Genomic DNA, 129,985 nt, shown 5'->3' with positions numbered 1-129,985 from the left:
GTATAGTTATGCGTTTTCATGACAGTTATATTGTGTAATGGACGTATTTCTATATGGTTTGAATATTCAAAACGGTTGTCACGTTCTATAATATATTCTGGACGAGTCTCCGATTTATTATGTTACGAATTATGATTTCAAATACCCAGAAATTTTTATTACCTATTATACTATATCTCAGACGAGTCTCTTTATTATGTTACGTATTGCGATTTCAATTAGTCGGAAATTTTATATTTTAATTTAAAAGTTCATTGACATCAATATGTATCAAGTTTATATTTGCCAACAAGACTGATACACATAATTTTCTTTCTTTAACACAAATATATTTTAATATACAAAGAACAATACAATAATGATTAATACAAATAGTTATCACAGATAATTGTTTATATAGAATAATTTTACAAACTTACAAACATTACTAAGTCTTCTATTTGGTCTATACCTGATTCTTCTGTTGACGTTCACGGAGAGCGAATTAATTGTGATATGTTGATACAAAGGTACACTTCTCTTGATGGCTAGCTAGCACAAAGAACTCTTAAATTTTTCACCGACGACAGTATTTAATTTCCTCATAGAAGTACAAACATCCAAAGTTAACTCAACGGTTTGTAATTTACAAAATCTATAAGCGTTCTCGGTAATATATCTGTAGTTTTCCGATTAATGAGTGTTTTTTGCAATTATAACTTCCGAGGTTTATAGTTTATAAACTGTAGCAGACCAACAATACTGTACTTGGTATGTCGATTTATAATTTTTAGGCGATGTTCTCCAAATTCTATTTGGCAACAATACTTCCAATCACTAGTGTTACATATACATCTAGTACATTGTTGATTCTTACGCTCGAGAATCTTCTATAAATTGAGAGAACAGGTGGTATTTTCACAATACACATTTAACAATATTAAAATGAAACACAGATATTAAAATAAATGTATAACAGAAAATCCGTTACATATTAATTTGGAAGTTAAATGAATATCAATGTTATGAAAATTATATTTGCCAACAAGATTGATACACATAATTTTTTTCTTAACACAAATATATCTTAATATACAAACAACAATATAATTTATAATAAATCTTATTACAAATAATGATTTATATATTAACATTTTACAAACTTACAAACAATGCTGAATCTTTTATCTTATCTGGAACTGAATATTTTTATCAACAGTTCATGACGAACCAATAAATTCTATGTTCATATACAGATACAATTAACTTGAGATTATCAAAAGTTCAGTGAGCAACAATATTTGAAAACGCGTTATTGTTTTCGCAAAACATATATTGTTGATTCTTACATTCGAGGATTTTCTACAAATTAAAAAAATAGGCAGGACTTCCATAATTTACATTTAACAGTATAAGTTACATGCATTTCTAAATGTATATTTATCCAAAACAAATATCGATATCAAAATATATATATATATACTAGCCATCCGCTAGTACAGCTGTAAGTTTACGGATTCATAATACTAAAATCAGGGGTTAGATTCCCCTCGGTGGGCTCAGCAGATAGTCCGATGTGGCTGTGCTACAAGAAAACACACACACACACACATATATTAGTAAATCTGTTACACATTTACTTATTAAATGTCATAATTTATAAACGAGTGATACATTGAAACGAGGCCCGGCATGGCCAAGTGTGTTAAGGCGTTCGACTCGTAATCCGAGGGTCGCAGGTTCGAATCCTGGTCGCACCAACATGCTCGCCCTTTCAGCCGTGGGGGCGTTATAATGTGACGGTCAATACCCCTATTCGTTGGTAAGACAGTAGCCCAAGAGTTGGCGGTGGGAGGTGATGACTAGCTGCCTTCCCTCTCGTCTAACACTGCTAAATTAGGGACGGCTCGGTGCAGTGGGCTAACAACCTACTCACTTAAACACTTGTTGAAGAATCCGCAAGCGATTGCGGCCCTATGTTCCTAGATAGAATCTAATGGTGATACCTAACAACTAACTAATCCTTATAATACATATTAGAAAACCATTAAACTGTAAAAAAACACTAAGTTTAATAAGTAAGAAAGAAATAACTATAATAATTTGCTTCATATTTAGTGCAAAAGTTGTTGTTTTTGAGGTAAAAGTTCTGAAGGATTTTCTCTATCGGGAATTTGAAGTTATGGATAATCTTAAAATGTAGTTTTGGTCTCTGGTGGGACAGCAGTAAGTCTTTGAAATTACAATGCTAAAATCAAGGGAACAGCAGATAGTCCGAGGTAACTTTTCTATGAGAAAACATTGCATACTGCAGTTTTGGGAGGAGATAAACTCAATGCGTAACAACCAAACTGATGAGATGAAATAACAACAATGGATTAGTTATAAAGTATTTTATTAATGTATGTGGTGTAAATAATCTGAGAATACGAACTCTTTAGTGCAGCAAATAGAATGAGTCTTTTTTTTTTTGCATTAGCTTCTGCAATCCACCTACAAAATTAATAGATCCAAAGAAAGTGGACGTTTGGTCATATACAAATATGACAGAATTCTATCATTTTGAAAGCACGTGATAATAAACATTTATTAATTATAGAATTACTCTGTATATGTTATATAAAAATACAAATTAGATATAATTTATCATCAGGGAAAGAAATATTTTTCGTTTTCCATTATTTGCTCAAACAATACGGATGTAAGCTTAATCTTAAAACTTTGCGTTAATTGTTCACATCAACTGATGCCAAGTATTTTAACAATGAACATTATTGTTTCAAGAAGAGATTGTATATAGCATTTTAATTTATTTTTATAACACAGAAAGGGTAAATGAAAGGTACTGTTTCAAAAACATTTAGCCTCCAGTGGGTCACCGTAATTTACCGGACTTAGAATGTTAAACTATGGGGTTAGTTTCCCCATAGTGTACAGAGCAAAGCGTTTCATTTTGCAGTTTTGCACTAAAATGCCAACAACAAGATTTTTTTTCATTAAAAGCTGTCACGTGTGCTCGAAAATGTTAGAAAACGATTATGGGATGCGATTTACATATTTCACATATTATTTACCTTTTTCATATTCATGTGCCGCTTTATCTCAGTTTCATTTTAAAAAAATCTGGCATGGTCAGATGGCTAAGGTACTCGACTCGAAATCAGATTGTCGCTAGTTCGAATCCTCGTCACTCCAAAATATGCTCTTCATTTCACCCGTTGGGGCGTTATAAAGTGCGGTAAATCCCACTATTCATTGGTCAACGAGTAGCCCAAGAGTTGGCGGAGGGTGGTGATGACCAGTGCCTTCCCTCTAGTCTTACACTGCTAAATTAGGAACGGCTAGCGCAGATAACCCTCGTGTAACTTTGCACGAAATTCAAAAAACAAACAAAATAAGCATTCTTATTTAGTTTCTTCTCCAACTTTGAACTTACAAATGTGTTACGTTTAAACAAAGTGGAGCAAAGCTCTTTTATAAAAAAAAAATAGTTTTACTTTACCACTTTAATATAAGTTTATTGTATACTACCTTGTGTGGTGTTTTCCAGCGCACGGATGTCCGGTAAAAATGTTAGTTGTGACCCTCTAATTGGAAGTTCGGAGAATATCATGCTACGGATTGTGCATTTATCTTTTTCTCCAAGCTCTGACTGTGAATACAGTTAAGATACAGAAGGTTTATAATAACAACCTTGATAGGAAATTTGAGTCGTTCACTTGACGACTCTCTTTGCAAAATGAACTGACAGAAAGTGCAAAAATTTCGAAACATTTACTTAATAACTAATGTATGGTGCTGATATATTCTTTCCTTTCCCATCAGATCAACACCGCTTATCCTAATCCTAAACCCACAAAAGAACAAATTAAGCTGTTATTGTGTGTCACTGAAAAATTAAAATAACTAATCCTTGCCCCAGTAAAACAACTTACGGAACATTTAAAACACATAAGAAAGTAAAATCAATTTCAAAAACAAAGCACTTAAAGAAAATGGCTAACAAAGATCATCCTTTTGGAACTATTGGTCTAATACCCTTCATTTTACCTGAATTACTAAAAGTAGTTCAAGCAAGGGAAACATATGAAAATACTACTTAACAAATATTCCTATTTACTGTATCGGAGAGTAGAGCCAACTATAATACCAACAAACAAAAGCGTTTTCACAAAGACTGCATAAAATACAAAAAAAAAAAAACATTTAACAGGAATTAGAGACCACAATCTACAAAAAGAAAGAAATCTTTAAACAACAAAGAAACGAATGCTCTTTTAAGAAGGAATAACTAACACTCTATATTATGTAATTTGACTGTTGTTGTTATAAGTGCAAAGACACAGATTAGACTATCTGCTCTCTATCAACCATATGGAACAGAACCTTGGACTTTAGTATTAAGTTTATAACCATATTGCTGGCAAACTGAAACAAACAAAACACTAATTCAAAACTCTGAATCATAAATCGTACACTGAACTTAACCTACTTTGTAATAATACAAGTAAAAACTATACAAATAATGAGGATAATATTACGTATGAGAAAATATACAAATATGATATAATATTATGTGTATGTATGTATATATACATATATGATATACAGATGCAATCAAAATCCTTAATCTTAAACAATGTAATATACATAGATGTGTATATATATTCTCACTGTACAAACATCAAACAAGTAAATTAAAATACATATAAAAATAATCAATTTAACATTTATAGAAGTTAGGAAAAAGTTAAAAATACGTAGAGTCCCACCAGCATATCCTTTAAAACAGATATGGATTTTTAGTGTACCATAGTGATCTAGCAGGTGATCTTACAAGAACCTATGAAGTATGCCCCGTATCCTCTTAAAGAGTATGTATTTCTTCCTCCAGTCTTATTTATAACTCTTTACTTCAGCATTTGCTGTTCTAAGTAATTAAATAGTGCCCAGTTTTCGTCCACTTCGCTGCCTTTTATTAGCAATACCACTTTAAAATGCTATCTGCTTTGGCATAATCTGCTCTTTTTTTCTTGGTTGAAGGGTCCAGTTTCTCGACACTGGTTCCTGAAGTCATGAAAGAGAGTGTAACTAATGATGTTGCAGTAAGTACCCGAGCATGGTAACTACCTCAACAAGCATTTCCAGCTGCTATATAGCTAACACAACGGACGTCATGAGCTTGATCGAATCCACAATCATTGCTCTTGTTGAAATTATTAGTGGTGAGATAGCTGATAACAATTGCTGATGCTCTAGAGCAGGGGTTATCAAACTACGCCCCTCGAGGTCATTTTGTCCGGCCTGCCAGCAGCTAGCCGCTTGGAAATAAAAAGTGACATTTCATCAAATGTCCGACTGTCATAACAAAATAAACCACACTGATGGTCGCTTTAAGCTGGCAAACACAAGACATTATGATAAAAAGAAACAAGGCTGTCATGCGCATTTTTAACCAATTGGAAAATTCTTCTTTCGTCCTTGCTGCCCATTTATTCATATCGAGGCACGTATCTATGAAAGCATTATGATTTTGAAAACAAGTACAGACTTAACCCTCGTCCTATCGACTCGTCTTGTAAATTCAACGGCCTATGGTTACCGCTTCAGCAAGTTCATTTCTCTTAGTAGTCGGGTTATGCACTTTTCTCAACTCGTTCTTCGGTAAGTGTCGTGGCAAACGACAAACAAAATATATATTCTTGGACCAGTACAATACTTTTCTCACAGCGTTCTGTGTTTTTCATTTTCAGATCCTGTTTTTTTCACCCATTATTATGGCTGCTTTTAAAAGGAGAAAAGTAGACTCTGAGTGTCGTGTTTTCAATGAAGAATGGGGAAAAAGTACTTTGTAGAAACAAAAAAACAGGAAGCTACTTGTGTGATATGCACCGAAAGTATTGCCGTTTTAAAAGAGTACAATCTTCGGGTCACTATGAAACAAAACTTCTATCAACATATTTGAAATTTTCAGGAAAGTTCCGTTCTGAGAAATTTGAATCTATGAAACGTGTTTTTGAATCTCGAAAGAATCTCTTCACTAGAAAGTTTACTGAAAATGAATCTGTCACTGATACAAGTTACAAAATAGTGCAAGCAGAGCGAGGAAAACCTTTTACTGACGGCAACTTCATCAAAGAGTGTATGACGGAAACAGCAAATGAGCTGTGTCCTGATAAAGCCAATTTCTTTGAAAGTATCAGCCTTTCAGCAGCTTCAGTTGTACGGAGAGCAGAATAAGTTGGAGAGAACATCGCATTACAGATATGCCATAAAGCTAGAAACTTCCTATGGTATTCTCTGGCACTGGATGAGTCTACTGATCTCTCGAGTACGTCACAACGTCTCGTGTTCGTTCGTGGAGTTAATTTGGACTTTCAGATCACGGAAGAGTTGGCATCAGTTTGCAGCATGCACAGAAGAACAACTGGAGAATACATGTTCCTGGAAGTGCATAAAACTTTGCAAGACTATAACCTTCAGTGGAATCAGCTTAGAGGTGTAACAGTTGATGGAGGAAAAAACATGGCTGGAGTAATTAAGGATCTGGTGGGGCTGATCAGGAAACAGTTGGAAGATCTTCAACTCTCAAGCACTCTGTTCATACACTGCATCTTACATCAGCAAGCACTCTGTGGAAAAGACTTAGATATATTTTGCGTGCTGAAACCAGTCATTTCTGCAGTGAACTTCATTCGGGGTCATGCACTTAATCATCGCCAGTTCATGGCGTTTGTTGAAGACATTGATTCGGATTTCTGTGACTTGCCTTATCACACGGCGGTGAGGTGACTCAGCTGCTGTAAAGACTTGTCTCGTTTTTATAAGCTGAGAAGAGAAATAGATATATTTCTTATTGAGAAATATAGAGCCGATCCACTTATGTCGGATCCAACCTGGTTGTCAAAGTTGTCATTTTTGGTTGACATCACATCCCACATGAATGAATTGAACTTGAAAGTTCAGGGGAAGAATAACCTTGTCTGTGATCTCTATAGAATCATTAAAGGATTTCGGAAAAAGCTGTCATTGTTTGAAGCACATTTGGAAGAAGGAAACCTCTCTCATTTTCAGTGTTTTAATGGGTTTCACGCCGGAAGATATCAACCTGGAATTTCAAAAAAAGATTATTGGTGATATAAATAAGCATTTTTAGAGAGATTTTCGGATCTCGACAGAATCGAAAGTGACATTCTCCTTTTTCAGAATCCTTTTGATTGTGTCTTTGATGACGTGCCAGTGGAACTTCACCTGGAGGTCATCGATTTGCAAGGAAGTGACTTGTTCAAAGCAAAACACAGAGAGGGGCAACTTATTGAATTTTACAGTTGCATACCTGAAGATGATTTTCCAAAGCTGAAGCAGTTCGCATCTGATATGGCATCAGTGTTCGGAACAACTTATGTCTGTGAACAAGCATATTCAAAATGAAGTATATGAAGTCGGTACCTAGATCAAGGTTGATTGATGAACATTTGAAAGCAATTGTAATGATTGGATGCAGCAATTAATTCAGAACCGAACATTGAAGATATTTTGAAAGCCAAACGCGAATTTCATAAATCTCACAACCCTTTTGCGACTTAGTGAAATTCACATATGCACTCACTATGTACGATGTGACAATTGTGTTTTGCTAATGTCACCTTCTTTGATAACCTTTTGGTAAATAAAAATGTTGGTTGTATTTCTGTTTGTTTTTTATTATATGTGTGTATTGCATGCTACTCCCACATGGCTAATGTGGCATTCTAAACTTAGTGTTAAGTATTTTACAGAGAGCTTTCGTTCCAGCTTATGAGTATTGAACATAATGATCATGTGGCCCGCGCTTCTCATTCCCCAAGTAATCTGGTCCCCTGTGAAAAAAGTTTGGTGACCTCTGCTCTAGAGTCTCGAGGCCTAATCCCATAATAAACGCTTCCATAATCTGCTTGTAAGACACATTGCCGAGCAAAGGCTATATTGACATAAAAGCAAGACTCACACCAGCCATGAAATGCAATGCCAGAAATTCCATTGCACCAGTAAAAAATACTCATTATTACTTCCTTCCAGTACTCATCAAAAGTTTGAGATATATTGACCAGAATTGGTAAGAATTTAATCTTAAATAAGAAAATTGCTTGTGAAAAGTAGGGTCAAAAGAATTTCAATTTATTAGGAAAATTCGATCACGAGTGTAGGTTAAAGTCATAATATCTTGGTCACAAAAATACTTCACCCAAAAATTTGTTGTGGACCAAAGCGTATGTGTAGAAAACTAAACAGGTGGTCAAGCTTCATGCCTACAGGCTTATGTATGCGCACGTTTAACATGCCTATAGAGCATGATCTTTACTACTTAGGGACAGCTCAGTTGATCTACGCATTCTCGAGTTTGATTCAAATTTTACACATTCTCTAAGGTCATCATAGCTAAGGTCAACAACTATCCGTCAGCTCCAATGCGGTACTTTCAGAGCAATTTGGTTGGTATAGAAATAGAACTTGAGTTCAGTAAGAAAGAAATGAGGCATTTAGGCTGCAGAGTATATATCCACACTAGTGACTAACACAGATCATATGTCAGTTGAGCACTGACTTGGATCTTCATCATGTGGAATTTCGTTAATGCCGACATTTCCTTTCCTTTGTTACTTTCTTAACTTAGAGGAGAATAGCTACACCTCAGAGAAAGGGGATTGTGAATTCCCACTTCTAGTGTTACATGTTACATTTTCATGTGCCACAACTGGTCTTGAGCTAGAAACTGTTAAGAATACTTTCTTAAAACTGTATGATTTTAAATAATTCATTCAGCCTGATCAAACATACTTCACATATTTTCAGTTAAAACATTGGGTACACCACGCTTATATTTCTTTTATTCTGTTATATTGTTTGTAATTGTTACTTCCTGTACGCAATTTCACCTATCTCACTTACATTTTAATTCAAACCTACTGAAATGACCATGATGACACAAGTAAAACATGGTTGAAATTACGTGTGTATATATTTTTTACAATAATTTTTTCCTTAAAATAACTACCTGCTGAATGTTTCAATGTGAAAACATTCTCATAGATATTTCTTCATGTAACACTTTACAGACCAAAAACACAATTAACTGAAGAACTGGAGTTCTTAACATTCTGACCAAATAACTACTCATTTTCACTTTCAAAGGTAACTTCTTGGTGGCCTTCTTAGTGACTGAATTATTTATGTGTTTTGAAACACAACATTCATGAATGTCTTTGTGTAAAGTTTAATATATTCTTTAGAATCTTACAAAAATATAATCGCAAATATATACATACTGCAATACACACCACAATGTTTCAAACGATCACCGATCACCACATACACAGAAAGTTTATGACAGACATCTCTAGCGTGTGTGTCATTACAGCAACCTACATGGGCTACTGTCACAAACTTTCTGTGAGTAATCACGAGTCACTAATTTGCCTCCATCTGTGAGTTATGAAAACTAACAGTGTTTTATAAACTTTGTGAAATAAAACATTCCTCGGAGTAAATTAGCTGGAGTAAACGAATGAGTTAATTTTTTGTTGCCAGTAATAATATTCATTCTGTCACTACCTTCTACATTATTACATATTTAAATCAACTATGGTTTAAAATAATGGTTCCCAACTTTTTATGCCCCGCACCCCTAAAAAATTTTAATATGTTCTCGCACCCCTCACAGTAATTATTTATTTAAGAATAAAGGTGGCCAAAACAAATGTTATCTCGCACCCGTGGTTGGGAACCACTGGTTTAAAATAATAGTTCACAGTAAATGGGCATTTACTCTTGGAATATTCGCCAACAGAAGCATTGTATCACATTACAGAAGTCAATCCAATCATGTTAGTTGGCGTCACAGCAAAGTAAACTTAAGTAACACAAATGAAATAAAATTTACTTAGTTGATACTCACAGTTACCTTTTCACGTATATCCTTCGCTTCTACGTAGCTAAACGATTTTAGTTCTCTCCAAATAACTAACCTGTCCAACATCAGCAACTATCAAAAGGTCTTTGAGATTTTGTTTAAACTACAAACCTCATATATGCTAGTAGCTGACAATGTGCATTCAAGTGTAATGCAGTGGAATCAACATTAGTATTACAGCTAGTACCAGTCACGTTCATTTTGCTTACTGTTTCAATAGAAAGCTGGATTACCAATCAATTCATCCATAATTGCAGAACAACACTGGTACTTCGTTTTCCAAAGAATGGACATATCTCTATTCATATGATTGCTGCCCGCTGTTTGGACAGAAAACAGTGTGTTTCATGCATTGGTCTAACAGCCATATTGCATGAAGCCAACTAATTACATTTCATCGTTAGTAAATCATGGTATACTATTTGTATATAGAAGAGTATTATGATTTCTAACGGACACTGGATGGACTTCCCACTGAAACTCATTCCACCTGTTGCATAGGTGATGTTAACAGAGAGCTTCTACAGTACATCTATCTAGAAGATGTTGATACTCAAACCAAGTTTTTAGTGAAAATCTTTCCTTTATGGTTCAGGTGGCTTAGATACAGTCAGAGTTGCGACTTTCCTTCCACAGAGAGTATCCTATTGTTTATCAGAACGAAGTGAGTTTTCATTGACTACAGTGATAGATTTACTCGAAGTGTTTGATATACAATTATATCCACCAGAGTTTTTATTACTCCTGTGTCAGCCAGAATCTTCATTTTCCTACTATGTATCTTTAATGGCACATCCCAACCACCGTCAAGCCCTGAAAAAGTTGGTCTAACCATCACAACATTTAGCATAAAATCTATGATTTGCTCTCCCAAGATAGTAACAACACCTGACATGGAGTCTTTTTGTTTATTTGTAGCTTGAGAAACAGTACTGGCAGTTTGATTCCAACCCTTTTTCATCTGTTGGACAGTCGGCATGCAAAGATAAGGGGTAGTTTGCGTGGAAATGATCCTTCTGCTCTCAAACTTAGGTTATGATTTGGTTTCTCCATCAAGAATGACATCATGGTAGAAGATTTTGCTGCATTTACTATTGTACAAATAACCACAAAGGCCTAGAGACCCTTTCTCTTCAACTAGAAATAAGCTCATTTATGCCAGACAGTAGGAGGTACTGACGGAGGGTCAGTTGGTGCTGGATCATAAGTTTCATAATAGTCACTGCATTTAGTAGGATGAATCATATCTGGAAGCGAGATGAGTGCTGTTGCTGTTAATTTCTTTCTCTCATGCGAATTATTTGAAGTAACACCTTCAAACCTTATTGCCACAGATACTATTTTTGGCAGACTAAACATATTTCAGACCAACATATGATGCCTCACAATCTCAATTGATTGTCCCTCAATGACAGTTTTAATCAGGAATTTCTTGTACTTTATCTATGTCATTTCATGATAGGTTTTCCTGAACAAATGATACAAACAACCTGTAGAGATACGCAAATTTTCAGATGGCCCTCACATGAAAGTCTTGATCTCAGCAAGTGGACAACTTGGTTTTTCACTGGGTTGAACCATAACCACAGCTTCACTTTGACTTTGGCACAGTCTCCAAATTATACGTTTGTCAGATACTTAAAATAACAAAGGGCTGAAGGATCCAAATTAGTTGCATTGTATCAACTCTTTCTAAAACTTAATGGTCCACTATCTTATTTGGATATCCTTGTAAATACCAATATGCTTCACCTTTATAAAATTATCTCTTGTTAGGAGTAGAAGGGGCTTAAGTCTAACTCCAATGTGAACAGCCTGATATGATAGTGTCATCGAATTAATAGGCCTAGGAGACCTTACATTTTCCTATGATACTTCACAGAATGATGATATATTAACTCCAATGCGTCCGGTGAAATCATTCCTTAACTTATAACCTATAGTTTCCTCAGAAACTTTCTGCTCTTTTTAGGAAGAATCTCTGTTGCCCTTCAGTTTATTCATTTTTTACATGAGTGCTCGCATTGTCTTTCGTTGGCGATGTACCTCTTGTTGTTGAAGCTTATTCACCAACAGTATCTCACTCCTAGCTTTTGGAGGAGCTAGGTTTTTCTACATGGAGAGGCTCCCTCGTTTTCTACTGATCCCTTAATATTGCTATCGTATCACATTAAACAATCAAGCTAAATTAGAAAGCACAAGAAAACAATAGAATATTTTATTCCAAAAAATGTACAAAAAGTCGGTGATACAATGTATTGGATACATTTATCACTCTTATTATTTTTGTGTAGCACATTAAATGATGAAACTGAAGAACAAAGCAAACGGAAAAAGAGAAATAGTTTTTCCGAACTTTAATCGAACATCTTCTTGGTGCTAAATCCTATTTAATTTTTTATTGCATTTAAATATGAAAACTTACCTAATTAATTGGTCTAATACAGTACATAAAAGAGTAAATTCTTTCGTACTGTTATTGTTTATAATTCAAGCGAACTTTCTAATGCAATTTAAATATTAGTATTATTATAAAACCTATCGCTAGATGGCAATTGATAATAAGTTTTTATTAAAGGTTTATTCCAGAAAATTGTACGATACGACATGTTAGTGGAATGTACGTTAGGTGTTGTTTGTGGTATTGTAACTAAGATAATATTATTGGAAATACTTCCACATTAGTGTTACATACTAAATTGATGTTAAATACGGGTTAAAATTTAATGTTATTATTTTAGAGATTTTTTTTGTAATATGCCATGTTTGATACGAACTGGTCTTTAGAGTAACTGTAAGAGAGAATAAGCACTTAAGTTGAAGTTGTGTAGTATAAAGTTAATAGGCTATATAAATTAAAAGTAATTGTGACTAATTTAGGCGTAAGTTAGTACGACTGAATATTATACTTGCACTGTTGTTAATGTTACTGTTGGCTGTTACTGTGATAGTGGCTCAGTCACTTAAGATACTTGAGTGACAGATGGATAACAGTAACTGTTTTATAAATACTTACATGTATATATGCATATAAAGAAATTGGTGTAACTAATATCACGAGTTGTATGTATTACATTATGGTACACATTAATTGTCCATAGGCAATTAAAATCAGCTCTATAGTTTATAAAATGATAATTAACTTACTACAAAACCAAACCAACAGAGTATGATGAGACTAATAAAATTCAGAATAATTCCATGACCATGAATATGTTATCTTTAAGTAATAAGCACAGCCTTACTACAACTGTCACAGTCTCCAAATTATATCTTTGTCAGAAATTTAAAAGTATCGAGGGCTGAATGTATGTGGATGTAAAATCTAAAAATCAAGTGTATAATTACAGGTGTATTAGATTTACTTCAGTGTTGGGAAAGTTTTCTATAGTTTGATTAATAATGCTTTGTAGAATCATTTAACAAAGGCTTGAATTTTTTTTGAATAATCAACATGATTTTACTAGGGGAAATCTTGCCCTACTGAATTTTTAACACTATTTGAAGTTGTTACTGCTAATGTAGATGAAGGTTGCTTTACAAAAGAATATACATTATTTGGCAAGTTAAGTGAAAAAATGGAAAATTGTTTTTAATTTTAATAAATGCAAGTTGGTGCATATGGAATACCAAAATTTGTATTTAAAGTATAATTTTGATGGAAATAGCCTTAACAATGTCATGGAAGTAAAGGATCTTGATTTTCTGGTTGATAAATGCATTAAGCCATCAGAGAAGAGTGCTTTTGTCCTGACCCTGATACTATCAAATAGAATCTAATCAAAAACAAATTAGGTGGGAAAAAATGGTACATTCAAAAATGTATTAAGCATACAACTTAAATGAAATCAAAATTAGCAGTCAAAATGATAGCTAAGCTTGTAACATTGATAAAGTTTTACATCAAATAACCATTAATTAGTTTTCCATGCTGCATGTTTAGTTTTATCCACCATTATGCTCAAAGCTGAACAAAAAAATTACAAAAATATGGGGAAAATTGAACTGTTTTTGTTGAATAACTATACATATTGCTTATATTCTGACCAAAGTTGGTATATAATTGTAGGTAATAAGAATTCATCAGTGTATTAAATTAGAAAAAAATCCTTCAGAGTTAAGTATTTTTTTTCATCATATAACTTCATTGTGATTGTTGGAAAGAAAAAAACATGGGAAGAAATTTAATCAAAATTGTAAATTTTATATATTGTGTGTTTCTAAGTGGGTTAGCTGTGCATTTTAACCAGAGTTTACATCTACAGAAGTATTGATTACAGGTGTAAAAGAAATAATTATTTCATTGTACAAGTACTAGTTAGGCCACATATGAAGTATTGTGTTCAGTTTTGGTATTTTTTAATTGTTAGAAAACGTGAGTTTTACTTAATGATAACTGGAATGAAAAGGTGGTTGTAAGAAAATGGGCTTAGATCTTGGTAAATGGTTTCTCTGGAAAGAAAGAAATGTTGGAACAGATCTTATTGAGATGTTTGTGATTGTTGTGTCTATTGATAGTGTTGATCCATCATATTTTTGTACTTAATGGTAAAAATAGTGAGACTAGGGGACACACAAATTTAGGAATGTTAGTAATACTCTATGGCTAAGACAGTTTTATTTTTTTAAGAGGATAGTTGGCTTTTTTAATACGTTGCCTTCATATATGAAGAAATCAGTAAATTTAAGGAAGGTCACAGGAATATTTGGTAAATATTTGAATTATGAAGGCTGTATTTTGAGTATTTTACTTCAAAGCAAAGTAAACAGGAGGCCTAGATGAACCAACATCATTTGAATTACAAATATAATTTTAATGCAAACAGCTTTAATGTTGTTATGAAAGAAAAGAACCTTGGTGTTTTGGTTGATCAGTTCATACAATGACAGCTGAGATTGATTATTTACAATTATTAGATTGATAATCTTAATGTGTTTCTGATACCAGCTTCACACTGGTTCTTTTTATTTTTATATGCTGCCTATTCTTTTCAGGAATGGAGTTAAGAGGAAGTGCTTCATGAAAATATTCTTAGCTATTGCTGTTCATGTACAGGCACTCAAAAAATTAGATAGTTAATTTTATTGAAGTTTAAACTCTGTTTGTGCACAGTTAAATTTGTAAAAGGAGCACAACCGTGCTGAAATTTCACACAGGTATAACACTGAATGAGCTGATGCTGTGTCAAGCCGTATCAAACTATTGAATTCAATTGCAACTTAGATATAGTGAAGTGAAAAGTGCATATATTAAAAAGACAAAAAGAAAATATTTCTAATTTGATTTAATTGCTTGTATCTGAGTTTTAATGTGTTGTTGTTTTTTCCCCACCAGTATTATTCTCAGAGAATTTAAATTAGTTTTACAACTGTAACTTAGAATGTCACATAGCTTGCATGTCCAGTAATACTAATATTCTATGTTGTTAGTAATACTAATACCTTCAGCATTGGCTTTGGTACATCACTGAGATGAAACACAGGGTGACCACTCAAACAGTAAGAGCAAGATAAGCAAAATATGCCCTTTAAGAGCACTGTGTTGAGTTAGCTTAAAACTATACTTCAGTAGAGACAATAATTCAAAAGATTACTATTAATTCAGAAAATTATCTAAAAGCACAACATACTCTTAAATATTAAGTTTCCCCAATAATTTTTGGTCTCATCAAAATATAATTAGCTTACTTTGACCAGAACTTAATATTGAGAAAGGAGAACAAAAGTGAAAAAAGAAAATAAAACTTTCAAGCAAAATGCAAGAAACCAACCATAATTATCATTATTATACAATATTTTTTTGTAGAGCTGCAACATAGGATAAAATTGAACTTTTGAAGGTTCACAACACATTACTGAATTAAAGTTTGAAGTAAGACTGAGACCAATTTCCTTACTGGCTGTTGATACCAATCCAACCAATTTTAAGAACATTAAATCTAAGTTTTTTGTCAATGAAAATATGCAATACATTCAGGCAGCTTTGAGATGGAGAGAGTACAGTGCATTTTGAAATGAAGATTTGTTGATGTGTTAAGTTTACAGGAAAAAATAAATGTAAGAGGAATTTTCAATTTCATCTGAAATATACTTGTTTTATATTTGATAAGTATCTCCATTTTGTAATCTGATAAGTGTGCAATTTATTTGAAGACTAAGTTTGAAGCTGGACACACAACTCTATTATACAGAAAATCTGCAAATCACTTATGATTCCAAGGTTTTCAGATACCCTGTACACTGCATACAGAAGATAAAATTCTTATACATTTTTCTGAGCACTCTTTGGGATTTTAAGGTTAATTAATGAGTTTCTGTCTTGTATTTTGCAGAAAGTGAAAAAAACCCACAAAAACAGATGAAATTTTGTGTATAGTGTTAATATGTATAGTTTTGAAGGAGACTTTAGGCGACGACCACAAGTTTCTTTGGGTGGAGCTAGTAAGAAGGTACTGTAAATTATAAGTTTAATATCTACTTAAGAATACTCTTTAAAAAAAATTATTTTTCTTCAACTAACATTTTTATAGCTATCTAGCATAAAGTAAGTTGCACTGAAAGATTGTAGAGATAGTCATTTATGAACTTTTAGACAAATATAGCCAGAGTGAAAACTATATTGCAATGTATGAGATTTGGACAAGTGTAGATCTTGCTAAATAATATATATATGAATAAAGCCTAGTGGAAGTTCTATCTAGTTAGTGAAATAACGGAGAAAATCACACAGACTTATATGCATGCAGTGTCTGAATATTTGTTTTTAATTCTCTCCTTGTGGTTGAAAGGCTATATCATTGCATTCACCCACTTTCATTCAAAATTTTATTCAACTATTATTTTAATAACTTATGTTAATAAGTTTGGTATTACTGTAGACTGTAATTCAAATTTTAGTATTGTACATTATTTAATTCATTAATTTAAAGTAAATATTAAAACACACACTAAAACATTGATTTTTGTGTGTTGCATGGTACATTAAATGCAGCACTGGTTGAGGTTAGATATTTGTGATGTTAAAATATGAAGTATGTAATTGTATGAATTGGGCATGATCAAATGATTAGTGTGCTTAAACTGTGAATTTGAGGGTCAGTGGTTTCAGTGAAATAATTTTTCTGAGTTGAGGAAAATGCTGTTTAATACGTATTTTTTCATCAGGTTCCTAGAGATGAGTTACTACAGAGAGCAGCAGTAGAACGTCATCAGAGAGAGGTAACACTTTAGTTATCGTATTTACTTTTAGTTTTTACTTCTGTGTAATAAAGCATGTTTTGATACACTGAAAAATTTATTAAAATGTCCTTTCATTGAGATATTTCTTTATCATTTTGAGTCTAGAAAATAGGCTGCTTAATTAGATTTTTACAGTTTGTAGTGTTTGTTGTTATTCTTTTATATACACTTAGAACAGGCTTCCAAAAGTAATGGGGACCATGTTGCTATAGCATCTATAATTTCATTATGGTACATGGTGTTTTCTTCCATTTAATTCATATACTAGGTTAGACTAAATAAAACTATATTCTAGAATACTTCTGGATTTTTTTGAAGTCCAGGACTATTTTCATGTTCTTTGGGTCTGAAGTTGATTTTGGTTGTTGGATTCAGCATGTTTTTTTCAGGAATGAAGCACTGCAGTTACACAACACATTAATAATTTTACCATGTTTTGTTTTTTCTCAATCTGTGCAATCAGTTATGCAATCAGTGCACATGTTCAGGCTTACAAGACCCTAGGCAGTTGGTTCAGACAGGACTATCAATTAATTGATGATATTGTGTGATTATTAGCATGCACTCATTGCTATGAAAGTAAATATAATATGCTCTTCTCCTTACAAACAGTAGTGAAATTAGGCACATGAGAAGGCTTTTGCTATCATTATACAGTATTCCACCAGAATAGACTTATTCTGAAACCACCTGCTTAGTATATTGTTATTGCAGTAATTAATTTTACTAATTCCACATAGTAAAAGTTAACTTTAATATATATATATATATATATATACACATAATAATGTAATAACAAACCCTCCATTTCTTAGTGTAAAACTATGCATCCCACCATATTTATGCAAATGACTCAAAATATGTTCCATAACTTTTATATATCAGATGTGTCTGCTAACTCTTAGGGCTGGCTCCTAGGTCTCAAAATACTTGTTGAGGTCTAATTTAGAATCTAGCCTAAATTTATTGTTTATGTGATTGAGGAAATTTTCTAAGTTAAAATTTCAGGCCTTCATACTAATATGAAAAAAAAGAGAAAAATTATATGATCATAATGATTTATTAAAATAAATACATGCACCACTCAGCCTTCAAGCATTAGTAAATTTGAATGGAACGTGTTTTTTTTTTGATAGGGGTATGGATTAAATTTATTCCTTTGACTGCTTCAAATGTGTGTGGAATTTTTGCAAATCATACATTGTATATAGCACTCTTGCATTCAACTGCTGGAAGTAGATCATGCCCTATAGAATCAGCAGTCAATGGTTTAAGAGTAAATACTGGTTTTTGGTGCAAAATGTTTTGTGCCTAAATTTAAAAAATCATTCTCTGAGATGGTTAATCCTAGAATCAAAACAATAAAAAGAAAAAGAAAAAAACAATAAAAAAAGCATTTATTTTTTTCCTCTGTATCACATCTTTCAGTATTTTGTCTTGTCCCAAAATTCTTTTGTGTAAATGCACATAAATATAACATAATGTTTAAAAGTATCTATTAGTTTTTTCACTTTAAGCACCCTATTACAACCCTCAGCTTAAATTCTTAGCACGTTTCTGCTGTAAGTAAATTTACCTCATTTGCACACTATTACTGCTCTACAGGTCAGTTTTCTGCATTACTCTCTGTTTGATCTTAATGAAGAATAACAACACAATGCAACACAAATTTTGTTCCTGGATAGTATGTGTTATTTCTTAATTGCTTATGTTGTAAAAGTACAAAAAATGGCCATTATTCCCTTCAAACTTTGCTTTTGTGACCTGGATAGTGAAATTTAGAAGTTAATCTATTTTTTTTATGTAAAAATGAGCAAATTTGCACATTTTTATTTATATAAAATCTGAATAAAACAATATATGAATCAAGATTTACATGTATTTATTCTAAAGTTGTACAAAAATGAACAAAAATGTGTAGAAGTGAGTAGTTTTTCAAGATTTGTGACTTTAATGTAAATCACTTTCATGTATCAGCTCCCAAATATAGTCTCCCATCATGTTTTGTTATATACTCCTTGGTAGCAGTGTTCAAACTCCAGTATATCTTCATGAAAATGCTCTTGTTGCTCCTCTGAGTATTCTTTCATGTTCTCCTTGAATTTATCAAGATGAGCATCAATGATATGGACTTTCAGGGAAATCCTGCAGCCCATTTTGCCATAGTTCTTCACCAGAACCTCAACCAGTTCCACATAATTTTTGGCCTTGTGATTGCTCAAGAAGCCTCGAACCACTGTGACAAAGTTGTCCCAAGCTTTTTTTTCCTTCTGAGCTACTTGAGGAATTCTGTGCACTCCAGGATCTTCTTTATTTGTGGTCCAACAAACACACCAGCTTTGACTTTTACCTCAGACAGCTTAGGGAAGAAGTCTCGAAGGTACTTGAAAGCTGCAGACTCCTTATCAAGAGCAGTGCCAAATTGTTTCATGTTTAATGTGAAATGGTGGGAATAACACATTCTGGAGGTCCATTAGTGGCTCACATGTGACAGTGTGCCTTTTCACAGAGAACTCAGTCCATTATGGCCATTGCTTCCTGTTGTAGTGTGCTGCAGTGTTCTTGCTGTTCCAAAGGGAAAGATAACAGGGAAACTTTGTAAAGCCTCCTTGGAGACCCATCAGGAATGCTACCATTTTGAAGTCTGATAACTTCCCAGCCATACTCATCATACTTCAAGGCTTCTAGCAAGGTCTTTATGCTGTTGTATTCCTCTTTCAGGTGCACCAAATGAGCCTGGGGAAAAGACAGATATTTATTATTATTATTATTACAGTTATGAAGCAGCACAACTTTGAGGCTTTTACAGCATTCTAGAAAGTTCTTGTAAGTTCGAAAAAATTTTCTATCAGCTACTCAGTACTGAATCTACCTGGAACGTTCTGAAAAATGGGTAAATTTGAAAATTTCATTAACCAGGTCACAAAAGCAAAGTTTGTAGAGAAAAATAGGTTTTTTTTTCCATTTACTTTAGGCATAAGCAATTGGGAAAAAACACTTTCTGCCCAGTAACAAGAAAAAGTAAAAATTTTGTTAGATAGTGTAATTGCATCTCATATTTAACTTCCTTTTTCTCAGGATTCTCTGTGTTTTTCAGATATAACATTTCTGATTTGACAACAATATCTGTATTACTTTTAACTACTTTGGGAACATATTTCTATGGCACTCATTGAAGGATGATGATAAATGCTTACTGTTATAGTATTTCAACCCATTAATATCTGTAGTATGCAAATAGCAGGAAATGTCAAGTTCAAACCAGTCTAATAAAGTAAATACACATGCATCTAATAAGAAGAATTAAAAAGTTTTGGAACAGAAAATTTCTTTAAAGCATTAACCATTATTTAATACTTTAAATAAAACCTTCAGAGGAAAGTTCAATGCATGTTTAAACACTTTACAATTAATGAACTGCATAATATCCTTGATAATTTTTCTTAATATTGTATATAATTTTATAGAAGAAATCTTGTATTTCTAAAAGAAAAAAAGTGAGGTAATTACATATGCTTTGTGCAAGTGATCATTTTGCTCTGTGTTTGAGTTTGTGTGTTTTTGTTTATTTTTAAACATTAAATTATTTGGTCATGTAGCTATCAAGGTTAAGATGGCAATCTGCAATTACAATTCAAGCTGCTGTCAGGGGACATTTAGCAAGAGAGAAAGAGGTATGTATTTTATATTGAGTAATAATTTATTATTTTAATGCTAAGGTAACTATATATATATATATACACTCTATCATTTTTTACTAATATTATCCTTTGATTTATTACTTTGTTTTTATTTCTAATTTAAAGCAAGAAATGTTTTGTTGGTTGAGACTACAAAGTTGTGTGAAAAATATCAAAAGGTCATAGTACTATAAATAACAATTTTTTTGTAATCATCAAATCAAATAGTATTGGTGTTACTAGTATGTTTCTGAGTGTGGTGGTCAAAGTATAATAAGCTGAAATATCAGTTGAATAATACTACAAGAAATCTCAACTATTTAACAATTTTTGTTGGGCAAAATACATACAAATCATTCACAAGTAGCTGCTGGAAACAGAATAAGTTTTAATTTTTAAACAGAGTAACATTAATCAAGGCATGATATAAATATTAGACTGAATTGAGTAGTTATTATACGAGTATAATTTTTATCAAATATAAAGCATTAATTGTATTATTTGACTTCATTTAAAAACTGACAAGTATATTTAGGAGTGGGCTTCTAAGAATACAATGTGACTGAGTGAGGTACTTTTTTTCTTTATTGATAGTTATTATTAACATCATAATAAAGAATAATCTGCATGTTAAAAGTTTAGTTGAATTATTTCTGTCATATCTCTAAGTTTTATACATTAAAAGGCATGTGCAGTATTGGGTTGTGGCATAAGCACATAATAAAAGATAATGAAAAAAAATGCTTTTTTAAAATTAGATTTTCCATATATGCTGAAAAATCTTTTGCATGTAAAATAGTTAATGTACATGTTAATATTGAATACCTAGAATTGCATTAATATCCCTTTTTTCAGAAACATAAATAATAAATGACGTCAAAAATGCATACCTTAAGATGTTATTACTATGTTACACTGAATAAAATGTTAGTGAATTTGGAGGTAAGCTGAATGTAAACTCAATCTTACAACTCATCAGCAAAATGTTGCAATGTGATTATAAATTTTGGCTCTTTGTGCTCAAGCATTATTGGATAGGTGGATGAATGAATAACATCAAGTGCATGTACCTTTTTAAATACATTTATGTATTAGTTTTCACTGGTATCTATGATATACACTTACATAATGAAATAAAGCAAGACACTTTAAATTTCTCAGAATATTCTTCTCATTATTTATTGGTTTAATATTAGTGAACAGAATGTTTTATTGTGTAGTAAAGTAAGTTTTGTTATCATTCCAGTAATTTCTTTTTTGTAATATAATGACAATGGCATTGGATATCTGCAATGCAGTTTGACAACTTCAAAATACAGTTAAGAACAATATTCAGGTGATGAACAATTCTAGTAAACACAATTTGTATATATAGAAAGCAATACAAAGAAAGGAGTTTGATGGAATATACAAGTTATGTGGACAACAATCTTCTGAGTTACAGACTTCACATATGGTTAGAACTTTAATTCACAGGATAGGGTTTTTCTACTCGGAATCAGAAGATGCAAGCAGATTGGTGAGCTTAAGTGATACTTTCTGTATTAATAACTAAATTTAAGTATGAAACATGATATTTTAAAAAATCTAAGACTATTCTTAATGTTTGGAACACATTTCTATTTTTGATTTCCAGGATTTGCTATATTGGTAGATTTTGTGAATAATTAGACTAACAGTTGACAGTTTTTTTGTTTTACAGTCTTACAGTATTTGGTATTTAAGGTAATTTCTTTAGCTAAACATTATGTGGAAAACATTTGAAAACAAAAGGTGAAACCAGTTTTGTTTTGTTTTTTAATAGGCTTGGTTAGGGCAAATATGTTTGAGAAAAAGTACCATACTATTTCAGACTTTTGTATCACAACCAGAATTGTGGCTTACAGTAATTCAGAAACTGCTTAAGTTGAATCTGAGGTAAGTTTGGCCAATATATTGTGATAGCTGACATATATATATTCTAATTTTTTTAATACAAGTAACTTTTAATTTTCTATTAAAGTTATAAACAATACTTTGTTGTTGGTTATTTCCTATTTAAAAGTGATATAATATTTTTTTTAAGAAATATGTTTGTCCTTGAAGTTTTATTAAATATAAACATATCAGAGCTGCATTGTAATATAGTTATTAGAGCTTCTGAGTTGTATAAAAAAATGTTTGGAATTAAATTGGGTTAGTCTAAGTTTGTTACAAAAGATTAGTGGCATTTCTACTCAGATGTTTAATGGTTTTGTAGGTAACTTTAAGAGCAACTTGGTTAACCCTGTTCTGACCAATGTGCATCTTAAAGATGTCAAGTACTTACCTGCATATCAGGTCTCAAAAGTTAAGTAAAAAAAAAAAAAATTCTAACTCTTTTTCTGAACAATATTTCAGAATTGAAATTTCATAAGTTTGTGGCATTTTTATGGTGTAATTTCAAAGAAAAAATGATCCAACTTTAAATTCTGTACTATTCCAAGGAGTCTCGCTTGCAACCCCTTGACGTGGATTCCTGTACTTGGTAAGGGGACCTTCCATTGAAGGTTATGTACTTTCAGCTTACCTCCACTGGGATCTGAACATCCACCCAGGTGCCCCCCCCCACAAGATTAGTTTGCTAGTCCATTAGGACTTTCACATCTCATGTCAGTCATCAAACATGAGGTTTATCGAGCGACAACTACAAACTGCAATCAGTCATATACTTAAGTGGACCACAGCAAATGGTTTTCCACTTGTGTACATTTCTGCTGCCATCAGGGTATTTATCCAGATCCAGAACTTCATATTGATGTTGTTCTTCTTGTCATCCCTGAGGCAAAGTTCTTAGGTCTTATATTTGACTGTAAATTAAACTTTATTTCCTATATCAAGCAACTTTCTGTCAAATGTCTAAAAGCACTGAACATTCTCTGTGTCCTCTCTTCCACCTCTTGGGGAGCAGGTTGATACTCCATGCTTAAAATTTATCGTGCCCTTATCCAATCCAAACTTGACTATGGGTCTATGGTTTATGGTTCTGCCAGAACCTCAGCACTGAAAATGCTGACCTATCTTTGGGTCATCTGAGGAAAGCCAGTACTCCTGACTGGAAATATTTCTCTATTTGCTGAACATCTTTCAAATGATTTGTCCATTCCCATACATAGAGATGGTTCAAAATCAGGTGCTACTGTAAGCTCTGCCATGGTTTGTTACAGTTCAGTTGTAGCACACAGAATCCTTATTACAGTTTCTGTGTTAACTGCCAAATTGTATGCCATTTCTCTTGCCCTGAATCACGTTGAAACTATGTAATATATGAATTGTACAATCTATACTGATTCACTCAGCTGTCTATTGGCTCTGACATCATTCCATGTTGGCTACCATCCTATTCTTGTCAATATCCAAAACAAACTGACCCATCTCTTTCTATCATCTATCTCTGTCCAGTTTTTTGAATAGCAAGTCATGTTGGTATTCTTGGAAATGAGCTAGCTGACAGAGCAGCAAAGTCCATCTGCTCTGGCTCTATCACCACTATCTGTTCCATACATGGACTATGGTCCAGTTATCAAAACCCGACTGTACACCAGTTGGCAGTTGACATGGAGTGAGCAACGAAATAATAAGCTGTTTTAAATCAAGCCTCCTTTAGCTATTTGGCCATCTTGTTTCTGTAAAGATTGAAGGGAGGAAGTTGTTTTGGCTAGGCTATGCATTGGTCACAGATTTTAACTTGCCACTTTTTTTATCTGGTACTGATGCACCAACATATGGTCTCTGTGGCACTCAGCTCACAATCGTACATATTTTATGGGTCAATCAGCTTGTCAGCTTGGGCTAGGGTCAACCATGTACCAGTGTTGGATGTTCTCAGTGGGTGCTGTGTACATTGTATCTGATACTAATGTTTGGGTATAGTGCTCATGAAACCATGGCATTATTGCAGTGTCCTTGTTTGGCACTGGTAGATGGGGTAAGTGGGCACTGAAACATTCTTTCTTTATTGTGGATTTTTCTAATCAAATTTTAAAAACATAGTGAAAAATAATCTATTGGTAAATGACCATATCTTGAAGATTCTGAAAAACATCCTGAGGTGTGGATTCCTGTACATGGTGAGGGGACCTCCCAGGGAAGGTTCTGTTCTTTCAATTTACTCCCTCTGAGATCTAAACATCCTCCTGTGTGTTTGCCGTGCATAGTGACCCGTGAAGGGGAGGAGAGGATCCTGGTGGTTGAGGGGTCCAACCCTAACACACCACTTTGGCCTTGAATTCCTGTAGACCTTGGGTCAATCAGCTGGACCACTTGGGTTAGGGTCAACCAAGTACCAGTGTTGGATGTTCTCAACAGGTGTTGTGGACATGTAATCTGATGCTGATGTTTGGGTATAATGCTCACGAAACCCTGGCGTTGCTGCAGTGTCCTTATTAGACATTGTAGTGCATTTCCTTATTAGTGGGTGGGGTCAGTGGGCACCGAAATTTCCCTTTCTTTATTATGGGTACTCCAACTAAAAATCTTAAAATAGTGAAAAAACAGTCTGTAGGTAAACAACCACGTATTGAAGATTCTGAGCAGCAATCCTCACCATCCGTACCACCTGTTGTACCTCATTTTCTTAAATTGCACTCACTTTCTGACAAACCTTTAGGGCAAATGTCTCCCTTTTTCATTCAGAAGGGACTAGAGGGACTTGCTGGCTCTCCAAAGTCAGTAAAAAAGCTTCGATCTGGTGACATATTGGTAAAGACATCCACATCTCAACACAGTGAACCTTTGCATTCAAAGGCAATTGGGGATATACCTATAGAGGTTACACCTCATGCTACTTTGAATTCATCACGAGAAGTTATTGTTGAGAGGGATTTGAAGAACATCCCAGAGTTGGAGATTCTTGCTGGTTTCTCCACCCAAGGAGTTTCTGCAGTGAGGCATATCTCCACTTGCAAATATGGAATAATGGTGCCAACCGATATCCTCATTCTGACATTTACGTCACCACCTCTGCCTGCCATCATCAAGGTAGGTTATCTTAATTGCAGAGTATGGCCATACATTCCAAACCCTCTCCAATGTTTCCAGTATCAATGGTTCGGTCACCCGAGGACGTCATGTCATGGTTCCTTGACTCTGCTTGTTGCAGTGGCAAGGACCACAATGCCTATGAGTGTGAAAGGGACCCTCATTGCATCAGTTGCAATGGCTCTCACCTGTTCTACTTTCATTTTTGCCCTAAATGGTTGAAAGAAAAAGAGGTGCAGCATTTGAAAATGATTCATAACATTATCTATCCTGAGGCTCAAAAATTGCTGTCCACAACCTCATCTTGGACGTATGCTGCTGAACTTCATTCCACAGCTATTGTGGGAGTGCAGACAGATCTCTCTGTGGCTCCTAAAGAATCATTCTCCAAACAAATGAAAAATATTTTGACCTCCATGGTTAAAAAAGTAAATGAATCAACTTCGACACCAATTTCTGTCGCTTATATACATTCTACCAAACTGTAAGATCCACATCCTTTGTTCCAGGTACAGGCATTTCCTTGGATCCATCTTCCTCTCTCACCTCAAGATGTAAAACAATCATTCGTTCATGTCCTCAGTCTCTGGAATCCCCTTCCAATAGCAAAGACCTGCTCAACCTACCCAGGGCAAGATTCATTGAGGTCGATAGACTTCCCTTGAATAAGGAAAGTAAGGAAAGAAGACGTGGTTGTAAACAGAAGGGTTCTCTGCCCAATTCGCCTACACATAAATAAAAATGGCCACCCTGATACAAAGGAACTGTCGTTTATGTTCTAATCTGGATGACATCAAAACACTGATTGCTTTCTACCATCCTCTTTTCTCTCCTTTCAAGAAATATTTCTGAAACCTGCCGATACAGTCACGTTTCAGCAGTTTTCTTCATGCAGAAATGATATACTGTGTAATGGACAAGTGTATGGATGGGTTGCATTGTTGGTTGATCAGCATGTGACCACCCTGTCTTTGCCACTCGACACAGCCTTGGAGGCCATAGCCCTCAGTGTTTCATTGGGTCATACCATCACTGTTTGTTCTCTATATCTGTCACTTGCTCTCATTGAACAGTTGCCATCTCCCTTTTTCATCCTGGGGGACTTTAATGGACATAATCTCCTCTGGGGAAGTGCTGGTATTGATAGGAGGGGTTGCTTTGTGAGCGTATGCTTTCTGATCACAATCTTTCTCTTTTCAATACTGGTTCTTCTACTTATTTACATGTGCCTAGTCAGTTTTTTACTGCAATTGATCTCTCAATTTGCTCCCCTTCATTATTTTCCCACTTTTCATGGAGGGTTAACAATTATCCATGAGGCAGTGATCATTTTCCTGTAATTTTGAGAGAGATTGGCTGTGGTTGATGCCTCCCAACCTGCATGCCTTGGTGGAAGCTAGATCAGGCAAACTGGCTCTCTTTCACTGCTCTTGCAGAATTTGATCCTGCCATTGTCTGTAAGCCATCAATAGACAACTGTGAGGCAGCAGTAACTGCCTGTATTATACAAGCAGCTGCTCAATGTATTCTTAAAACCTTGACACGTCTTCCACTATATCCTTGTGCATGGTGGAATCCTGCCTGCCACATGGCACGGAAGGCTCAAAAACAAGCCTGGGATACTTTCAGTAGATATTCCACACTCTCAAACTGCATCACCTTCCAGTGGGCCTGTGCACATGCTCAATGGGTAAGACATCAAAGCCAGAAGGAATCTTGGATTAAGTTCACCATCACCATATCCTCTATCACCAGTTCCAAAGTCATTTGGGACAAGATTCAAAGATCAGTGGGCAATATATCACTCTGTCCCCCTCTCAATTTTGCTCTCTGATGGCCAGGAAGTAACTGACACCTAGAGCATTGCTGATACTCTAGGTGAAAGCATTTCTGTTTCTTCTTCCACCTTCTTAACCATCAAGAGTCAGCCAGAGCAACCACCACTTTTATTTTGAGCTGATTGTCTCTATGATTATAATAATTCCTTTACACTGGTGGAATTCAAACTGGCTGTTCATTGGTCTGGCAGCACATTGGTTGGACCTGATGATATACACTATGAGATGCTGCGCCATCTATCTCCTGCTTCTCTTGCTATCCTTCTGGTTGTTTTTAACCAGATCTGGCAAGAGAATATTTTTTCTGATGCCTAGCACCAGGCTATTGTCCTACCTTTCTCTAAGCCTGGGAAAGATCCCAAGATTCCTTCAAATTACTGCCCAATTGCTTTGATGAACTGTCTCTGTAAGACCTTAGAGAGGCTGGTTAATGCTCATCTTGTTTGGTTCTTCAATTCAAGCAACCTCCTTCTACCCACCCAGTGTGGGCTCCAATGACAATGCTTTACCTTGAACCACCGATTCGACTTGAAACGTTGATCAGATGAACCTTCCTCAAGCGACAACATGTTGTATCAATATTCTTTGATCTGAGAAGGCTTAAGATACTATGTGTGGGTTTGACACTTTCCTGTTCCTTCTTAAAGGAATTTGGAGTCCCTCAAAGCTGTGTTTTAAGTATAACACTTTTCAGTACAACTCCCTCATTGTTGCAAAAGGTCTCTGTGTCGATGACTTCTAGACCTCATGTCAGTCATCTAACAGGAGATTTATTGAGCGGCAGCTACAGACTGCTCTCACTCGTTTACTGAAGTTAACCACAGCAAACAGTTTTAACTTCGCTCTCTTTAAAACTGTTTGAATGTACTTTTTCTGCCAACAGGGTATTCACCCAGATTCTGAGCTCTGTGTCAATAAAGTTGTGGTCTCTGAGACAAAGTTCTTGGGGTTTATCTTTGACCATAAACTGACCTTTATACCACGCATCAAGCAGCTAAGAGTCAAATGTACAAGAGCATTGAACATCCTTCATGTCTTCTCTCCCACCACTTGAGGAGCAGATCGAAGTTCTATGCTAAAAATATATCATGCTCTTATTTGATCAAAACTGGGCTATGGGTCTCTGGTCTATGGCTCTATCAGGACCTTGGCCTTGAAGGTACAGAACACCATTTATCATTAGGGACTTTTGCATCTGGACTTTCTATACTTCTCCAGTCCAAAGCTTGTACACAGAGTCTCATGAACTTCTTCTGTACTTTTGCTGTTTGCAACTGTCTTTACTGTGTGTTTCAAAACTTCTATCCTTACCACAGCATCTCACCTGGGGATGTATTTTCCTTCCTCAGTGGGCCATCCTTTTTCAGAACATTTGATCTGCCATTGTTTCTTTTGGTTTTTGTATCCAAGCACAATTGGATGAATTGCATTTGTCCTTGAATACCATTGCTGTATCCAATAGTCAGCCTACTCCACCATGGCTATTTACAATCCCCAAATGTGACCTTTCTTTTAGTCATCTGAGAAAAGTGGATACCCCTGATTTGAAGTACCAATTTTTATTTACTGAACATCTTTTGAACCATTCCTTTATTCCCATTTATATGGATGATATGAAATCAGGTGACTCTGTACCCTCTGCCATGGTTTGTTGTGGTTCAGTTGTTGTGCACAGAATCCCCTTTGAAGTTTCTGTGTTCACTGCCAAACTGTATGCCATTTCTCTTGCTGTGGGTCATATAGAAGCTAAGCAGTATTCAAGTTGCACTATTTATACTGATTTGCTTAGTTCTCTGCTGACCCTGGAATTGCTTTATGTTAGTTCTCACCATTAATTAAAACTGACTGGTCTGTTTCTCTTTAACATTTACTTTTATCCAGTTCTTCTGTATAGTATGCCACTTTGGTATTCATAGGAATGAGCTCACTGACACCTCAGTTAATTTTGTCTGTTCTGATGCTGTTGCTGCTGTGCCTTTTCCATTCATGCACTATGGTCCAGAACTCAAGGCTCGGGTCTGTGCCAGTTGGCAGTTGACTTGGAGTGAGAACTGTGAAAATAAGCTTTTCCAGATAAAACCCTCCATTGGACTTTGGCTATCTTGTTTCTGTAAGGAATGGAAAGAGGAAGTTGTTCTAACTAGACTTTGCATTTGTCACAGTTTTTTAAATAATTTTCTTTTATTTGAGACTGATGCACCAATGTGTGGTCTGTGTGACATTCAGGTCACAATAGCCCACATTTTACTGTCATGCCATCTTTAAGGGTCATAACGACAGCACCATTTTAGACATGTTTATCCCTGATGTTGGACAGTTGATGATGGTGACACTGACCACCTTACAAATGTTTCTTTTTTAAAGGGCATTAATATTTTCAATACTATTTAAATTTTTAAAACAAAAATTAGACTTTGTTTTGTTTTAACATGATTCTTTTTTACAAATTTTAAGAATTTTACTTCAATTTTTTACTGGTTGTTTGGTGCAGATAGTGTTGCTTTGCACCATAACATGTTAAACAACCAACCAACTTATTCCTTTGCATATTGAGGTCCATATATCTTCTTACTCACATATACATTGTTTAGCTAAGATTGCAATATTGTATACCATTGGTAGGTTGCAAGATCAGTGTCATAAATCTGTGCCAACTTTGATCCAATCGGAAAGTGACATATAATGCTAAGTATACCGTAATTAGATTTTAATACATTTTGATGTGCTTGTTGCAGCCACCCAGACAGATCATGAGTTAGTTTATGCAATATTTCTTCAGTAAGTCTCCAAACTATTCTTATAATTTAGTGCTTAATTTGGTAGAACATCAGTGTTTGTAGTGTCAGTTGCATTTAACAACAATAACTAGATAGCTTAGCCTCAATTTTACAGTTGGCATGTGAGAAACCACTTCCATTTTTAATGCATTTGGAGACTGCTTGGGAAACATAAATCAAGAGCTAGGATCATCTAAAAGTGTAATGCTATAAACTAAGTTTCTTTTACATGGCATTCACACTTCTTCATTTGCTCTGTAAAATTTATGACTGAAACTTTGAAGATGTTGGAGTTAAGCAAAATTTAGCAAAGCACAAACTACTAAAATTAAAAAAATCAGCATTGTGGAACCACTGTTGCAAAATGACTTATAATGTGCTTGAATTTGTAAGGAATGTACTAGCTTTACATTTCAAGTCCATAGTTTGGTAAATGATGTTATCGTAAAAGTTTTAAAATGTTATATGTATATATTTCTTTCCTGAATTTAATTTATATTGATGAGCATTTCTTGGCAATACCTGCCACAATTTCTATCTGTACACAGGAAACCAGATAATTAGAAAATCATTGCTTGAAAAGTTGCATATTTATATAAAGAATAATGCTAAATTCTTGAAAATGCATTTTATAGTCACTTAATTTTTTTTTTGGTAATTTGTAGTTTTAAATATAGTATTGTTGTTATTTACCAATCTTACAGTAGTATTTGTACAGAAAACTTTGAAATATTTCTTTAACTTCTGGATAAATTTGGAAATTGTTGATGAATTATTTTCTGTTGAAAATATGATAGCACTGAATGAAGCACAGGTTAGGAATGTATCTATAGACACTATTAAATAATATTCAGTAGAACATACTGTATAAATTAGTTGAGATTAAACAATGTGGTTTGAGCAGAATTTGGTTTATGGGAAATTTCTAGCTAGAGCTTCTGTTAAGATGAATAATTGCATTTTATGTCTAAAAGAAACGGATAAATTTCTGAATCTGCAGTTCATTAGGTTCCTTGTATATTCGGTTTTGCTTCTGAAGATGTTTTTGGGTTAAATTAATTCTGTTAGAAAGCTGCAGAAATTTTTTTATGACAATACCTAAAGTATTCTGTTGACTCGTATCCTTATTGATTGGTTATTATTATGAAAAATCTCATATTCAAACAGTGCATGCAAGTAAAATAACTTGCGTATTGAAAAAAATAAAAAGCTCTGAGATGTAATTCGATACTGAGCTTGACAAAAATAATGATTTTATTTTGAAAGGTTAGGCCATATGTTACCCATAAGTTTCTCTCAATATTTGTTTTTTATTTTTTTGTCATTCAGTGTCAAAAGTAACTACTATTAAAGCCAGCAAAATGAAGTATAATAAGAAATACTTTAATGAATACAAGTCAACTTAAAACTGACTGGGTATGTGGAATGTAAGAATTTAATTAATAAGAAAAATTAAGATTTTAAGACATAAGGAAGAAATTCTTAATGTTTTATTTTTGACAATGTCTCACAAAAGTTTTTTTTAAATTTAACTGCCTAAAAGTTTATATATTATGTGATATTTTTAAAAATTGAAATTATACTATTTGGTGATTTTTAGTAATCTTCATGTAGCTTAAGTATATCCTCTGTAAAATGTTAAACCATAGTAAGGTTATGTTGTTTAACTGAGTGGTATGTGTCGGTAGCTTACTTTATAATTTTTACTATGTTTGTTGATAAATTGAAATGTTGCTACATAAAACATAGATTAATGTGGAATCAGTAGAATTAAGTCATTATAATGTTTTCAGTAAACTAGTTTAAAAAATCAACTGATAAACCTTGATAAAGGAGTAGTAGGAAATAAGGTACAAGTATGATTTTTGGCTTCTCAAGATAGTTCTTAGGGTGTATTAATACAAGGATAATTCATTGTAATATAGTTTTTTCATATTTGTTTTTATCTGAAAAAACCTTTTCTACTGGGATTTAAAAACAATAACATTGTATTCAACATTGTAAAATAATGATTGTTTTTCCTTATTACATTCTTTAACTTTACTACATGTTGCAGTACTAGTGAAAGGGACCTTGTGTGTGTGTGTACATAAAGAACATAATAATAGTTCAAGTTAGTTTTTCCATCTCAAGAGCACTTTGTTGATTTAACACGTAATTAATATTTTTAGTTAAAAATGTTGTATTATTATAAGCCTGTGGCATTGTTATTAACTATACTTTCATAAAGATATAAGTATTTTATTTGACAGCATTTGAAATGTGAACCCTTTTTTGTATACAAGTTTTGTTTACATACATCATGAGTAGTGTTTTTTCAGAACATTTTAATTATATTTGTAAAACACTGTTGTTAAATGTTCCTGACATGGGTAGGTGGATATAGTTGAATAATGAAATAAAACTACTGTGTTACAGTATCAGTAACAATACTGCATTACTAGTCAACAAAATAATAGCAAGTGAAACACAACTGTCAAATAAGCAAAAATTACCATATTTGCCCAAATATCGTGCACTTTCCCCTTCCAAATACTTCCTGAAAATGTCTGTGCATTATATTTGTGCATGTTCAATTTTTTTAAAGTATTTCACTAAAAGCTGCCACCAAAAATCATTAAAGCACCATTAAAGGTTTAAAAAAATGTATATCCAATGCAATAAATGGGATGGATGATTAAATGCTGTGAGAATCAAAAGAGGATAAAGTGAAGGTCCAGGGAAGCAAATACATTGGTAGCAACAATTCTACTGATGACAAAGATTTATGTGAAGATAAATGATTACCTTTGTATATTTATAACTGATCATGTTTCCAATAAATTTTGTAAAATTGAAATGTAAAAAAACATTTGAGAGATTTCCAAAAATGTTATAAGATTGATATCATATTTAGAAACTATTTAATACATTTGTACGACTGGTGTTAAAAAACATTTTTTTCAATTTAACCTTTTAAAATTAGTTTTGCATTATATTCAGGCAAATACAGGTTAATGTTATGTTTTTCTTTTAATGAAGGAATTATTTTTATATATTTGTTTTTAACAGTCACCTAGCGACTGTAGTCACCTCATCTGCTTCTATAGCTGTGCCACTACGCTTGTTAGAAGTGTTCACAGATCCTGAAGTTTACATGCATACAAGTGAAGGAACGACACATACAGCTCTTTTACCTTTGGAAAAGTTGTGGCTTCACCTTACCAGAGAAGGTAAGAGAAGAGAATGCTTCAGGAACTCAATTTCATTCTTTGGTGAATTTGCAGTTTAAGATGAAATAAAATCTACTGTGTGGTATGTTTATATCATTTACCAAAATATGGTTAGGATGTATTCAGTTATACTTGTTATAAAACAATAGCATTGGGCCAGCTTGTGAAAGGCTTTCACACCAAAGCAATTGTAATTTCTAGATTATATAAATAGTGTTCTGATCACTGCTGTGTTCCATCCCAGTTAGTCTGAAGTATTCTGAATTGAGAAAAAATCATTGTCCAAACATTATGGTGTGAATATAGTGTGGATGGAGTAATATAATTGTTTTTTTAATACCTGAAAATCCGTAAGGGATTAGGTAAAGAATGTAGTGTTTAAAAATGTAGTAGGCTTAATACAAATGTCTCGATGTTAGCACAGCAATGCACCTGTAACTGTTGACCTGAATGCCATGTTTCATTGAAGAAACTTTGAAAGAAATTTTAAGTAGTTTCTTCATAAATTGTTAAAAGTTGTTTAAAAAGAGACTTCTACCAGTCTCTTAGTTCATTCCAGAACAGAATCTGCTTAAGACTCTACAGTTTCAAATTACTAACAGGTATTTTTGTAAAGTGAAAAAGAGCTGTTAAAGGAATTACATAAAAACAACAACAAAAATTAAGCTCTAAAATCGATCTAATTAATATATTACGTAGGTGGCCAACTCACTTTTAACTAAGTGCAAGTAGTATGCAACATTAAAATCTACAGTATACATCTGTTAATTTGAAAATATTAAATATTGTAAAAAAAGCAAAAAGTTTTGTTTGGAATATTCATGCATGCATGACAAGTATTAGATTACAAAATCTTCTCATTTATTATTTTGTCTAATTTCTAATACCTTTTTATTTGGCTGTTTGAAACTACATATTCTTGTGGACTTTAACTTTAGATTTGTTGGGGTCAGTGACACCTTTTGCAAATTTGGTAACTCCTCATTTCTTATATAAGAAAAATGTAAAAATCATGATGTAGTTGGATTATTTTAGCATATTTGATTAAGAAGACCTAGTAACTAAAATGTTTACAACCTTTATAAAGAAAAGAACCTCTAGAGGAAATAGTTTATCAGAAAAGCATACAGGTTTTAGATGTAGTTATAATTTTATTAGCTTAAGAAGCTTGTAAGTAAAGAATAATAAAGTTCAGTTAGTTACATTTAAAATTTGACAAAAGTAAAAAACAAAAAGGTTCTTTATTTACAAATTGATAGCCAGAAATAAGCAACAAAGATATACAAGTATGATAAATTTGTAGCTGTTTTTTATAGTGACAGGTTTTATCTGTGCAGACAGGAAGTTTAAATAATTTCACTTATCAAATAAATGCTACATTAGGGCTATGGATGTAGACAAAAGTCTAAATATAAATTAAGATTAGCAGTTTGGGTTTGTTTTCTTCAGTTTGTTCAAAACAAGTGTTGACAATTTATATTTAAACAAAATTCTATATATGAGCATTTCAATACATAATTTTATCTTGTAAGTACTTTGAGGGGAGGGGTAAATACAATTTTTGTAAAGTTGATATTGTCATCTACTCATAAAATTTGTAATACTTAGGGATAAAAAGGGTTGTAAGAATAATTATTAATTGCAAGTTTGATTACCATGTAAAAGTAAATAAAGAAAAAAGTTTTAAAGGATATCTTTCATTTTGTTTACTTACTGGTATGTATATTAAATAAAAGAAGATATTAAAGGGTTTGTTTACAAATAAGGTTTTATGTTAAAAAGCATTCAGAGTATTAAATTATTAGCTAAAATCAGATTTATGGATTTAAAAAATAAATTTTGAGGATAAATAGTGTTGTTGTGGATTTTGATACAAGAAAAAATTAATGTGTGTGTCAAGTGATCAAAACAAACAGATAAAAGACAGTAGTTTTCCTTTTTCAAAGGGCATGAAAGGAAGTATATTTTTATTACATAACAGTGCTGCATATGAAATTTCCTGCTTCCCTGTCCAAGTAAATGTAATTTGGAAATTACTCTGTACCATTATTTCTGTGCAAAATCTATAACCTTAACAGTAACCGTATTTAAAGGAAATTGAGAAATCTGTTTCTAAAGTTCTTTTCAACTTTGAAGGTTTTGCCAGTCTCTTATTAATTTACCAAAACACAAACCCTATTGAGATTGACTCAGTCAGTTTGACCAACTAACCATCATGTCACTGTAAAACTTTTGTTTTTTTTCCTTTGGGTGAAATTCTTATTTTTTTTATCCTAACACTTGTCTATAATAAAAGCTGAAAAATCAGATATAAAATCAAATATTTTTTTTCTAGAGTGACTGAATGTTGTTACACACAATTATATTTATTTCTCCTGAACAACTTCAGATTTCTAAGAAGTTCCTATACTGTTTTCATTTTATTTTGAACTTTGCTTAACTTAATAAAGCAACAAATTGCCTGGCAAGAGCTTAGGGTGATCAAGCTGTATAGTTACACCACCCAACAGCATCTGTGTTTACCTCTAGTTTATGTACGTTTTCTTGTCTAACCTAACAAGTTTCTACTTGTCAAATTTTTATTCTTTTGTTAAAACAATATGCAACAAATATATATAAAAATTAAGAGATTTTGTACTTGCTTTAGCTTTGAGTTATTTTGTCCTGGGGTTCATAGTTTAGTATGTTTATTTTGTTTTCATTGTGTTGATTGCCCAAAAATAATTTCTGTAGCTTTGAAATGTGCATTTTAGAACCCCCAAAGAATATATTAGGCATCAGAATATCTGTAAACTGCTAAAATTACCTGGTTTTCTAACCAACCTGTAAATTTTAAAAAAAAAAAAATCATTATTGCTTGGAACAGTGTCTTTAGTCTAAACACATCAAGATCTCCTGGCAGATTGTTCTCTTTGACCACTAAACCAAAAAACAACATCATTTAGTGCAGTACTACTGTTAGTATAAAAAAAAGTAGGGCTAAGTGTGATTGCCAGTTGACAGCAAAGAAAAGGAGATCCAGGAAAGTACTTTTTCTTGTTTTTCATGTATATTCTTTATTTATATTATAAAAACTAAAATGTAAAAATAGGAAACTGCTTGCATTATTTCAGGTTAGATGAGAAATAAATAAATAATGTAATAAAATTTATTCAGGGAATACACTCTCAAGTAGCTCGTGTGTAATATAATTCAATACCGTAATGTGAGTTGCATGTTTGAAAATAGTAATTAGAAAGGCTTTAAAATGAAATGAAACTAAAATTCAAGGATGAATAGATGTATGTGGTTGTAAGTGTAAAGCTGTTTAGGTTAAGTGTAGTTTCATATTACAATTTAAAGTCATTTTTAGAAAAAGAAAAGGCTAAAGTAGATTTATTTAGATTTTTGGGAGTTTATAAGGTAAGTGAAATTGACCAACTCTGTATAAAACTAGGGAAGAGAAAATAACAAAATATGAAGTTTTAATGAAAAAATCTTTGAAATATATTTAGGTTTGAGAGATTATACAAATCATTTGAAATTTTTGTGATGAAAATTGTTTTTAATTTTAACATGAAAATTACTTGGCACTCAGACTAGAATGTAGAAATACTATCTATATTCATGTACAATTTTTTTTATAAAATCCTTCATTATGAGATCTGATTTTTTATGGAGAAAAGGCTTGTAATGTTTACTAAAATGTCTGCCAAAGTTTGTGAAGATGCACCAAATGTATTAAAAGTCAAAGTGTAGAAACTGTGAGGAGTACAAAAGTGTTTGAGATAGACAGATCCAACCAATTTTGTTCCAAGAGAGTTAACCATCTCACTGCAGACAGGTCAAAGAGTACATTTCATGAACTTTTAGAGAGCTTTATTCAAAATTTAGTTACACAACTTTATTATCAATGTATGTCAATAAATTTAATATCAAAACAAAGTTTATAATTGAATAGTACATGTTTTTTAATTTATTAATTTAAAAGAAAGTATTAAAATTATCCATTTTGAGTGTCATGTAGCGTGTACTCTTTTCTTATTGCTTTGTATATATTTTATTATGCCTACCATAACACATCTATAGTGATTAATTAATTGAAGCTCAAATTTCAGATATTGACAAACTAGAATATAAAATAATCTCCCAGTGTTTTCATATGCTGAGATAACATTATACTTAGGAAACCTAGAAGAGCAGCCCTGTCCACTATATTCTTGTAAAACATCTTGTCTACTCATGCCTGCTTCTTTTAAGTGTATTCTAAACTACATAAATCTGAGTTATTTTGTAATTTGCTTGAAGGGAAAAGCCATATTTTTACTGTAAATGTTGAAGTCTAATGACTAAGCTCTTGCTCTGAACAAATATGAGTATTTTTAACCTACATAAAGCTTAATTAAAAATTAGTTTAATGGTGGTTCTGTATCTACCAGTGTAGTAATTTAATAATTCTATTTTTTTTTAAATAAAATCTTATCTTATTCTTCCACTTGAGAGAATAAATGAGTTTTGTCAATTATGGTTTGAGAGTACAAATAAATTGTCACTACATTTTAAGAAAAATGAAATGTTGGAATAGTAATAATTTATATTCATATATAATGTTTAATAATTTAAATGTTACTGTATAATACAAAATACTAGTCTACTAAAGCATAGCCAACACCAGGTCAGTTTTATATTATGTATGGTAATAGAGTGCATGTGAATCACGTTGATGCAAGTTATGTAATGTTAGCTAGGCTTGACTAGAGGTCACAATAATAAAAAATAATAAATAAGTATATAATGTTATAAGACTTAAGCTACTTAGACTAAACATTTGTATTTTTGTGTAATATTGTATATCGTCATTCTAACAAGACAAAAAGCGTAATTTATATTTCCTAATTTTTTTATGATGGTTGTGAAGTTTGTCAAGTGACAGACCATGCATAGAGTATAGAAAAAATATATAAAAATAAAATCTTACTGAAAATATACATCTGAAATATATTTAGGAGGTTCTGGAGATTGCACAAATGATATTTGAGATTTTTTGGACAGAAAAATCTTTTCCATCATAACATGAAATCACTTTGCACTCAGACTAATAACCAAACAGACTATATTTTTGCAAAGAAGTCTTTAGTAAAAATATTTCACTAAAAAATGATTTTTAAGTACAAAATCTTGTAATTTTTACTAATAGGCTGCCAAATTTTGTAAAGGTGCAAATACTGTATCAAAGGTTTTCAGATAAATACTTGTGCAAATGTGTAGAAGATCTCATCTATATTATACTAAGCCTATTGTGAAAGGGTTAATCTTCCAAATTTCAAAGTAAGTTGTGTTTTGGAAACACATGAAACAAAAATGTCACTTTTTAGTTACACAAACATGCATTAATACTGTTTAATTAAACTTATTTATGATAATTTCAGTTTAAACTGTTATGGGTATGTAATGTGAAAATAGTGAAACACTTGTTTAAATATTTCATTTTAGTGCATTATTTACAAGCACTTTTACTTCAAGTGATGTTTTTCCTTTACAGGGTATTTCAAAAAACTGAGAATTGTAATGGAAAATAGAGTTCCAAGCTTTCTTGAACAGTCAGCGAGTCCTCCCATACCACTTGCTGCTTCCCTTTTGTCTCTCATCATCAGACCTCTGATGGTGTGTAAAAATTTAAGATCAAAGTAAGTTGTAATTGGTTTATAGTGTATACTGTTAATATTAAAAATGTGATAAATCCTACCATAGTATTGACATTATGTGAACATGTATGTGTGGCTAAAGTATATTCATAATTCCACACAGATCCTGTGTGTTTTTGGCAAAGAGCAAAGAAAGTAGTAATTAAGTTGAGACCTATACACTCAAGATTTAAAGTAAAACAAAATAAAAATAAATCATAGCATATTAACCTAGATATGTTCACTTCTAAATCCTATTTGATGTGGGTGAAAATTTTACAAGTTTTTAAGAATCACTAATGTTACTTTCAGTAATTTACTTATTTACAAATACTTAGCATAAAGAAGTAGGAACAGTTAACAACTGAGTGGTTATTTTTAATTCTGATTTTATTTAGTACATGAATATAACTTTTATATCATATTAAAAGGAACATAATACAGTGTGTACAAGATAATTTATGTCTGAACAAATTGATTAAGTTATGAAACACAAACTGTTTTTAGGAGACAATTTGCATAATAGTTAAAAATCAAGTCTAAAAATGTTGTATAGTAGCAACAGTTTAGTTTTAAACAAATGATTAAGTTACTATAAAAAAGTAAATTTTTAGGAGCTCTTGAGATTTAAAATATTAGGTGCATTACAAGAAACAAAATATATGTATATATATCAAGTTGCATTTGCAAATTGAAACTTGATTCTTCTAAATCTGGTTTACTCAAGTAAGTTTTTAAAAAAGGAAATTTGGTGCATTTGGACACTTGAAAAATATTCAAGGAGAAACACTCGAAAAAAAAAAAATTTAATGACCAGTAGTAAACTTAGTTAAATAACAAATGTTTGCATGGAGGAATCATTTCCTGAGTTGATGGAAGGTATTCTATCAACATGAAGTTATCTATTAAAATTATTTGAAGATAAAAAACATTTTGAATAAATTTGCTATTGTGATTAGTATGTGTAAAACAATGCATTGTTTAATTGCATCATGTATTAATGTAGGGACTATGTTGTGTGTAAACTACTGGAGGACTTTTTCACAACCCCTTTTACTCCACAAGTTGAGCTTTTTCTGTTACCAGCCCTAGCTCAGCACATGGATATTTTGGCAGCAGACATGTTGATATCTGCTCTTTTGAACACTGAAGGACATAATAAAGGAATGTGTTTATCACTGGAGCCTACACCATGGCTTTTGTACAGCATCCTGTATCTTATGTCTTCACAAACAGGTATACCGAAGTGTTGTAATTTAGAAGCTGCAAAAGTTTATATGTGGATGTAAGTCTATTGTGAAAATGAGATTTGTTGAATAGTGTAAAAAATCATTTAGTTTAGTTTGCAAATACCAATAAATTTAAAATTTATTTAAAAACAAACATAATTTAGGTATTATTGTATAAGTAAAGAAAAACTTTTCATAAAAGGAAATAAATGTGTGGATGATCAATATTGATCCTTCGAAAAACAATGCAATCTAGATAGTAAGAATAGCATTTGCATCATCTCTACATAACAGCAAAGGCACAGAGAAGTATAATGTTAACAAACAAAAATAGAATAAATGCAACTCAGTTGTGATTATATTGCTATGTGTTGAAAGAGTTAAAGGAACACTAAATTTCTGCATGTAAGCTACCTCCAAGTAAATTTGTGGATTATTGATATATAAATTTATGTTATGTAGGTCCTGTTTTTACATTGAAATAAAATCTTTCAGATAAATAGTTTTCTGACAGAAATGTATTTTACCTTAGAATGGATCATTTTATATCTATCTGCTTGTAGATCCTTTTATATGTATGTATGTATATAAGTGTATATAATATAAAACAAGCCTTAAACAAAAATTTTGCAAACTGACAAAGTCATCAGGCCAAAGATTATAATGTTGGGTATATGCTGTGTTCTGGTGTTTGTTGGTGACCCATATAGCATTGGGGATACACTATTTATCAATCTTAACCCACAGTTGCAAAATTTTTAAATAACATTAAAATAAAAAGAAATTAAAAAGAGAACAATCTGTTGTAAGAATGTGACTACTATCAGAATAAAACTGAAAAATAAATAAGAAAAAGAGAAAAGCAAAGTCATACGAGTGGGGTTTAAGGTAGGTTTGCCCTTGACATTAGCTAATGTCATAGGTGGTACTGGCTGCCTCACTCATGTTTTTACATTTTTAAGCGCTATTGGTCTTTAACTTAATTTAAAGTTTTTATTGGACTCTATACTGTTTTAGCATGATTTATTTTACACATTTTAATTTCATAGGGACCTCAACCAAGAATTGGAAAAGACAACTTTAGGTGACTGACAGCAAGTTTGAACTTAATGCTTCAGCCTTCCTGGCAGATCTCAATTTTACATATTTTTCCTTCATTTTCATATACCATTATAGTATACTACATCTTGTTTGGCACAAATAGCCTAGTAGCTTAGTGCCAATAAATATGAAATACCTACCTACTATTGGGGTTAGTAAGAAAATCTTGCCTCCTGATGTTGTTGTTTCTGTTCATTATCATAGTAAAGTTCAAATGAATGAGGTAATATTAGTAGTTCAGCAGAAAAATATATTCTGGATAAAATCTCTACTGTGTTGTGAACTAAACTAGCATGCCATCCATCCTCTACTTGTATTTTCTCATTACAAACTTTTAAATAATTCCATTTTTGGTTTTTGTCTTTATCATTAAATTGATCTTGATGTTTTCAGTGCAGTCCTCACTTTTTTGATGTAAATATTAACTTAATTGCCTTAGTTATATTTGCAGAAGTTATCACACATTATCTTAAAATGACAATAAAGAGGTAGTGAATTGTTTTACACAATGATATACCTATGTATTAAAGATGAAAACACATAACAGTACCTAACAAATTATCGTAGAATAGTTACACCTAAGGTTTGGAATTCTAATTGAACTATAATATGAATCACATTTTATTCATTATTTACCTTAAATTCAGCTTTGTAACTGGTAGATCTAAACTAAATATAACCATCTCAAACAATCCATGGAGGCTGATAAACCACCCTTGAATAAAGAAAGTAAGGAAAAAAGATGTGGTCGTAAACAGAAGGGTTCTCCACCCAATTCGCCTACACGTAAATAAAAATGGCCACCCTGATACAATGGAACTGTTGAGGTTTACACTCTAATCTGGATGACATCAAAACACTGATTGCTTCCTACCATCCTGTTTGTCTTTCCTTACAGGAAACATTTCTGAAACGTGCTGATACAGTTTTCTTTATACAGAAATGACAGGCTGTGTGATGAATAGGTGCATGGAAGGGTGGCACTGTTGGTTGATAAGCAGGTGCCCACCCTGATTTTGCCACTTGCACACCCTTGGAGGCTGTAGCCATATGTGTTTCACAACCAGCATATCCTCTACCACCAGTTCAAAAGTCATTTGGGACAAGATTCGAAAGGTCAGTGAGCAATATCACTCTTCCCTTCTTGATCTTGCTCTCTGATGGCCAGGAAGTGGCTTATACCCAGAGCATCACCAATACCTTTGGTGAAAGCTTTTGCCGGGTATTTAGTACTTCTGTTATTTCCTCCACCTTCGTAACCATCAAGACTCAAGCAAAGCAACCACCACTTTTATTTTGATCTCATTGTCTCTATGATTATAATAATTTCTTTACACTGGTGGATCTCAAACTGGCCCTTCATCGGTCTGACAGTACATTGGTTGGACCTGATGATATACACTATGAGATGCTGTACCATCTATCTCCTGCTTCTCTTGCTATCCTTCTGGTTGTTTTTAACCAAATCTGGCAGGAGAATGATTTTCCTGATACCTGGTGCCAGGCTATTGTCCTGTTTTTCTCCAAGTCTGGGAAGGATCCCAAGATTCCTTCAAACTACTGTCTAGTTGCTTTGATAAGCTGTCTCTGTAAGACCTTAGAGAGGATGATTAATGCTCATTTTGTTTGGTTCCTCAAATCAACCTCCTCTTGCCGACCCAGTGTAGGTTCTGATGACAGTGCTCTACCGTGGAGCACCTGATTCGACTTGAAACGTCAATCAGAGAAACCTTTCTCAAAGGACAACATTTTGCATCAATATTCTTTGACATTGAGAAGGCTTATGACACAAGAAGGAGGTATGGCATTTTGTGAGACCTCCATATATGTATAGGTTACATGGCCATTTTCACATTTTTAATAAAAATATTTTAATAGATAGGAGATTCTGAGGTCGTGTGGGTTAGATGCTTTCCCATTCTTTTCTACAGGAACTTGGAGTCCCTTGGGGCTATGTTCTGAGTGTCACTCTTTTCAGTATCAAAATTAATGCCATCACTGAACAACTCCCTCTCGCTGTTGCAAACAGGCTCTATGTTGACTACTTTCACATCTCATGTCAGTCGTCAAACATGAGATATATTGAGCTGCAGCTACAGACTGGGGCTTATCTTTGACCATAAGCTAACTTTTGTACCACACATAAAGCAGCTATGGATCAAAACTACAAGAACACTGAACATCTTCCATGTCCTCTCTTCCATCACTTGGGGTACAGATTGACGTTCTATGCTAAAGATATATTGTGCTCTTATTCGATCGAAACTAGACGATGGATCACTTGTCTATGGTTCTGCCAGACCATCAGTCTTAAAGATGCTAGATCCTATTCATCATCAAGGACTTCAGCTTTGCACTGGGTTTCTCCACACTTCCCCATTTCAGAGCTTATACATAGTCTCATGAACCTACTTTGCACCTCTGTCGTTTGCAACTGTCTTTACTATATGCTTCAAAACTTTGTTCCTTACCAAAGCATCCCACCTGGGGTTGTGTTTTCCTTCCTTGATGGGCCATGCTTTTTCAGTCCAGGCACAGTTGGATGAATTGGGTCTGTTCTTGGATAACATTGCTGTATCCACTGGTCAGTCCAACCCACCATGACTTTTTACAGTCCCCAATTGTGACGTATTTTTCAGTCATCTGAGAAAAGTAGACACTCCTGATTGGATGTTCTGTCTGCTGTTTGCTGAACATCTTTCAAACCATCCTTCCATTGCTATTTATACAGATGGTTCGAAATTAGGTGACTGTGTGGGCTCTGCCATGGTTTGGTGTGGTTTGGTGGTTGTGTGCAGAATCCCTTCTACAGCTTCTGTGTTCACTGCTGAACTGTACACCATTTCTCTTGCCCTGGATCACATAGAAGCTTAATAGTACTCAAACTGCATGATTGATACTGATTTGCTCTGTTCTATACTGGCCCTGGAATCACTTCACATTGGTTCACATCCTGTTCTCGCCGATATTCAAAACTGACTTGCCACTTTCTCTTTAACATCTACTTCTATCCAGTTTTTCTGGATACTGGGCCATGTTGGTATTCACGAGAATGAGCTCGCCAACACTGCAGCTAAGTCTAATTGCTCTGGCACTATCACCTCTGTGCCTGTTCCATACATGGACTATGGTCCTGTATTCAAGGCTCTGCTTTGTGCCAGCTTGCACTCGACTTGGAGTGAGCAATGGGAAAACAAGCTTTTCCAAATAAAGCCCTATATTGGACTTTGGTCATCTTGTTACCGTAAGGATTGGAAAGAGGAAGTTGTTCTAACTAGACTGCATTCGTCACAGTTTTTTAACTCATCGTTTTCTTTTATCTGGAACTGATGCACCAGTGTGTAGTTTGTGTAACACTCAGATCACAGTGAGCCACATTTTACTTTCTTGTCATCGTTACAATTTACAATGAGGGCACCATTTTAAGCATGATCTGTACCAATCTTTGTCCATAACATTAGACAGTGTTATTGGTGATGGTGATACTGTCCACCTTGGTAATATTTTTAGTTTTTAAAAGGCTATTAATCTTTCATGCTATTTTAGTTTTTAATTTATACATTACACCTTTTTAATGTGGCTCCCGTTTAACAATCACAGTTTATCTAGTTCAATTTGAAATTAGAAACTGGCCGTAACATTAAGTAACTCGAAACCAGGATTGGAAAGATAAACTTCAGGTGACTGACAGTGGTTTTTGTACTTACCTGTTAGTCTTCCTGGCGAGTTATTATTACAGTCATGCTGCAGAAAGTCCTTTACAACTTGAATTACTGTAGGTTTTCTCTTGACGTTGTAGACTTGATGTAAACATCTGTTTTATGCTATTTATGTTTATAAACTTTGTTTTGTTTTACCTTAATTTCCTTTTGTGAATTTTACTAAATTTACTTTTATCTTTTCACTGGATGTTTGGCACAGATAGCCTAGCGGCTTTGTGCCATTAATGACTAAATAAACCAACCAACCAACTGTCACAATAAAAGAACAATGTATTAATAACACTGCACAACAAAGTTTTTGCTTCTTGAATACTGTTGAGTGTTCCTTATAGATTTTGGCTGCTGATCATGAAAATCACATCCAAATTTGCCCATCATGTACCATTTCATTGAGATCTTCAGTTTCATCAGGACATTGTTACAATGGAAAAACGATACCAGGGTAACTAGAATCTGTCAGTGCTTGCTGACTACTGTTGGACACTGCAACGTGATGCACCAGATATTGAATACAAACGAAAATCAGGAGCAAAACTTTTATGTTGAACTTAATAGCATATTAGAAACATGAACGCAATTAAGTGTGTTATAGCTGGTAAACAGTTAACTGTCTATTTCTCAGAGTTCCTGTGTGATGAAGCAAAACCAAAACTATATTTGCATACACATCAGATACCTGTCACAATCAGCAAAAATTTTCAAAAAAATTGTTGTGCAGTGTAATATGAGACATGAATAAAATATGCACACCTAATACTTTTTATTACACGTGCATTTAAAATCATATATAGAAACACAGTGATTAGTTTAGAGATGTACAATTATAGTCCTATTTGTGGCAAAATACCTGAATACGTAAATTAAGATGAACAATCGTTCATGTTTCCGTAGTCATTGAATGGTACGTAGGCACTCTATTTTTATATTAAGTTACCTGATGTATTTGTTAATTCAACTATAATGTTTCTATACATTTATCTAATTTACTCAATCTACTTAAATGAATTTTAATTATATAGAAATATTGGGAGGAATCTCTTGTTCTTGAAGGTAGCATCTTTTGATTACATGTAAAGTATAGAATGTGAAACTACTGTTTATTATTATACAGCTTTTAGTTTTGTATTCCATGTTATTATTGATCTAATAAGAAATATCTTTGGTTTGAAACAATGTTTGGCTAAAAAGAATTGAGTGTGCAACTTAAAGGTTAACTTTAAGTATAGCTAGCTACAAGTTTGTCTGCCAGTTTTTATTTCATTCTATTATGTTGCATGTTCAGTCCCTTTCTTGCCTGTACTCCTGTTAATAATTCAAAGTGTGTCCTGCAGGTTGTTTTGGCTACACAACACAACCATGTGTTTTGATATTATTGTAGTTTTTAATGTCTTGGAAATTTTAAATCTTGGAGGTAACATATTTAAGTTGTGTGTGGGAGTATAGAATGTGTAGCTACTGTAAGTTATTATACTTATTATGATCAGTATTGTACTGTGTGTTAATGTTAACATTACTGTGACTTTCAACATCCTCAGTTGTTAAGTCGTATCTTTAGAATCTCACAGTTAGTTTAATTTACTGATATGCTAATCTTGTTGCACATAATTTGTTTTGACAGCTAGTCTCAGCAGTTCAGTTGTTGTGTGCTACCTGGCTGTTCTTCAGCACTTGATAACAGCTTTGCCCCCATTTTTGGGATCAGTGGTTGAGATATCTTCTGATGAAAGAGATAGCTTAGAAGACTTTGTAATGGAAGATGTACAGGTAATGTTTTTGAGTTTTACACTTTTTTTTTTTACATTATTTATAAAATACAATGTGATAACTGCCACGACTTCTATATTGGAGAAATAAGTAGAAAAATGGAAACCAGATTCAAAGAACATAAGTCATCTTCACACGTTTTTGAACATTGCTAGTCAAATAAACACAACATAACCATAGAAAACACTCAAATACTAAATAAAGAAACAAACATAAACAAATGCAAAATTAAAGAAGCCTCACTTATACAACTCAAGCCCAAAATAAACCAATACAAAGGAACACCTTTATACCTATATTAGAAAATAATATAATAAATAATAATAAAATAAATGATATAAAATTATATATTCAAACATCTAAGCATGCTTTCTACATTTTGACACTCAGTTACACAACCCCTTTCAAACATGTGGTCAGCTTCCAGTCAGTTACCTCTTTCTTTCTTTGTGAACCTGACGATGACTGAAGAAGGTTGAAATGTTGTTCGCTACTCTACATAAAAAATTTACTCAACCCAAACGAGCCGTTTTTACATGTATATTTTACATATATAGATTTGTATTGATTCTTGGTGTTGTGCATCATTTTTGGGAAATTATTGTATTTTTAGATTTTACCATCATAATACCTGATCAAAGTAATTTCTGTTGTTTCTTGTATATTAGTTTATTGTAGTTTATAGTTATGGAGTATTTTATTAGTTTTCTAGAAAGTTATTAAACCTTTGAAGACTGTGTTAAAAATAAAAAGCCTGAAAATATATGGAAATAATTGATATAGTTACATTTAACAGTACAGATGGAACAAATTGCAGAAGAAAACATACAAACTGAAAAATCAGTAATTAAAATGACTCACTCTTGTTGTGCTGTGTTTCAGTACATTTGATTACAATCCAATTTTTTTCCTGTTTATTGTTTCAGAACTAGCTCGAGCTGGTTATAATTCGAGGGAGTCTTGTGCATGTAAATATGTTAAATGTTTAAGTGTTTTATTTTATCAGAGTGTGATTAGTCCATATTTATTCTGACCAACAGTCCTTTTTGTTTTCATGGTGGTAATACTTGTTGAATTAAATTGCATGAAACTGGTACAGAGTTACCTACCAGGGGTAATACCTACCCCTCCAACTTCCTTATTTATGTTTTACTTAACTTTACTAATATAAATCAGGCAGATCCAGCAGGAGGTTACAACTCCTTTATTCAGTGGATCATCAAACAAAGATGCCTTATATACCCTTGTATAAAGAAATTAAATAATTTCAAGGGGTTTCATAATATCATAAAAGACCCTTCACTTGTAGAAACAGAGAACAAAGAAACCTGTAAAAGCTTGTATCTATAACACATTTTAATTCATGAAAAAAATTAGTGTAATTAATGTCATACATTCCTTACTTGTTGTTTTTTTTTCTGGAAAACTTACACCATAATACTACTTATATTTGAACTAATTATCTGAATGTATTCACAGTAAAATACTTTTTCCTAAACTGTTGCTTTTTTTGTTTTTTGTCAATCCAGGTAAATTATTTAACTTCTACCCACAAAGTCGGTCCACTTCAATGCTGTTTAGAAAAAAAAATTGAATAAACCTATAGAGTTCATAAGCTGTCTGAAAACATCTGTTAATTCATTAAATCAACTGTTTTTATAAAGTGCTGTTGACAAATAATTGTTATATGTGGAATCCCACTTCAATGGTGTCCTCCAATATTTTCTAGTTTTGTTGTCTTCTGGACGTTATTGCTAGAAGGATGCCAAAATTATTACCTATAAAACTTTATTAATATATTTTTTTAATTTCATTAGGTAATGTTTTTCATGATCAGAACATAAATATTTGCTCAGAAACAAAATGAAAATATTGTGTATTATCATAATTTGTAATTTAAATTTAAGTCATTAGATGGAATGGTACAGTTTACAGATTACTGTTATTAAGTGTTTTCATTTAACATCTCACTGATTCTATTTAGTTTCTTTGTTTGATTTTCTAAGTTTTCAAAGTGGAAAATTTAGTAATCTTTTAAGAAAATAGTAAGTATGTATGCAAATTATATGTTTACATAGTGAAACAAAAAAGTAAGCAGAATAAACTTTTATTAGCATAATAATTAAATAACATATTAATAAATGAATCCTTTAGAGCTTCACTGTCCTTACACAGGTTCTTTAAAATTAGATAACCAAAAAGAACTCCAAATTATTTCATAAAAATGAGTTTGCAGAAAATAGAAGATTACAACATCTTGTATATTTATAACAAATTATCAAAATCTTAAAAGTGCTTTCTAAATATGATTTTATATGAAATAAACTTGTTCCTACAGAGATGATTACAAAAAACATTACTTTCAAATGAATATTATTTTCAAGGAGTCTTTACATAAAGAGGGTTCATTATGAATTGTTAGTGATTACTGCTTCTTTTCTTACTGTACATTTTAAGGTATACTGCTACATTTTTGTAAAGCTATTTCACTATTATATTCTTCTTGTTTTTTTTCTTCTCACATTTCATGATGAAACATTCATTTTGCTACTTTTATAGGGTTTGCTTACCTCCTGATCTTTTAAATAATGTCACTTACCAAGGCTTAAACTGCTTTAAGCAATGATAGTATGTTTTCTTTTTTCTCTGATGCAATAATTAATGTTACTTATGAATGAAAATGTTCTTTACAGTGTCATAAAAAAATTGCTGTAAACCTTCTGATGTATATGTTGATCATGTTCTGATAGCACTTATTTTTTTACTTACTAGTCATGTCTGCTATTGAAACATAAGTTATAATTTTATAAGTTTTAGTTTTAATATTAAATAAACCCACACAGAGGTTAAAGCCAAGAAATAAAATATTTTTGAAATATTGATGGAATTATGTACAACAGTAGTTTTATTTTCTGTATTATTTAGAACCAAGATTCAGAAAAGCTAAAGAAAATTGCAGAAGACTCAATAGCTATGTTGAATCAGCCTGAACATGTCCAAGTGCTGATCCATGATGCTGAACTGCAAAGCTGCACTCAGGAGTTTTTGGTACCTTTGTGTCGTGTGTGCCATGTACTACTTTCGTCCCATAAACTAGCAATTCATAAGTTTAGGTAATCCCAATTTATTTACTGATAAATCATTAATTGTATTTTAAAACCTCATGGAGTACTTTATTAATTTGACTTTACCATATAGAAAATAAAATCATACATTACTTCCAAACTAATCTATTACAAAAGTATTGATGAGTACTAGCAAGTGTGGAGTTGGAATATACCTCTGAACAAGCTTTCTAATAAAACATCCAGAATATGAAACTAAGCAGATATGTGCCATAAATCTAATGCAATAAAAATATGTAAATTAAAATGATTTTAGAAACAGAAATGAATCATTTCAGACTACCACAGATAAGAGCAATAAATTACATGTAACAGGTGTAGGTAACAAATATCATTAAACTTTGAGATTTGAAATATTGAGTGCTATAAAAGCTGTAATAATGCAATTGGTTTTAGGAATTTCAACCCAATTTTGTATTGGGATCCAGTTTGACCTCAGGTGTTCCACAGTGCAACTTTTCAAAGGTGTGCTGATAAAGGCTAAGCCTGTTGAGATTGATATCAGTCTACTTTTTTTATTTTGATTCTAACTCATACAGTATTTCCATGTGCATAGGTTAAAAAAAATTGTAATGAATATAATGCATCAGTTAATGTTAAGTGTATGACAATTCATGACTTCTAAAGATTGTAATTTCTATTTCTGCAATTTATTGCAGTGCATTAACTTACAAGCTAAATCAAATGACAAAGTATACTTTTTCTTTCTTTGCTATAAAGCTCCTCTTTGATATTTTCAGGGTAATCTTATCTTTTTTGGTGTGAAAACTTTGTTTTTATTCTTTTGATTTCAAATATACGTAAGGACCATTATTAATATTTGATCTTATTTAGATTTTATAAAGTTAAAACCCACAACATAGAAAACAGTTTTTATACAGTTTATACTTTGGTACACTAAAAGAAAAACAAAAATGCTTTTTATCAGGCCTTTAAACTCAGTTTTTTCAATGATAATGACAGCAAAGAATTCTAAGATTTTGAAATGTGTACATAAACTACTATAATTAATAAACTTTTGTTAATTAATAAATAGTTTAAAGATCTAGCACAATTAATTGAAGTCAGGTTGATAAGTTAAGATTGAAATGACTTGTGGTTTATATTGTAGGCTGTTATATACATTAGCCTTTAATCCAGGATTTTTGCGACACTTGTGGGAATCAGTTGTGACCTCCAGTGTACCTTCTGTGTTTGAGTAAGTAGTGATTTTTTTACATTATTTTGCACTGAATTGCATGTTCTTTGTCATTTTTAAACTTTTGTAAATTCTAGAAATAATAGGAGAAATTTGTGCCTAATGTTTTAAAAATCAGAAAGGTAGTTATTTTTTCTTCCTGAAACAACACACATCATATATTTTTTCATCTTTTAAAAGCTGAGCTGGAACATGAACCTGGGCTTGATCATTATCAAAAAATGTTTCAGATGTCTGAGTTTGTTTTATATGTATTTTATATTTTTATATTACAAAGATATTTGGTATTATGGAAGAAATGTATGTTAATGTGATATTGAAAATTTGTAATCATTATTCAATTGAAAAATATTTTCCAGTCTTGTTTTAGAAGTATGAAATTCTGTTTCCATTAACTGAAATACAACAATAAATATTTTTTAATATAACCTCATTTTAACTTAACCCTATCACAACCTTTAAACAGCTTTCAAATATTGAGACCACACATGCATATAAAATTTTAAAATTTAAATAAAAATAATAGTTCTAACTTTTCCAACAGTTTTTAACACAAATATTTCAGCTCATATTTTGTCATTTTGTAATCCAATTAGTTATATCATGTTTCTCTCATGGTATTCTTTTATTCAGGTTTTTATTAATACAACTTGATCTTGACTTAGAATGTTTTTAGCAAAAACATTGTCACCTATCATGATAAATGTAATGCCATCATTGTTAAAGGGCAGGTTATGAGTCACTGATAGACCTTTAGTGAGCTGTTAGCCAGAAGAAGGACCATTGTAGTTTGTAAAATAAGTTATGAAAAGAAATGTGCTTATTTATATTATTCATGTTAAAATTGATTATGTATATAAATTTAAGTTTTTGACAAATAAAAATATATAAGGTTAAAGGAAGTATTTTTAATGCCTTTCAAGAGTGTCTAATAACTAAGCTTTGGAAATTTCACAGCCTAACAAATGATAAAAATACTGGATCAAATTATATATAATTTTTAAAGCCAAATTTAGATAAAGCTTAAGTTTGTGCCAAGTGTCATAAAATCAGGTACAGCATTTCTGCTGTGAAAAGGAAAACTTAGCAACAGAAGTTCTCTCCCAAGCCTGAAAAGGGTTGAAAGAGAATAAATTCAGTGGTAGTATTCAGTTTGCATCTCTGCAATTTTACTTAGATGTCAGACTGCTTATTAATAATCTTCTAATTAAAAGCATTGATACTTTGTCTTATCTGCTTGATTCAACAGAGGAGAGTAGAATAAACTAACAACCATTAGAAGGAACAGTATGTTGAAATATGCTTTGTACTGTAATTAAAAATTTTAGAAAAGAAAGTCACTCTAAACTAGTTCATTCAAACATGTAAAGTATATGTTAGAGAGGTGTAGTTAAAAAAAACAACAGTGGTTACATTTTTGCTTAAATATGTACCATTGTATAGTTTTCTTATGCAAATATTCATAATTATATATTACTTTCACCTTCTGTATCATAAATTATTTAATGCTGATGCCATGATGTTACATCATATTTTGTGATTTAAATGTAGATCTCAAAAATGTGTTTGTATGTGTGTGTGTGTGTATATATACTTTTTTTTTAGATGGACAGAGAAAGAATGGTAGTCAGACTTTCTACATGTATGATAGTGATATGCAATTGGTATTTGTTTTCTGTTTTTGAGCTCTATGAATTGAATAATTATATTCCTTTGTGCTAATATACAATATATATTAGCACAAAGGAATGGATTTATCCTTGTTCTTTTCCAAAAGGAAAAATAGCTTATTCTAAGTAAAATGTTTTTATATCTAGATTTATGTGATGATTTGTTTTGTAGTTCTCCCACTCCCATTCTACAGCTGTTATCTCGTGGTCTTGCATTATCCCAGCCATACATGGAAATATTTCTTCCTCAGCTGACTGTATTTTGTGCATTATTTAGCCATTTAATGCCTACACTTCATGAAGTAGAATTTTATGAAGATGAAATAGGTTAGTTTGATGGAAAGACAAACATTTGAACATCTTTTGGATTCTTACCTTTAATCTTAATACATATACTTATTAGTAGTGATGCTAAACAAATTAACGATAACAAAGTACATATTTGTATACAAAATGTCATCATGAGTAAATTTAATTTTCAATTTTTTTTTCCTCTTTATTAAGCAAAGACAAGTCTGTTAAAAACATTTTTTATTGCTGATTAATTATTCATTTTAAAACAGTGGTAGTCTATCTATATTTGATCTCATGAAATACTTTTTATATTAGATTTCTCAGTAACTTTTCTATATATCACTTTGTTCAATTTATAGATGTATTATTTTATGTTTATATTTAATTTTTGATATGAGTAGTTTGAGTATGTTTTTTAAATTAATATTTAACATGATCACTAGACAATCATAATAATGAATATGTATATTTTAATTTTGCAAATTTTAAAATTGTATTAATTTTGTGAAAACAAATACTGAATGTATTTCAGATGGAAGTAGTGTCACAAGAATGCCATTCAGTCTCTCTGAACTTGTCAGCTTGTCATTGGCATTACGAGATGTTTGTCTTGGGTTGATAGAACTCGCTTATCCAGATACAAAGCCTTCTGTTAATGAGCAGTACAAACATGTTGTACAAAGCGTTTCTGAAGAATGCTCTGTGAATACCCACCTTTTAGTCAAAGCTTGGCTTCACTTGTGTAAGGTATGATTTTTATTTCTTATGAATAGAAAATGTGGTAATTACCATATGATTTATAATTTATAGAAAATGAAATTTGACTTCATTTGTTTAAGGTTTGACTTGCAACATATGTGGACTAAATTTAATGGAAGTGTGGATTCAGTAGTCAAAGATTTTACTTTGAGTTCTTGTAAAATAATTTTCTTAAACATTGGCATTAATTGTTTAAAGTATGATTTGTAAGTCTTTGCAGTAAGTAGTTTTTCTGAAAGAATGGAAACTTACTTAGTAACTTTATTACTTCTAAGATGTTTAGGGCAGTTAAGCTTTTGAATTTTGAATGGTACATCCTTCAGTTCTTTTCTTTATTGATTATTAAGGATAGAATTTTGTAAGACTTGTTATGTTTGAATTGTGAAGTTTGAAATCCATTTGTTCTTAATAATTTTGTTGAATATGCCAAATATAAATCTTGAAGTTAGCATACTGCTTTGTAAAGTTAAAATTATCATCAGAAAGTGAAAACTGAAGCAAAGCCAAGTAATGTACCCTATCCCAAATTCAAAAATAAATTTTACCAAAAAAAAAGGCATACTAAATTTAAAACTTGCTAAAAGTCATACTGTTAAGTTGTCAATCTGTTGTTAAATTTTTTAATTGACATCTGAAACTTGTTGCTGCACCTTACTCAACACTCACAGTTGAGTATTTGAATATATATATATTTTTTTTCAGAGAATACGAAAGAATAAAACATTTTGGAATATAATAAAGTCCTATTAATATAGTTTGAAAGTTTGGAACTAATGTCTGTATTAGGTTACACAAAAAGTTTATGAAGCAGGAAGAGATTGTAAATATTTTGAATGCAACTAGTATGCTTTTCTTTCAAATAAATAAAAAACAAATTTGTGAGAAACCTTCTGTTTAAATGTTATTTTAGATTAACTTATTGATTTTAGATGCTACCAAAATATTTTTTCTTCCATATACATGTTTAGTTCTTTTGAAGAATACAAAAAAATGTAACTTCTGAGGTACTGGGTAACCTGAGTGAATCAGGCTTAAAAGAAACTGGGAAAAAAAAGGGGAATTCTTAACCCCTTCACAACTGTCTTGTGCATTTTGTGCCACCTTCTAACCACTATTTAACCATCGTGGTATACATACTATCATTGAAAGTTTTAAATATATATTTACCTTTTTAGCAAACTTTCAGTAAACATTAAAACATTTTCATATATAAAAAATCAGAATTTGAACAAAATATTTTTTCTTAAACTTTTATTGTAATAACATGAAGTCATTGTGTTGAATTTGAGTGCAAAATAAATTTTATAAGATTAAAAAACTTCTGAAAATTTTAATTTATTTTTTGTCAACAGTTAAATTTTATAAACAAAAATCTTTTTTCCCATAAAAACTTTATATTTTATCTCATTTTCTATCATGTAACTCTGTCAGGGTCAGTAGATTTGACTGACCTGGTAACCACTATAGAAAAAAATTAGGAAAAAATCTAATTTACTTTTATTTTTTTTCTAGAGTGACTGAAAATTGTAATAAGAAGCCATGATTATTTGTCCTAAATGGTCTATAACTTGTAATAGTATATGTCTGTTTATAATTAAATTTGTTATTTTATTACCATTTTAACCATGTTTAACTAATTCTGCCACACACGTCATAAGTCATATGGCAAATGTGCATCTCACATTACTTTTTCAGTTAGATAATGCATGTGTTGCCTGCAGCCAGATCTCGGGAGAAACTTTTATATTTTTTATTTGAATAAATTTAACCTAAAGTTTTTCATTCTTACATTTTACTTGATTTATAAATATAAAGAATATGCATAAAAAACAAGAAATGTAGTACTTAGTTAGGACTTCTGTTTTTTAATGTTGACTGTTAATGACACTTAAACCTACTTTTTTGTACAAATGGCACAACTATAATAAATATTTACTGTGATGAATTTATTATTATATATCTAATTTAACGATGTATGTTCAAGTTAAATTTATACTTAGAAATGTAACTTGTACTTTGAAAAGGCATGAATTTTTCAATACACATTTCACTAAAGTTGTAGAATATTCTTGAATGTAAGAATCAACAATTTGTGTGCACATAGACACTAGTGTATCGTCAGTATTGTTGCATGGGCTAAAATTTCCAGAAACTCTCTTTATGCTCATAAATTTAACTAGCATGACACACTAAGACACTATATTTTATTGTTTTGATGCAGTTGTTATATAATAAACCTTGGAAGCTACAATTGAGATTAATGCTTATTACTCAGGAACTTTAGATGTTTGACCAGGAACATTTATAGATTTTGAACATTACAAACCATTTAACTTCAGTGGATTCACATCAGACATTAGTATGTTTTACCAAAACTGTATATAATTTCATTGGTGGAAAATTTGATGCAGAGCGAGCTAGCTTTTGTATATAAACCATTATTTGTAATAACCATTTTTATAAATTTTATTGTTGTTTGTGTATTAAAATATATTTGTATTAAGAAAGATAACTGTGTATCATTGTTGTTGGCAAATATTATAAATTTTATATATATTGATATTTGATTAACTTCTAATTTTAAAATATTTAATACAGTTTCAGGCTATTTTAAATTGTAATATATAACATATATTAATGCACTAAGAACACAATATAATAAGAAGCAAAAAGCAAACAATCTCCTGTAATTATCATAATTTTTCTGGCCTTAGAAATTCAACTAAACTTGTCACTTTGATTCCCATGAGAATAAAGTGTAGAATTTCTGTACAGAAAACAACATAATATAATATGTTATTTAAAAGATTAACATTTTAGTTTTTGTTAGTTATAAATGCAATTTATAAAGAGAAGATAGGTAGGTGTAGAAAGTGGGTCTGAGTTTTTAGTTTTGGCTTTGTAAGCAAATAAGATTGAAGGCTATACAAATTATACTTTACTTGAATAATATCTATATAATAAATAATTCATATTAAATTTCTTCTCAGAGGGGTGCTTAAGAAATGAAAGAAGAGAGATCTACAGATCAAATGTCATAAATCTTGTACTGGGAAGATTGAGGATGTTTTAAAATACACTGGTGGCCAAAATCTTAAGGCCAATGAATATAAAGAAAAAATATGCATTTTGCATTGTTAGACTACCACTTAACTTGAGTAGAGCTTCGAAAGATGAAAATAAGAAAAGGGAAAATAAAAATAACAAACGTTTTCAGTATTTAATAGGAAGAATGTGAACACTATGAAATTAGCCTAAATACTAGCTGATCAAAAGTTGAAGACCACAGCAAAAAGAAGTCCTAAACAGGGTAGGAAATGCCAAACAAGAGGTCTCAGTAGTGAGTTGCATGGCTGCCATTGCAAATAACTTCAAACATTCGCTTTGGCATGGTTGATATTAGCATTTGCAAAAGGCTGGCTGGAATTTAATTCCAAGTGGGGAAGATGGCTTCACAAAGATCATGCACTGTTTAGAATTGATGTCCATTTTTATAGAATTCCCTTGCCATCCACCCCCAAACATTTTCAATGGGGCTCAGTTCTGGCGAGCATGCTGGATGGTCCAAAATAATCATGTTATTTGCCATGAAAACGTCCTTTGTCCTGCAAGCGTTGTGGATTATAACATTGTCCTGCTGAAAGATCCAGTCATTTCCACACAAGCGAGGGCCTTCAGTCAATAAAGATGCTCTCTCCAACATGCCAATGTAGCCAGCTACTGTTTGATGCCCCTGTATAACCTGAAACTCCATTGTTCCATGGAAGAAGAAACCACCCCAGATCATGATAGAACCTCCTCCACTGTGTCATGTAGGAAATGTTTCTGGTGGGAGATCCTTATCATGCCAATAACATTGGAAGCCATCTGAACCATCTAGGTTAAACTTTTTCTCATCAGAGAACAAAATCTTCGTCCACTTTTATGTCCCATGTTTGATGCTTCTCAGCAAATTTTAACTGAGCTGTTTCATGGTATGAAGGAGGTGTGGCCTTTGAATATGTTTACAGTTTTTAAAGCCTTTCTCTCGTAGATGTCATCTTATTGTTCTTGAGCTGCATTCTACATATGTAAGGGCCTTAAATCTGGTTCGACGATTGGCTGGTGTCTTGCTGGACAACCCATCAAATCCTCCTGCTCAACGCCAGCGAAATTTTCTTGGTTCAACCACTTGAGATTCTCATTCTGTATCCCTCAGGGTCGTTTAAGAAATTTGCAATGGCACATTGAGAGAAACCTTGCTTTTGCAGCTCAACAGTTCTGCCACGTTCAAACTCTGTCAACTCTTTAACCCTTTGCCATGTTTTTACCCAAGGTAACACAAGAGATGTCAGTGGGAGATGTTGACAATGCTTGAACACAAATGACTAAATTTTGTTACACATTTACCGATTAACACTTCGTTTCAGTATGGTCTTAAACTTTTGACCAGCTAGTATTTAGGCTAATTTCATAGTGTTTACATTTTCCCTATTAAATTCTAAAAAAGTTTTTTATTTTTATTTTTCCTTTTCTTATTTTCATCTTTCGAAGCTCCACTCAAATAAGTGGTTGAGTCTAACAATGCAAAAATGCATATTTTTTCTTTATCTTTATTGGCCTTAAGATTTTGGCCAGCAGTGTATTTCATTATAAAATTAAGAACATAAAACTCAGAATTTGATTTATTAACTTCATTATGATGGCAAGTTTATTCATAAACATTAGTAATAAAGTAATTTAAACTGTAAACGTTGTAACATGCACACTCTAACCTTTTTTGTGAAAGGTTAATCACATCCACAGATGCAGTCGTGTGTAGAGAGCAGTGATAATTAACCCTTTCATTAGGCAAATGTGTTTTCACATATATTGTCGAGGCCACAAAAAAATATTGGTGAAATGTGTGACATTTTAAATTATTTTTTACATATGTTGAAAAGACTGTGCATGTATCTGTGTGTGATATAATTTATGTACTTACTATGACTTAATAGTTTTTTTCTGAAAGCAATCCTCCAATCATAGACCTGCTTTACACTGAGGACACCATGTTAAGTATTTTCTCCATTGTTTCATTGTTTGGTATTTGCATGTATATAGCATATATGTTGCCTTTGTTTTTCTTGTTCCTGTTGGAGGCACATGTGCTGGAAAATGTCTTTCTATAAAATTTATGATAAGTAGTAGTCTATGTATATTTTGGATTGATTGTTGTTCATGTCATTTCTCTGTTAGTGTATCATATTTTTCAAGTAGTTGGCTAGTTACTTTTCTGTTGAAGTTTTTAAATGCTAATGCATAATTTCTTATATTTACTAGTTTCAGGTTATATGTATTTTGCATCACAATATCAATCATGTGAAATAAGTATTTTTTGTGGCATTTTACAGATTTTCTTACACATTCCACTGTAGTTATTTGCATATATGCTTTGTCGATCAAACACGAGTATGGTCTAATACAACATCAGGTTTCCTTACTGGTTCATTAGTTTTATAACTGATTTTTTCACTGTTGTCTATATTTTCTCTCTGAAAAGTAGTGAGCATGTACACATCACATTTGTTACACCATCTGTGTTCCAACAGACTTCCACATTTCTGTTTCTAACTTTCACCATGGAACAATTTTATCTCAAAACTTGGAAAATATATATATATATTTTGCTGTTGCACAAGATTCAGTTTTCTTTTAATGTAAATAACATGATAATTTAAGACTTGTATAAAAGTTACCTGTATGAAGAAGATGGCCCTTCATGTTATAAATTTCTTTGACAGCCCCAGAGAATCCACATGGGTTATTCCTAGGCATTTCAGTCTCTGACCTAGTATATATTATTATATCCAACACAATTCCAGTCTCATAATCACATGAAAACAAATAATTTTAGGCCAAATTTGTCTTTTTTGATAGTATATACTGTTTGAAGGATAGCCTACCTTTGAACAGCAAAACAAACTCCTCTATAAGAAGTTTTTTGGAAAGGGTAGAAAAAGTTTGAAAATCTATCTTTGAAATTAGAACATACATATCTACTTTTCCGCAGCCTATCATTTTGATCTGACAGTTTACTGTGTACAAAGTGAATGAACTGCAATAACTGGATAAACCTATCATGTCATATGTATATATTTACCAAAACTTTCAGTAGCTATCATTAGATCTTTTGATCAACACTCTTTTATGGAGTTTTTTTTGTAAACTTTTTATATTCATAATAGTTTTCAATCAGAATTGTGGTGTGTATGATTTTGAAGCTATTATAGTACCTTTAGCAGCAGATTATGTATATATTTTAATACAATAAGAATTTTGTCATTCATTTGTTGTCAGTATTATAATTTGAATTGTGTAATCGGTAAAACAGTTATGGTTTTCCAGAAAAGGAAAAAAATTATGGTATTTCATTTACTATTGCTTTTGTAGTAATGTGTTACAAAACGTAGAAGTAACTGTCATAAACTTTGTGTAATATGATTAACAGAATAAAGAGTTTTTCACTTGTCACTTAAAAGATGCTTATGTTTTCTCTAGATTCATTTAGAATATGGAAACCATTTTAATGGAGTATGTGTGTAGATGTATGAATCTCAACATTATCATGTAATGTTTTATCTGCATATGTTTTAGAAAGTACAAATAATCACTTATTTTCACTTTACAAAATTTGAGTAATCAAAGGTTTTCTTCAATTGTTGATTTTGTTCTATGTTTTTTGGATCTTATTTTGATTCTTAAGTCGGAACACGGAAAGTTGCAAACCATGACTATTTATACTAATTTCTGAAAATATTAACTGTTAGAAAATTAAAGGAAGCTTCTGGAGCTACTGCCCTTTACAGTTTTTTTATATTTTCATGTATCAGTTACTTATTTGGAATAAGTATTGAAGATGTTTGCATGTGTGTTCAGAAATAATGAAAATGCAAATTGTGTAATATAATTATACATGTTCCTTTAGAAATATTGGGGCAGCTGCAAGACCACCCATTCTATGGATTAGGGGCACAGAACCTGGGGGGGTGGGGGATACACCCCCCTTCATTTTAGGTGGGAGGTATGGTGCATATAATCATCTCCCTTTACAGTTTGGTCCGTTGAATTGTTTTATTGCATCACAGGCCTACAAATTGTGTGATTGTTCTTGTGATTCTCTTGTTCTTGCCAATCGAATTACATAATTAGGCCTAGATGTAGGCTTTTTTAGTAGCCCGAAATGTACATCTTTAATATAGGCGTGCTTCTAAGCTTTTCGATCTACGCGATAGTTCATAAGAATCAGTCAGTAGGCCTAAGTATACATGCAAGACTGGCAAGCACTATCACAGAATCTACCTACGTCTTGTACATAGTGTAAGGTTAAGTAAAATTTTCATCACAACTGATTGAACAGAGCATGAAATTTGAAAATATTACTCCCAAGCATAAACTCGTGTGATCTATATCTGGCAGATCATTTGTAGCTTGTAGCTGCATCAATCTTGTGTATATTGTGCAGTTTTTCTATGCCATTTGTTCTCATGCATGTTAGCCGGTTTTATTATCGCCGCCTCATTCTCCTTAGTTGCCGAAGCCGCTGACCATAGTGTACCTTTAGTGCACAGTAAATGATAGGTTTGGGCTGCTAGAATACAGACGAGCCCTACATCACCCCCCTCTGCTCACTTTAGTCGGAGCCTCGATTTTACAATATGGCTCATTAGACCTGTGTTTGTGGCCCCCATTAATCCATGAAATTTCAGATTATCACTGCCCTCTAATAAAGTGCTGGTGCATTATGGTAAGAGAACATGTTCTCTTATTATAGATAGTAAAAATATTGTATTTTCTTGTATAATTAGAACACAAAAGGAGCGATTTCAACAGCCTGAAGCCTCTACTCGAATTGTATTGCTAGTTTTTGTCTAGGTGTATTTATTTAATAGACGTGCTTATAGACATTATATCTCAACATGTTTGCCTTGTGATGAGCTTTAACAGGAATATAATATATTTGTGATCGTTTAAGTATTTTTTGAGAAACTTGCAATTACTTGTGTTGTAACTAGCACACATTATTGTCCCAGCGATGTCTAGGTGGTCAGTCGGGTTGGTAGTCACTGTGAGATTTGCGGGTTCGACTTAAATACATTGTACAATTCAGTCCTACTTCCATTCTGTTCTATCTTTGTTCGTTGTACGTTAGAGTTTTTCAATAAAGACTGTATTTTAGCCTGTTGAGTCATCTGGGAAACAGATTTCAATTATGACAAGCAAGTGTCTGAAACTTTCTGATATTAGACAGTTCTGCAAGCCAGTTACTAGTACTACAAGTGACAATGCAGATGCAGATAATCCAACAACCTCAAGCAAAGGAATAGAAACTTGCCATACAGAGGAAATACCATGTTCATCAGAGGACGAGTCTGAAAATGCTTGTGCAACTATTGCACATCATAAACCACCAGATAGTTGTGAAACAAGTTTGTGCAGTAATGAAAAATCTGACACTCCACAGATACAGTGTGGAAAGCCATTTCATCCAGATGCACGACTAATACCAAGACAGAAAGCAAAATCTGAAAATATCAACTTCCAGGGCAAGTGGTTTGATGAATTCCCAATGCTGCACTTCAACAATCAGACTTAAGTCATATGCTTTCATTGTGGCAAGGTGGAAAATAGAGGTTTTATTACAGGGAAAATGGAGAGGCCAGTGGAGTATACCTTCATATCCACCAGTTTTTGCAACTGGAAAAAGGCAAAACAGAAATTTAACGAACACCAATCCTCCCCTTAGCACAGATTCGCAATATCTCCAGTAGGTTCACTTGATGCAACTCCAGTGACTATCTAGCTACATGATGGAAAAAAGAAGCAGCAGGAAGAATGCAAAAGAAGTCTAGCCAAAATATTCAGAAGTTTACATTTCTTACTGTGTCAATGTTTAGCATTACGTGGACATACTGATACGAAGGGGAACTTCCTGCAGTTAATGAAGCTCCTGGAAGAGGAAAATCCAGAGTTGATGGCCTACTTGTCAAAGAAAACCACACTCACATCACTCCAGGCTCAGAATGAAATAATGGAGATGTTCAGCCATCAAATACTGAGGAACATAGCACACAAAGTGCAGCAAAGTACAATCTTTGCATTAGTGTTTGATGGCACTCAAGATGTTACAGGTGCCGAACAGGAAGCAATGTGTGTACGATGAGTAGATAAAAGAGAAGCAACCATCAGCTTTTTTTATTCACTGAGGAGCACACAAGGCTAATTTAATAATGCAACAAGCAGTTGAAGCTTGTGAATGCGTTTGAGATTCTATCCAGTGGATACATGAACTTGGTGTCTTGCTTCAGAGGTCAGGCAAATACAAGACAATCTTTGAAAATATTGTGTTGCTAGACAGCCACAGTGGTCCAGTTAAATACATCTGCCCACAGTGTCCAACATGCTGGTTGTTCCACATACCTGCAATTACATGTGCTAATGATCATTACAGTGACATTGTTGATTCTTTGTCTGAATTTTAGGATTGTTGATGGCTCAGCATCCATTAGCTGCATTAGAGGAACTAAACTGTGCATTCCAAGCAAAATCAGCAACAGTATCTGGCATGATTGAAGCATCTGCAATGACTGTTGAGCAATTGCGGGTATTGCGAACAGAGGAAAATTATAACAAGATATTTGATGAAGCTGAGGAAAAGATAACTTACCTAGATCTGGTGCCTATTGAACTACCATGCATTAACAGATCCCTTATAAGGATTACAGGTGATGGCTCAGCACACCATTCTGCAACAGCTAGAGATTACTACAGAAGCCAATATTTTGAATTTGTGGACACAGTCATAGAACTTGTGACCACTAGATTCAATGCAGACAACAATGACCTGAGGCAATATCTGGCACTTGAGAACATGTTAACATCTGGCAAGATTGACAACTCGGTTATAAACTTCTATCCAGAAATCTCTGCACAACGGCTTGAGTTTCAGTTGCCCATGTTCAAAGGAACAACAAAAGCAGTATCTGTGAAAGGTGCGAAGGATGCTTACTGTAAAATGCATGAAGCAAGCCAGCAGATATTTAGTGAAGTATTTCTTCTCATGAAAACTTTGCTTGTATGTCCAGTATCCAGCTACAAATGTGAACACAGCTTTTCTGTATTAAGACTGATGAAGACGTGACTAAGGTCAACTATGTCTCAGTGCTGCCTCAACCATGTGGCAGTTTGTTACACTCGCAAAGATGAGGTCGACAAGATAAATATAGAAGAGCCTATGAAATAATTCATAACCAGATCATCATAAAGTAGGTCTGTTTGGGAACATGTAGACTAGAGGACTAAATGAAAAGTATGAATAATTATGTGCTACATTGTATTGATGTGTAATTTTCAAGAGTTTACAAAGTTATTTTTATTATTTTTATTAAACAACATGAACAGTTTTTCAGTAGATATAAACTTACCAAGGGTAATTACTAATTTTATTAATATTTGAAAACTTAATTCATGCAATGAAAGTTATTAGTAACCTTGTCAAGTATAATGGCCACCTTTTATACTGTGCAGTGTTCAGGAATAAATTCATGTGGCAGTTAATTTGTGACACATTTGTCTTTATTCTATTAGCATTTTGAAAACTGTTCACAACACCTCACTTATACAAACCTACATGGAAACCTTGAAATATCGTGGCAACAAGATTACTCTGTGACTTCATGTTTACAGCTTTCAGGTTCACGTAATCAGAGATTACCAATTTGCAAATTGAACAGTCCACATTAGTGGTTGAAAAATCATCCCCCCATCGGGTGTAAAAAATCTTCGTCTCTGCTATGGATGGTTATTAATAGTTATTAAAGTCATGTTGAAATACAAATAGTCCATACTATATATCTATATAAGAATGAGTTGAATTAAGTTTAGTTCAAGAGTGACTTTAAACAAGCCCCTTTATTTTTAAAGCTGAATCCTGTTTGATACTGAAGGCATACATACATTGTTATATGATTTACATATAATTACATTATAAATTTCTATTTTTTACTAAGATCTTTGAAATAAAAGTAACTCAATATGTTAGAATTGACAAGACAGTTAATGAAGTTTAGACTTATTACTTGTTGTTTGAATTCCACCTTTTATTTACACATGCATGTAGCTTTCTCCTGGGATTAATAGATTTTAAATTTTTTTTTTAATGTTCTTTTAGGAAGCAGTAGGTTTACTTCATCAGCTTTATAATCGAGACTCTCAACGACAGTTCTGTCCACAGAATCATTGGATAGCAAAACATATCAGCATTCCTGTAAACAGGGTATGTGAATTACTTGTATTTCACTATCAACAAAATATTGCAAACGTGTTAGCTAAATGGCATAGATTAAGTTTAGCTTAATACTTCAATGAATATAGAAAGATAATTTTTGATTCCTTTTTTTTATACAATTTATATATAGAAAATACTTCCTGAAATTGTTTCTCAAAGCAGTTTAAGTTTAAATTCAAAGTTTTTAAAGCAAAATGCTAGCAAACTATATTTAGGAACCCAAAACTGCCGAAAAGTAGCAATTTTTAGCAGCAGCTGAATAACTCGTTGAATGGCTCCGAGTGTTGTCTTTTTCTAAAGAACAGGCTGTTAGCTCAAAGCTTCTTCAACTCATGACCAACATGAGAACTAATTACAGTTTTGGACTGAGGAGGTCAAATCCTCTTGATTTATACATTTGACTATGCTCAATGTCTTTCAAATTAATTTATTCTAATTTTTCCTTGAATAATTTTTGTTTAGGGTAGGCTGATGGAAATCCTGGTGAGTAATAAAATTGAATCAAATATATGTGTACCCCATCCTTAGTATTGCAGGCATTCAAAAATTTAGCTAATAAAAAGGGAAACAAGCTCTCATAGGTTAATTTACTTTAATTTTGTCTGATGAAATAATAGTACCACGGCTATTGAAGATTTGCCTTTGCTTTTGTATGCCCGTGAAAAAAGTTAAGCTGTGGAATCCTACAAACACTTTTGAATGTGCATACTTTTGGATAACATTTTCAATTCTCTCTTCTATAATCATACAGATGTACTCATACTGAGTTGTGTGTGAAATTATTTATTATAGATTAGTAAAACAGTTGTAGAGGTTCATGATCTTCAACAGTTATACAAAGAAGAATGCTTAGGCTTTACTGACCCTTCTTCCACCACTGTTCATGTGCATTGAGATATCTTTAGCTGTAAATCATTCCTCTGCATCTTATTTTCCACTGCAGGAGGGTTTTTACACAACACAGTGAGGTCAGTGTTGTCCCTTTACAGATTTTTGAAAGTCCATTAACTGCAAATTGATGAGTTCCAAGGACTTGTTTGAGCAACCCAAAGACAAATAAATTGATAGTCTATATCTGTGAATGGTGTAATGTGTATTCCCATTTGTGTTTGCATAGGATCTGACATGTTGACTTAAATATGCTGTTGGATATTTTGTTTTGATAGAGCTATATACTGTTAGCCTCCAATCATGCAAAACAAATTTTCTAACAGTATGGTATACAAGGTTTCTTGAGGCATTAAAATTTTGGAAAACTCATGGAATTTTGAATTCATTTTTCCAGGTCTGGAAGTTCTAGGGGAAAAAAAAAGTAAAGGTTCCTAAATGCTCTTCATATGAAATATGTAAATTATTGAATGATTCCCTGAGGTAAAGATCAATGTGTTTATTTTACAACTTGCAAAACTATTTCTTGCCACTTGTCACAGGGACATACCAGTGATGCCATTTCTATCAGCTGATGTATTCACTGTGTTGAAAAGTCGTGCATAAAGTTTTTAAAAGTGAGGTTTAAAGAAATCATGGATCACATAGTATCATGAAGTTAGATTTCAACAATGCAAGTTGCTTGAAGGTGATACACAGAATTGATACTGGCTTTCTAGCTGATAGATTGATAAAGTCACTTCAGTCATCTAGTGCTGAATATTCTTGGTTTGAGATCTGATGTGAAGAATGTGATCATTATGAAACACCAAAAAGTGTCCAGTTATGTTTGGATTCAAGAGAAATTGTAAAGAATAAAGCATTTTGGATTCAGAAATCTGACATTTTGAAATTGCTTATTGAGGTACAGAAAGTGTGATACCATTAAACTATTCATGATGATGTTTTTACATATCTATCAGATTTCATTGCCTCTGATAATAAAATTGGCAACACAGTCGGCAACCTATAATTGATCTTCTGTTTGATAGACAAGGCTTTAAAAAGTTGTGCTACATAGTAAAAATGGTAGTTCTATCTCTTGGTCAAGCCTCAGTAGAGAAAAAGATTTTGTTAACAAAGGTTGTGTGTATTTCAGAACATGAACAATAACTTATCATGTAGAAAATATATGGTTCTCATTTTATAATTTAGCTTGTTAATATATCATTAATTTGAGTTCCTAATTCATACAAAACTATAGACTTTGTATTTGAACATTATAAACCTATAATTTGAACCAATGCTTCATTTGGCATATTTGACATGCAAAAAATCGATGTTTAGGTGTGTTCTTTTAAAATTTACTTTTAAATTAAGAAATAAACTAATAATACTAAAATTTGTGCTATAATTTATAATTTGATACCAAACTTAGTGACATAAATTCATTAAATAGTAGTTCAAAAAATTTTGAATACAGTAACATTATATAAGTAAATAATTGATTGTCACAAGCTAGACAGTAAGACATGATGTATTTGGGTGAACAGAAGGTTCAGAAAGGAAAGTTAAAATGGGGGGGTGGTGTCGGGTGGAGATGTATAATGGATGAAATTGAGAAGTTAAAAAAATAAGAAAAGGAGGCTTGAAACTGATGCATATGTTCTCACACAATCAGTAAATAGTTTTTCTGGGAAGACAGAAACAACATAAAAGGAGAAGGAATTGAAAATATTGGTAGCAAAAAATAAGTCATAGAAGGTTTGCCAAAAAAGAAAACTGATTGAGATATATTTATTTGTTAGTTTTGTACATGACTGAGAAAATAAATAGCTCATTGCATGTAATTTGACTCAATGTAAAATGTGTAAGAACTTAAATTTTGTTAAACTTTAATGTACCTTTTATTTTATCTATATGAAGATGTATAAATGTGTTCTAGTGGCCAAATAAGTTATGAAATTTAGAATAAATGTCATGGAATTAGTAATGGTGTACAAACCTTGGGTATGTTCATTTCACCTTATTTTTTTTTCTTTCTAAGTTTTTACCATTCAAGCTGAAACTTAAACATAAATCAATGAATAAAATTTGCATCATACTCTCTATGTTTTTTTGAAATGTTGCTTTTTCAAACTGTTTAATAGAGATGTATTTTGTTGAACATGACAACATATTTCCACATTGTCACATTTTATTTACCATCCCTATAGGTATTAACAGTTTGTCTTTCATTCAGTATATTTGTTTGTTTGCTGGGATAAGATTGTGAATATAACATTTTTGTTGTTCTAGTGAACTTATACCTCTGTTTTTTTGTTGGTTTTTGTTAATTGTTGCAGGGGCAGTTCTTACTGTAGCTGCAATGGTTTGCTGTATGTTTGTTGTCACCAGAACTAATAAAGTGGTTTAACTTCTGAAGAAGGCAAAAACTTAATGTCAGAATATCTGTTAGTGGAACCCTTAAAGAAAGGGTCAGTTGAAGTGTTAGTTTATGTAATGCAAAAATGATTCCAAAAACTCTCGGAAGAGGTCAACTTTAGGCATCATTTTGCAATACACATATTCACACTTCAACTAAATTATAACAAGAGGATCAAAGGCTTTTAGCCTGTCTAGTCATGCAAAGGAGTGGCCATTGGTGAGGTGACTACATTTGCAGTTGATACTGTAGTTCATATATTATGTCTGGTCCTACTCTGTCTGATCCCTGTACATCTTTATAATAAACTCAGGGTATAATTTCAGTGCATAAATCTTTCATCACAAAATATGATGTTGAAATCATAAACCTCCTCCTTGCATGGGAGGCACTGTGTCTGTTGACTTGGATATTTTTGGAATAGTGTGAATATTCATTTTATTCTCAATTTTCATGAGACATGTAATTGTTGAATGGATATGCCACAGGAGCAACTTGTTTTGCCTTTCCAGGTGGTGACCTTCTTGATTATGTTGCATATTTTTGGCTCGAACAGATGAATAAATTTTCCCATTGTTAGATGCCACACTTTTTTTACCATAACTGGGGTTTAACTTGTTGAAGGTCTTTGTGTATGGTCCTGAGACAATATGTTTATCCATATTTCTTTCTCTTTCAATCCCACCAAGAACAAGAGATATCTAAGTTTTGAATATGATAAATACTTTATATGAAAATATCTTTGTGTTTTGAGTGCATGAATATTTTGCATAAGAAAGTGATCAAGTTTTGTTGGCATTTACTGTCTATAGAACACCAAACTATGTCAGAATCTGGTTTTGCTTTTGCCATTCATATTAGTTGTGGTTTTCACATGACTTGCTAATTTGTGCTTGTTTTTACGTAATACAAGGCTGTACTGAAGCCTCTGTAAACTGCTTACTGTTTACTTTAAGGTGTTGCAAAGATTAAGTGAAAAAAAATATCAATAACTTTATTAAATAATTTTTTTGGTTCACTATCAGACTAATTTGATTTTTAAACCAAAAAAAAAAAAAGCTCTTGATTATGATTATTAGCTATAGTAGTTATAAAATTTATATTTAGTAGAATGTTAGGAACATTAGTTGATTACAAAACTTGTAGTTAAATATCTATATCCTGTAACTAGCTTACAACCCAGTACTGTTAAAAGAATGACTGGATTATGAATTGTTTTTTGTACAAAATGGTATTCCTTATACATAAAACTGTTCTTGGATTTTTTTTTTTTTTTTTAAATTGGTCACTATTAGTTTATGAAATTCATATTTTAACAATGCTCAGTTTTCTTAAGTTCTTTCTAATAAAATATGATATAATAGACTTCTCTGCTACTTATTTATAGCCAACAGATCTGCAGTTTGGAAGTAGGCGTTCTAGAATCTACACACCATTTGTTGGACTTGGAGCATTAACGAGAGAACAGTTAGGTGGGTATTTAACATGTATTTTTTAAATAATTTGTGACTTCTCAAAAATAACATTTTATATTAGAGTGAGCTTCAAACTGTTACTAGGATCATCAGTAAATATATTATATCAATTTCACAGAATAAAAAGTAAATGTTATTTATAGGAGGAAGGTTGCAAAAGCACATTTAATTTTAAAATTTTTCCAGATCATGAATCTTGTACCTATAGGAAGTCATTGTAACAATCTCCATTATTGTTTCCTGTTTTAAAGAGAACAAGCCTTTCAGCAATGATTTTAAAACTTGTGTAATTGCTAAAAGAGCCTGTAATAACCCGTTACAGCTTATTGTTGATGCTTCAACCTGTAAAAAATGTATATTTACGGAATGAGGAGTTTTTGCTCTTCATATAAAATATAAAATTAGTTGTAACTCACACATGCCCTGAAGTGTAATCACTGGTTGTGGCCAATGAAATATGGTGTAGTAACAAGACTTAACAGAATATACTACAGGTAATAATGTTCAACTCTACAATTAAATTGTAAGGGCATTCTCTAGGAAACTGCAGACACACTCATAATTATGATTTGAGTTTAAAGAGTGAGTTTTAAAATTAATATTACCAGATATAAGGTGAAAAATATCTTCATTTCTGAGGTAGAAGGTGAGAAACAATTTTTTTGAAAAATGAGCTAGTGTTTGCTCTATAGGACTTGATTATAATACAAGTACCTCTACAAGAGATTTTGCTAACATTTTAATTATAATACAGTACCTCTACAAGAGATTTTGCTAACATTTTAATTATAATACAGTACCTCTACAAGAGATTTTGCTAACATTTTAATTATAATACAGTACCTCTTTGTTTTTTTTAGGTCCTGGGATCATTGAATATCTGTTTGGTTTAGAATGTTATGTAGATCGGTTATTTTACAATGCATTTTTACACTAAAGTGATTATTAAATATAAACATGTATAAAATATTTAGATAAAAATGTGCATATAATTTTTTACTTGGAACATTTGTGCTCTCATTATATTAAAATGTTTGAATCCATGTTGTTACATTTATTGTTTAGTGTCATGAAAAATGTTAAATGTTGCCTGTGAAAAGAGATAACTTGTATGTTTTTACTATTTGTAAAACTTGTAGAGGAAGAAGGCCCACCAATGTCAACAACTGAGATAAGGCATATGACTATTCTGAGGGAGCTTCCATTTGTAGTACCTTTTACTGACAGAGTAAAGGTAAGTTTAAATTTACGTATCAGAGATTTATTCTTATTTCATTGTCAGACTTGGAGACTCTGAAAAGTCACACTGGAATATCCAAAAGAGAAGTACAGTTTGAATGCAGTTTGTTACATAATCAAGAGTCTTGGGGGAAAATGTAGTTTATTGTAGGTCAGCAAAAGTTAATTATAAAAGGTGCACCTTAATTGAGTTTTATGTACTTCTGTTCAGTTACAGATTGTTGTTGAAGTGCATTGTGTTCTTTTTAATTTTGTGTTGAATATTTTACCTTGATATGCTTGATGAATAAAACATGTTTCTTTATCAGCTCCATCTATTAAAAGTGAGAATAACTATTGCATTGATAGACCATTATTTCTTTATAGTTTCACCATCTTTTTTTTTTTTTCTTCAACTGTGTGTTCAGATATTCCAGTCATTAGTGTTGAAGGACAAAGTAGACAATCAAGGAGAGATGTCTAACTTTTTAATGGGTTCTTCAATTCAAGTTCTAATAAGAAGGAATTACATTTATGAAGATGCATTTGACAAATTTTCCCCAGAAAATGGTATGGTTCTCTAGAAATAATTTTATTTGTTGTGACAATTATAGTGAATTATATTAAAATACATACACTAGCTTTTTGTATTATACTTTTAGCAATTAAAATTGAATATTATATGTGTATCAGAACATTTTAATGATTTGTATGGTATGTAATAATTTTGAAATATTTATATTTATTCTTACTGAATAGATATTCATACTCTTGAGAGAGTATTTTACAAATTGATATGTTATTTTATAACTGAAAGCTAAGAGATAATTTAGGTATACAGATGTGATGAAAAACTTCATAGAATTCTTCTAGTAGTGCTACAGCAGTAGGAGTAATGCAGAGTTATCAAAGAAAATGTACAAAATTTTTTGAGGGCTAAATAACCTTCAAAGTGGCTATAGCAAGAATCAATAAATTTGTTGTATATACTACTCCCTGTATCATGAAAAAACCTGTCTCGCTTCCATGATGCTTGAAAGAGAATGTTCTAGACATGCCATTAGAACAACTATATTAAACTCTCAGTACGTTGTGACAAATGTACTGACATGATAAAAATTTATATAAATATATATTTACATATTACATGATACACATCTGAACATCACGTGTATTTTATAAAACCATGAGTAATGTCTTGTTGAATGTTAAGCTGCTGTCTCTGTACAAGCTCTGAAACATTTTTTTCATGCTTTAATGGAAGTATTGAAACTTTCTAAATTAGTTTATAACTTTTCATAATATTTAAAGGTTTTTTTAGACAAAGTATAACTATAAATATAAAACCATCTGATCCAAAAATATTTCATATTTAACCATGACCTTACAAATGACAAGCAAAACAAAATTTTCTCACATAAAATTCTGAGATATATCATTGTAAAAAGTAAATTACATTAAAGTTAACTCTGTAGATAAGAATTACATTTAATCAAGAAATAAAACCAGTAAAACTGTTTAGAGATACTGGATACTGTGAATTCCTGTAATTGTTCTGAGTGAAAGTAAATACTTATATAATGTGTCAACCATACTGTATCTGAGAGAGAGAGAGAGAGAGAGGATAACCTTTTAATTATTTGATTACCCTTTTATTACTAAGCCAACAATGAAAATGTGTTTCTAAGTGTAATTATAATTAAGGAAGTTCTCACTTATTTTAAATCTTATAGCTAATGTGATTTAATGAGATTAACTATAAAAACATTAAATAAGCATTATTTACCAAACCACAAAATGTCAGTTGTTTAACATTTTGATCTACAGTGCTTATGACTTACAAAATATTGCTTTAATTCTTTAAATAACTGTGATATCAATATAAACTAATTATTCCAATAAGGTACAGCTACGTGAATGATTATGTAGGGTGAGTTGACAACTAATATAATGGCAATCATAAAAATATAGTGTTACCAGATATTGAATGAACTAAACAAATCAAATCATGCTTTATTATATAATGGGTTATATAACCTGCAATAGCTAGTTCAAGTTGAATGCTATAAATTAGCTTGTGATTATTATTATCATGATGTCAAATACTAATAATTAAAAATTGTAACAAGTCATAATAATGTTCAAATGATTGTGATATTTTGTATAGGTTTTAATTCCATGAGTGGTCAGCAGTTGTTTTAAATTATCTCTACAAATAGATGTATTTTTATATGCACATTTCTTTTCTCAGTTTGTTTTAATAGTAGAAACTGACAATGAGTAAATTTATCCTGTTTCTTGAGACTTGAACCCTTTCCATATTGGTCATGGGTCAAAGGCCATGTCATCACATTTTTGACTTGTATTCAAATTTTTATTGAACTACTATTTCATGAATTTGTCAGTGAGTTTATCAGATTTATAATTTAAATTTTAGTATTATACACTATTTAGTTTCTTAATTTAAATGTAAAAATTAGAAAAACACAGTTAAATGTCAATTTTTGTGTCGCTTGTTGTGTTGAATGCAGCACTGGTTCAGATGATATGTTTGTGATGCTAAAATCAAAATAATAAATTATAATTTTGTACAATTTCAGGACTCAATTTACCAATATTGACAAGATAGAATATAAAATAAGGACTTCATTTTTTTTCTGATAAATTGCTTATATACTGAATCACACACAGCAACTTCACTCACCTCTTTCCATTTTTGGTAATTGTCCCTTTAATACACTTACTTCAACATATAATATAACCAGTCAAAAGCTCAGAATGGCCTTTAGTAGTTTTCTCAGGCACTTTAATGTTTTATGAGACCATCTCATTCTTTTGAAGCAAATAGGTTGTGTTTTTAATGGTCACAAGGTTGGTGCTTGGGATGAGCTTGTTATTAGAGAGGTAATGTTTTGTAATACCTGTAAATCTTAACCGTTTTGTGCTTGTTATAGTTTTCATGCTATAGGTTTTAAATTACAGATTGTTAATGAAGTATGGCAGATTATCAGTAAATATTATAATGCTTATATACAAAATATTGAATTTTATAATAAAGTCTTATGGTTAGTTAAGTAGTGTTTTTCTCATGCCTTTTAATTTTGCATGTTGTCTGTCCAATATGCAAAGTAATTTTCATTTTAAGATTAAAAATATTTTTATTCATTAGCATACCATAAATCAGATAGCATTTAATATTTTATACTGTTTTCACCCCTGAATCTTTGTATGGGTTCAGTCATTTTGACTAATCTTCTAACAATCATATGAAATTAGTAAGTAAATATAAACTGCCTTGTTTGTTCTAGAATGACTACAGATTATAGCATGAAACATAAGTGCTTATACTAAATAACTTGTACATTATGCAGTTACATATATTTATTATTTTTACTGTATTGATCTATCAGCCATGTGTGGCTAGCAATATAGAAGTTACAATGAAGTGATGCATGTACAGTCATGTCTTTACAAAGTGGCATGTCTTAAACTTGTTTTTCTTAAAACATAGAACAGTAAATAAAGGAGTAAAGCACACAATTGTCTCTTCTAGTTATGACTTTTGTACTTTTTCTTGCTTGTTGTACCTTTCTAAGCCTTAAGAAATTTTATAGTGAAGGATATGAAATAAAATTATTGTTTAGATTTTATATATATACATATGAATAACCAAAAAATTGTAAGTCACTTCATTGATACCATATAATTCCATTGCAATTTATCAAATTTAATAACTAATCTTGTATTTAAACCTAAAATTATGAAATCATGAGACTAAAGACTTAACTTACCAGTTCAAAAGTTTTTCTAGAAAGAAAGAGAAAAGAGAGGATGCCATTATATTAAAAATGGCTGAGAAAACCACTAAGAAGACATTCTGAGCTTTTGATTGGTTATTTGCATATCATATATATAAAGGACTGTTTCTCAAAATGGAAATGCATTTGTTTCACTAAACATATTGATAACTCACTAAATAGAAAAGATCAAAGGCTTTTATTTTACATTCTTGTTTGCCAATATCAGTGATTTGAGTTTATAACTCATTCAAAAATATATACATTGTAAATTTAACATCATAAACATCTCATTTGAACCAAAAATAGATATTTAGATGTGTTTAATATTTACTTTTAAATTAAGAAATTAAATGTGTAATATGGAAATTTGAATTTAATCTACAGTTTAATTCCATACTTCTTGACTTAAATGCATAAAATAGTAGTTTAATAAAATTTTGAATGCGAGTCAACAAAGAAGATAAGTGCTTTGACCCATAACTCTTGTGAAAAGGGTTAACAGACTAATTACTATTGGAGTCAATGGCAAAAAATTCAACTCTCAGCTTGTGTTAATGAAAGAAAAATGGCTCAGATATTTCCCCAAACATAAACAATAAAACTTGTGAAGAATCCATTGCTATGATTGTTAATGAAATGAAAGCTGGTGAGAACGGTGCAGATAACTCTTTTTTGCTTAAGTTTTAAACATTTACATTATTTAAATAAAAATCAGTATCACCTTCCTAATATGAACATGGAGTTCTTGCACAAAACTGTTTAAAATCTTCCAACTTGGTTTTGATATGTTTATAAAGTTAAAGAATTTGTAATATAATGTAGAAGGCTCTATTTATTAATTGAAAGGCAATGATAATCAAATTTATACATTGATAACTGAATCATTTTATCTGTTGATGACACAGACTTGGTTATTGAACTAGATGATTATTTGGTAATTGATGTATAAATAATTTAATAGCTAATAGTTTGACCAGCAAGACTGAACATGGAACAGATTAGATCAAGATGAAGGATGATTAAAATGAGTGTTTTCTTGAAATTTGACTTAGTTATGTTGAAGCTTTTGATAAGTACTGCATCTTTATATAACAATGTGGCCAAGTATTTTATTACCATCAAGGAGAGGTATGCCAGCTTTAATGTTCTCCAAGTTCAACAGTTTTACAATAAAAGCATTAACTTTTTATTTGTATGTGAGACTAATGAAAGGTGGAGTTTGATTGTTGAAGTCCAAAACATACTACTGAACAAAGTTTGAATTTCTTATAATGCTAATTTACTTGATTTATGACTTTGCCATAGTTGTGAGTTTATATTTCATTGAAAACCTCTTTACATTTAATCCATACACGTTAAACATTTATATGTAGCATTTAAATACATTACCAAAAACTAATCATGTGTTTATATTTCTAGTAAAAGAACAAGGAATATGTACACACATTTGATGCTATATGTGATACTCATATAGGTACATACCATAAACTTGCATTGGAAGAACACACTGTTTGGGCCAGTGAAAAGAACTGCTGGTGACTTGAGCAGTACAAATCTTTATTCAACAATTATTACAAAAAGGTTAACAGTTAGTTTTTTATTATAAAATTTATTAATGTAATATACCTAATATAATAATTAGTAAATTAATGAGTAAATTTTAAAGAGTGTAAGGTGTAAGCAACAAAATTTCAACATTTACATGACTGATCTATTTGAAAATTATGTATATTCTGAAATACATTACTTGTACAATAAGTACAGTAGTACATTACATCTTAAACTTCATATGCAACTTCTATGATTATGTTAAAAGTTACTATGCAGTGTGGTTTTATAGTTAAGTTTGGGGATTGGACATAAATTCATTTTTTATAATGATAAACAGCTTTTCAATTTTATAACAAACCATTAACACATCAAGAACAATATAAAAACTTTTCAAGGCACATAGAAATGTGTATTATCAGTGGTTGAGTACACAAATTTTGTTTGCAAGATTTTTTTGCTTCACTTTCGGCAATGCTAATCCACTCCAACTACATAAGTGATTGGTAATATTTTCTCACATTAACTGTACTAGATAACGGATAGATATGTAATCCTTAGGTTAGTTTAAAATACCAGTGAGTAGAGCTTAATGCAAGATAAACAATGATTATTATCAGATTCTCAATAAAAGTCACAGGTGAAAGGATGTGTATAAGCTTTATGTGAGAATTACACTGTTATTGTTAATCAGCTGGGTACCATCTTTGTCAATCAATATCATACATCCTAGGAAGTGTTTACCTGAAATCTATTCATGAATTGAAAATGCACTTTACAGATCTATATGATGATTTTTATGTAGATAGTTAATTTATATGTAAAAACGGCTCTTTTGGGTTAAGAAAATTTTTTATGTAGAGAAGTGAACAACGTTTTGACTTTCTTCGGTCATCATCAGGTTCACAAAGAAAGAGAGAGGTAACTGACCGGAAGCTGACCACATGTTTGAAAGGGGTTGTGTAATGAGTGTCAGAATGTAGAGGGCAAGCTTAGATGTTGAATATACAATTTTATATTTATTATTTATTATATATTTTAATATAGATATGAAGGTGTTCCTTTGTATTTGTTTATTTTGGGCTTAAGTTGTTGTATGAGTAAGGCTTTTTTAATTTTACAAAGGAACACCTTTATATCTATATTAAAATATAATGTCCAGCTATGGACATGAAGTGAAAGTTTAAAAAAAATTTCTAAAGGCCATTTGAGACCTTAATTGAAATGTTAACATTTTAATTTCTGTGGTACATGTTTGTTATAAAAGACATTTTAATGCTAGTAATAAAATACCTTATAACACCAAATTAGCTATTTTTCTTGTTATTTTGGGTATTCGCTGTTTCATTTTACAGCTTATTCAAGAACATTCTACTGAAATACAAACCATAACTGATGGTACAGAGTTTAAATTGGTTTAAATAATAAATTCTAATGAATCTGTTGTGTGTAAATTTAACACTGAATATCCAATTAAAGAAGAAAAAGTTGGTATTGTAAAGTTATTACTAATAATCAGATGTTAACATTTTGGTTATAACAAAGCAAAATGTCACGTAATAGCTGTAGAATACTGTGGATAGGACTAATTTAGCATACTGGTTGTGACAAAGCAACATATGTCACTTGTATTATAAATAGGATCATTTTACTAGTCTGAGCTGTGAGTCATTTTCTCATTGCTGGCTTAAAAGAGTAAAGCCCATTTTCACAAATTATTGATGAAATTTAAGCGATTAGGGTTTGTTTTAATTATGAAAGTATCAAATTTCTGACTTAAGTTTAACACCAGTTTCAGTTACTTCACTCAGTAGAGGACAGACTTCTCTGATTTTGGTCATGTTATGTGAATAATATTGAGATATTCCTCTTTCTCTCATTTGTAATTTCTGTACAATTAATATTTGTTGTTGCTATTTCTCCATCAATTAGCAGTATAACTTGTTGAAAAAGTTTACATTACCAGATCAAACCCATTACAGAACTTGGGGCTAAATTTGTGTAACATGAGTTACATATACAGCATGAATAACAGTAAGTTGATGAAGACAGTGATCCTATTATTCCCTGTGGTGAATTTTTATGAAGTAATTAGCTGGTCTCTTATTGTTTTAAAATACAAATGCTAGCTCAAGACAATATTACCCAGAATCCAATAACAAAGTATGATATAAACACTTATTTTTGGTGAACATCAAAGAAAATGCAAATCCTTTCATTTAACATCATACTTACTGGTGTTGCCAATGGGAAATACTTGAAAATGATCAAATTTACATGAGAGAAAACAAATAAAACAAATTGTGTAAACTCAAGTACTTCTAGCCACTTCAAATTGTCAAACAATTTTAAGAATAACCATATGTATTTTTTGTGCTTTTGGACTATCGGTTCAAGAGTTTTGCATTTTATAATGTGCAAGTAGTAAGTTACTTTTATCTTTATTTAAGGAATTTCAGTAAACAGAAGTTATCTTGGAGAAAATGGTAAGATTAAAGTGACTTGCTTCATAGTTATTGATCATTTGTATTATTTGAGAAAGTCTGCAAGCTGGAAAATGTTGACAGAACTATGTAGAGTGATGAGAAAAGATAAGTTCAGTTGAATAGATGATGATATTGTGATATGAGTAGTCAACTCTTATGCAATGTTGTATAATAATTTTCTAATGTATTATGTAATTTTATTTTATTTTTATATAGATATGGCCTAGTTAAAACAGCTTAATCTGTTAGTAAAAGAGACTGGTAAATGTTAACAAAAATGTTCATGTATTTTTCTCATAACATGTGACAGATAAGAAAGTACTAAACAGGGAGAAGTAAATTATAAATTAATGACATGTATACAACATGTTGCCAGAAGTTATCATCTGAGAATAGTAGAGTTTAATGGATAACGTATAAATTCAGGAGAGGTGGAAGTATTAAGAATGGCTAAAACTGTTACAAGAGAAATGACAAAATTGTGTAGCTGTAATCTTTACAAATTACTACTGCAGCTAACAATACAGAAAAACAACTGAAAGTGCATTTTATTGGGCACATAATCTGAGAAAAAGCCTCTTGTTAAATTACAAATGTACATAAAGGCCCAAAAAATATATCATGGCATTTGTATAAGATTTATTACATGTAGTTTCAAGTATGTAATACATCACCATCATAAATTGTACTTAGAACAGGATCTGTAGAAAGCCTAGCCCTCAGTTTTTGCTCACTTATTATGGAGAATATCTGTTACCCCTTTTGCAACAGATTCTGTATAATATACACCAGTTAATTTACATGTTTACATAACTTTTGGTACAGCATGTGAATCATTACAAAATCTGGTAAACTTTTAATAAAGATTACAAGTTTTTTTGTACACAAAAAATTAGATTTTTTTAATGAGATTTTTCCTAAAGTTTTTTGTGAAAATATGAAATCTGTTTTGTTACTAGTTTGAGTGCAAAGTGATTTCGTGTTATAATTAAAAACTATTCTTCATTCCAAAAGTCAAAATTATTGTGTAATTTCTAGAACTTCTGAAATACATTTCAAATATGTTTTCAGTAAGATTTTATTTTTCCATATTTTTTTTTCTGTACTTCAACCATATGTGGTCTTTCACTTAACCAACCTTGTAACCATCACAGAAAAATTAAGAAATAAATATAAATTGTCTTTTTTTCTTGTTAGAGTAATTACATTTATAACACCAAAATACAACTGTTTAGTCTAAGTAGCTTAAGTCTCATAACATTATTTTTTTTTCCTACCTTTCCAGCCATGCCTAGCTAACAATACATAACTTACATTGACACTGTGCACATGAACTTTTTACAGTATCGAATAATATCAAACTGATCTTTAATCTTTTCTGTCTTGGCTGTGATTTAGGAGACTAGTATTTTGTAATATAGTCACATTTCAAATATTATACATTATATTTGTGTATAGATAATTACTATTTAGAAATAAGTTATGAAACTTAATTTTCTTAAAACATAGTACAGTAAATAAAGAAGTAAAGCAAACAATTCTCTTATCGCTACAATCTTTGAACTTGATTGCTGCTGGACATAATTTACCTAGTCTTGCATTTTGCATGTGGAGGATATCAAATAAAATTTTTCAGGTTTTGTATATACAATTGAATAACCAAAAATTCATAAGTATACAGGTACCATAGAAATTCCACTAATAATTTATTAAGCTTAATAACTAACCTGTATTTAGGCTTATGAAAATATGAAACTTCAAGCAGACTAAAAGCAACCTATCTTTTTAGAATTGTGTTTACAGAACTAGAGTTTAAAAGATTGTAAAAAAGTGTTTTCCTGAATTTGATTATATTGTGGGTATGATGCAAGAAATGAGAAGAAAGGATTTTTTTTAAATTATGTACAGAGTGAAGAGAATTGACTAAACGAGTAAAAGAGTTGTCTGACTCAGTCTTCCTTATTCTCAGTCTAGGGACTTCTAGAATGCTCTAGCAAATTAAGTATGTTAGGGTTTCATTGTTCTATGAAAGTGGGTGGACATGGAATGTAGCAAAAGTGATGCAATTTGATACAATTATATTGAAAACCAACAGCATATATGAATAATATATTTGGAATTTTACACCAGTACAATATGATTAGTGTTTGAAGTTTTCTAAAAATGTATGCTTTTTACCAATTAAGCTGTCCAAGTAGTCTTAAGTTCATGGTACAAATCTGTTGTGCTGAGTTGATTGTGTGGTATTTTACATAGCTTTGGATGAATTTTGACTTTTAGTTTACCTAAAATAACTTGTTTTTTCTCTGGTAGCAAATCTTTTGTTATCCAGTGACATCTACAGTAGTTTAAAGGAGTTACCTGATAACATTTATGTATATCAGTAGCAATTTAGCATTTAATAATGAACATTTTTCAACCATGTGAACTTCTAATTATTACAATTCAGTTTTTGTTTAAACAAAAGTAAAATTTTAGTATGAATTTTAGAGCTAGGTTAAAATTATGGATTACTGAATATTTTTTCAATTTCTGTTTGAAAGTGAACTTCATTTTTTTTTTTAAATTTCGTATGTATGAATTTTAGTTCCTTATTCATTCAAAGCTAAAGCTGCTGTTAAATATTTTTTTTCTAAATACTTATTCTTCATAGAACCAAACTTGAAACCAAGAATGAGAGTTCAAGTTGTTAATCAGGCTGGTGTAGATGAAGCAGGTGTTGATGGTGGAGGGATATTTCGTGAGTTTTTGAATGAGCTGTTGAAAACTGCGTTTGATCCAAACCGTGGCTTTTTTAAAACTACCCATGATCGACTTCTTTACCCTAATCCAGGAGTCCATTTGTTAGTTGAAAACTTTACAAAACACTACTACTTTATTGGCAGAATGCTTGGAAAGGTGACTGTACTTTATACTTTGACTTGTGTTTTATCATCAGCAAACAAGTATATTAGAATTGCTCACTTTTAAACTGTGTGTGTGCCCACAAGTTTTTTTTTTTAATTTCATAAGTGAAAAATAGCTTTATGGTGGTACATAGAATAAGCAAGGTAAACAAATACATAAAATTAATATATTTTAGAGTAGCAATAATAATAATAACTTAAAAAGATAGTTTTTTTTTCCAATAATTTTATTCTAATGTAACTAAATATTCTATTGAGTATCTGAGCCTGACAATTAGAAAAGAAAAGGGGCAAAAACTTGGAAGAAAAGGGGGAAATAAACTAAGTAGTGTCTGTTGTGTTTAGTTATTGTAATTGTGCTGCTGTGGTGGTGTTAGCAATCAGTTAGATATTGTGAAATGTTGAGGAGAAAGTTTAAAACTTCAGGTGAGGATACAGAAAATTTGAATTTTTGAAAGTATATTTTACCCCCTGTAATGAAACCAATATCATGTAAAAAAAAAATACAAAAGAAAGAGATAATTGAACAAATGCATCATAATGATTAATAGCAATATCAATTATTATATGCTTAACCTTTATTGCAAAATTAGTGAAACATTATGTACTTATTTTTTCTGTTCTGCACTATTATTAAGAATTGTTTACATTTAATTTTAATTAGGGTAATTTACTTTTAAAAGGATATATTTCTTTAACTATTACTGATAAAAATAAAACACAAGATGTAAGTTAATTTTTCTGATTGATAGTAAAAGTGGTAACTTAACATATATGGACCATAATTTTTTTAATTTTTTTCCTAGTTGATATTATTTTGGTAAATTTCAAATTGCTTTTTGTATCAAAAAATAGTAATGGTAAATATGTAATTCAATAGTACTTTACTCTGAAAATTTATTTACTGATAGTTGATATTTTTTATTAATCATGTGTATTCATTCTGTTACTGTTTGGATAATTGTTTTAGGCAATGTATGAAAATATGTTAGTAGAGCTGCCATTTGCTGCTTTTTTTCTGGCTAAAATTTTGGGTAAAGAAACAGCTGATGTAGACATTCACCACCTTGCTTCATTAGATCCTATCATGTATAGGTATGTCAAAAAGTATTGTGAATGTATGTTGCTAACATATAATTCCATATAGAATTACCAATAAGATACGAGTCCTAAAATTCTAATAACATTAAAGAGTTACTAAGAATTATGTCAATAAACAACTTTGCATGTAAAGATTTTTACTGCTGTCAATTTAAGGTATGCTACTGAGTTTTTGGCTTTAATGATTAGTGTTAATATATGTATGCCTGTGTACAGTATCAAAAATGATTGTTTTCCAAAGATTGTGAAAATAATTTCATACTAAATGATAAGTGTCAAGTCTTTCTTATTGGAATTAAATTCTTTAGAATACTTCAAATAAAATTATGCAAATAGCTATAGTTATATAAAAATGAGAGTAGTTTCTTAATAATTGTTTAGTTAAAGTCTAATATATCTATCTGTATCAGTTGTTACAAGATAAATATTAATGACTTTTTTTGTCAGACTTGTATAGGTTACAACTCAAACAAGAAAAAACTTTGCACTATTCTTATGAAAAAATTCTTAATTTAGTATAATCTACATTAATAAAAGTTTGGATAAAACTCCTTATCAATAAAATGAATGAAGTTCACATCAAAATATAGTTAGTAATTTAAATATTAATATTATGTTTTGAGTTCTTAATTTTATGAGAAAATATTTGAAATCCACAATCAACAAACCATTTTTGTCCAATAGTAAAGTGAAGTTTTAATTTGTAATGCAACATATATTGCTACATTGTTTTTGGTACATAGTATTGTCAGTTTAGTTTCAGTTTGGAATTGTATTTAGTGATGTTCAGATCAAGTAGCAGTGAATTAAAACTTCTCTTGTCCTATTAAGAAAACCAGTTAAATTATATTAGTTATAGGATGTTGTTTGTTTTGAACATGTTACTGTTTTGTATTCTTAGGAGTATTAGTAAACTAAATAAAAACGTAGTGTATTAGTATTATAAAAGACAATTTCATTGGCAACTAACAGTAAAATACAGTGGTCAAATGTAACTACTATATTTCTAGTTTATCATGTATATTCTGTATTTATGGTTGTAAAAGTAACTGATATGTTAAAGTTACAAATTTGTTCAGTATAATGATAAATTATTTACAATGTATGCTTACAAACAGTTTTATTTGTTCTCTGATTTACCAAATTTAGTAGAGACACACAAAATATATTAAAAGTTAGTGTGGAAATTCTGATGGTTACTAGGTTGGTCACATGGACTGACACTATGAATAACATACTGTGTAATTTTATATCAGAAGATATATGAAAGCTGTCATTATACAGTGTTTAACTTAGTTTTCAGTACTCGTCTAGATGCATATATTTTATCTCAATCTATCATGTGCCTATATAATGATTGCAATATGTGGATGTTTTTTTTGTAAAACTAGGAATCTCCTTTATCTGAAAACATATGATGGTGATGTGTCAGACCTGGGTTTAGACTTCACTGTTTTAAACAGTGAGTTGGGAGAAAATCAGGTATTTTATATCATTTTTTAAACATTTTCTTAAAAATAGTGAGGTCTTTTAATATATAAAATATACTCTTCAAAAAAAGAAACACAAAAGGCAAAATATGAGACAAATTGTTAAGTTTATTCCAGGTAGTTCTGTGTGACATGTGTGAAACTTTGCACATTCACTGCTGAACATCCAAAGTCTGCAAAGGCGAAGTCCACACTCACTAGTTGAAGTTTAACGTCACTCAACATCAATAACGAGTATGCCCCCTGTGAGCATCAATAACTGCTTGGCATCTCCTGCCCATGGAAGCGATGAGATGACGAATCACATCCTGTGGAATGGCTGTCCACTCAGCCTGCAAAGCTGCTGCAAGCTGAGGTTGAGTCTGCCGTTGAGGTTGTCGCCATCGCAGACGTCTGTCCAACTCGTCCCAAAGATGTTCGATGGGGTTTAAATCTGGTGATTTGGAGGGCCAGGGAAGAATGTTGATGTTGTGGTGAGTCGGGCTGTGTGAGGACGGGCATTGTCATGTTGAAAAACGTCGTTGACGTTCACCATGATGGGTTGGACATGTGGCCTAAGAATCTCGTAGATGGTTGCGTACGGTCTGATCGGAAATCCTACACAGCCCTGGTATGGTTGAGGCAGTAGACGTCGCAGTGGTGGTCCTATCCCGAAGGTGACGTAACCAGATGTTGTGATCTTGTGCGGGCGTGGTCACACGAGGTCTGCCAGATCATGGATGGTCACGAGTTGATCCATGTTGCTGGTGACGGTTCCATAGCCTTGTGATGGTGCTTGGGTGGACATTCACAGCTCTGGCAACATCTGATCGAGATTCGCCTGCTTCCAAGCGACCAATGGCATTGTTGCGTTGTGCTTCAGTCAGTCTTGGCGTAACTGTATTGCATGTCGGTGACTTAACACTGAGCTATGGAAACCAAGAACCCGTCACTTTTATAGGGATTTTGCACATGTTGCACTTGCAGAACATGCAGATCTCTCAAACAAATTTATTGAACACACATGCATTTTGGCAAAAAATCCGATGTTTTCCTCCGTTTTCAAAGTGCACAACTTTCATTGTCATTTTGGTCTGACAATCAGTGCCTTAACACGTGTAACATCACATACTCTGAGCTTGTAACGTTATTACATATATTTCTTTTTAAAATAACAAAAATATCCCTTTTGCATTTCTTGTTTTGAAGAGTATATATTTGTATGTTTTCTTAAAAAGAATGAGGTTTTTAAAGATATAAAATATATTTGTTATGTGAACTTGGAAATAATGTAATATATGGGTTTTATTAAGATACAATTAATATGTACTGATTTTTAAAATTACATTTTATTAAATATTTATTCCAAAAATGGTATTATAAATGTAAATTAGAAATGCAGCATTATTCATCTAAATGTTAGTGATGACCATAAAACCCATTTGTAGAGAAAATATATACGTAAAAACGGCTGGTTTGGGTAGAGAAAATTTTTATGTAGAGGAACAAACAACGTTTCGACCTTCTTTGGTCATCATCAGGTTTACAAACAGAGGTAACTGACACAACCTCCTTTAAACATGTGGTCAGCTATTGGTCGAAACGTTGTTTGCTCCTCTACATAAAATTTTGTCAACCCAAACCAGCTGTTTTTACACACATTGATTTAAAAGTTATCTAACTTCTGCTAATTATGATTATTCATTTTGCAGGTAATTGAACTCATCTCTGAAGGAAGGAACACACCTGTTACAGAATCAAACAGGATCAGATATATTCACTTGATGGCTGATTACAAACTCAACAGACAAGTTAGTTTCTTAAGTTATCACTGAATGTATAAAATTTTGTCTCTCAGAATGCAACTTGATTCTAGTTAAGTTAGAAGGATGGAGTGCACTGTCATGACTATACAGGACTAAATCTTTGAATAAACCTGGGGTTGTACAGCAGCTATTCTGAATACAGTAATGTTTCTATGATTATGTTTGTGAACATATTTTAATACTTGTATCAACTTATGTCTGCTGTAGATTAAGAGAAATAACTAGTGAAAAACTGGTGAAATTATTATTGTTCTACTTCTAAATAAAAGATCTACACAAAACAAAATTCCATTGAAAGATATTAAAGTGAATTACAGTTTGAAACTATTACATACATTGAATTACTTTGTACAGCCACAAGATTGAAATAGAAGACTTAAGGGTCTAGGGACAAGTAAAAAATTGAAATAAGAAAATAGTGCATTTTGGGTGTAATCTTATATTTAATTTTACAATAAAATAGTATATAACATTAAAATGTATTTTCTCTGTTACAGATTAAGAAAAATAATCATTTAAAGAATAGTAAAACATACTATTATTTTTATATTATATTATATTATATTTTTATATATTTTTACTATTATTTATTATTTTTATTTCCTGTATCAAAGTTCTTTTATGAAAAATAATGTGTAATAGAATGTTAAATACTTTAGATAGAAATAATCATTTTGAAACATAGTGTTGTGACTTGTTTTATCATTGGGTGAGTTCCTATGGATTATGTGGAATAAATAATGCCAAGTCCAGTCCATATAAAGATAATATTTCTTCAGTAATGTTTGCTACAGACTTAACTTCACTTTGACACAAGTTGTTGTCCTAAATTCACAAAGAGTATATGAAAAGAAAATTCAGATTAATTGTATGCTTAAATCATTAACAATCAAATTATAAATTCTCTGATCATTTGAATAAGTGAGCAGATGCTATAACTCTCACTATTACCACTAATCTCAGTCACTCTCTTGTAATGAGTATGTCATGAGATTGTAGTTACATTCAAAATTTAATTAAATTGCTATCTTTTTATGACATACTAACAAATATGACATAAAAATCTGTATAATAATCCATAGTTTAATAATATATTATTTTTAACTTACTTTTATAAAGCAATATAAAAAAAATCACTTATTGTAAGAATTGTTAGTCTTCATAGGCATTCCCTCTTTTCTAATTTATTTACACCCATCCAAGATGTATAAAATTTAATGTATGTTACTAATTATAATGTTGTCATTCCTCAGGCAAAGCATGGTTTTCACAGCCTTAAATTTGTAGTTACCAAACAATAAAATAGAAAATTAAACACCTCTTGCCACACCCATCTTGTCACATCCTTCCTTTCAGAACTTGTCAGGAATTCTTACATTCAGTACTGTTGTTTATAATAATTAGAAATCCAAGAGTTTAATATATCAAATGATGTATTGTGTTATTTTCTCTACAGAAAATTGTCAGTTTCACTTCCAGTTAAAACTTTATTCCCATGGGAAAATGCATGAGCTTAGCAGAATTTCTAATGTCTCTTGTTGCATAGTTAGAAAGCAATATAACTTGTGATAATTTTGGGACATATTCTGATTTTTGCTTGTTATTACTCTGTTCTTTGGAGCATTATTTAATTGAATAAATAATTATTTTGTACAGTAGTACAATTAGTATGGAAAAGTAGGGTTAAGTGTCATCAACAGTTGACAGTAAAAAGACAAAGACCCAGTTAATTACTTTTTCTTGTGGTATTTTTCATTTGTTATTATAAAACTAATGAAAAATTGGAAACTTTGTAAGTTAAGTAAAATAAATAAAATTTCCTCAGGCATACTCACAAGTGGAATATGCATTTGACACTTTAACAGGTGCTGCACATTTATCATGTGCTTTACAACTTCCATTGTGCAAATAGTAATTAGACATGGTTCAAGTGACTATAAAACAATTAAAGTATAAATAGATTTATACTGTTATATATTTAAAGCTTTTTTGGATAAACAAGATGTAGTTCCATGTTACAATTTGAAGTCATTATAGAAATGATAAAAGAATTTAGATTTATTTCAATTTTTTGGTGGTTATAAAGTTGGTCAGATTGACCAATCTCGTAAAATTAGGGTAGAGATAATACCAGGTAAGGAAGTTTAAAATTTATTGAGGTTTTTGAAACTAATGAAATTTGATTTTTAAAATGAAGAAAAGTATTTTTGATCTTAACACAAAAATCACTTTGCACTTGAACTAGAAAAAAAACATCAAATCTATAAATTCATGGACAAATCTTGAGTGAAAATGCTTCATTAAAAATCTAATTTTTTGTATAAAAAAGAATTGTTATATATACTTCAAATTTTGTGAAGATATGTATAATGTATTAAATATTATAGTATGAAAACTACTGACACTGCAGTAAGAGTTAATTAGTAACTTGGTCACATCTTTTTTATCCATTTGTTATTCAGTGATTCATGTTACTTATACGTGCACCATATTAAACTTCTTCTCACTACATACATTTTCCTAATCATAATGTCATGTGTTCTTTAGAACATCTAAATTAAAACATTGAAAATAAACCTCACAACACCAACTGTTGTTTAGTTCCTCAAACAACATTAATGCACTAATTAAACAATACTTTAAACTGTTCATTTATAAAAACATTTTGATGTTTTTCTTTGAGGTTTACATTAATGTAGATGGGATGGCCTCTTATTCCTTGTTCTCAATTGAGGAAATCTCAGTTGGCAGGTTGTCAAGCACATCCACTGGTAACTAGTTTTGATGGTTCTCTGGAAGTGAAGCCAATATAAATCTTGAACTCTTCCATTGGTTGAATTTCCTCTGAAAGATCTTCTTTGAGGATATCCAGTTAGCTGTATTTTCACCAACATAACCCTAAAGATGAACATGTTAGATGACTTTTGGCTTAGACTGCCTTTTTTTTTATGGATTATGTAAATCATATCATTGATTTCTTTCATTACAATCTGTGGTCCTTCTTAACATCTAGTAAACTTTGGAATACATTCTTTCTTGTAGCTGGGATTGTACAGCCATACAATGTCATCTCAGTGGAATCCAGTCTTATTAGCCCTAACACCATAGTGTCTTTTCATTTTACCACTAGTTGATTTAGGCCTTTACTTGGTAAAGTCACATGTGATACTTGTATAATTCAGATACATGAGAGTCCTTCCAAACATTAATTCTTTAGGACATGCCAATGTTTTATTCCACTATGCCAACTTATTTCTAATTCTTGGTAGGGGTATTTCACTTATTGTTTGTACAATGAGTATTCTCCCCATTGTCACTGGAAGTTGCTCTCGTGTAATAATTGTGATATAGTGCATTGATATTTCCTGGTCACAAACTATGAAGCCAACCTAACCTTGCATCTTTCTTTCTCCATGAAATAAATAAACTTTTTATCTCATTTGTGGCAAATGGAGTATTCTCAGTTAAGCTTCATCACAAGTCCACCTAATTCCTGTTTTTCCACTTTCTCTTCAGGTCCTTATTATTCCATAAGTTAGGCTTGAAGAATCCTAATTAGGGTATTATTTTGGCTTATGAACAACTGTTGATTCCTCACAATTTCAAATATAATGCCCAAGTTTGTTTTTTCCCATGACAGTTCCATCTTATTGATATCCTTTGGGAGGAGTTCTTATTAGATAGAGAGCTTTGTGTGCACTTGAATTAGAAATTTTCTTTCAAGTTACATGAGAAACATCTGATGTTTTTATATATCCTATTTTGCATAAATAATTGTCTAATTAAACCCTACAGTTCTCCTAGACTCTCATTAGGGGGAGTTGATGTTCAAATACTAGTCTTATGATCCTGTAATGTCTAGGTAATGCTTTCAGTTGTTTTTCTGTGACATCATTGAATTTAAGTTCCATGGTAAACAGAAAAACGTCCTTTAAAGAATTACACCTTCTTCAACCTAATTGTCATATTCTCATCTTTTATGGCATCCATAAATTATTCATATGCCCAACCAGTCCATCATTCTGTGTGGAGCATCTATGTAAGACAATTGAGAAATCTTTTTCAAATCATTGCAAATTTAGCTAAGGCATTTTCTTTTAGGACTTCATTCTGATGTATTGTTCCACACCTGTTGAATAAGGCAGCTGTTAATGCTTGATAGTTATATTTGGCTCTCAGTTGTGAGGTTGGTTAGCCCTGTGGTGGTAACACTGGTGGTTTCCACTGACCCTGATTCCTGTGAAGCTATACATAGAATGTTTACTATGTTTCCGAATTACTAAGTGTATCCTCATGAAATTTAGAAAACTTTTAGTAAACTTTAAGCCTTTTTTTCCTTTTACAAAAATATCAGCTTTTGTTAAGTATTTCTACAAAAGAAATTTGTCTATGACCTTATAAAGTCTTTATTGAGCTACTCCAAGTGCAAGGTGATTTTCAACTTAAAAAATAAAAATGTTTCTTCCATTTTAGTATTTTTAATTTTACTTGCATAACATCTAGAACCTTCCAAATGAATGCTGAAAGGTATGTCCATAATACTTTATAATTGTCTCTTATTTTTTATAATAATCTCAGTGAAAGTTAATCCTATGTTTTGTAGAATCATTGATAGTACTTTACTAATTTTTAAATATACAATTTAGAACACAAAATATTAACATGAAAAAGTTTTATGACAGTTCTTTTATTATAACTGACTTTCAAAACTGTATGTGTTAAAATAATTCAAGCAATTTAAGTAACAGGTAATTATGAAATTGATGCAAAACAACTAAAACCTGTCATCAGAACAAGCCTTATATGAAAATCTCAACTTTTTCTTTTTTTATTACTTTTAAATAATCTAATAGCTAATTTCAGAAAAAATTATTCATATTTTTGAATGACAGGATATGTCAGAAGGGTGTAGCATGTTGGTTTGACTTTCTTCTGGTTCATATTTCAGTAACGCAAGAGAATTGGAGACTATAAATGTACATTATTATTTAGAAATAGCTATATTGTAAGAGTATACTTTGTTAAACTCAGGTGGAGTAAAATAAATGGGCAATTTTGACTGAAGAAGAGTTGTGAAATGACTATTTCTATTTGCTGAGATATATCTATGTTTACTGAATCAAACACAGTTGTCCCATCTGTCTCTTTCCATTTTTGGAAATACTTTCTTCCGTACACTTCTGTCTATGACATGTAAATAACCAATTAAAAACTCAATGTCCACCTAATGACTTTCTCAACCATTTTAAAGTATTAGGGTGTCAATCTCATTCTTGTGATACAAAATTTCAAGCTGGTAAGTCTTTCATTGAGCTTGAAATTTCATGTTTTCTTAGACCCAAACACTTTAATTACTAAGCTTGATAAATTATACTCGAATTCTATGGTACTAAGTTTTTTTATTTCAAATGTATACATAAAACCATAAAATTTTGTTTCGTATCCTTCATGTACAAAATTTGAGGCTTAGTAACCTACAGCAAACAGCTACAGTGTGTAACTAGAAGAGATAATTGTTTGCTATACCTCCTCATTTACTGTTCTATGTTTTAAGAAAAATATGTTTAAGAACTTATTTGTGGGATTAATAACGTTATGTACATACATAAAATATCACAACAGAAATGTAACTATTTTACAAAATACTGGTCTACTAAGATGCAGGTAAGACAGGCCAGTTTCATATTCTCAGATATTGTAGTACTAGGGCATGTGCACTGTGTCCTTGTATATCCTGCATTGCAAACCAAGCTCAGCTAAAATTTCAATGTAATAAAAATAATTAATGTATAATGTTATGAGATTTAAGCTATTTAGACTAAATTTGTGTTTTTGTGTTATAATTTGTAGCCATTCTAGAACAAAAAGCATAATTTATACTAATTTCCTAATTTCTATGTTGATACATTTCATAATAATCTGGATGTTATGAAGATTTTGCAGGTGAAATTTGAAAATTTTCTGATCCATAACAGTATTTTTAATCTTAAAATCAAAGTTACTTTGCATGTTAGTCAACATGTTTGAAAGAAAAAAGGTACAAGAAAAACATTACTTAAAAAACTCTAATACTTTACGTATGAAAACCTCGTAATGTTTACCGATAACCTACAAAATTTTGTGAAGATATGCCTACTAATTAATTCAAAAATTATAGCATGAAAACTATAATGAGCACAAAATGGTTGATGTCATTCTCAAGGGCTGAGCTCGTGATGAAAGAATTAACAGGCTATTCAATGTAACTTTGTAAAAGGTTGTGATGTGGGCATTTTACCCAGCCATACACACAGGATTAATTTTGTTAAAGCTAGTCCTTTTAACTGGGTAGTAAAAATGAATAGCTTGTTTTCACTATTTCACCTATTAAGTGCAGAAAATACTTTGATATGAACTAGTACACCTCCTGTGGTACCTCTCCTGGAGAATCCATTGGTTTCTTATTTCAACAATATCACCTGATTAACCAGTTATATTCTGAAAGCAGTTTGATAGTGACATGGCTGGAAAGTTCTACAGTTAACATAGTTATACGATAGTGCAGCAGTAGTGTTAATAGGTGTATAGTGAATGGTGTTTTATTTTAGAAATCTCAAGATGTGGCTTATTTAATGTTGTATTCACCAGTTCAATATTCATGTGTTATTCTGTAATTGCTGTTATTTTCCACCTTGTTGGTTTTGCTTTCATGCAAAAATACCCTATAACCCAAATACTTTCAAAAGGTGGACCTTCCTTTCCCAGGGACAAACTAGGAACTAATATGGGTTATCTTTCTGCTCAATATGGTGTTTTTTTGTACTTTAGTTTTGTCATTGCAGCCTTTCTGTCATCTTCGTTTTTCTTTTACTCCCTCTATACATCTCCAACAGCTTTATTTATTAGTCTTGTCTTTGGTCATATTTATTTTTGTTCTTTATTTTTCACATGCTGTGCCTATTTCCTTTAACTTCTGTTTTAAATTCCTATTTTATTCTTATTTGCTTCTTTTAAGCTTTTCTTTCTTCATGGTCTTATTTTAATTTTCTATTTCTTCCTTCCTGTTCTTTTAATACCTGTTTTCTTCTTGACCTTCATTTAATTCTTTCAGCATCTTGTAAGATTTTGATCAGTTTGTCATTTTAAAGTAAAAGCTACATCTGCTTTGATATAATTGTATGCTTAATTCACAAATAAACTTACAGAATGTTCTTTTTTTTTTTTACAAGTGATTTGTTGATTTCATAATTAATTCCTTGTTTTTGAGAAATCTTGCATTTGCATCCAGGTGATACCTTTTGTAATTGCTGTTGTAAATTTCTTCTTACATTTAATATGAACATCACTTTTTAAACACTGTAGAACAAACTGGAGAACTGAAACTAAATTTACAAGAAATAATCACCATTCAGAAAAATATGATCTTATTGAAGTCTTAACATTTCAGCTTATGCTTTTCTTAAATTTACATCATCACATACAAACACAAACTTATAACTAAAAACACATGCAACAATTAAAAACTGAATAATAGCACTGTTACATCATTGCATGCATGTTAAAAAGAGTTAAGTGAAAAAAAATTGCAAGCTATCAAACGACATAAAACAATTACAATGAGGACAAATTATTTCTGTTTATTAGATTAAATAAGTAAAGGTTTTGTCAAGTATGGTAAAACATTTAATATAAATATTTCTATGCATCTGTCCATGTGGATGTGAATTAGCTATAATAATCCCAGAATTTGTTTCAGTTAATATCATAACTGCCTTTATGTAATTGGTTCTTTCTAATATTCTGTATGATGTAGTGAAAGATGTCGGCCATATTCTTGGTAATTTTTTGGTAATGCTCGCACTTCTATTTGTTCACGTGTATATTTTTTACTTATAAGATGTGAAACTTTCTATCAGTGCTTCTTCTACAAGTTGCAATGACTTTTCTTTCCTATTTTTGTTCTGTTAGATAAATTGGTATTCAATGCTTTACTTCTCTGCTAAAAATTATTTCCTTCTTCAAGAATGTACATGTGTAAACACCTTATTTCATCAAGAACATATGAATTATGGATTTAAAAAGTAAACAACTTGTGGTCTTCACAATATACAGTAATTATGATATAAAGGAAATTTATAGTTTGTGAGAGTTATGTGGTTTTTCATTCTTAACTGAAGATTTCAGATTTTATAAAATAAATTTTCTGAGAATGCAAGTTACTTAATATATCTAATGTAAAATTACATTAGTGGTTCATTGCTGAAAGTTGTTTTTATCATATTTTTGTGGAGCAGTTTCTTTGGTTCTTAACACAATCATGGTATGCACTATCTCCTAATGTATTAGATTAGACCTCAGTGTGCAGCATTCAAGCAAGGTTTGGCAAATGTAATCAACTTGGAATGGTTAAGAATGTTTGACCCAAAAGAACTGCAAATACTAATATCTGGTGCTAATGTTCCCATTGATCTGATTGACCTTAGGAACAACACTAATTATTCAGGTAAAGGTAACTTAAGGAAAATTTGACTTAAAATATATCACAGAAAGAAACCCAAACTTTACATAGTAGGAACATTCATTTTAGGATGATAACAATTTTTGTAACTTAGCTGAACAAAATTACTAAGGAAAAATATATATTTAACTTGTTTTATATTTATGGTCATTTTTCCTTATTACTTTTGGTGTTTCTATGAGGTAATCAAAACTTTTGGAGTAACTAAATACATTCAGATATGCTTGAAAAGATAACTTGTATAGACAGGTTTTGAATTATGAAAGGATAACCAAACACCTATTTAAAAGAGAAAAATGTCAAGATTTCTTAGGTTTGATGGTGATACAGTAAACTGTTAATTGATGTGTAAACATTTAAATCCAAGCATGTACAAAACTGTAATACACTTTACTTTATCACTGTTAGGAGGATATACAGCTGATCACCCAGTAATTCAAATGTTCTGGAAAGTTGCTGAAGAGTTTGATGAAAAAGAACGTAGACAACTTCTCAAATTTGTAACTAGTTGTTCAAGGCCCCCTCTTCTTGGTTTCAAGGTGATATATTTTTGAATATTTCTGAGGTTCAGGCATCTGCAAAATAACTTTAGTTTTCATAAATATGATTACCTAATTGCAAAACATCTTTGAAAATGCTACATTTGCTCAAGGAACTTTCCTAGTGCTCTACACACACTCAAGCTTAACTAACAGCATTCAGCTTAGTGATTTGATAACATGGTATCCTGAAAATATTTATATATACTTAAGTAATATATTGTTGAACATTACACTAATTAGATATGTTGTTATTTAGAAACAAATATTTAAAATTAAGGATTGAAATGTTTATTACATATGAATTAAAATACACATAAAAATTGTATATACATATAATTAACATTAAATATACATGATTAATCTTATCCTTTATCTTTAGATTACTGGACAGTGTTGTATAATAGGTTAGTTTCTTTACATTTTTTTCAGTATTTTCATGTCACTAACAAGGTACGAGAAACGTTAGGATCATATCTGTTGTCAATAGGTCATCATCAGTCAAAATATTATTTACTAGGGTATTTTTCCTCAGGTTATTGTATAAATTGGAGTATCATGAGCATTTTTCAATTAATGTCTTGTGACATGTTTGAGTGGGTAGATGATACTGAATGCAACATGTACTGTATTACTTACATATATCTCAGTTGATTATTTAAAATAGAAATGTACTGAGAAAGCCTAATTTTTCAGATTTAAGCTGGGTTGTTGTATAATTTTGATAGGCAGTCTGTATTTCTTTGTACTAATATTTGAAAATGTTGTAGGTGGAGTGTTAAATAACAATAGGTTAAACAATATTCAAGCTAAGTAAAAGCAACTAGTAGTGTTTTTTTCACTTCTGCAGTTTCAATCAGTTCTGTGTAGTTCTTTTATCACTGACTTTTTTAACAGATTTTAGATGGAATTAAAGTAGTACACTTTATTTTTTACTGATATTTGAAACAGCATAGTGTACATGCTGTGACCAACTTGCATGTTAGCTTTGAAACAATTTGCACTGAGAAGTAATTAATACTCAAAAGGGCTTACTGGTACTTAGTGTGTGGTAAATCATAACTGAACTGACAACCTTAAATAATGAAGCAAATGATAGCTTGTCTTGAAACCCTTATTTGAATAACACAAGCTTTTAAATTGAAGTGAAAGCTTGGTGTAGCAAAAAATGCCTTATTTATGCTAGATATTAAATTATTTTATTCTTGGAGAGAATGCATTAATACTGCTTGTGATTTCTGTATTAAATGCACCCTACACCTCATCTGTCACAGTAGATTCTTTTTCTTTAACAATAAACTTTACTCCCAACTTTGATGCATTACCAGGAGTAACTGTTATTGTTGCAGTTTTATTTTGAAATACTTATGTTACAATTCAGAAATGGTTTATTGGACTCTGAATTTCGTATTGTTTTTCACTAATATTAAATTTTCTCAAACATGCTGACTTAAGCAGAAGCACAATCTTTCTTTCTGTTACTCATCATTTCTACCACATCACTGCATATACACACTGTATTCCATAAACCAGTTACACAAGTGTATCTTTTACTACATGTAACACTACTCAGTCTATTTGCAATTAAAGTACTGCAATCATTGGATGGAAAAAAATGGAAACCATTATAAGTATTAGTTCTAGGCCCTTACTATAACCAATAAATATCCATTTTCCTAATTAAAACAGATTTTTTTAAAATATAGAGAAATAGTTATATAATGTAAATGTCTGATAAACATTCATGCAGGGCAACAAAGAACTTAAAACTTGGACTATAAAGAAAATGAGATGGAATAAAGTTATTCTTAGACTATTTTGAATTTATAATAGAATGTCCTAAAAATCAAGAAATTGTATTATATATTGTGGTGGTAGAACAGTCCGATTACACTGTGAAAAGCCAACTATAATATTACCTGCACACCAATGTACAGCATTGACAAAAATTGTTCAACTGAGATATTATAAAATCTCTACATATATATTGGATAGGTATGGTAGCCCCTAAGTATAAGGACAGGAGAATACATTTGATCCATATTTAAACAACTGAAGGAAAGTGCTATAGCAGTATTGTTTGACTCAGCCTAACACAAAATTTAGGGGCCCCTCTTTTCCAACAACCATGACCCTATACTGACAGACAGAAGATGATTTTGATAAACAACTATTTTGTGCTCAGTTAATTATGCTTTTTATTCATTATTCAAGTAGATTATGTAGTTTTTTTTTAAATGTAGAAAAACTAATGTGATAAATAAATAAAAACTTAGGACTAGGATTAAAGTATCAACTAAATAGGTGTTAATCACTTTTCTACTATACACTAACACTCTAGAACAGGGGTGTGCAACAGGCGGCCCGCCAAGCCATTTAGTGTGGCCCTAGTTGTTGTAATCTAACCATGTGGCCTGATCTGTAATCCAACGCAAATGGAATATTTTTAAAAGCATCGATCCTACGGGATTCCCAGGCTTCGACTCGACAAACTTCTAAAATTATCTTTGCTAGAGAGGAGCAGGCCGAATTCGATTGGTCGGCCTCCTTAGGGCATGAATAGGTGACGTGCACTAGCACTATTGTCTACGACTCAACGTCATGTCCTGAACCTCGCCTTCGCCCGCTGGCGACAATTTTCCCTAACCTCTGCTGTCCGTCATTCATTATTGGTGAAAATTTTATTACCTTTTACAGTTACTACAAGAGATTGAAGGTAAATTGATTATTATTTAGCATATTGTTGTGACTTTACTGAATTTATTAAAATTTTTGCTTTCAGATGCATCTGATTCTATGTACAGTGTGACCTCGTTATTCGCGGGGTTACGTTCTTTACCCTCCCGCGAATAGCGAAAACCGCGAATATTGGATGCAGTTTTAAAACGTATATGTATGCGATTATATACTATATGAAATGCTTCCCAAACACTAATGATACTTATACTCATTGATGCAGTAATAATGTAGCAATATTGCATACTGTTATGTATTTCACTAAATTGTACCGTGCGTTACCGGGCTGTGCTTTGCCGTTTGCGTTGTTGGGGAAGCTGAGGCAGTCAGCCAATAGCAGTCCAATCTTGTTTGGTGAAGACGACAATTGATAAAACGGCTTGATTGAGTAAATACAACAGAAATCTCCTCGAAAAGCCCTTTCAGTCTCTGTGACCTACAAAACGCAGTTCGCGCATAACCCGCGAATATGCGGGCCGCGAATGGCGAACCGCGAATAGGCGAGGTCACACTGTATTTTGCTATTCTCAATTAATTTAAGTACCGGAAGGCTATGATCGGGATGCCAATTTAGAAACATGTGTTTCTGTCCATAAGAGGTTCCATGTGTAAATAAATTCTATGTTTTTTCTACTTTGCTATTTTCGTGAGAATAATTTTTGTTTTGATTTTAGGGCTAGTAAAATGTCAGCAGTTAAGAAACGAAAAATTGATGATGAGGGAAGGTTATTCAACAGTGAATGGTGCACAAAATATCTTGTTGTCCCACATAATCAAGGTGTTGTCTGCCTCGTCTGTCAAACTACAATTGCAGTCATGAAAGAGTACAATATTAAGCGACATTACGCAACTAAGCACTCCTCCCAGTTTGATGAAATTGTTGGTCAGGCACGAAAGGACAAAATTGAACATTTAAAACATCCATTGAAAAGCAACAAGGTGTTTTACCACTTTCAAGAAAAATTCAGAACTGGTGACAAAACTGAGTTTTAAGCTTTGTGAATGTATGGCAGAAAAGGGAAAGCCTTTCAGTGATGGAGAATTTATTAAAAATTGTTTAACAATATTCACAGAATATGCATGTCCAGAGAAAAAATATTTGGTGGAGCAAACTAGCCTTTCCCGCTTTACTGTCTCACGCAGGACAAAAGATCTTTCAGAGGACATCAAAGAAACTTTGAAAGAGAGATTGAATTCGTGTGAAGCTTTCAGTCTGGCTTTGGATGAAAGCACTGATATCAATGACACATCCCAACTTGTCATTTTCATCAGAGCTGTTACTGCAGGCTTTGATGTTTTCGAAGAGTTTTTAGATATGGCAAGCCTTTCCTCCACAACCACAGGACAGGATATTTGTGAACAAGTGCTTAAGGTTGTAGAAAAGTTTGAACTGAATCCTTATAAATTATGTGGTGTTACAACAGATGGTGCTCCTTCCATGACAGGTAGGACAAATGGATTCACCAAGAAATTTCTAACTGCAATTGGAGCACAAGACGTAGTTGTAAGCCATTGCATTATTCACCAAGAGAGCTTGTGCACCAAAGTTCTGGATTTTGCAGAAGTCATGAAAAATGTCATCCAATGCGTAAATTATATTCGAACACGAGGATTAAATCATCGACAATTTAAAACTTTTTAGATGAGCTGGACAGTGAGTATTCAGATGTTTTGTACTTCTCTGCTGTGCGTTGGCTTAGTAGAGCTGCTACTTTGAAGATATTCTGGAATCTGCGAGAGGAGATTAAGTTCTTCATGGAGAGCAAACATCAGAATGTGGACTTCTTGAGCAATGAGAACTGGCTGAATGACTTAGCATTCCTCACAGACATTACACAGCATCTGTCTGATTTAAACTTAAAACTACAAGGGAAAAGTCAACTTGTGAATAAGTTGTTTGAGCATATTTGTGCTTTTGAGAAGAAATTGGAACTTTTCCAGGTTCAGTTGAGAAGAGCCATATTGACCCATTTTACATGTCTTGCAACCAGGAAACTGGAATTTCCTAATCTGGATTGCACCAAATATGGAACCAGTGTACAAAAGCTGCGTGATGAGTTTGCAAACAGATTTCCAGATTTCAGACAAACTGAAATTAGATTGAAATTGTTCGCTCAACCTTTTGATTTGGCAGTGGAAGACAGTCCTGATGATTGCCAAATGGAACTCATTGAACTGCAGGCTGACATGGACACTAAAAGGAAATTCTCTGAAAACAGTTTGCTAGACTTTACAAACTCTGTGTAATGCGTGAAAAGTTTCCCAATTTGTCCCGTCATGCACAAAGAATTGCCTCCCTTTTTGGTAGCACCTACTGCTGTGAGCAATCTTTCTCCAAAATGAAGCTCATCAAAACCAAATGTAGAAGTTAGCTGACTGATGAACATTTGACCAGTCAGTTAAGAGTGGCAACCACTTCTGTCAAAGCTGATATTGACAAGCTCTGCAAGGACTCTAAATTTCAAGTGTCGCACTAAAATGATCACTCATGCAAAAATATAAAATATTATTGCTTGCATTTTGAGAATTTTTTTTAATTTATTGTGCATGTACACGAATAAGCTTGTTTTTTAAGTGGCCCCGCTTGATTGATGAAGTTGGTTATATGGCCCACCAACGAAAAATGTTGCACACCCCTGCTCTAGAACCAAAGGGGGAGATGAAGGCTGTCTGAGAGGGGGTCATCTGTTTAATCCATTCACACCAATAATAGTAGAAGTGTTTTGTCTAATAGTCAATCAGTCAAACGTGCATGCCATAAGTCATGAGAAAGATTATGCACAGTATAAGCTACACCATATCATGACATATGAAAGTCAAAAGCAAGAAATATTTTACTCTAATTTTCGTTTTATTTACTGTTGAAACAGAACACTTGCAGGAACCCTGCAGAAGTACACCTAGTAATTAGGAGATATCTTACTTTTTACTGTATGTGACAAAGTGTCAAACAGATGGTATTTTGTGGCACATCCAATAGCAAAAGACATTTGAAATGTACAAATTAAACAAACCAAAGCACTTGTGTCTTCTAGTGAAGTGGTATGTTAATCTAACTTTCTTCCTTGCATTTTTGTACAAAGTACACTTATTATGGTGATGTCCTTACACCATTTATTTCTTTTTATTTTCTTGTAGGAACTGTCTCCTTCCTTCTGTATTCAAAATGCTGGAAGTGAACTAGACCGCCTTCCTACTGCTTCAACATGTATGAATTTATTGAAACTTCCAGAATTTAAAGACATGGAAACTCTTCGTATGAAGTTGATGTATGCTATTAAATCAGGAGCAGGATTTGAATTAAGCTAGCCAGAAACAACACAAGATATTAAAAGTTGTTTGCTGTAAGTGAGTCCCTAATAAATTTTTTTTCTTTAGATACCAGTAACTAATAACAAACGTTTTCAATTATTTTAAAAACAAAACTACTACAATCATCTACTTTCTTCAATTTACTATCTGTTTCCAAGCCACAATTTCTTTAAAAGAGTAACTTTATAAATATTTTCTATTTGTTTTTTTCCTACAGAAAATTGATGTAGATCCTTGTCGTGAAAATCTGAAGACCACTTGGCCATTTCATGATAGGACATCAGAGTACTCTCCCTGCAGTTAAGCTACAAAACTGTACATACCTGTTCATAATAATGAAAACATTTAACATTACGTGATCAACACCCTTGTATAAAGCTTGAAAATAATACTGGGAATATTTGAAATTTTTTTAATGTCATACCTGTATACAGTAAATACCAATTTGAACTATTGATGGTTTCTTTACTTTAATGATAAAGTCACTACCTTTATGTAAGTTTCTTCTTTCTTCTCAAGCACAGTACCTCAAACTTGCCATAGAAAAATGGAATCTTCTGCTGCAGTTAGTAAACAAATGTTTGTTGGGTGAAAGCTTAGTGAATGAACAACCTTGGAGCCCTCATGATGAAGCTTCTGCAGTTTTTTCTGTAAATGTATAAGAAGAGTAAAATACCAAGTTTTCATTTTGCAAAGTTCCTAAAGTCCTTTAAAAATATCAATTTTCCTAACTACTTGCCCATCAATAGCATCATCTGAGTCTAGAATAGTTAGAATAAAATCAAAAGAAGGTACCAAGTTATACCCCTTCCTAACCTTTTGAAATGCCAGCTAGAAATTCCATTTCTTGTCAAATACCTACATATGAGAATAGAAAACTTATCCTTAACCTCACCACCCCATAATATATAACATTTCTGTAAAGTTTGACATAATTTTCATGAATTTGTGTAAAAAAAACAATCTTGATGTCTGCTGCATACATCTTACAAATTTAATATCTTTAAGATAAGAAATTATAAAAATCAATTTTGAAAGACGTTTGATGTTAATGATTTGGCAGAACATTAATTCTGTTTTTTAAAGAAAACTTCTTTAGACTATTGGATTTCTTGAAATTGAGAAATTCTCTACAAATGTATTAATTTGTAGTACATGATGCATACTAATAAAAGTAAAAAGACAACAATCTTCCAATAGAGGACATTTAGAAGAACAGGGGCTACAAACAATACAGTTCTTATAGTGAAGAAATTATGTGTTCTACCAGTTCCGCTAACACGTTAATGGTTAAATATTCTAAAATAACAACAGAATATTTTGTTCATAATCTACTATAAAGTGAGTAGGTATTGATAATGCATTTCTACTTGAATAACGTAAAATCTTACATCAATCAAATCCCAGCAATAAACAGTTCCATCTTCTGATCCAGAGTAGATGCTACTGTCATCATTACTTAAACAACTGTCTATATGGTATTTTACATTCTTGTGACCTTGGTATCTGAAAAAGTATAACCATTGTTTACTTCCTTAAGTTTGATATGTGTGTGTATGAGTATTTTATAAAATTGATACCTTTTAATAATAAAATCTCTAGATGTGGTTAAAGGTTTATTACTTCTGTGCATAGAATATCCTGGTAGTTAATACAAGAGCTCATAGTGATATGATCTTAGATAACAACATTTCTCTTTTTCATACTGGTGTTTATACTTACTTCCATGTGCGTAGTCAGTCCCTTGACTGCTATTGATCTTTCAATTTGCTCCCCTTCATTATTTTACCATTTTTCATGGAGGGTTGACAATAATCCAGGAGGCAGTTATCATTTTCCTATAATCTTGAGACAGATTAGCTGTGGTCAATGCCACCGAACCTATGTGCCCCAATAGAAGCTGGATCAGGCAAACTGGCCCTCTTTCACTGTTCTCATGGCACTTGATCCTGCCATTGTCTGTAAGGCCATCAATAGACGACTGTGTGGCAGCAGTAACTGACTGTCAAATGGGTCAAATGTACAAGAGCATTGAACATCCTCCATGTTCTCTCTACCACCACTTGGGGAGCGGATGGACGTTCTATGCTAAAGATATATCGTGTTCTTATTCAATCGAAACTGGGCTATAGATCACTGGTCTATGGCTCTGCCAGACCATCGGTCTTAAAGATGCTAGACCCTATTCTTCATCAAGGGCTTTCTGCACTTCCCCACTTCAGAGTCTCATGAACCTTTGCACCTCTGCCATTTGCAACTGTCTTTATTATATGCTTTGAAACTTCATTCCTTATTAAAGCATCCCACCTGGGGTTGTGTTTTCCTTCTTCAATGGGCCATGCTTTTTCAGACCAGACAGTATGCCATTGCTCCTTTTGGCCTTCGTATCCACATGCAGTTAGATGAATTGGGGGTGTCCTTGGATAACATTGCTCTATCCACTGATCAGCCCATCATACCATGGCTTCTTACAGTCCCCAACTGTGACCTATCTTTAAGTCATCTGAGAAAAGCAGACATTCCTGACTGGAAATACTATGTTATTTGCTGAACATCTTTTGAACCATCCTTCCATTCCTATTTATACAGATCATGGGAAATCAGGTGATTGTGTGGGCTCTGCTATGGTTTTTTGGGGTTCAGTGGTTGCATGCAGAACTCCCTCTACAGCTTTTGTGTTCACTGCTGAACTGTATGCCATTTCTCTTGCCCTGGATCACATAGAAGCTAAGCAATAATCGAACTGCACGATTTAAGACTCGCTTAGTCCTCTGCTGACCCTGAAATCGCTTCACATTGATTCGTACCGTTCTCCCCGATATTCAAAACTGACTGGCCACTTTCTCTTTAACATCTACTTCTACCCAATTTTTCTGGATACCAGGCCACGTTGGTATTCTCGGGAACAAGCTTGCCAGCACTGCAGCTAAGTCTATCTGCTCTGTGCCTGCTGGCAGTCTTTGTGCCAGCTGGCAGTCGACGTGGAGTGAGCAATGGGAAAACAAGCTTTTCCAAATAAAACCCTATATTGGACTTTGGTCATCTTGTTACCATACGGATTGTTAAGAAGTTGTTCTAACTAGACTACTTATTGGTCAGTTTTTTAACTCGTTTTCTTTTAGCTGGAACTGATGCACTAGTTTGTGTAACACTCAGATCACAATAAGCCACATTTTACTTTTTTGTCATCCTTATGATTCACAACTACGGCACCATTTTAAGCATGTTCTCTACCAAGGTTTGTCCATAACATTAGACATGTTATTGATGTTGGTGACACTGTCCACCCTGGAAATATTTTTAGTTTTTTAAAGGCCATTTAAATTTTTTAATTTATACATTACACCTTTTTTAATGTGGCTCCCTTTTAGAAATCAGAGTTCATCAAGTTTGATTTGAAATTAGAAACTGACCATAACGCTAAGTAACTCAAAACCAGGCCTGGAGAGGCCAACTTCAGGTGACTGTCTTCCTGGCAAGTTATGATTATTACAATCATGCTAAAGAAAGTCCTTTACATCTTGAATTACTGGAGTTTTTCTCTTGACATTCTAGACTAAATGTAAACATTGGTTTTATGCTATTTATTTATTTAACTTTGTTTTGTTTTGTTTTACACTAATTTCCTTTTATGAATTTTACTGAATTTACTTTTACCTTTGTACTGGAAGTTTGGCACAGATAGTCTAGCTGCTTTGTGCCATAAAACACTAAATGAACCAACCAACTTAATACTATATAAAAACGAATACTTACTCATTGAGCAACTCCCCTGTGTTCTTGTCTATCAACTTTAAAGTACTGTCCAAACAGCTAGCAAGTATACACTGAGAGTCCTTGGTAAAAGATACACTGGTAATGGAATCTTTATGAAAAGAGGACAGAAACTTGTTTTATAATATTAGATAAAAATAAACCTCTCTATACAATTTGAGATACACAGAGGGTTTCGTAACAAAGTTAAATTTGATTAATCGCAGATTATACCAAAACTATTAAATTATATTGCTGTAGATTATGGTTACAAAAACTCAAAATAAACTAATATTAATTATTTTGATCCAAAAGAAAGCAGGAAGCCAGAATGTACAGGACATAGCATACAACTTACTTCCTAAATAATCTGTTCTTATCTCTCCTTTACGCAAGTCATAACAACGGATTTTACAGTCAAGTGATCCACTTAGAATTTCTTGACTTGATACATCTAGACAAGTCACGCTGTCTGTGGCTTCATTCATAATCTAATGTGTTAATTATAAAAAGTTCAACAGTTTTTATCTAGAGAAAAAAATAGTTGGACTATTATTACAATACACTTAACTGATTTTGAGACTAAATGTTTGGAATACTTTTTAAATCAATAATACTTGCACTCTTATATTTTGTAAAGAAATATTTCTTGCTTTGTTTTATTAAATATGTAAATAATTCCTAAAGGATCACCCTAAAAAATTTTAAAATAACTAAAATCAGGCATATATCATCAACCCATAAGGATTAGTCTTAATTAACACTATAAACATGAAAGTTACAGTATCTTTGAAATTATCAACAACCTACCACCATAATGACAGCAGCATTTTGGTTTTCCAGTTTTGGGATATTACTGAAGATCAGTTATGTAAACATTATTTTGTCAAATGACAAGGATGAATGCATCAGTTAATTTCTAACTTGATTAACAACAGTTTTCACTTTACAACCAAATTTAACACTTATCCAAGGCAAGTTATTGGGAATGTTTTAAGTCTTTCTATGAAACATGAAACTGTTTTATTGAACATTAACATTTTATATAACTTTATTATGCTTTGCTTCCCCTACTACCCATAATAATCAACAATGAATCTACTACTAAAGCATTACAAGTTGTCAAATAAAGGCTTTCACCACATTTTCAAGGTGAAAAACAACCCTAGATACAATTTTGATATGTTAACCAATTTTTTAAGTTGCAACATACAGAATCTTATATTATGAAATAAAGGCTGTTCAATGGAACAAAAGAAAAAACTTCATTAAGGTAAATTTAAACTATAAAATAAGTGTAACTAAAAACTTGAAAATATTTGTTATTTTACATGTTCAATATATTAAATAACCTACACTGCTAGCATTTCTTACACGATACCTGAACAGGATCTTTATTACGGCTGCGACAGTCCCAAGCTCTTAGTGTTCCATCAATAGAGGCTGATAAAACAATGGAAGACTCTTCATTAAATTTTACTGCATTCACCTTGCCTGACAAAGAAAAAATCACTTTGTAAATGACTTATATTTAGAAAGAAAGTCTCTATACTAATATCTTCCTAATCACTTGATATTATTCTGTATTGAGATCAACTTTACTGTAAACTGTTTGATACTGTGAAATATTTTCCAATTTTTTCTTGATACTGTTTTCCTTTTTCACATCCTTGTGCAAATTAATTGAAACAAATGGTAATTTTACAATATTTTCAGAATGGCAGCCAGTGTAGGCTCGCTGAACCCGCTGAACTCCTTTAATAGTCATTAGCTGTGTTTTGCAGCACGGTCGATATATTTTTGGGATATATGACGTCATTCAAAATTGCCTTATAAGGGCAAGGAGACCAGTCAAAAAACAACTTCTTACCAACGGGGTCTGAATTACAAAAACTGGATGCAAGAACAATGGAGGAAGGTGTTATTCAGTGACAAGACTCATTTCTTTGTACAGGGTCAAAGAAGTCTGCATGTTTGCAGATCTCCAGGTGAGAAACTTTGAGCATCTCGCATCAATCAGTTCATAAAACATCCCTTGAAGAAGATGTTTCAGGGATTTTTCAGCTACTATGGTGTTGGAGGCTTAAATATTGTAGAAGGTATGATGCAAGGACCACAGTACATTGAAGTTTTGCAGAGCAGAGTAGTTCCAGAATTGAAAAGAGATTTCCAGATGGATCTGGATCCATGCCACACATCGAAACTTGTGAAAAATTTTATGACTACAATGTGAATAAAGGTGCTGGAAACTCTCCAAACTTAAATTCTATTGAAAATCTTTGGGCAATTTGTAAAGAAAAACTTCAGGGAAAAGACTGTACTACAAAAGATAAGCTAATTGAGGTGTGGTACGGCAATCCAAAAATTAGTAAAGATTGCAGTTAACTTGTGGACTCAATGCCAAAGCAGATTAATGATCTTCTAAAAAGTAAAGGCAGTCAAATCACGTATTAATAAGAGTAATTTTTCGATTCTCAGAAATAAAACACAAAAAATTGTAATTTTCTGTTTTGTTTCAATTAATTTGCACAAGGGTGTAGTTGTATTTAAATACAGGGATTTACATACTCAACATTATATATGATTTATAACCAGTAAGAAAAGATGATCTTTGCATACATATCCATATTTTCTGGATATTGTCACTAAACAATTATTTCAAAAAACTAAAACAAACTTCACTTTGTTCTATAACAATTCCATCCCTGAAGAATGAACAGGATTTTTACTATTTTCTGGTGCATTAAAATCACTAATTACCATTGTGCCACATCTAACTGAATAAGTTCTCTTTTCTTACAACAAATGGAAAATGCCTTTAAGTTACATGCATACCTGTCTTGTACATTTCTTAATTACATATTGGAAGGTATCAGTAACATTGTGACTAAATATTGGTCAGTTCCTAATAGCTTTCACAAGCTACAATAGTTGTAACTCTGAAATTTGATAACATGGAGATGTGTTTTCATCAGATTAAATTATCAGGTTGGAAGAATAGTTTTAAGTCTACTTCTTAGCACTATATCTGTAGAATCCTTACTTTGAACTGATAAAATGAAGTGCAAGCAATTTAAAAATGTTGTAAAATCTTAGGTCACTGTAGTTCAATAAATAACTATAGATTAGAACATTAATAAAAAAATACTGTTCTATATGTATGATGTTTTTAATAGTTTTTACTTTAACTCAGTGTCCAAATAAACCTTTAATTGGTAAATGTCAACAAAAAAATATATATTAAATGTAAGGTGCCTTTCTGAATCTGTAATATTTTATTTCACAATCATGCTTTCTCCTTAAAATTATTTAAATTCTACTGTTCTAATTTAACTCTTTCACTGCAGCTCCTTTAAACAGATGCAGAATTTTTGTAAGCTGTACACTGTATATAGCATACTTGCATTCAACTGCCTGAAATAGCCCATACCATGTGTAGCAAATCATCATCCAGTGGGTTAATAGGATTCCTGTAAAGCTGACTAACTGGCAGTCAAAAAAATGGCAATAATCAAGAGTTCCTCAAATTAAAAATCTGCAACACAATCATCATTACCATGCTTATTTAGGCCTGGCATGGCTAGGTGGTTAAAGCACTCAACTCATAATCTGATGTTTGCAGGTTAGAATCCCCATCACACTAAACATGCTTGCCCTTTCAGCTGTGGGGGCATTATAATGTTACAGTCAATCCCACTATTCATTGGTAAAAGATCAGCTCAAGAGTTGGCAGTGGGTGGTGATGACTAGCTAGCTGCCTTCCCTCTAGTCTTACACTGCTAAATTAGGGACGGATAGCAGAGATAACCCTCAAGTAGCTTTGTGTAAAATTCAAAACAAACCAAACCATGTCTATTCTATAAAGAAAATATTCATACAAGCTTACCAGCATGACCACGAAATTTCCGAATTGGATTTGCTGTTATCACATCCCACAAGAAAACATGTTTATCCATGCTTCCAGACACAATATGACTATTATCACATGAACCCTGTGCATCAAGAACTTCATATCCATGGCCTGAATACTTCTGGAGAAGTTTTTCTGTTTTAGGGTTCCACAGTTTCAAACTCTTGTCACTCCCACATGTCAGACAATAATTCCCATCAGCTAGCATTAGATTATAAAACATTGTTAGAGGTTTCATTCAGTCAATTTGAGTAAAGAAACTTTCTTAATTTTACTTAAACCTCATATTCTAATTGATTGTCTACAATATCATTTTTATTTGCATTAACTGAAACTAAATTTTTACATCTGATTAAAGATAGAACCACAGAAAAAATTAAAAGCCAGCTGTATTATAAACTTTACTGTGTGAATGTTGAGTATCACTACCAATTTGCAATATTTACACTAAAACTAGAAATTACTCAAAACAGCTCAACATCTAACAATGGTTTTGCAGTAACCATCCTAAAAATGTAGGTTTAAGTGATGAAATTCTTATTCTATTTCAATTTATTGTCTAAGTTTCACTTTTTCAAAAACTCCATTTGCTAAAATGTACCATTATAAAAATATGGTTATCTTCAATATTCATCAAAAGTTAATCAACTGGAACTTGTAAAAACTCTATACCAACTTTTATTTGGTATAGGATGAAACTTTGAGATATACTCTTCACAAAATCACAATATACCCTTGCCACAGAACTGGGATAATTATGTTTAAATGTCATAAATTAAAAATCAAATTCCATTATTCTGATCTTGTACAAATATATCAATGCAGTTAGTTGAAATATTTATTTTTGTGGGGAATCTAAATACTTACATGAATAAGATTTATTAATTCACATAAATGCCTTACAAATAATTCCTGTATTTTATTTAACATTTACAAGGAAACACATTACCAGCATCTCCAAAAAAGACGTGTACATTTCCCTTTAAAAGGATATTAATGTTGTTTTAAATTAGGGGTACCTATGTCTTAAGTCTCACTTGGGGATTAAATTTTAACTGATACACTGTTTAGTTGTTGTTGGAGTTCAGTTTAGACCAACAGTTGAGTATTTGTTGACAAGTTTGTTTAAAATCTTCAAGAATAAAATAACTTTAGGAGGTACATAGGAACAATTCTCGTGACTGACTATTAAAAGGTAACTAAGATACAGAAAGAAAAAATGTAGTGTTCAAAGTGAAGAGAAAACAAAAACAATTACAGCTGTAAAGACTGGTTAACAAATATGATGTTAAACAATAAAATGAATCAACATGTTACATGTACTAGAAAATCCAAGATCATACATTATATAGCAGTGCATTTTAAAAATATTTCATGAACCAAATAAAAGAAAAAATATTATGAAACACTATATAACAAAGCTAAATAAATGCATATAATTTTTTATTGAGATATAAGCAAAAATTACTCATTTTAAAACAAACTACAATGTTTTATGATAATAAGAAGCTTCATAAAATTTACATACCTATTAAAGTTAAAATAAATTTTCTATAAAACCTTTAGCCAAAAACATGTATATGAAGTGTCCGAAAAACTGGCAATCTAAATTGTGCTGTATGATCTAAACTGTTACAAGTATTTTATTAAGTAAACCAAATGATATTTTGATCAAAGCACTTTTTTACTTTTTTGAAACTATTATCTCATGCTTTACATGTAATTCAAATTATCTTACAAACCAACATGTTTATAGATAGGATTATTCTTCACATTATGCAATAAGAAAGAAAAAAAGATGCATATTTTTACACTGATTAAATAAATACATTGAGTTTTTTATTAATGTATATTAGTATATGTTATAAAAATACCTACCATTGAATCTCACGCATCTTACTGCTCCTTGTCCACACTGTACGACTTTAAATTGATACATATGATGACTCATCTCAATGAAAACTTCTTCCAATTGATAGAATCTTCATTTTATATTAAAAAAACATTATATGTGACACAAATAAAGGTATGTGTGAAGATAATGGAATTGACACAAAGTAAGAATATAATTTAATATTAGATACAATTTAATTCCTAATAAATCATGGTCGAATAACTGTTCTAACCCACTACAAGCCTAGAAGTTCTTTTCTTAATTATTTTTGGATTGACAATCTTTACAAACTTGCTGAACAATAAAATTTGACAATATAGTAGAGGCAATGAAATAAATATACACTTTTGGTTTTATAGACTCACTTCTCAACATATCCTATATTTCAAAAAAACTTTTTGAAGTTCATATCCTCTTCGCTGCATAAAAAAGGGAACAAATCCATCATTTATTTACACTAAACTTAAAACTATGTTTGTTCAACGGTGAATCAAAAATACAAAACTTGCTGATATATGATGATTATGATGTTTTTTAAAGATTTCTAAAACAATGATAAAATTTAAATTTAAAATTTTCTTTATGTGAAAAAGTATTTCAGATAGAAATAAATAGTTAGTACCTTGGTAACACTGACAAAACATTCTTATGCATATGCCAAGTTTTAGAACAAGCTCTCATTAATAAATGTATTAATGTTCACTGTGCTATTCTATAACATAATCAGCATTAGACTATACCTCTACACAAATATAATGGTGACATATTTTCCTTGTGCAGTATCCACCTTAAACATTTTGTGTAAAACCAAAAGCTCACTCTTGATAGGCAAATCCCTGTATGATCTGAGAGTCCACTGAAAAGAGGTGTACAAAACATAAAAGAGTTTAATTCCATGAACATCAAATAAAGGAGGAAAGAAATAGTGATTACAGCAAAAGCAACTGGGATAAGAAAAAGAATACAATATCTAACTTAGAAAGAATGTGGAGTTATCTGATCCTTATTTGGAAAAGAAAAAGTAGAAGCAAAGAAGAAGATGGGAAAAGCTGGTCAAACTCATCCAAAGATATGGCAGACTCAAGTGAAGCTATTAAAGTAAAAGACTGCAAGTACTAGGTTCCAGAAGGTGATAGAAGAGAAGAAACTACTTGAGGCATAATGGTACTAACATTCACTCACTGTCAAAGTGTCTCCAGTTATTACTTAAATATTAGACAACTCCTGTTGAAGAGAGTCAGGACTTTGGGTTAGAAAAATATAAGAAATTATCATCTGAATACTTCAAGAAACTGGTTTTCAATTATTTTGACAATTGAAATAATAAAACAATAGTAATAAAGATAAAAATCCCATTTGGTATTATAAAGGATAGTTTAACTTAAGCTTACCAAAAAAATTACATTTTTAATATTTTTTTCCAAAGGAAAATTAACAAAATTAAGCATTGCAGTACTGACATAAAGAACAAGCTATTGGTTTACAGAAATTTTCAAAGGGAGTACTGCAAAAGGAAAGTGAAATTCTATCCTAGTAATACAGGGGTGTGGTTTAATGCTTGATGCATTAGTCAAGCTCATGTTAATACATGCAGAGGGTGCAGGGTAATTCAAAGGTTTGGAACATGCACAAAATCTGTTCAGAAGTAGTTCTTAGGTGCTAGTTATTGGTTCTATAGATAGGTGAGTAACACAGTCAGATGACCACCTTACCACTTATGAGCAACATTCAGTGTAATGTGACCTTCTTTAATTGGATCTTAACATTCATATACAGTATTCACTATTTACAAACATTTTTTCTTTATAAACTTTTAAAGTGAAGCTGCATGACTAAGAACTCGACTTTATAATGCACTTTTTATAATTAATCATTCTATACTTTCTTACTTTGTTTTTAAGACTATTAAACCTAACATGTTCACATCTGGAAAATTTTATAAAACTTCATAGTTTTTATTATAATTTTATACAATTAAGAAACAAAATGTAACATCACACCCAGAATAGTGATTATTGAGTCACTTGTTTCTTTTGTCTTACTAAGCTGTTAACTTCTTTTGAGAATATATTAGCACATGAATAGCATGATCAACACAAGTGAAGTACAAGTATTAACATTTCACTAAAGAAATATCTAAACTTTTGATTAGTAAGAAAACAGTAATCTCAGGCCATTTTGTCATTGTGTTTATCTGGATTAATACAAATATTAAGCATATTCCATGGGTAATTTAATCAAAAATTATTTTCAATTAAAGTTTACTTTAATATTACATGTTTGCAATTGTGCCTTCCTTTACAAAATTCATAACTGCTACTGGAAAATGGAAGGAACACATACACACATGTATAATGTTCTTTGATTGAACCAATTAAATCTGATAAAGAACAGATGGCATTTTTTGAAGGTCCAATGGGAATTTTACAAATTTTGGACATAACAGGGCAATAATAAGGTTAAAAAGAATGATCTAAGCTTAGTAGTAAATAAGTGCCTATTGTTAAAAATATATGTAATAGAATATTATGTATATATCTGTAACCATATTCATTCTACAGATAATTATTTTTTTATACAAATACCAGTTAGGACCTCAGATTGAGTAATGTGTGCAGCCTTACTTTCCTTAACTAGGATTTATGTTGATCTATCAAGAAGTTTACTGAGATGATTCTCAGAATAGAAATGTTATGTTACGGAGATAAAGTTTTTCTCAATATATTTCTGATGAAAAATAATGAGTAAAAAAAAGTAGTTAAATTTTCAAGATTACTTAATAATCAATTAAATAAAGATATTTGATTTATTTCAGTTCTGTTCTGAAGACAACAGGATGAGCTCCAGTTAAGAACTTCTATCTTCCTTACAGCAATTAGCTTTTGGAGCAAACTAGCATCAACAAGTAGTGTAGGTCAGCACTTTAACCATTTGAAAAGTATAACCGGATTTATCTGACAAGACATTTACAGCTCTTTGTTGCAACAAGCAGATTTACCTTACAATGTCATAAAAACTTTTTCTCATAGTGTGACAATCAGGATACTCACATATCTTTGAATTTCCTGCCTTAATACCACATGTTGCATACATCACTGCACAAAAATACAATGAAAAAAGTGGATTTTGATATTGAAAAAGTATTAAAAAAGGTAAAACTCAATTTCATTTGTTAATGGATAACTGACACTTTTCAAAAACCCACCCAAAAGGTAACTATGCAATTCTTTTAATTAAAGAAGTTTATATTAGGAATAGAGAATTGCTAGAAAAATAAATAGTACATTTAAATCTTCACTTTTTCTCAAGGGAAAGCCTTGAATGACCAAATGTTCCCCATATAGTACATAATTATTGAAACCCAAAACAGTCTCCCTACCCCCAGTCTTACAGATGCTAATTTCTGGTTTCCTAAATTTTCCTACAGCTATTCCATGAAGCTTATATACACCCCATACTGATACATCTGTGCCACTTTAAACCAGAGTTCAAAATAAACAGAAATGTGTGAAACTGAAACACAGCAAAGATTTAACTATTTAACTAACTATTCTTCTGCATATTTTACTGCTTAGAGCATAAGGGTTATAACAACAGTCAGCTACACTTTATGGATCAAAGTCTGATTTAATGTACTGGTACATGTTTATTTAATCTTTGAAACTCAAAAGTATCTTGTCTAGGTAAACTCTATTAAGGTGAGTGAACATACGACACTAAAACAGATAGAGTAATATACTGAAATCATAGAGCACCCCATTCATCTCTATATATAAATGTATTAGCGCTGACAACCCTCAAAATAAGTTCCGAGACCTGTATTTACACTATCTTGTCAATAATACCATTATATCTGGTCTTGGTATATGTATGGCCTCTTAATTTTTTTTCTGTTCAATGCAGCTAGTATTAATACCAATACCACCCATCCTGAGATATATTCCTCTATATACTGCTACGCAATATGTCAATTATTTCTGCTTTCTATGCATGTTTCCCTCACAACATCAGAAATACCTGTACAGCAGACAACATTACCAGAAACATTCATAATCTAACACCCCATGTGGAAATTTTAAAATAAAGAATCTATAGCTGTTTCAGCTGCAGTTAACATAATATACATTTATAGGCCATGTATACACTAGCCCCAGTGAATGGGTTAAAGTTGCAAGCAAACTGCTAAAATAAAATACCAGGAAAATGGAAGTCAGCTTGTGTAACTCCACTTTTCAAAGAAGGTGACAAAAATTGTTCCAATAATTATAGACCCAAAGTAAAGGATTATTACAAATGGGGTTCAACCAAATAAGATTAAAGTCACAAGTGAGTTACAAGAAGGCTATATCTTAAGGCCTGTTCTCATTTTGGTTTATAACAATGATATAGATGAGAGAATGGTCAATAGATTACTTAAATTTTCAGGTGATATTAATGTCTTGGGCAATGCTAGCTGTGAAGAGGATGCTATTGATTTATAAAAAGATTTAGATCATTTAGCAATTTGGGCAAATAAATGGAAAATGGGTTTCAAAATAGTAAATGCAAGATAATGCAGGTGGGTTATTATAATTCAAATTATCAAATTATAGGTATAATTTAGATGAAAATAACCTTAACAGCATTATGAAAAAAAAAAGAAACTTGGTGTAATAGTTGATTAGTCTCTAAAAACACTAGAATCCAGGTTTCAATACCCATAGTGGGCAGAGCACAGAGAGCTCACTGTGTAGCTTTGTGCTTAATTACAAACAAAGAAAGTCATCCAAGCAGTTTATTGTTGCTAGTGGTAGGATAGAACAAACAGGATTTTAATTTAAAGAGGTTGTAATTATCATTGTAGAGATAACTGGTTAATGCAGATTTGGAATATTGTGTTCAGTCTTTGGCTTCTTATCCTAGGAAAGCCACTGAATTGTTGGGCAGGCTTCAGAATAAAAGTCATTAGAATTGTGCCTGGGATGGAAGGGTCGTCATAAGAGGAGAAGTTTCAATCTCTCAAATTTTTTCTCTTGAAAAAATGAAGAGTTATAAGGGATCTGATTCAGGTGTTTAAATGCAAAGGGAATTGAGTGTCAGTGCATCATTTTTTTTCATATTTAACAGTGAGAATAATAGAACTATAGGACATAAGTATAAATTTTGGCAGAATAGGAGTCATCTTCTGCAAAGACATTTTAATTTTTCTAATGGTAAAAGGATGATTGACCTTTGGAGTGGGTTGCCTTTGAATGTTGTGAAGGCAGTAAATTTAAGGGAGTATAAGAAAGAGCTTGATAAATATATAAATTATAAAAAGCAGCTTTAAGATTTAAAAACAAATATTTGTAAAAAGTTTGAGTTTAGTTTATAGGATAGAAGAGCCAAGTCAGACCAGAAGGTTCCATAATGTTTCAAAATGTTACGCTGTTTAATTTGCCTTGTAAATTGCACATTGGTTATTTTCTATGTTTATGTCTTCAAATTTTCAAAGAATTAAAAGTTGCAAGTTCCACCACTCTTATGGCTATGTTAGATCAGAAAAAAACTTCTATCACATTACATAATTTTCAGTGTAATTTATGCCATGTATTTTATCTGTGTTAAAACTGACACACTGTTAAGAAATTTCTTATCCCACATTAAAAATAACATACACTGTTCAAACATCACAATTTACACTGAAACTTTGAAAGAAAAGAAAATAGCATGATACTGGCAGATACAGCGTTTTACTAGTATTACACATACTAGTAGTAGCGGAGACACACAAAATAGTTACCGTCAAATTTTGTACTTTTATTGCAAGATCACCTCCTTAAAAATACAGGTATTGTAGAATAATACAAAAGAATTCTACTTCTAATCGCAGACATTGAAATATTGTACAGTTCACTTTTCCTACTTAGTTAGGCATAACATTACTTTAGCCTTTACTTCGTATGGCCTAAATTGACACTAACTCGAGAGTGTGACTGTTTTGTTTTTCTTTAGTTTCGTTTAGTTAGGGCTAAACTTTACCGTACTTAATATATTGATAAGTAAACCTCATATTATTCTACTTTTTACGACCAAATAAAAATAAGATACTACTGTCAATAATAGCAGTTCACCATGTAATATACAGTTGTTGTGTTTTTTTCTGAATCTATTACTTAATAGTCACACTTTCTGCTTGCCACTGGAAAGGAAACTTCAAAAAGTAATCAACTGAAGTACATTGGCTAATTAGCGTATTCATACAAACAACAAACGAAGGTAAAATATGGTTGTTGGTTATAAAATTAAACTTTAAGTTAAAAACGAAAACAGATATTAGGATGTCAAACCTCCTAAGGAGCTGGAACTTTGTTAATGATACTACTGTCTGATTGTCATTACAATAAGTGTATTCTGGTTACAATTTTCTAATATCACTAATTCAACAGAAAATTCGTATTTATAGAAATGAACAAGTTTTATAATATTATTAATAATACCTTTTTTACGACACCCTTCACGATGAGAATTTCTGATACAGAAAAATATTAATATATTCTAAATGTTCTAGCGATTAACGCTAATAGAACGATAATCTATTCAGTGAGGTAGCGATACCGGAGAGGGGGGTATTGCCCAAAACATTGTATTCACATGTATATATATATATATTTATGTGTAAGTTAATCAACGACTTATTGCCTACATCTTTTTAACAACCACTACGCGTAATTTCCGACACCCTTTATATCGCTTTTATAAAGCGATTTCCGACTTTTCTAATTAGGCTTGTCAGAATATGATACAGGGTGGCCCGTAAGTCCCTACCCATCCATATATTATTAAGTTATATTCAATAATACTAATGATGAGTTGAATGCAGCTGTTACCGCGACATTTGGAACAATAACTCCTGCTATGTTGAGGAAAATGTCTCACAGATCATGGCGTCGCATAATATTATGCAGCACACAGATACACTGGATTCATAAGATATATGGATGGGTAGGGACTTACAGGCAACCCTGTACAAGTATAACTAAGCGCAAAGTATAATGGAATGTTAATAGACAAAAACTTTATACTCAGTTGTGATTGAATAGTTTTATATATATTGCTATATATAAATTCTTGCTTGTGGCATTAGTATTATGTAGAGGTGATGCAAATATAATCCTTACTGTCTTGTTTCCACTGTTTTGAAGGACTGACATTAGCCATTCCTACATTTACTTCCTCCTTTGAAATTTTTTTCTTTATTTGTTTGTTTTAAATGTAATGTTTCAACAGATATAAGAAGTTTGCCCTCTTCGGTGGAACAGCTGTAAGTCTGCGGGCTTATAACACTAAAATATGCGTTTCGATACCCGTGGTGGGCAGAGCAAAGATAGTCAAATGTGTAGCTTTGTGCTTAATTCCAAACAATCAATCATTCTTGTTGGTAAATCGTATAACTTTGATACATATCAAATTCAATTAACCTCTAAATTCAAATTCAAATTTACGGCTATTTGAAATCGTAATACATAAGATGATAAATCAGAGACTTGTTTGAGATAAATTACTATACATAACACACATGGTAAATTCACTTAATATAGGGAACAATATTATCATAGGCGTGTGGGCAAGGAGGAAAACTTGTTGATTTTGACAAATCGTTTCCTTACATTCGGACAAAATAAAAAACAAATAATTTCGTTTTCAGAAATCAAGACTCCTGCAAATTTCATCATCAACGAAGGAGAGAATTTTGTCTCTACTAGAATAACTGGTGAAACCATTAATCTGTAATTTAAGAGTTATTCCTTTTTTTAAAACTATCAAGTCTCACATTTTGCATAAAAATCATGCTTTAAGTCTGTCATTATCATTGTATAATCGATTGTTGATGAAATTAAGCGAAATGCATAAAATACTTGCGAAATTAATCTACTGATATTTCGCGATACGCATGTTGATGACCAGTATAAATATCGTCTATGTAATCCAATAAATTTCACATTACACGCATTCACTACAAACATTAACAGCCGCGTTTTTAATTTCTTATCCTATGGAGTCACGGTTTCGCAAAAAATTGTCGTCGTGTGATTCTAAAAAGTCGGGGAAACTACACTATCTTCGCGTGTCACACGCGAAGAATGCGGGAATGACAATTAACTCTGTGTATAAAGACAATCATGTGAAAAAATTCATAAAGGCGAAAAATTCAAATTTAATGCAATTGTAATACAATTACAACGCAATGGCTTCTTTTTTGGGAACGCTCCCACTGGCATAGTGGTATGTCTGTAGATTTAAACAGCTAGAAACTGGGTTTCGATACTCAGGTGGGCAGAGCACAGATTGCTCATTCTTTAGCTTTGTATTTAATTCCAAACAAGACAAGAAGTGTTTGGGAGCTTGAAATGTCAAAATTTCGAAGCTGCAGAGGAACGAACAAGTGGAAACAGTGAGAGTGTTTCTGTGAATCCTTACTAACAAAATTGCCCATCAGAAGAAATAGTTCAAGTAAAAGAAATTTGTATACAGAAATAGGATTAGAGGAGATTCTCGATGCTGAGTGCAGTATGAGTGATTCAGACTTTGCCATGTAAAATATTACCACATTAACACAACTTCTTCTGTCTGAGGCTGACAAAAACTCTGCTGTTTCATCAGTCTGAACCATTGATCAGACTATTTCCGATATTTCTTAGGTGGCAGACGTCATTGTCAGTTTTTCGTTTGTTGTGGTACCTGACATTGATTCAGGTTCTGATAATTATGAGAAAAGTTATAAAACTCTCCCGGATACACTGAAACAATCAATTCTAAAGGAGTATAATTAAAGAAGTTCTGGAGAGAAATATCTTTCAAGGATTTTAGTATTTAGTGGTACAAGACACGCCCCTGGATGAGATTTAATGACCTGAAACGTCAGTGTGTGTGTGTGTGTGTATGTGCTTTCCCTCAGAAAGTGATGGGAAATAGTTCATTCACGTTCGAAAATTGATCACATACTCAATAAAATTCTAGGAGCATTAATAACAAGAAGGCAATGGGAAAATTGATAAATTCGAAAATCAATGCAAGATGCCAAACTTCTGTGTTGCATTAATTAGATGCGATTCAAAAACAGCAGGTCTTCTACAATAGTTGTTACTTACGCGTCATTAGAGTGTCTGATCTTTAATGTGCAACTAAGCATTGTAATAAAATGAGATAAGAAGGGTAATATGGTTGTGGAACAGATTATCTATGATGTGCTGACGAGTGAAAAGTTCAGAATAATCATGGATGAGACCTTGGATGTCAAACAAATAGAGCAAGTTACACTCTGCATACATTTTGGAGTGTAAAGCAAAAGAAGTATTCAACAGATTACTATAACATCACCTGAACGGAAGGTGGAACTTGTGAAAAGGACAATACGTGGACTAAACTTAAAGCTGGAGGACATTACCAACAGGTGTTTCAAAAGTGTGTCTAATATGAGTGGCGTTTGTAAAGTAGTAGCGACTAGAAAGAAAGAGTGCTTATTACGGAGAATAATGTGCTTTGTTATGGCAATCTCCTTAATCTCATGCTGCAGCATATTACGAGTGATAGAAAGCCACTTAAAATGATATTTTGAATTCGTGTTTGGATTGCTGCTTCTGAAGGTGATATTGTTCAATACCAGCAGTCTTACTAACTATCTGCAAGGAAAGAGCATAGATGTTAACACTGTCAAGAGAACTGTGGACATCACTATCAAGACTATCAGAAAATGTCAGGACGAGGATAACTTTGAGTGATTGTGGACTACAGCACAAATATTTAATGAAAATATAAAATAAGGAATTGAAGGAATTCAATTCACTTCAAAAAGGCAAAGGCATTAAGAAATCTACCATCCCATTGTTTGCAAGTACTCATCTGCGAATCAACTGATTCCCAAATCCCAAAAGAACACCACCATATCAATACATACTATTTAAACTCCGTGAAATTAAATCGTGCTTTAAAAGTAATGACCAAGAAATTTTCTGTGCCTAGAGGGTCATTGAACTGAACAACTTACTCTCAAACTACATCTTTGAAGTTGTATGAGCTTTTTATGGCTCTGAGCTGACAAAAGACCTTTAAGAAAAAAATCTATGTAAACCCCATCAATGAATATTCGAGCCCTCAACTAAAGATCATGGCAGAGACCGTCAACAAAATGTTTCATAATGGACAAAATTAATTACCACTTCTGCTTCACGAGATAACGAACGTATTGGAATTAATAATGGAAAGAACCTTCAGTGGATTCTTATGCATAAAGACCTACCTTCATACAGCAGTGAGACAATACCATTTAGATTATTGAAATTACGTGTATAAAATTATTAACACATTCGGCAGGAAAAAGAGGCAAGATACTTTTTCTGAGTCTCTGGTATTAGGTTTAATAGTTTTATGCATTAATCTAGATATATTGTTTCATACCCATCATTTCGCATATTCAGGATGATTTGCTTGTTTAAAGTTAAGCACAAAGCTACATAATGGGCTGTCTGTGTTCTGCTCACCACAGGTATCGAAAACCAGTTTTTAGCCTTGTAAGTCTTTAAACATACTGGTGTACCACTGGGAGGCAAAAAAATTGTTTGTTTTGAATTTTGCGCAAAGCTACACTAGGATTATCTACACTAGCCATCCCTAATTTAGCAGTTTAAGACTAGAGGGAAGACAGCTAGTCATTACCACCTACTACCAACTCTTGGGCAACTTTCTATGAACAAATTGGGACTGACCATACATTATAACGCCCCCATGGATGATAGGGAGAACATGAGTGATGTGACAGAGATTCAAACCTGTGAACCTCAGATTATGAGTTGAGAGTCCTAACTACAGGCCATGCCACCTACTAGTGCTTTCTCTACCCATACCAGCCGTTTTTAAGTATATAATCATGCCAGACGCGATTCAGGATGTACACAAATTTGTTGCGTATTACGCTACATATAAATAGACTGATTATTGTTATCCAAATTCGGGCATTTTCTGTTGCAACTTAAAATTCAGGGTGTTTTCTTCACCTTAAAAATAACATTTAGGCCCATACACCTATAAACATTAGAACAAAAAGAAAGCTCAATAGTCCAAAAACAACAACAACAACTTAATTATATATTACCTATTGGCTATAAACAATATACAACTAATCGTAAGAATGAACTATCAATGAATTATGAAAAGAGTCTCTGACAGGTGGGTGTTGTAGAAAGGGTCTCATTTCATATTCGATAACTCTGTAACCAACCAAAGTCGAGATATGATTTACCTGAGCAGTGATGATCTTACATAGAGTAAATTACATTTAATTTTATACTTTCTCGAGGCGTGATGGATAAAATAGGGATGATGACATGCTAGGAGACAATGTATCACGTGTGTCACACTAGTGGAAATTCAGGATTTTTTAAAATATTGGGATATAGAATTAATAATTTAAAACCTTATATACTATTAAAATATGGATAATTAACTAAATTTTTGTGCTATTCTAATTGATATAACATAAACAAAAGTAGTTTATTAAGCTTTATAAAGTAAGACACTAAAACTATGTGTTATGCGCAGTGAAGGATACCAGTGGCGATAGAGATATACAAATATTACAGAAATGACGGCCTTGGCATAGCCAGGTAGATGAGGCGCTTGACTCGTAATCTAAGTGTTGCGGGTTTGAATCCCAGTCACACCAAACGTACTCGATCGTTCAGCCATGGGGGTGTTATAATGTGATGGTCAATTCCACTATTCGTTGGTAAATGAGTAAGCTAAGAGTTGGCGATGGGTGGCGAAGATTAACTCTACTCCCTCTAGTCTTACATTGCTAAATTAGAGACGGCTAGCGCAGGTAGCTCTCGTTTAATGTTGCACGATATTAAAAAACCAAACCTTTATGAATAATATTTCTCCCTCTTAATACCAGTTATTAACAATCCTATAACACCAAATTTGTGTTTTTTCTTCTGCAATGGTTCACCCAATGTTTCACTTATAGCTTTTTCAGCAGTGTTTCACTGAAACACAAACCGTAACTGTCTTAGCCCTCAGTAGTTTTGCAGATTTTGTTTGATGAGAGTTGAAGTGAAGAAAAAGTGGTTCTTTTCCTTCGTTTTTAAATTTCGCTTAAAACTTCTCGTAAAATATCTGCGCCTGTCGCTTCTAATTTTGAAGTGATCTAGAGGGGAAATGAATAAGTAAACATCATTCATCACCAACGCTTGAATTATTCTATTACCAAGAAAAATGGGCTGAACTGTTACAGCCCTACATCTGAAAGGCCAAGCATGTTTGATGACGGGATTCGAACTCGCAGCCTGCATAGCCTCAGCGTCCTAACCACCAGGTCATGCCAGGCCAAATAAGGAAACGAACCTACTTAAGAAAATCTTGACGAAACCCATAATTATTTACTTGATACATTTTGGAAAAAGTAATCTCTGTAAAACTTTGAGTAGTGTGTATATTGCATATATGTGTGTGTGAATTTAAATAATTATGTTTTAAAGATCTATCTGCATGGGTTCGACCGCGGCTTGTTGTTGTAATACATCATTACTAAACAGCAATATTAGTCTTTAGTCCTCCATAACTCGATATTCCACCTAAACGTATATATAATCACCTTAGGTACTAAAACAAATAGATTGTTTCTCAAAATATGCATTCTCTGTCCTTTTTGGTAATTTAGATAAAATACACACTGTATGGTGAAGAAAATGTGAAATATATGTTTTTATGTAACTTATGTGTTAAAAATTGTAAAAAACGTGTTCAAAATACTTTTTGTGTAAAGAAAAGTGGAAAATTTAAAAGTCATGTTAAGCACACGGAGAAGAAAGTTCCGCGAAAGAATCCTCACATTAGATTCACTTTCTGTTCGTTTAGTACAGGTCATTAGGTATGATATAAATGCTGAACTTTTCACAAAAAATGGTACAAAAATTTCAGAATTTTCTGCTATCGCCTACTGTTCAGTTTACGTATAACTATCTGATTTTGAATCCATGTTTTCACGACAGGGTTTATTATCTCTTAACAATTATCAGTACCAGGGGCGTAGATTTTTTTACACCCGATGGGAGGGGGATGATTTTTGCAACCACTTATGTGGATTGTTTAATTTGCAAATTGGTAATCTCTGATTACGTGAACCTGAAAGCTGTAAAAATGCAGTCACAGACTAATCTTGTTGCCACGATACTTCAAGGTTTCCATGTAGGTTTGTTTAAGTGAGGTGTTGTGAACAGTTTTCAAAATGTTAATAGAATAAAGACAAATGTGTCACAAATTAACTGCCACATGAATTTATTCCTGCACACTGCACAGTATAAAAGATGTCCATTATACTTGACAAGGTTACTAATAACTTTCATTGCATGAATTAAGTTTTCAAATATTAATAAAATTAGTAATTACCCTTGATAAGTTTATATCTACTGAAAAACTGTTCATGTTGTTTGATAAATATAATTAAAATGTCGTTGCGAACTCTTGAAAATTACACATCAATACAATGTAGCACATATTTATTCATACTTTTCATTTACTCCTCTAGTCTACATGTTCCCAAACAGAGACCTACTTTATGATGATCTGGTTATGAATTATTTCATAGTCTCTTCCATATTTATCTTGTCGACCTCATCTTCGTGAGTGTAACAAACTGCCACATGGTTGAGGCAGTACTGAGACACAGTTGACCTTAGTCACGTCTTCAACAGTCTTAATGCAAAAAAGCTGTGTTCACATTCGCAGCTGGATACTGGACATACAAGCAAAATTTTCATGAGAAGAAACACTTCACTAAACATCTGCTGGCTTGTTTCATGCATTTTACAGTAAGCATCCTTCGCACCTTTCACAGATACTGCTTTTGTTGTTCCTTTGAGCATGGGCAACTGAAACTCGAGCCGTTGTGCAGAGATTTCTGGATAGAAGTTTATAACCGAGTTGTCAATCTTGCCACATGTGATCATGTTCTCAAGTGCCAGATATTGTCTCAAGTCATTGTTGCCTGCATTGAATCTAGTGGTCACATGTTCTCTGACTGTGTCCACAAATTCAAAATATTGGCTTCTGTAGTAATCTCTAGCTGTTGCAGAATGGTGTGCTGAGCCATCACCTGTAATCCTTATGGGGGATCTGTTAACGCATGGTAGTTCAATAGGCACCAGAACTAGGGAAGTTACCTTTTCCTTAGCTTCATCAAATATCTTGTTGTAATTTTCCTCTGTTCGCAATACCCGCAATTGCTCAATTGTCATTGCAGATACTTCAATCATGCCAGATACTGTCACTGATATTGCTTGGAATGCACGGTTTAGTTCTTCTAATGCAGTTAATGGATGCTGAGCCATCAACAATCCTAAAACTGTCTTTCCTTTGTCAAATCTGTCCAGCAGACTTCGTGCTTTCACTGCTACATCTAATTTTTCATTTGTTAATTCAAACAAAGAATCAACAATGTGACTGTAGTGATCATTAGCACATGTAATTGCAGATAGGCGGTACAACCAGCGTTTTGGACACAGTGGGCAGATGTATTTAACTGGACCACTGTGACTGTCTGACGATACAATATTTTCAAAAATTGTCTTGTATTTGTCTGACCTCTGTAGCAAGACACCAAGTTCATGTACCTACTGGATGCTTGTTGCATTATTAAATTAGCCTTGTGTGCTCCTCAGTGAAAAACCAAAGCTGACGGTTGCTTCTCTTTTATTTTTGCTTGGCATCCTCTGTACGCACCACTCATGTAAGCGGCTCCATCATAAGTTTGTGCTCTTAATCCTGACGGTGGTAAATTGAGTCTAGTCAATGCATCAAGTATAGTCGAGGATATTGTTTCACCAGTTGTATTGGAAACACTGTACAGAATAAGAAATGTCTCATGGACGTCAAGGTTCTCATCTACGTATCGTACACATATTGCTTCCTGTTCGGCAGCTGTAACATCTTGAGTGCCATCAACCATTAATGTAAAGATTTTACTTTGCTGCACTTCGTGCGCTATGTTCCTCAGTATTTGATGGTTGAACATTCTGAGTCTGGGGTGATGTGAATGTGGTTTTCTTTGTCAAGTAGGCCGTCAACTCAGGATCTTCCTCTTTCAGGAGCTTCCAGAAGTGAACCTTCTAGAAATATAGCGAATCTGTGCTGAGAGGAGGATTGGTGTTTGTTGAATTTCTGTTTTGCCTTTTTCCAGGTGCAAAAAGCGGTGGATATGAAAGTATACTTCACTGGCCTCTCCAATTTCCCTGTAAAAAGGCCGCTATTTTCCGCCTATGACGTTTTGAGTCTAATTGTCGAAGTGTAGCCGTGGGAACTCATCAAACCACTTGCCCTGGAAGTTGATATTTTGATATTTTGATTTCTGTCGTAGTATTAGTTGTGCATCTAGATAATATGGCTTTCCACACTGTATCTATAGAGTGTCAGATTTTTCGTTACTGCATAAACTTGTTTCACAACTATCTGGTGGTTCATGATGTGCAAAAATTGCACAAGCATTTTCAGACTCGTCCTCTGATGAACATGATATTTCCTTTGTATGGCAAGTTTCTATTCCTTTGCTTGAGGTTGTTGGATTATCTGCATCTGCATTGTCACTTGTAGTGTTAGTAACTGGCTTACAGAACTGTCTAATATTAGAAAGTTTCAGACGCTTGCTTGTCATAATTGGAATCTGTTTCCCAGATGACTCAACAGGCTAAAATACAGTCTTTATTGAAAAACTTTAACGTACAACGAACGAAGATAGAATAGAATGGAAGTAGGACTGAATTGTACAATGTATTTAAGTCGAACCCGCAAACCTCACAGTGACTACCAACCCGACTGACCACCTAGACATCGCTGGGACAATAATGTGTGCTAGTTACAACACAAGTAATTGCAAGTTTCTCGAAAAATACTTAAACGATCACAAATATATTATATTCCTGTTAAAGTTCATCACAAGGCAAACATGTTGAGATATAATGTCTATAAGCACGTCTATTAAATAAATACACCTAAACAAAAACTAGCAATACAATTCGAGTAGAGGCTTCAGGCCGTTGAAATCGCTCCTTTTGTGTTCTAATTATACAAGAAATACAATATTTTTACTATCTATGATAAGAGAATATATTGCTCTTTTACCATAAAGAACCAGCACTTTATTAGAGGGCGGTGATAATCTGAAATTTCATGGATTAATGAGAGCCACAAACACAGGTCTAATAAGCCCTGTTGTAAAATCGAAGCTCAGACTAAAGTGAGCGGAGGGGGTGATGTGAGGCGCGTCTGGATCTGAGCGGCCTGAACCTGTCGTTAACTGTACACTAAACGTACACTATGGACAGCAGCTTCGGCAGCTATGGACAGTAAGGCGTTCGACATTAAAACCGGCTAGACATGCATAAGAACAAATGGCGTAGGAAAACCGCATAATATTCACAAAAGATTGATACAGCTACAAGCTATGGCCTGCCAGATCTAGATCACACGAGTTTACGCTTGGGAGTAATATTTTCAAATTTCATGCTCTGTTCAATCTGTTTTTATGAAAATTTTACTTAATCTTACACTACGTACAAGACGAAGGTAGATTCTGTGATAATGCTTGCAAGCCTTGCATGTATACTTAGGTCTACTGACTGATACTTACGAATTATCTCTTAGATTGAAAAGCTTAGAAGCACGCCTGTATTAAAGATGTACATTTCGGCTACTGAAAAATCCTACATCTAGGCTTAATTATGTAATTCGATTGGTAGGAATACGAGAATCACAAGAACAAACATACAATTTGTTGGCCTGTGATGCAATAAAACAATTCAACAAACCAAACTGTAGGGGGAATGATTGCATGCACCATACCCCCACCTAAAATGAAGGGCGATGTATACCCCATCTCCCCAGGATCTACGCCCCTGATCTGTACAACTTTTACACACATACACGCATATATATACATATATATATATATACACATAAACATATATATATATATATAAACATATATATATATACACATAAATATATATATATATATATATACATAAATAAACAGCGACATTTCTTCACTTTATTTGGTAATGCAAGTTTAATATTTTTACTCTTAACACATCATCAGATTTCCAACCTATTAAGGGTTTGTTTTTTTGCCATATACTTTAATACAAACCATGAAACTTGATATTTGATATGTGACTATACAAAATATTAGGTATTGTACTCAAAATTATTCTGATAAACTATTGTCTTTTATTAATTTATATTGTTGAGTGAATATATTATATTGTATTTAAATTTTTAAAACTACACTCATTACAATTTCAGAGAAAATTAACAATCAGTTCTTTTAACATCATCGTATATACAACAACTGTTCCATACAGAGTAATAGTCAATTCACTGCATAGATGGCAGCAAAGCGAGCTAACAAAATAAAAGTTATAATATTAAAGATGAATGTTGACTGACTAAAGGACTCGAAAACATTTTACGCTTGGGTTAAACACAACCAGATGGCTAAAAAAATGTAAGTTGCATCGATGCTAAAGATTTAAAATTTTATATTTTTAATTTAAATGGGAACTAAAAATGATAAGTTCATATAATCAATAAAATACTGAAGGAATGATTGGTATTGACTAGGAAAAGGAGGGAGGAGAGACGAATAAAATGTGTTGAGGAGTGAACATCACAAAGACCAATATTCCTTCACACTACAGCAAGACCTTGCCTTCCAACGTTCCAATCCAATGCACCAGACATGGGACAAATTCGATACAAAAACCACTCCAAACAATTGTCACCCTACATGATAGAAAATTGAAACATGTTTTTGAATCTTGAAACATACAGAGGAATTTTATGTGAAAAATATATCTGGAAGGGCACAACCAAAAACGAAAGAAGTCATATTTAAAGATATGATATGTTGTTCGTAAATGTGTATCTTCATTCACATGCTGTGCAGGAATAAACGTTTACTACATCATTCACGTGTGCCATTCTATGTTAAATGCTGTTCTGACTAACAAGCTCATTTTTGTAAAACATCATTCATGAGTTGAGTGTTTGAGATACACTGTAGGCCAAAATCTTAAGGCCAATGAACATAAAGAAAAAATATGCATTTTTCGTTGTTAGACTCAACCAGTTATTTGAGTAGAGCTTCGAAAGATGAAAATAAGAAAAGGGAAACTAAAAATAAAAAAAAAAAACTTTTTTGCATTCAATAGTGAAAATGTGAACACTGAAATTAGCCTAAATACTAGCTGGTCAAAAGTTTAAAGCCATATTAAGCGTTAATCGGTAAACACGTAACGAAATTTGGTCATTTGTGTTCAAGAATTAGCGTTGTCAACATCTCCCACAGACATCTCTTGTGTTATTTTGGGTAAAAACATGGCAAAGGCTAAAAACCTGAGAGTTTGAATGTGGCAGAATTGTCGAGCTGCAAAAGCAAGATTTCTCTCAACGTGCCATCGCTGGTGAGATTGGGCGTTGTAAAACTGCTGTTGCAAATTTCTTAGAAGACCCTGAGGGATACGGAACGAGAATTTAGAGTGGTCGGCCCAAGAAAATTTCGCCGGCGTTGAGCAGGAGGATTCGACGGGTTGTCCGGCAAGACATCAGCCGATCGTCGAACCAGAGTAAGGCCCTTACGGACGCAGAATGCAGCTCAAAAACAATAAGACGGAATCTACAAGAGAAAGGCTTTAAAAAGCGTAAACGTCTT

The 129,985-nt window shown here is 32.1% G+C and overlaps 2 protein-coding genes across 11 annotated transcripts; one reads left to right on the top strand and one right to left on the bottom strand.

The window, feature by feature from the left end:
- The first annotated feature begins 12,477 nt into the window (after positions 1-12,477).
- On the top strand, positions 12,478-102,160 carry LOC143244871 (ubiquitin-protein ligase E3C). 3 transcript variants are annotated; one of them, XM_076490303.1, is made up of 26 exons: positions 12,478-12,548; positions 16,261-16,377; positions 17,093-17,146; positions 20,767-20,841; positions 22,223-22,366; positions 22,652-22,764; positions 33,512-33,672; positions 39,194-39,338; positions 40,342-40,571; positions 47,006-47,151; positions 50,077-50,264; positions 51,388-51,474; positions 53,317-53,471; positions 53,971-54,185; positions 65,386-65,490; positions 70,182-70,266; positions 71,409-71,503; positions 71,916-72,057; positions 81,975-82,219; positions 83,198-83,322; positions 84,720-84,810; positions 86,510-86,608; positions 94,949-95,105; positions 95,529-95,659; positions 101,534-101,739; positions 101,925-102,160. In XM_076490303.1, the coding sequence occupies exons 2-25, from the start codon at positions 16,312-16,314 to the stop codon at positions 101,702-101,704; spliced, it is 3,225 nt and encodes a 1,074-aa protein (XP_076346418.1). In that variant the 5' UTR covers positions 12,478-12,548; positions 16,261-16,311; the 3' UTR covers positions 101,705-101,739; positions 101,925-102,160. The 3 variants fall into 3 exon arrangements, with proteins under 3 accessions (XP_076346418.1, XP_076346419.1, XP_076346420.1); XM_076490304.1 differs by having other exon boundaries at positions 12,544-12,569; XM_076490305.1 differs by lacking the exon at positions 12,478-12,548 and adding an exon at positions 12,673-12,810.
- Positions 95,403-118,435, bottom strand: LOC143244872 (WD repeat domain-containing protein 83-like). Of its 8 annotated transcripts, none has more exons than XM_076490310.1 (10): positions 118,308-118,435; positions 112,005-112,120; positions 111,249-111,352; positions 109,347-109,571; positions 106,842-106,954; positions 105,819-105,951; positions 105,464-105,572; positions 103,099-103,213; positions 102,197-102,355; positions 95,403-95,695 (listed from the first exon to the last, which is right to left on the bottom strand). In XM_076490310.1, exons 3-9 carry the CDS (start codon positions 111,319-111,321, stop codon positions 102,236-102,238), a joined length of 888 nt encoding a protein of 295 aa, XP_076346425.1. In that variant the 5' UTR covers positions 111,322-111,352; positions 112,005-112,120; positions 118,308-118,435; the 3' UTR covers positions 95,403-95,695; positions 102,197-102,235. The 8 variants fall into 8 exon arrangements, with proteins under 8 accessions (XP_076346425.1, XP_076346422.1, XP_076346424.1 ...); XM_076490307.1 differs by lacking the exon at positions 118,308-118,435 and adding an exon at positions 117,723-117,863; XM_076490309.1 differs by lacking the exon at positions 118,308-118,435 and adding an exon at positions 117,573-117,666.
- Positions 118,436-129,985: the final 11,550 nt, after the last annotated feature.

This window comes from Tachypleus tridentatus, chromosome 2, assembly GCF_004210375.1.
Source record: "Tachypleus tridentatus isolate NWPU-2018 chromosome 2, ASM421037v1, whole genome shotgun sequence".
Classification (NCBI taxonomy): domain Eukaryota; kingdom Metazoa; phylum Arthropoda; class Merostomata; order Xiphosura; family Limulidae; genus Tachypleus; species Tachypleus tridentatus.
The sequence above is the reverse complement of the archived record's forward strand: the minus strand, read 5'-3'. Positions and strand labels throughout refer to the sequence as shown.

What these genes read in the sequence shown, in the direction of transcription:
- LOC143244871 (XM_076490303.1), top strand. Translation starts at nt 16,312, where the DNA reads ATGTATAGTTTTGAAGGAGACTTTAGGCGACGACCACAAGTTTCTTTG. An exon ending in ATTTTATGAAGATGAAATAG is followed by an intron (nt 53,472 to 53,970) that starts GTTAGTTTGATG and finishes AATGTATTTCAG; the next exon opens with ATGGAAGTAGTGTCACAAGA. An exon ending in TTGGCAGAATGCTTGGAAAG is followed by an intron (nt 82,220 to 83,197) that starts GTGACTGTACTT and finishes TAATTGTTTTAG; the next exon opens with GCAATGTATGAAAATATGTT.
- LOC143244872 (XM_076490310.1), bottom strand. Translation starts at nt 111,321, where the DNA reads ATGAGTCATCATATGTATCAATTTAAAGTCGTACAGTGTGGACAAGGA. An exon ending in GAAATTTCGTGGTCATGCTG is followed by an intron (nt 106,955 to 109,346) that starts GTAAGCTTGTAT and finishes TTTCTTTGTCAG; the next exon opens with GCAAGGTGAATGCAGTAAAA. An exon ending in GTAATAAAGATCCTGTTCAG is followed by an intron (nt 105,952 to 106,841) that starts GTATCGTGTAAG and finishes TTAACACATTAG; the next exon opens with ATTATGAATGAAGCCACAGA.